Source organism: Acartia tonsa, chromosome 10, assembly GCF_053477335.1.
Source record: "Acartia tonsa isolate MP-2025a chromosome 10, ASM5347733v1, whole genome shotgun sequence".
NCBI lineage: Eukaryota > Metazoa > Arthropoda > Copepoda > Calanoida > Acartiidae > Acartia > Acartia tonsa.
Genome location: NC_137269.1, coordinates 3,611,134 through 3,729,727, shown reverse-complemented (window position 1 = coordinate 3,729,727; position 118,594 = coordinate 3,611,134). Strand labels below are relative to the sequence as shown.

The following is a 118,594-nucleotide window of genomic DNA, read 5'->3' as shown; positions in this document are numbered from 1 at the left end:
AAAGAAAGAATTAAGATGGATGCGCAAGCTTTTGTTTATGTTTGGTTGCGCAAGCATTGTTTGGAATGCCCTGTTCAATTATGAACTTTTTGAATTTAGGCGCTTTCTAAACTGCCAATAATGATAAGCAAAAAAACAGAAAGGATAAAGGTTCGAGTTCACAAACGCAACATACTATTATACTTCCAATACAGAAAGAAAGAGAGACAGAGATAGATAGAAAGAAAATGGGAGACTAAGAAAGAGAGATAGAGGGAGAGAAAGAGAAACAGAGAAAGAGAGATAGAAAAAGAGAAAGAGAGACAGAGAGAGGGAAAGAGGGAAAGAGATATAGAGGGAGAGAAAAAGAGACAGAGAAAGATAGATAGAGGAAGAGAAAGAGAGACAGAGAGAGATAGAAAGAGAAAGAGATACAGAGAAAGAGAGACAGAGAGAGACAGAGAGACAGAGAGAGACAGAGAGACAGAGAGAGACAGAGAGAGAGACAGAGAGAGAGACAGAGAGAGAGACAGAGAGAAAGAGAGATAGAGGGAAAGAAAGAGAGAAAGAGAGAGAGAGAGAGAGAGAGAAAGAGAGAGAAAGAGAGATAGAGAGAAAGAAAGAGAGATAGAGGAAGAGAAAGAGAGACAGAGAGAGAGAAAGAGAGAGAGAAAGAGAGAGAGAAAAAGAGAGAGAAAGAGAGATAGAGGGAGAGAAAGAGAGACAGAGATGGGAGATAGAGAGAGAGAAAGAGAGACAGAGATAGATAAAAAGAGAATGGGAGACTAAGAAAGAGAGACAGAGAGAGGGAAAGAGGGAAAGAGATATAGAGAAAGAGAGACAGAGAGAGACAGAGAGACAGAGAGACAGAGAGAGACAGAGAGAGAGACAGAGAGAAAGAGAGATAGAGGGAAAGAAAGAGAGAAAGAGAGAGAGAGAGAGAGAGAGAAAGAGAGAGAAAGAGAGATAGAGAGAAAGAAAGAGAGATAGAGGAAGAGAAAGAGAGACAGAGAGAGAAAAAGAGAGAGAGAAAGAGAGAGAGAAAAAGAGAGAGAAAGAGAGATAGAGGGAGAGAAAGAGAGACAGAGATGGGAGATAGAGAGAGAGAAAGAGAGACAGAGATAGATAAAAAGAGAATGGGAGACTAAGAAAGAGAGATAGAGGGAGAGAAAGAGAGAAAGAGAGAGAGAGAGAGAGAGAGACAGAGAGAAAGAGAGATAGAGGGAAAGAAAGAGAGAAAGAGAGAGAGAGAGAAAGAGAAATAGAGAGAAAGAAAGAGAGATAGAGGAAGAGAAAGAGAGACAGAGAGAGAGAAAGAGAGAGAGAAAGAGAGAAAGAAAAAGAGAGAGAAAGAGAGATAGAGGGAGAGAAAGAGAGACAGAGATGGGAGATAGAGAGAGAGAAAGAGAGACAGAGATAGATAAAAAGAGAATGGGAGACTAAGAAAGAGAGATAGAGGGAGAGAAAGAGAAACAGAGAAAGAGAGATAGAAAAAGAGACAGAGAAAGAAAGAAAGAGAAAGAGAGCGGAGAAAGAGAGAGAGAAGAAAAAAGAGAGACAGAGAAAGAGAGACAGACAGAGAAAAAGAGAGAGAGAGAGAGACAGACAGAGAGAGACAGAGATAGAGAGACAGAGAAAGAGAGATACAGGTAGAAATAGAGAGACAAAGAGAGATAGAAAGAGAAATTAGGAGAATTTTAAACACCCTTATTTTACTATTCCCCCCTCCCCATAAATAATACAAAAGTGTTTTTTATGTAACTAGCCACTGTGCCCCTAGCATCTAGGGGCTCTATATTCGAAAGAATTTGGCAGGGCAGAAAATAGCCTAAAACCATACCTACCCATACTTTTTAAAAATAAAATAGCCTAAAACCATCCCAATACCTATAGGTAGCTTTACTATAAAGAAAAACCAAATCGGTTCAGTGGTTAGCGAGATTCTTCGCTACAGACAAAAAAAGTGTATTACTTTATATATTAGGATGGTTTTGCCGTCTTTGGGTTGGGTTTTATATTTAGATTTGTGACTTATCGGCTATACTATGATAAGTTCGTGACAATTTTAAATTTTTGGTCAGTATTAAAACCACCCTCACGGGGGAAACAACCCATAAAAACACTGTTTGGTTTTACGTAATTTTTATCAAGAAATAAATTATTAACAGTAATAATGAGATTATAATAGTATTAATTATTTATAATAAATGCGAAAATTTGCAACAAAATCTTTTAATTTCAAAGATGATCCACGGTTTTATATGCAAATATGACTATTATCCCTAATTTTATTTGCATTTAATTTGACATTAATATATTATATGCGTAAAAAATCGCTAAATTCGGCCGCAAGATGACTCTGGTTGTTTTACATTTGGTGGAGATGTCGCTCTCGTAGAGTTTTTGGTCTTGTGCAATCAGCTGATTGATTTTGTGCCATACCAAGTTGCCAAAATAAATTCCAATGCCAGAAATATTGATTTTTGGTAGAATTGTTTGCAACATGCAAGGGGGATACTTTGATAGTTCTTAAACAAGCGGCAGCGGCCATTGCATATAAGAACTTCTTTCTAAAAAGGATAATCAAAAACAGAGAATAATTTTTGAGGAGGGAATAGTGTTAAAGGGCGAATATAGGTTGAATATAATATGGGCTCAAAATAACCGTGCAATTCCATAGTTTATAAGTAACTTTAAGATATTGACATATCCAAATGTATAAGTCTGTTATAGCTTAAAACCTGGACATTCTCAGGGTAAATTTATGTAGTAAGTGTGGTTCCCTAAGAATTCCAAACACCCTAGCATCACACAAGGCTTCGGTTTAAGGTTGAATTAAAAAGCTTTCGTTAAATGATAGTCGTAATAAAAGTGGAAACCAGTTATCAATCTATTTTTTTGTATTGTGGATTGTTTCTTCCTTGACAATATTCCCCAACAAAGTGTAAAGTATACGAATTTTATTATTAAAAAAAAACCTTTACAGGAGAAATTTTATTTCATGTAAGTATGAAAATTATATGGTAATTGTTATAATTAATTTAAAGAGGACAAAAATAATAGGTGAATAGTGTTTTTTTTCTTATATTTTTTTCTGGAGAAAATCTGGCGATCGGTGCGTTTGTGTGTGTGTGTTGAAAAATGCGTACTAGGGTATTATATCATCAAGAATTAATCATTGATCTTTATACAGAAAAAAAAACTTTAAAACGTATTATTTACCCTAGTAATTACTCCGGACGCAAATTGACGCAAATTATTTTATGCTTTTTAAAAAATCAATAAAATAGTATATAATATAAAAAAATAAACACTTTAATTATCAATTAAGATGCATGCCAATGTAATAATCAATTAAACTTAAGAAAACTAGTCAAAAAAAGTCTTGTAAAGGGGTAAAATAAACGATTTTGTTGACTTTCTCATTTATCATATGTTGAAGTAAAAGCAAAAATTGCAAAATCTACTTAAGAATTTTTTTGATTTTTTAAATTTAACATAGATATTTTAAAAGTATGTAATGGCACCTTTCATATAAGCTCATATCATATTGAAACTATATTCGCCCTTTAAGACTTTTACAAAAGAGAAGGGGGGGGGGGGGAGTGTTATTGAGTTGAGTGTATTTCTACATAAAAATTTTATTACATCAAAAGTTGAGTTCCTTGTCAAGGGGTGTTTAGAGGGGTGTACGGGTAGGAACACCTAGGAGGGTGTATACACACCCATCCCCCTACCCTATTTACATGCAGCATGCGTGCTTGATTCCACCTTCATTAGGCATACGTTTCTAAGCTTATGAAAGATTCTGCAGGAAAACCATTCTCCATGAAATTTTCTAAAAGTTAGCTAGGTCTTTTGCAGGGAAGTTCAAGGGGGGAGGGGGTAAAGTGGTGTGTATCCCACCCTCCCCCCTTCCAAGAAATTTGTGGGTGCTGTAGGCCAACAAAAGATATAGAAAATATTTTATTTTACCATCCATATACCCATATAAAATTTACTTCCCTACTATGGAGGGAATATGTAACTTCTTAAAATATGTTATGGGGGGTAAATACCCTTCCAAAATATACCCCTCTCCCCATAAAAAAGTTGGCCTCTTATTACCTAAAACTTTTAAATTGTCTACTACCCCCCACCACCACCAATAAAGCATGGACATCCTTGATCAAAGCTCTTCTCTAGATACAATATAGTTCGATATAGAAGATATAAACAGTTCTGAACCATGTTTAAAAAAGTTTGTTTGATCATACTACAATTTAAAGTAAGCAATGCACTGGGTGTGTCTAAACAATAAATATTCTGCAAATAAGAAGTAAGAGAGAACAGGACATTAGAGAGAACATCCCTTTTCTCATTATATGTATTCTCAAATTTTTTCATTGAACTTTAGAGAATCAATGAGTTTTTCATATTGATATGACAATAATTTAAGGATTATTAAAGTGTTCACGAAGCTGGGAAAAAGTTGATATATGTTACTGATTAATGTTTTTTAAGAGTACTATTTTGAGAATTAAGTCTTAATTACTTCCCATTTAAAAATAAATCAAACTTTAAAAAAACGAATTTATTCCCTTGAAAACATTGATGTATTTTGTGTTTTATTATACATATCTTAAAACCTATCAAAATTGACAAATAACAATCTTTTTGTTAAGGTTTACTTGCAAATTTAGAGTAGAATAAATTCTTTTGTTACATACATATCAAACTAACCAAAAAGGTTTATAATTTCTTTTTACGGGGAGATTAAACGATTTTTACCGATAATCGAAAAGATATTACCAAATATGGATATAAGGTCAGCTGATTTATAGTTGTCGATTGTAACATAGCATCCTCATCCTATCTCAATATTTACTACTTGCTAAAAAAGCTTCAAACTTCCATAAAAAATTTAAATTTTAAAAATTAAAATTTTTAATGTATAATGTATAAATCGTTTTGGAGGGTGGTGGTATTCTCCTCCAAAATAGTTATGAACATTTCAAGAACTTATGACGAGCTACCCTGTAAAGGAGAACCATACTGGTTCAGCTGTTAGCAAGATCCTTTAGAACAGACAAACATACAGACATCCTGTTACATTATTATAACAATTTATATTTAGGATGTGTGTATTACTTAAATATAATTTATTAACTTAAACAGAAAGAGGGCTACTTATAGTAGATATTCAAAATAAGCTTTAAAACACAAAATAATTTATAAGTTTTAGGTCATGGAAAGGAAACAAGTTTGCAGGTTTTGTTGTATTTGTATCCTTTCCATGAACCAAAGTTTTTATTATAAGCGTTTTCTAAGATAGGCATTTGTTGAGTATAACCCCTCTCTCTCTCTCTCTCTCTCTCTCTCTCTCTCTCTCTCTCTCTCTCTCTCTCTCCCTCTCTCTCTGTTTTTCTTTCTCACACATTCAGATTTTTACCTGGGGGGTTAGTTGTTAAATAAATATTATTTAATGTATAAAAAGAAACCAAATCTAAATTTATATTTTTCTAATATTCAAAGGGATATAAAAGGGCAGAAAAACAGCTTAAAACCAACAATCAACTTTTTTAATAAAAATAAAATAGCCTAAAACCTTTCCCAAAAACTATAAGAAGCTTCACTGTAAAAGTGAACCATATCGTTTCAGCGGTCCCTTCTCTACAGATAAAAAATTAGGATATTGTTAAATCTTTTCATTTAAAACTAAACCCTTCTGTACATAATTGTATGCAGGGAGGAAATGGATATTTGGCTTTTTATTACATTAGTTCCCAAAGTTAATGACATTTTGTTAGTTGGCTAATTAACTTTGGGGACTTACATAGAATTTTAATTGGTTGGTTTATTACTTTGAGTGTCCAAATGTTTAAACCACCAAATATTGTTTACAAAATGGGTAATTTTGTGTATATTTTCATTGTGAATATCCATTAATTTATCGGCCATTGTCTTATGCCTTTAGTTCCCTGGTTAAGTAAGGTGTATAGATATGTAGGGGAAGTGGGGGTTTTAGGCAAATGAGTGTGTGTGTGTGTAGATACGGGGGGGGGGAGTGGGCGTTTAAGCAGAATGAGTGTGTGTGGGTGTGTGTGTGTGTCAGGCTACGTAGGGAGAGTGGGCGTTTTAGGCAAAATAAGTGTGTGTGTAGATACGAGGGGGGAGTGTGTGTGTGTGAGTTAGGCAGGTATTTAGACAGATATTTAATTAAATTCGACACTTTACGAGGATTATTTTACATGATAAAATGCTTATTTTTATGTAAATACTATAGAAACGCGCTATATTTTATGCTGAATATGTGCAGCCAATAATATTTGTTTATTCTATTTAAACATTTCAATTCTTAAATATCATTCTTTCTACAGATTTAAACAATTTTTCTTTTGTCCCTATACCTGCATAAACAAAGCGGTATTTGGTTAATGATTTTATAAAATAAACCAAACTTTTTCATTACATTTTAGAGAAAGTTCAAAGATAAATATCAATAGAGATATATTACAAAAATATTTTCTAAGTATCAATTTTTTTGTTTTTATCTGCAAGCGAAGAAATGGTTTATTTTCTCTTAGTTTAATTCTTGCTCAGATTTTAAAATTATTTTCATGTGGAAATACTCTCAGCATTTTAAACTGATTTTTTTCTAACTTAATTGAACTTTTAAGGCATAATTCTTTGAAAATTACTTAAAATATAAAAAAATGTAAACGAAATTGCATTTTGAAAAATTAAATTCGCAATCACTTTAAGACACACATTTAAAAATGTTGTTATTTAGAAGAAAAAAAATTTAAAAATACTTTTATTTGTAATGTTAAACTTAAACACATTATGACAAATTTAATTATCAGGTTTAAATTTATTTTGTTTGACAACAGAAAAAATGAAATATTTTTAAAAAATAATGTGAAATTCTAGCAGCCAATTTATAAACTATATTTCTCACACAATGATTTTGATTATATGTTGGTTGTGTGTCTTTTTGTAAGTGTGTGTTGACAAACATAAAATGCAAGACACATACGATATCTTTGCAAGTCAAGTTAATTCCTAGCAATTTTTTTGGTTTTTTCTATAAAATCTTAAATATGATTTTGGCGATAAAATAGTATATATCAGACGCAAGTTTCCTCACGACCTTTCTAGCTGGGTATATGTACAGTTTTGATATCATACCTTTAGTATCTAGGAGTTCTTAATTCAACAGAGTAGGGAAAGCAGAAAAAAAAACATAAAAACACTTTAATCTAAAAATTATATAGCCCCAAACCATCCCATTGGTCATGATGTCATTGTGAAGATTTCACATAACATATAACTCAATCAAACATTTCAGCAAATAATAAAATCTAAACAAATTGCACATTTTTTACCACCCCCCTCCCTCCCCCCCTTAAAAAAAAGCTTTGACGTCCTTGGTCTTTTTTTAAAAGTTTGTGTCTTTACCTCTTTTATCCATTAGAATTTGTTCCTTTTGGTCTTTTGTCACTTGGTTATGAATATTATACCATTGAAATCAGGAAGGGGGAGCAAATACAAATATTTGGATCAAGTAAAGCAGAGTGTGCCAATGACATGTTTTAGCACACTCTCCTTTATTTGGAGAAATGTTGGATTATTTTGCTTTACTTGGGGAAATATTTGCATACTCTGCTTTACTTGGGGGAATATTGGCACACTCTGTTTTACTTGCCAATTTTAAAATAATTTATGTATATATACTAGCAGCTACACCCCTCGATGCCTCTAGAACATATTTTTATCCTTTTCACAGCTAAAATTATGTGTAGGTCTGTGGTCCTAACTTAGAATGACTCATAAAAGTAAAAGAACTCAAGGGGCACGAGCTATATTTAAATCTACCCATGGAGTAGAGACTTTGAGTCTTTGGGTCTTTGAATATCAGCCAATAGCGTCGCAAACACAGCAAGGTCGCTACAAAAGAGCTGGCAACAATTTGCTAGCAGACTTAAACGGTCCCCACAACTTGGGCTAGATAGATGTCTGAGTTATACATCTATACTTATACATTTATTGATTACTCATAGCACGTCCTTGAAAAATATGAAAATTCTCCCAGAATAATATTTGGTAACTATGTCGCAGCAGGCTTTGGCAACTTTGCTTTAGTAAGCACTTAGCTGCTCAGCTGTTAAAGTATTTCAATATTTTTATGTTAAATTATTCTGCTATTTTAAGTAAATATTATCAAAACTTATAAGATAAAAAGTGATAATAAAAGCATTTTTACATATATAAATGCATTTTAAAGTTATAAAAAGTGAAATACAATATAAAAATGATAAAATTTATTATATATACATAAATAATATATATTTATGTTTTGGTCTCATTACATAAACAAGTTTCTTTCATATAATAAAAAGAATTGTTTCTTATAAATTTTTATAAAATTACAAAACATTTGTTTTTAAATATAAATAACCCTTTTTTTGAGCTAATCTTTCCTATAATAAATTTATTACGTTTTAGATATAGGCTATAGATGAAAGAATTGCCTTATCTTTATGAAATTTTAAGCTTATTTTAATTTTAAATTTTTCTATAAAGTTAAGACTAAAAGTTCTTTAATTTATTTTGATTTCTGTCCTGATTAGGCAATTTTGACTCAAATGGATCCTTGAGAGATTTATATAACCAATGCCGTTTATATATTTTGTATTATAAAACACTGAACCACCGATATGGTTCTCCTTTCCCCAGTGTATATAGCTTCTTAATAGGTATTGAGATGAAGGTTTATAACGATTTTGGTGAAGGGTGCCACAACCCCCGATCCAAAGAAAATTTTTAAAAAAGAAACTAAAATGCAAATTTGGGGGGGGGGGTCAAGTTCTTGTTTATTTATTACCTACCTACCTACCTAATTAATTCATATTTCAGAAATATTACATTTCTCTAATAAAAAACTAAAGTTAAGTGAATCAAAGAATTAAAAAACATTAGTTTAAAATTAAAAGTTATTTATCAACAGTATTAGAAATTATAGTTATTAATGAAGTTATTTTAGCAAAAATACAAAAAGTTCAAAGGCGTAATTTGTTAGATTTTTGTTACTCATTTGCCCTAATTTCGGGGCGCCCCCCTAAACATCACCCCCCTCCCTTCTTCCCAAGGTGGAGGGTGGGGGTGGGGGAGCCGCCCAGCGCCCCCAAAGTTTAGATCTGAAGGGGGCCAGGCCCCCCGGCCGCGAGGCCCCAGGGACGGAGGGGGAGAATATTGATTCTACAGAAAAACATAAATCAGAAAATAGGTGGGTTTTCTTTTAGATATTTTTTAAAGTGATATTTTCCAGGTAGGAATTGGGCAATAGCATGTATATTACTCTAGCCCCCAAAGTTAAAAAATATCTTTTACTTATTCGTTGGCTTAACGTTCATTTTGTTGCAATCTAATCTTAGTGGTAATTTTGTGTATCATCATTGGAGATGTATATCAATTTATCGGCCATTGTATTATCCCTTTAGATCTTTGAATATTTCCATTGAACATAATTCATTCCTTTGGTAATAGGTATAGGTTATATAAAAGGTTGTTTAGAACATGTAAATCAATCTTATATTATGTAAGTAGAAGGATGAGTTATAACCTTAGTAAGGATCTAGGGATCGAAAGGGAAAAGACCAGGGTTCCGGAGCCGGGAGCCGTGAGCAGCAACATTTTTGGTGGAGCCGGAGCCGGATCCGGAGCCGTATTTTTCGTTAAAAATGGCTCCGGATCCGGACTAGCTAAAAATGATTTTTTAAAGTAATATTATAATTTGGCAACGGTCTATTTCCATATAATAAACTGAAAAACTATTGTTACTTAACAAATAGACACACAACCTTCTACTTTTATATAGCTTTAATCAAATAAAAGCAAAATGTTTTATATTATTTATTTTATTTTATCAAATTCAATAATGAAAAAAAATTGATATATTAATTTTAAGGTAGGAGCCGGAGCCGGAGCTGGAGCCGGAGCCGCATCAAAATTATACGGCTCCGACACCCTGGATAAGACAATGGCCAATAAATTGATTTACATGCCCAATGATGATATGTAAATTACCCCCTCTGTAATCTGTATATTACAACTAGTGGTAGAAACTTTTGGACATTCAACTTTATAAACCAACCAATCAAAATTCAATGTAAGTCTTCAAAGTTTTTAAGTAAACGAATAAGAAAGTGTTATATTGGGGACTAGTGTAATAAACAGCCTAATATACCCTTTCTCAATGGTGGGGATCATTTAGTTCTTAACTCATAGGTATTACCTAATAATGGCCTGAGTAAGACTTCTGTCCAACTTTTATCTTTTGTAATAAAACCTAAAAGGGTGTGAATTGTCAGTGAAACTTTCTTCTGATTTTTAAAATTAATGATATTATATAATAATTCTGTAATATAAAGTAGTAAGGTTTTCATGTACTTTAATAAGTGAAACACGCAGTTGGCTAAATTAACGATTTTTACCCTTCAACCCTTCAACCCTTTTACCCCTTCCCTTTTCCTCCTACTGGATTAACGAACTGACAAATAAATGAGTTGCATGTTAGCAGGCTAAATTGACAACAAATTTTCCCCTGTCATAATGTCCACACGTATATTCTACATCAATGGCATTCACTTTAAGTATTATTTGCAGAGCTTTATACTTATGGACAAAAATACTTCAGTAGTTTTTATGCTGGTTGTAATAATGGCAGTGCCCCCTAGTCTAATATCTGTTTAAGTTGTTATTCATGCATTCAAAAAAATTGCAAATTAACATTAACAAATTAACAATTTTTTGCAAATATTTAAAAATGTTAATTTCTTAAAGGAATTATTAATTTTTTTGTGATTCTTTTGTCCTAGGTTAGATGTTTCGCCTTAGACTCAATGTCAATAAATCCACAGATATGATAATAGTTATTTCTCGCATCGTATTATAAACGGCTTTCCGCGGATATAGAATGTACAATTATAAGATTAAAACTATTTTTTTTAGCCCCGAGGTGCCGGAGGCACCGGCTAAAAAAACTGGTTTAAATCTTATGATTGTACATTTTTATATTCGTAGAAAGCTGGATATAATACGGTGCTAGACATAGTTTTTTCGTATGGATGAGAACCGGTTCCTATCCACCGGATTCGAATGAATACGAGAAACAAAATTACCACTTTTGTAGATTAAATTATGGTTGAAAAGGTTGGTCACTAAGTTTGAAACTAACTACCTAATCAAAATTCAATAAAAGAAGCCAAATTTTTAGGACAGCGAATAAGATAACGTTGCTACACATTTAACTTTGATTACCATTGTAATTTACAGCCCAATATCCAGTAGGTACCTATCTATCTATTTATATATATTTCTATCTATCTTTATATTTACTAATATGCACAGTCGTGATTGTTCAACCCTAACCGAGCTAAGCGCTGAAAATATCTATCTTCATATCTATCAATATATCTATTTATTTATCTTTATATTTAGGTACAGCCGCGATTTTTCATTCCTAACAGAGCTAAATGCTGAGAATATCTATCTACGTATCTATTTGTGTATCTATGTATCTGATTCTTTATATTTAGGCACAGCCGTGATTGTTCATCCCTAACAGAGCTAAATGCTGAGAATATCTATCTACATATCTATTTGTCTATCTATGTATCTTTATATTTAGGCACAGCCGTGATTGTTCAACCTTAACCGAGCTCAGCGCTGAAAATATCCCCGAAGTTGAAGTTATTTCCTTAATTGAAGACTCAATACCAAGATATAGGCTAAGGTATGCTATTATGTCAATAACGGATACGCCCCTAGAGGCCATCCTCCACTTTAAAATATAGTTTTAATAATGAGGTACCCTCCCCTAAAATAGTTATAAACCTTTCCTGGACCTATGAGAAGCTTCACTGTAAAGGAAACCCATAACGGTTCAGCAGTTAGCAAGATCTTTCGATAAAGACAAGAAAATTTACTACTTTACATAATAGGACATGGACAAATTTGAGTTCAAATAAGCAGATCTTTTAATATTTAATATTATATAAGTTTGTGTCAAATTATTTTAGATTGTCTAGGTAGGTAATTCGCCTAAAATTGGATAAAAATTCGGCAACAGATGGCGATTTTTGCTGCCAAAAATGTAATATCCCTATATAAAAGCAACTGAATGTCTGACTATGTGTACTGAAGGATCTCCCTAACCGCTGAGCCGATTTGATTCTCCTTTCTCCTTTACAGTGTTCTTAGAAAGGTCCTGGGAAAGTTTATAACTATTTTGAGAAAGAGTACCACCATCCTCTCTAGAGAAAACGTCCATAAAAAAATATAAGCACCCCCCTTCCCTCTAAAGATCTCTATAGTGCAACTTGGTTGGTTATAAATTGTCGTAGATGAACAAAACTTGTTGTTTGTATTGAATTGCATAATCAATTACAAAGTCAATCTCTTTGTTTTTTATACTTTCAAGTTAGTTTTTTTTTTAAGTATCGTAGCTAATATATAACTACTAGAGTTGGCTCGATATAATTATCTCCCTATTGGCTAGTTTTCTATATGCATATCTATTTCTCAATAAATCTATTTTCCTCACCCGGCATTACTATCTAAAAGAAAGTAAATATTTAATAATTTAAATGATTTTAAACAGATTTTTTAAATTATATTTTTTTCTTTACATTACCATCACTAAAGGGTTAATGATGCTGATTACAATTTTAGTTTAATATTTGACCACACAAAATGTCGCCACAATCGAATTCTTTTAAAACAGAGTTTTCTTAAATTTATTATATTATAAATTTAAATTTTCTCTTTTATGATTAGAAATTAAATACATCAATATAAGGTAAATAGCTACATGAAATAAAAAAAAGGAATTTATTTTTAATAAAGTAAAATAATGAGTCTTATCGTTCTGGGCAATGAGAGTTTATTATGGATTATTGGAGCACTATGAGTTTTAGTCATATATTCCTTGGAAAACTTGAGCTCGTTTATAGACATTTATTTCCTATATAGATCTGACATGGATCTTGAAGCAAGTAAGCAGGCCGTTTTGTACATGTTAAAAATTGGAAGATTTCATTAAATAAAAGTTATCGCAAATATACTTAGTAAATGATCTGGTTGAACTTAAATCTATAAATGATGTAGAACAATGTCTGTCTTTCCGTTTGAGGTTTAAGATTTCGGTAACTGTTGCTATTTGGGTAATGGAACTCCCCTCCTCATATTATATCTCCCCCGCGTCTTCTATCTCAAAAAAGAATTATTTATTTATTTTAGAATTGATTTTCAATTTATTTGGGGGAAGCTAAACCCATCGAGGGGGAATTTTGAACATTGATATTTTGTACCTACCCATCAAGATCTGAGAAAAGTAACTTATTCAAACTAATGAGAGAATGTCTGTGTTATAAAACCGAGCACGAGTATTATTTACAGTCCAATGTCCCCTCCATCCCTTGTAAAATGTTTCAAGGCATGTTTGTTTCCAACTACTACTTTTATTAGGTACCTAGGTATGTATTTCAATACTCTGCATTCCATCAGGGAGGGAGAAGACAATGGACTTAACAACTTTGGGGACTTATGGTATTTTGATTGGTTGGTTTATTAAGTTGAGTGTCCAAACGTTTCAACCACTGATTGTAATCTACAAAGGGATAATTTTGTTTAACATGATTGGTGATGTATAACAATTTTTCGGCCATTGTCTTATAACTTTAGATCCCTGGCATTTTATACAAGAAATATTATCTCCAAATTTTCGAAACTGTGTACCTAGTCACTTGATTAAAACTATTTTAGAAGGGTTAGGTACAGTACACCCATCATTTATTATTCTTCTCAGGGCTAATCTTGTTAGTGGGGTGGGGATTTATTCCCATAAAATATATGTACAACTTCAAGTATTACTAAACAAATAAATTTATAGTATAGATGTATAACCAGTAGGGATGGCAATCCGTAAAATTTTTGGACCGGATTCGCATTCTTACAAGAATCCGTCCAAAAAATGGCGGATTCCCGCGGATTCCAGATTCATGAAATATTTTAAGATGCTTTTTTTTAAATTAAAAAATTTAAGTGCTACATATGTCCATAAAATTAATGTTCTTGGTGTTCTCTATAAGTCACTTCCGAGAATCGAACCAGATAATAATCTTTGCCTTCAAAAAGGGGGAGTTGAATAAAAAACTCAAGACGCTAATTTTAGCCTACCAATTCAGATTGGATTCCAAAATTGACCAAAAATTGAGCGGATTCCAGATTCTGGATCAGGGGCGTCCAAGCTTTTTTTTTGGGGGGGGGTAAAAAATTTTGGGGGGGGGGTAATTCGTGTTTGGGGGGGGTAAAATTTTTTTTTACCCCCCCCAAAATTTTTACCCCGGGGGTAAAATTTGATTGGGGGGGGTAATTACCCCCCCTAAAGTCTGTTGGGGGGGGGGTAAATACTCCACCCAAATCTGTTGGGGGGGGGTAATTACCCCCCCCAAACTAATTTACCCCGAGGGTAAAATTTTTGGGGGGGTTAATTTAATTATGTAAAAAAAGCACCTACCTAATCTATTAAGTTAATAAGTACTATCCTATGACATAAAGTAGTAAGTAAGGTTTATTTGACTATAGCTTCAGATTTCATTACTTTTAATACTGAGTTCTCCTTTTTAGGAAAGCTTCACATAGATCCCATGATGGTTCCACACTAATATAGGTCAATCCTTTGAGTGGTTTTAGGCTATTTTTCTCCTCCCTTTTTACCCTTTAGAAAACACGAGTTCTTAGATGCTAAGGGCGCCACTACTATTCAAATATATAGTAGTATCTCATTCTTTAGAACATAAAAATACAATAATTAACTCACTAACCAATGAACCAATATGATTATACTTTAAAGTGAAGCGTCTTATAGGTCCTGGTAAGTTTTATAACTAGTTTTGAGACACCCTGACATCCTCCCAAAAGAAATCGCTTATAGAAATTCTTTTTCATTATTTAATGAAATATTTAATTTAGTTAGGTATCTATTTTATGGAATCTTCAGTGCTTTACAATTACATCATAGATCCCCCCCCCAAAAAAAATTTTCAGTAAAATTTTTTTTTCAGAACATTCAATTTGGGGGGGGTAAATACCCCCCCCCCAAAAAAAAATTTTTTAAAGAACATTTATTTTTTTTGGGGGGGGGGGTAATTACCCTCCCCAAAATCGTTTGGGGGGGGGGGGTAAATACCCCCCCCCAAAATCGTTGGGGGTAATTTTTTTTTGGGGGGGGGTATTGTTCAAAAAATTTTGGGGGTGCCAAATGGCCCATTACCCCCCCCCCTTGGACGCCTATGTTCTGGATCCCGGATTGGGATACGGATTGCCAACCCTAATAACCAGGCAACTACCTGTATCCCCCTGTTAAGGACCTTTTTCGTCTGCTAGCAAATTGCTTTCTTCTCTTTTGTAGCGACTTGGCTGTGTTAATATTCCCGACGCTATTCGTTATTTTCAAAGACCCAATTGAAGGTCGGCACAGTGTCTTTAGGAAAGAGATTTATAGTTATCAAACCCCTTCCCCCTCTAGTGTTTTACACTAATATTAAACGTACTTACTTTAGCTAAACTTATAGAAGCTACGCTGAATGAATATAAGAAAAACAATGTAAACTAAATACCTACTTGAAATATTATCCTTTAAATATCAGTTCTAAAGTTCTTTAAAGCAATTGTAACACAGTCGAATATCTACAAGAATATTAAAGGATAAGACAATGAACGATAAAATGATTTATATTCCCATTGATGATAAACAGCACTACAACCTCAAAAATAACTGTTCAACTTGATCAACCCAATCAAAATTCGATAAAGAAACCTACCCAAGGTTTTTGAGCCAACGAATAAGATCGCGTCGCTATAAAACTTTGGGTTTAATATAACTTAGAGTCCAATCTCCCATCCCTCCCTGAAAAATCTACTAAGACTTGTCTATTAGATTTATTATTCTAGATGGTCAACCAGATATAAATAATAATCCGTTCGATATAAAAAATAATTTCTAGTCAAAGACTTTTACTTACACTTGTACATAATGAACCAACCAATCAAAATTCAATTCACAAGTCCCCAAGGTTAGTAAGCCAACGAATAAGAAAACGTTATTATTTGACTTTGGGGACTAGTGTAATATACAACCCAATGTCCTCTCCCTCCCTGGCTTATTGCTGCCCTACAGCTCTCCTGTTATATTGCCTTCTTTTGCTGAACTCTAGAAACTGCGGTCATAATCTTTATGCAATTCTTTTATAGTTCTGGCGTTTCTATGGATATAAGGATATTTAAAAGGGCTAAATAAAGGGATAAGACAATAGCTAATGTTTTGTTGTACGTACATCCACAATGAAGATACTTAAATTATCCCTTTTGTAGATCACAGTTATTGGTAGAAAGTTGAAACGTTTAGTCGTCTTATGATCTTTATGAACCAACCAATTAAAAATCACTAAAAGTCCCCAAAGGTGTTAAGCCAACGAATAAGAAAGAATTGATTATGCTGTTTTTTTTATCGAAAACTTGGATATTAGGGATAAGGGAAGATTTTTTGATGTACATCCATAATGATAATAACAAAATTGTCTCTTCTTTATGTAGATAAAATCAATGGGTTAAAATGCATTAATACTACCTACCTATTTAGTTTTAACCAAATAATCAAGATTTGATAAATAAACCCATATTTTTTTTAACTTTGTTACCAGTATAATTAACAGTCCAATGTCCTTACCCTTTACCATTAGATATTACGATTCAGACCAAAATGGACAGACGAACAGCCTAATCCTTTTTTATTGAATACTATACCTATCAGCGTTTCGGAGCTGGAGCCGGAGCTGGGAGCAGCAACATTTTTGGTGGAGCCGGAGCCGTATTTTTCGTTAAAAACGGCTCCGGCTCCAGATTAGCTAAAAATGATTTTTTTAAAGTAATATAATTTGGCAACGGTCTAATTTCCATATAATAAACTGAAAAACTATTATTACTTAACAAATAGACACACATCCTTCTACTTTTATATAGCTTTAATCAAATAAAAGCAAAATAGGTATTTTATAGGTATTATTTATTTTATTTTATCAAATTCAATAATGAACAAAAATTGATATATTTATTTTAAGGTAGGATCCGGAGCCGGAGCCCCATCAAAATTAAACGGCTCCGAAACGCTTATACCTATATAAATCCTTAAATCTTGAAATTGTAGGATAGTATCAAATTAAAATGGCATCGTCTTTTGAATTCTAAATATGTTAGGAATTAGCCTGGATAAATAAGATGTGCACTTGCTAGCGGTTGCGCCCCTAGAGGCAACATTGGACTGTAAATTATGATGGTACCTACCTAAAGTTTTACAGACACAATGTCCTATTCGTTGAATTAAAAACTTTATCTTGATTGGTTAGTGCAAACCTTTAGTGTACAAACTTTTGCTCATTTAAATTTTTTTTGGGGGTGCAACAATTTATTGTTCATTGTCTTATCTCTTAATACAAAAACACTAAGGGGGGGGGGGGGGAGTTCTGACACATTTGCGTAAACATGGTATATAGGCTTTATCTTTGGACTGAGAGGATAGGTTATTAAAGATAAAATCATTCTTATATGATGAATTTTCCCAAGTTTTAATATTTATCATATAAGAATGATTTTATCTTTAATAACATATCCTCTCAGTCTAAAGATAAAGCCTATATACCATGTTTACGCAAATGTGTCAGAACTTCCCCCCCTCCTCCTTAGCTCCTTTTAGTTTTACTTATTCTTGAGTTTCACCCGCCCCCCCTTCCCCCCCAAAAAATTATTAAAACTATCAACATATTCGCCACCCCCACCACCCCCTCTCTTGAAGTAAAACCTTATAAAATGAAGTAATAATATATGCGCATTTGATTTTTACATAAATACAGGGATCTAAAGGGATAAGACAATGGCCGATAATTGATGTTCATCCCCAATGATTATACATTAAATTACCCCTTCTGAAGATTACAATTAGTGGTTGAAAACTTTGTACACTTAACTTTATTAAAAGTACCCAAGGTTGTTAAGCCAACGAATAAGTAAACGTTATCATAAAACTTTAGGGACGATTGTAATAAACATCCCAATGTCCCCTCCCTCCCTATATAGATCCTTACTTAACCTTTTTTTTCTAATCAAATGTATAATTTAAGATTTACTGAATATATAAAAAGCCTAGGTAGTAATATTTCATTTATTTATTTTGTTATTACTAAAAAGCCCCTAGTAAAAAAAGTATTTTTCTGTTTTTTAAACAAGGAGGGAGGAGACATTAGACCTCCCACAAAAAGGAATTTAGAAATTTGGGGATTTATTGTTAAATCTTGATTGGTTGGTATAAACTAACATTGTCTAAACTTTTCAACTAATAAATTCAAATAACATGAGGGGTTAATTTTGTTTATTATAATTGGGGATATACACCAATTTATTGCCCATTGTCTTATAACTTTAAGCACCTTCCAACAATATAAAAAACATACCTAGGTATTATTTAAAAACATTTTTTATTGAAAATAATCCTTAGAAAAAGAAATTGATACGTATACCTATCACATGTATATTATTTACTAAGTATATTTGCGATAACTTTTATTTAATGAAATCTTCCAATTTTTAACATGTACAAAACGGCCTGCTTAATTGCTTCAAGATCCAAGTCAGATCTATATAGGAAATAAATGTCTATAAACGAGCTCAAGTTTTCCAAGGAATATATGATTAAAACTCATAGTGCTCCAATAATCCATAATAAACTCTCATTGCCCAGAACGATAAGACCCATTATTTTACTTTATTAAAAATAAATTCATTTTTTTAATTTCATGTTGCTATTTACCTTATATTGATGTACTTAATTTCTAATCATAAAAAAGAAAATTTAAATTTATAATATAATAAATTTAAGAAAACTCTGTTTTAAAAGAAATCGATTGTGGCGACATTTTGTGTGGTCAAATATTAAACTAAAATTGTAATCATCATCATTAACCCTTTGGTGATGGTAATGTAAAGGAAAAAATATAATTTAAAAAATCTTTTTAAAATCATTTAAATTATCAAATATTTACTTTCTTTTAGATAGTAATGCCGGGTGAGGAAAATAGATTTATTGAGAAATAGATATGCATATAGAAAACTAGCCAATAGGGAGATAATTATATCGAGCCAACTCTAGTAATTAATATATGTAATACTTGGATATTATTACATATTCTCGCATACCCCGATAAAATATTTCTCAAAGCTGGCTAATTTTACGATACCCCCACCTGATAAATCTGACTTAACCTAAACCCACGGAGGAACGTATTGACCAATATCAGTGGGAGTGGGGACAAAACCGCGACAAACAAAACCGCGACAGGGACAAAACCGCGACATAACAAAACCGCGACAGTGACAAAACCGCGACAGTGACAAAACCGCGACAATAACAAAATTATAACTATGTAGGATTTTTTTTGTAGAAATACATGGCCGCAGCGCTCGGCCCCCTGGCCTGCCTAGCCGCGGGCGCTCGGCCCCCTTGCCCATAACCTAACCTAACCTAAATATTCTAAAAAAAAATTTAAAAAATTTAAAAAAAAATCTACCCACCACCTTTTGTAAAATCCACGAAATTCTAAACTATAAATAAGTTAATGTACATTAAACATTCAAACATATAGGTTAGGTTAGGTTATAGGCAAGGGGGCCGAGCGCCCGCGGCTAGGCAGGCCAGGGGACCGAGCTCTGCGGCCATGACCTTCTAGCATTAAGATTTTTTTTTATTATAGATTTTTTTGCAATGTCGCGGTTTTGTCACTGTCGCGGTTTTGTCACTGTCGCGGTTTTGTCCCTGTCGCGGTTTTGTTATGTCGCGGTTTTGTCCCTGTCGCGGTTTTGTTTGTCGCGGTTTTGTCCCCACTCCATATCTGAGGACTATATTAACAACCTAAATTGACGACAAAAATTGCCTGTCACTATATCCACGTGTTCTATATCTATTAATATTACAAAAAAAGGTAAAGGGAAATAAAAAGGTGTTTATTTAAATATATTATGTATTCATCAAGGATGACAAAGTCCACGGATAATATAAACATTAAAAGAACATGATAAGTATAGATAATATTTAATCATAAGAACTGCAAATTTAAAAAAAAAATATTAATAAATTAGCATTTTTTAACATGTAGTTTTCAAAATACTATTGATTTTGCCCCTAGTATTTTTACTTTGACTTAAGTAGGGAAGGGTTACCCCAAATCTCTTTATAAAAGTTTTATAAAAATTATCTCATGAAATATAAATCCGTCCGTTTTAGAGATCTTAATTGATAATCATACATTAGGACATTGTTATTTATAAAGTAGCAGTGATTTAGATACATTATTATTATTTGTATGGATTCGTAAAAAAAGTTTAGTTCTACTTATAGATATCAGTTACTTAATACCCTTGTCGGAGAAAGAGTTATATATAAGCTGGGATCAAAAGGGATAAGACAATGGACGATAAAAGGGGAGGTAGGTATATGTAGTGCTAAAATTCCGTAAAGGTGTGAGTTTTAAGGCTTAAAAGCATCAGTAGAACGATATTATTCACTAAATATGTGTAGGTATTCCTTATTGAAAAGAACTATAGACAATTTTTTTTTAAGTTGACATTTTTATTTTTCTACTACTGTTTTTAAGCCTTAAAACTCACACCTTTACGGAATTTTAGCACAACCTACCTCCCCCTTAATGCACACTCCTTGTTAAAGACAAAATTACATCTTCTGTAGATGATGGAAAAGTTTTTTTTATTTCCTGTCACGTGGACATTTAAACCAGAGCTTAATATTTTAATAGTAGCCAATATGACAGGTGTCCCATTAAACTGAAACTTTCATTAACTTAGATTATTTCTATATTATTGTATATCTATTAAGTACATGTATTACTTTACTGTCCTATATTCTCCAATAAAAATTAGTTATCTTGTTATTGCTGCGCTTCTTATGGCCTTAATTGTCCCTGTTTTCCATCTACTATAAGAAATTCATGACTTTTGTCACAATTTTCTCCCAAAATTAAAGCACTTAAACAAATAAACATGTGCTTTCCCACAAAGTGCTTACCGAGCACTGCAACCCCCCGTCCTATTTTATTAAATAAATTGAAAAATAATTATAAATAATTATTCTTCTGTGCCCAACTCCTGCGAGGGCCCCCTATACCAGGGGGGGGGGGGTGGAGGGATTTAATGTTTAACTAGGCACTTTGAGAGAAAAATGGCCAAGAAACAATTTTAACAATTTTTCTCCGCCGGCTTAGGCCTTATTTTACGGGAAAGGGTTATGGTAACTTAGGGTGAGGGGGGGGGGAGGGGAGGGTCAAAGCAGAAGAGTTGTTTACTGAAAAGGGAAAGATTACTGAACACTACACAGCATATAGTTACATGAGCTAGTTGTGGGAATGTTGTAGCAAAATATTTATAACAGTTTATAAGCTAAAAATGCCTCGCTATAGACAAATTAAATTTTTAAAATTAAAATAAGGGGATTTTTTTTCGGGGAAGAAGTGTAGTACCTCCCCTTAAAATAGCCTAAAACTATTCCTGGACCACTGTTAGCCCAGTCGTTACGGAGACTTTAGTGGAGAGTCTAACAGACAGACATGGTGTTGATTTAGCTTATTGATTATTCTGTACTCGTTTGCTAGGCTTGGAAGGGGACGTTGGGCTGTAAATCACACTGGTACCCAAAGTTTTACAAATTGGGGTACTTTACACTTTTAATAAATCTTGAATGGGTTGTGTTACTTATACAAATCTTAAGTGTTCTAACTTTTTTACCAATGATTTAAAATTAAAGAAATTAAGAATAAGATCCAAGCTTTTGCTGTTTTTATTTTTTGCTTGGATGATCCTAATCTAAATTAACTAAAACGCTGTTACCAGGTTCAACTAATTGCCAAAAATAACAATTCAGTATCAATCTAAACTATACTGAAATTATATTGTGACATCAATGTATAAAATAACTTTAGGATTAGCTAAAATGCCTGTTCGAGTAAGAAAAAATCACTGATTCAGTTTCAACTTTAACATTAAAGTGTTACTAATGTATGTGTTGAAAAATTGACATTTTTAGTTATTTTTTTTTTATTAAAAGTGAAGTTAAAAACAAGGACAATTATATTTATAAGAAGCGTAGTCTTTATTAGTATTTTCAGGGAAGGAGAGGGGACATTGGACTGTAAATTAAACTAGTACCTATTACCCAAAGGTTTATGAACAAATTCTCTTAAAAGCTTGATTGGTTTGATAAAACTAGCTGTTTCTGGCTTTTCCATTAATAAATATAATCATTGGGTATGTACATCAATTTTTTTCAGTTTTCTTATCTCTTATTATTTAATTATCCCTCAGCCCACATCTGGTTATAGCTTATGATTTTAATTATAGAGTAGCTAAGTTTCTAAGTGAAAAATGTTCTAGAAATAAATAAAAACAGAAGTTTGTGATTTAATTAAGTGATTTATTTTGGTTATATAAAATGTGTGCTTTTTGGTCATTCTAAGGTAATTTGTTTGATTTTTTTTCATAAATTTTTAATATCAACTTTTTTGACACCAATTTTTGTATGATATACCTAATTATCCTATTCATCTGTTTTTTGGATCAATGATTCCTAGGACAATAAAGTACAATATTTTGGGCAAAGTCTAAAAATGTAGATATGCTCCTTTTTAAATCAATTTTTCACCTATTTCGCTTTTGTGGATGTTGTCATCATTGTTTTCCTATAAATAAAGGCCTCAGAATAGGTATAAGAAGTGATTTTTAGTCGTTTTCAAAACTAAAGCGAAGCTTTCATGAAAATTAGTCCTGTTTAAAGTTTTAAATTATGTTTTACCTACTTTTTATTTCAATGTTATTGACTTTTAAGGCTTAAAGTTATACAATCAAAGATAAGAAATTTGTTATTTTTCTTGACTTTTTATGTTCAGATTGTTATTACATTATATTTTTTTTTCAAACAGGGGCGTAACTCAGCCCCTAACATTAGGGAGGGAGGAAACATTTGGCCTTTTATTATACTAGTCCCCAAAGTTATATAATAACGTTTTTTTGTTCGTTGGCTTGGGGGACTTTAATTGAATTTTGACTAGATGTTTCATTAAATTCGGTGTCCAAACGGGTAATATCTACAGAGACTATACAAAATAAGAGATTGAGCGGATATTGGACTTTAATTTATACTGGTACTCAAAGTTTTATAAATATACTTTCTAATTTGTTGGCTCAAAGTTTTTTATTACATTTTGATAAGTTAGTGGTAAACTTTTCATCCAATAATTTTAATCTTTAGATTGGATAAGATTGTTTATTATAACTGGTGATTTATTTTCCATTGTCTTATCACTTAAGATCCCTGTAATTATTTCTGAGACCCCATCAAATTCTTTTAATATGCAAATTTTGAAAAATAGATTTTCTCCCATAGAAAGTATTTATATTCAGTATTATACTTCTAAAAGTATCGCGGATCTAAAGGGTTAAGACAAAAGCCGATGATAATATTCAAAATTACCCCTTCTGTAGATTACAATTAATGGTTGAAGCATTTGAACTCTCAACTTTATGAGTCAACCAATCAATAAATGTTCCCAATGTTGCTAAGCCAACGAATAAGCAAATATTATTGTAAAAACTTTAGGAATTGTACATTAAACAGCCAATGTGTCCCCTCTTTCCCTAAAAAGTTTACATGTGTAGAATAGCTGCGCTCCTGTGACGTACATCCTCATATCAGCTGTTCTAGGTCATTTGACCAAACGCAAACTTTCATTTGGGTAAAAAATAATATTCGTTAGAAAGCTAGAATATTTTTTTGATGCATATATCTCACAGAAATATAGGGAAAACTAAAGAGTAACTTTGTTTGTTATAATTTTGGGTCATACATCAATTTATCTTCTAGAAAGTATATTTTTTGGTATTTCTTTCTTTAGATCGATTTCTCTTGGGAGAATCCTCCTCTAAAATAGTTATAAACCTTCCTGGTATTATGAGAAGATAAATTGTAAAGGAGAACCACATCGGTTCAGCGGTTATCAAGATCCTCCGATAGTCTGACACACAGACAGACATCCTGTTACTTTTGTATAAAGGATTGACTCATCCTTTAAACCCTGAGAAATGTGTCCATGTGCTTTTACACATATTTTAATGGATATATGATAACTTGGATTTTACACCAGATTTTCATGTTCTCTAACAAAGTGAAACTCGCAGCGGGGTAAAAGAACGATACCCACCTCTCCGCTTTTACTGGATGAACGAACTGCTCAATAAATGAGTTCCATGTTAGCAACCTAAATTAAATAAAAATTTTCCGCAGTCATTATTTTTACTTTTATTCTTTATCCATTTCTATTTTATAAGAATTAAGTGCAAGGATCTTAAGGGATAAGACAACGGGTGAAATACATTCTCATTGATGATAAGCTAAATTATCCCCCTACTAGTTTTGAACCAACCAATCAAAATTTAATATTTGTACTCATAGTTTCTTAGTTTCCCTTTTAAAGCAAATTGAACAGACAGACACCTAGCATAAAGTTGAGAAGTATTTTAAACATTTTAATCTTTTAGCCAAATTGTCTAGTGCTTTAAATCAGGGATCTAAAGGGATAAGACCATGGCTGATCAATAAATATACATCCCCAATAATGATAACAAAGTTATCCCTTGTGTAGTTTACAATTTATGGTTGAGACGATTGGACATCCAACTTAACGAACTAACCAATAATATCATTAAAGTTTCCACAGTTGTCAACCCAACGAATAAGTCATTTTAAACCTTGGGGACTAGTGTAATAAACAACCTATTGTCCCCTCCCTCCCTGGCTTGAAATTCTTTGCTTTAGAAATTTCACGTATTTAGTCCGTGTTTTTTTAAAGTTGAGTAGCAACTTTATAATTTACTTTGTGTCTCTGTCAGTCCGCCCGTAACGCTATGATTTTCTTGGCTTTTTTTTCAGATACCCCTAACCAAAGACCATCCAGTATAGACGTCCAAGAGGGGGGGGGGGTATAGCCTAAAGGGGTGTTTACCCTCCCCAAATGAATTTAGCCGTAGGCACCCCCAAAATTTGGGATTTTCAATTTTACCCCCCCCCCAAATAAAAAAAATGCCTCTATGAAATAAAGATTACCCCCCCCCCAAAAAAAAAAAAGTTACTACTTAAATTATTCGTTCCTGTTTGCCCTGATCGGCAATTGAAACATTTTAAAATTGTTCTATTGATTTAAAACTTAAATTAATTGATTAATTGATTTAAAACTATAACGATGATGTTAAATTTTGATTTGCAGATCTATAATCTTCGATAGAATTAAAGTTTGAACGTCCATTTAAGATGATTTAAGCGAAGAATTTCTATATGCCATGCAAATCATGAAATTTAAGGCTTTAAATCAATTTTATAATAACGGTGTTTTTATGATTAGGTTAAAAGCATTGGGGATTTTTGTTGAATTTTTTTTATTAATTCTTTAAGTTGGGCGTCTGAAATTTTCAACCACTAATTGTAATCTACAAAGGGGTAATTTTGTGTATCATCATTGGGGAAGTACATCAGTCTATCGACCATTGTCTTATCCCTTTAGATGCATGGCTACATTTTTAAAGAATCCAAACTTTCTCCCTATTATTGCATTCGTTAAACCCATCTCTTCCTTTATAAAGATACACTACGAGTTTTTATTATCTAACTTACTCTGTCCGTCCGTCCGTCCGTCCGTCAGTCTGTAACGCTACGTTAGTTTTTGTACTTACTCGGCTGTTTTGTCAGATAGACGTCAGGTTTAATTTTGACAATTCTCTTGCCCAATCAGCATCTATTCTATATAAGTTTATGTACGTACGTCCGTCCGTGTGTCCGTCCGTCCATTTGTAAATATGATATTTTGGTCTACCTATGTAGTAAGGGACAAGACAATGAACGTCAAAAAAAGCAACTAACAATTTTAATCTACAGAATGGGCAATTTTGTTGATTATCAATTGGGATGTGCATCAATTTATTGGTCACTTTCTTATCCCTTCAGATATCTGAGAGGGTATATTTTAAAATCTTCGTAGGGTTCCTTTAATTGTAGAAGCAAGAGAGAATTGTCGTAAGTAATTAACCCCTTTCCAACTTTCTTTAGGGGTCCTACAAAAAAATTTAAGAGAGGAAGACACCATCGATGTTTGATTTGAAACAAGGGAAGGCAGGGACATTGGACTGTAAATCACACTGGTACCCAAAGTTTTATAACCACGTTAGTTTTTTTAGGCCTAATTCTTTCTGGGGGCCCTAACCCTGCGGGGTTAAACAGAACCTAATAAAAAAGCAAAATGAAATACTACACCACCCCCGATATTTTTAATTAAGGAGGTGGAATATGTGTTCGACAAGGAACTTTACGGGAAACCACCAATGGTAATTAACTTTATTTCATTTTATCAGGCAAAATCTTATTTTTTTGTATCACCTTTTCCTATTTCCCATTTTCTTCCTGCTCTCACTTTCAAATGCATCTTTACAGATAGTAACATGATGTGTGTGTGTGTGTGTGTGTGTGCGCGGTTTAAGATTTTCTAAACAGTTAGGCTGTCAGATTTAAGCTTTGCAGGGTTATAACCTATTGGTCCAGTAATGTCAGGGGGGAAGCTTTACGGGGTTATATTCTTTTAGTCCAGTAATGTCAGGAGGAGGGGACATTGAATTGTAAATTGCATTGCTTTTACAACCACGTTAACTTATTTGTTTGCTTAAAACTTTGGGTACTTTAATTTAATCTTTATTTGTTTTTTGTTAAGCTCTTTTCGTTAATTTAAAGAAAGCGAAGCAAATCTATAATCATTACCAGAAAGTCCGAACGTCCATTTCAAACATTTTTTATATTTTTGACATCAAATTGTTGCATGTTAAAATTTTCTGATTCATCTGATTTTTAGAATACTATTTCCTATTACAACAAGATAAAATGTACATACGGACATTCTGGTAACAATTATAGAGTTGCTACAGTTTCAAATCATACCTAACTACTACAGGAATTACCATGCAAAGTTTGGAATCGAGTTGACAATTCTAACCTGTTTAAGTTAACGAAAAGACCTTCACTTTTGAAAATATGGTTATAGATTTTTGACTGCATAATATAGGTACAACCTTTAGTATCGTTCATTTTAAATTAAGAATAAAATACATTGTAGTCTCGTTCGCTAATATTTTTTATGCTTGTTATTAAGTGTAGTTCCTTAAATTTAGGACAATGGGAGGGGGGGGGGGGGGGGGCGGTAAAAGCCAGAGGTTACGGGAAAAAACTGCACGAATGGTGACGGGTTAAATCCCCCCCCCCAGCCCTTTCGTCATTCGGATTGTCAAATCAATGGAATCAGGAATAAGACAACTGAGAATAGTTATGTCTAGCATCGTATTATAAACGGCTTTCCGCGGATATAGAATGTACAATTATAAGATTAAAACTAGTTTTTTTAGCCCCGAGGTGCCGGAGGCACCGGCTAAAAAAACTGGTTTTAATCTTATGATTGCACATTTCTATATTCGTAGAAAACTGGATATAATACGATGCTAGACATAGTTTTTTCGTATTTATGAGAACCGGTTCCTATCCACCGGATTCGAATGAATACGAGAAAAAAAATTATCTATCACTCATAAAATTTCTGTATTTCTGTAAACCGCTCCTACAATCACCATGGATAAGACAATGGACAATAAATTATTGTACGTACCCAATTATTATAAACAGCATTACCCCCTACTGTAGATCAAGATTTAATAAAAATACCCAAAGTTTTTGTGTTATTGTATATATGCAATAACATGGTTATTAAACTTTGGGTACCAGTTAAATTTACTGTCAAATGTCCCCTCCCTCCCTGACAAACCAGGTCGGCAAGGGTTACATTGGAATTTTTAATACACTAGTCCCCAAAGTTTTATAATAAGTTTTCTTTTCTTGAATTTGATTGGTTGGTTCATGAAGCTGAGTGTTCAAAAGTTTCAACCACTATTTGTAATCTACAGAAAGGTTAATTTTGTGTATCATCTTTGGGGATGTAGATTAAAACTTCGGCCCTTGTCTTATCCCTATAGATTCCTGCATATTTTAGGCATTGCGTCGAAACGCTCATTTCTCCTATAACCATCGGATCGTAAACCCACTGTAAATGGGTTATATGTGTGAGTGCGCGAAATGCCCCCCTTGCCCAAACCCGGAGGGTACAATCCCCCCCCCCCCCTACATAATTTGTGTTTATATTTTACTGCAAAAATTGTATAAATTTTAGCAATAATGTTATTTATTACATTAGCAGCTTCTACAAGATTAGCTATCGTCTATGCTCCAAGCATTTAGGATACATTTGAAGGGGAGAAATAGCCTAAAACAATCCCGGGACCTATGTGAAGTTTCTCTAAAAAGAGTAGCTCATATAGTTTAGTAGTTGACTGAAATTATGAGCCTCAGACAAAAACTATTAAAATATTTAAAATATTAATTTTCTTAAAGATATAACTATAAATCTTTGGACACTAGTATACTATTCTTTAGTGACTTGCTGACTTTAGCTGCATTTAATTCACTGTGCTTTTTATATCAATTCTTTTGTTAACAATTTTGTATGAATTCCACCCCCGCCCCTTATTTATCTCAAGCCCTTATATCTTGAAAATATATGCTCATTCTCAAAGCAAACCTTACTCCGCAAACATATTAAAAAAACATACAAAAATGCACTTTTTTAACTCCCATGAATAATGACAAAGTAAAATTAATCCACTGCAAACGAGATTAATGACATTTGCCCTTTTGGTTTAATTCCTTCAGTGAATTTACTTCAAATTGACTAGAGAAAAATGTAAAATAAACGAAATTAAATAGTGTAAGAAAAGTTATAAAAAAAAACTATTTAAGTTTATAGACAGCAAATTAGATATCTTGCTATCCTAAGATTTGTGATATATAGTGAATACCTAAAAAAATAAACATAAAAAAGTGAATAATTAATATCTAATCATCTATCTAGGCGTCTATCTATCCATGATAGATATATAATTATCCATCTAGGTGTCTATCTATCCATGATAGATATATAATTATCCATCTAGGTATCTATCTATCTGTGCATAATGCATTATTGTATGTTCAGACAGGACTACCTAATCCAGCACGGAGGCTACGGGAATGAAGATTTTGTGGTGGAGACTCCCGTCCTTACTGAGAATGTAAGCCTCACCCCGGAACAAACAGAGGTACGTGATCACTGGCTGAAAAGTTGTTAGCAAAATAGTTTTTCCAGCATGGCTTTGAAAACGACAAATATCCGCTGGATTATAATCGGTTCTCTGCCATACTGAAAAATCATGTATAGCATCGTATTCCAGACAGTTTTCCACGAATATCAAAATAAAATTAATACCAGTTCTGTTATTTCGGTACTTCGGCCCCTCAGGACTAACATAACTGGTTTTAATCTTTAAAAAATTCTTCTTAATATCCGCGGAAACCTGTCTATAATACGATGTGATAACTATTCTTCAGTTTAAATATCTTATTCAATGTATCTGTCTGTCTATCAATTTAGATAATAATTTATCTATCTATCTATCTTATTACCTAAAATATATGTAAACAATGTAATTGTTAAAGCCGTTTTCGAGATCTATATATCTGTATGCCTGTTGAGTGTTGATCTATCTATCTATATGAAATAATTTTCCAGGGAGGAAGGGAACATTGGCTTGAAAAAAATACTAGTACCAAAAGTAATATGTACTCATTTTCGTATGCGTTGACCTAAAATTTTTGAATACTTTAGTCGAATTGTAATTGGTTGGTTGCAAACTAATCGTGTCCTAACTTTTCAATCAAAAATTTTAATCTACAGATGGGGTAATTATATGATATATATAGTATTTTAAAAACTTTCCACCCATTAAGATTGATTTACAAAAGGGGAAATCATCATTTGGGATGATTTAAATTTATCATCCATTGTCTTATCCCTCAATAAATATCGCTGTATTTTCCCATGATTCAATTCCAATTTTGTCTGATTAGTAATAACAGTAGATGTTGAATATACGTGGATATTATGACAGGGGAAATATTGTCGTCGATAGAGGTTGCAAATATTAAACTCGTTTATTGGTCAGTTTGTTCATCCAGTAGGAGGGAAGAAGATGGGGTAAAGGGGTTTTATGTAAGGTATCGTCATATTAGACCGCTGCAAGTTTCACTTTATGAGAGACCAAGAAAATCTGGTGTAAGATCCAAGTAATAATATATCCACTGTAATAACAAATGACAAATTAAACTTAGTTTAGCGGAAAATTGGCGTAGTGTCCTAGTTACTTGATTTGGTCTCCTTCTTATTAAAATACCCCACTTCTCCCTTTTTTTTAAAAGCATCTACTCTTCAAGATTGGTTTTCCAAAAATCTTCAGGAAAATTACACGATAAATTCCTATTCATCCCCAATGATGATAATCCAAACTTTTACTTCTGCAGATTAATATTATTAGTTGAAAAGTTTGAACCAACCAATCAATAAGTTCAAGGTCTAAAGCCAACGAGAGAATATGTTTCTTAAAATTTTGGGTATGATTTAAAGTTCAATGTTTCATTATTCCATGTATACTGGTTCCCAAAGTTTTATAAAAAAAAAACATTTTCTAATACGTTCAAACAAACATTGGGGACTTATATTAAATATGATTGAGTCGTACTAGCCAGCAGTGTCCAAACTTTTTTATGCACCAATAATTTTAATCTATAAAATGTGTTTTTAAAAATAAAAATAATAAAAGGGGTCTAAAACGACTTAACGTGATTTGTTAAAGTTTTTAACATTATAATTTACATACAGAGTTTTTAATCAAATCATAATATCTATAATTATTACAATTTGATATTGTTTAATTGTTTGTACTTTTTATAATAATTAACATTGTAGATAACTGCATATATTTTTTTCATTTTTATAGGACTTATTTTAATTTACTTATTTGTCTATTTATCTATTTATTCCTATCTATCTATTTATTATTTCTAATAACCTACCTCCTGAACAAATAACCTATATAATTTCCAATCTATCTATCTAATCCATCTAATTTTTTATCTATCTGTCGGTTTGGCAGGAAGTCGGCAAAAAATAGTCTTTAACCATCTCAGTAGCTTTGTTTATTTCATCTATTTATATTTATTCCATTTCAGGCGACTTTAGACTATTTTGTGACAAGTGGAAGCCGGTTATCCCAGATGACAAAAACCTACCATGATGTTGAAGCAGTCACAGCTCTACTCCAGGTATCTAGATGTCGATATCTTCTTGGTATCTATCAGTTTTACTATCTATCTATTCTATACAAATGTTAAAACAGTCACAGTCATATTATAAAATAAACACAGTTACACTTTTACTCCAGGTATCTAGATGTCTCTATATTCTTGATATCTATCTATTCTATACAAATGTTAAAACAGTCACAGTCATATTATAAAATAAACACAGTTACACTTTTACTCCAGGTATCTAGATGTCTCTATATTCTTGATATCTATCTATCCTATAAAAATGTTAAAACAGTCACAGCTTTGCTCTAGGTATCTAGATGTCTCTAGCTTCTGCTATCTATATTATTTGCTATCTACATATCGTACATTAATGTTAGTATGTTCACAGCTCTACTAAAGGTATCTAGATGTCTTATCGTCTTGCTATCTATAATATATACTAAGTTTTTTATTTGTCTTTATTCTTATTAATTTGAATCAAATTCAAATTTTCTCAGTAGAATTATACCTAGTATGATAGATAATCTTTAAAAATGTATTAGAAATAGTTAAAATATGTCTTATTAAATGTTAATTAAAACACAATTTCTATTTTCGAATGCTAATTTTTTTCTCCCTTTTCAATCTATCTCTTCTTCAATCTTCTCTATCTCATTCTTTTTCTCTATCTCTTTCTCCCTATTTTTCTCTCTCTCCCTATCTCCCTCTCTCTTCCTCCCCCCTTCTCTCTCTCTCTCTCATGCCAGGGAGGTAAGGGGCATTGGGCTGTTCATTATACTAATCTCCCCAAAAATATTAGTAGAGCCTTTTCATGTTTGTTGACTTAAAAACCTTGGGGACTTAAATTTGATTTTAGTTACACTTTTACTCCAGGTATCTAGATGTCTCTATATTCTTGATATCTATCTATTCTATACAAATGTTAAAACAGTCACAGTCATATTATAAAATAAACACAGTTACACTTTTACTCCAGGTATCTAGATGTCTCTATATTCTTGATATCTATCTATCCTATAAAAATGTTAAAACAGTCACAGCTCTGCTCTAGGTATCTAGATGTCTCTAGCTTCTGCTATCTATATTATTTGCTATCTACATATCGTACATTAATGTTAGTATGTTCACAGCTCTACTAAAGGTATCTAGATGTCTTATCGTCTTGCTATCTATAATATATACTAAGTTTTTTATTTGTCTTTATTCTTATTAATTTGAATCAAATTCAAATTTTCTCAGTAGAATTATACCTAGTATGATAGATAATCTTTAAAAATGTATTAGAAATAGTTAAAATATGTCTTATTAAATGTTAATTAAAACACAATTTCTATTTTCGAATGCTAATTTTTTTCTCCCTTTTCAATCTATCTCTTCTTCAATCTTCTCTATCTCATTCTTTTTCTCTATCTCTTTCTCCCTATTTTTCTCTCTCTCCCTATCTCCCTCTCTCTTCCTCCCCCCTTCTCTCTCTCTCTCTCATGCCAGGGAGGTAAGGGGCATTGGGCTGTTCATTATACTAATCTCCCCAAAAATATTAGTAGAGCCTTTTCATGTTTGTTGACTTAAAAACCTTGGGGACTTAAATTTGATTTTGATCGGTTGGTTCGTCTAAACGTTTCAACCACTAATTGTAATTCAGAGAAGGAGTAATTTTGTGTATCATCATTATCAGCAATTGTCTTATCCCTTTAGATCCCTGCTCTCATACCCTACAAAAAAACCTTGTAAAAATTTAATATATTTTAATTAAATCAAACTACTACCTATGTTTTACTAATGTAAATAGGTGTGGGGCATTTTTAAAAGAGGTTCTTCAAAATTACTAAATACTTAGTTATAAGAAGTGTGTGTGTGCTTTTTTTTTATAAGAGAAGCATTCTATTGTTATATGTAGGTTTTAGGCTATTTTACAAGAAGGTTTTTGATAAAAATAGTTGTCCCTTCTCACAAACAAAATGATTTACTTTATTTGCTTTTTTGTAGTACGCTTTTTGTTTATTTTGATATAGATATCAAAAAGACCTCCTATATCGAATAAATATTAATTTATTTAAATAGGTAGATGTTTTTCTTTGTTTTATGTTTGCCCTAGCTTATTGGGATGAAGGCCCTAGAGTTTGGGGGGGAGGGGTTTCCTTTGACATGTATGTACTTTTATTGTTTTAGGGATGGGTAATTTTTTCCTATGACTGTTTTTTATTTAGGGGTAAAGGGGAAATTTTTATAAAAAATAGTTTTGACTGGCAAACATTCAGAAATAAGTAGGTATATTCGACTTTTAAAAATATTAGAATTTGTATATCTTATTCGAACTATCTATATAATAATGGATTTGTGAATTTAGGTTGCTAATATAGTCCTCAGATATTTGTTAATACGTTCTTCTATGGTCAAGTGGGAGAGGATGGGGTAAAGTCATAAGGGGAAACGCTGTGGTCGTTATATTAGCCAGCTGTGAGAAACATTTTATCAGGGTATGAGAGAATACCTTACAATATCCACGTATTCTATATCCATTTATATAATACCTATTATTAACCCTAATTTGTAAAATGTGTGTTTATGGGCGTATCTCAAAAATTGCGAACATACATTTGTCATCAAATTGTGTATTAGGGCTTCGCCCTCTTCTTTTTAATAGCTTCCTTATTCGTTGGATCAAAAACCTTTTGTTACTTGTAATGGTTGTAATCAATTTGACCATTGTCTTTAAAAACCCAGGTTTCTTTTAATGTTTTTTTAAAAATACTTTTGGGTACATGATAGTTAAAAGATTAATTGTGAACAATCAAAACTCATGTTTTCATTACTTACAACTGAACGTGTTTTCACATAGAACTTTCAGGGATTTTATGGGATAAGACAATGGACGATAAATTGATTTACATCCCCAATGGTGACTAACAAAATTACCCTACTTTGTATAGTTGTTTATATTTAAACGCTACAAACAGCAAAAATACATGGTTTTTTAGCAAACAATTAAAATAACCGGTTTATAAAACTTTGGGTACTAGTGCAATTTACAGTCCAATGTCCCCTCCCTCCTTGCACATACATACTTACACATTTGGGTGTCTTATTATTTTCATGAATACGTGGGATAGTCCATTTGATGATAAATTCTCCCATCCTTAATAAAAGTACAAAATTAACACTGCAAATTACTGTCCAAAAGATGAAACTAATGTCAGCTGAATAATTTTCATTTATAGGAAAGGTATCATACAGACGGACATTATACCTTTCCTATAAATGAAAATTATTCAGCTGACATTAGTTTCATCTTTTGGACAGTAATTTGCAGTGTTAATTTTGTACTTTTATTAAGGATGGGAGAATTTATCATCAAATGGACTATCCCACGTATTCATGAAAATAATAAGACACCCAAATGTGTAAGTATGTATGTGCAAGGAGGGAGGGGACATTGGACTGTAAATTGCACTAGTACCCAAAGTTTTATAAACCGGTTATTTTAATTGTTTGCTAAAAAACCATGTATTTTTGCTGTTTGTAGCGTTTAAATATAAACAACTATACAAAGTAGGGTAATTTTGTTAGTCACCATTGGGGATGTAAATCAATTTATCGTCCATTGTCTTATCCCATAAAATCCCTGAAAGTTCTATGTGAAAATTAGGGTTAATAATAGGTATTATATAAATGGATATAGAATACGTGGATATTGTAAGGTATTCTCTCATACCCTGATAAAATGTTTCTCACAGCTGGCTAATATAACGACCACAGCGTTTCCCCTTATGACTTTACCCCATCCTCTCCCACTTGACCATAGAAGAACGTATTAACAAATATCTGAGGACTATATTAGCAACCTAAATTCACAAATCCATTATTATATAGATAGTTCGAATAAGATATACAAATTCTAATATTTTTAAAAGTCGAATATACCTACTTATTTCTGAATGTTTGCCAGTCAAAACTATTTTTTATAAAAATTTCCCCTTTACCCCTAAATAAAAAACAGTCATAGGAAAAAATTACCCATCCCTAAAACAATAAAAGTACATACATGTCAAAGGAAACCCCTCCCCCCCAAACTCTAGGGCCTTCATCCCAATAAGCTAGGGCAAACATAAAACAAAGAAAAACATCTACCTATTTAAATAAATTAATATTTATTCGATATAGGAGGTCTTTTTGATATCTATATCAAAATAAACAAAAAGCGTACTACAAAAAAGCAAATAAAGTAAATCATTTTGTTTGTGAGAAGGGACAACTATTTTTATCAAAAACCTTCTTGTAAAATAGCCTAAAACCTACATATAACAATAGAATGCTTCTCTTATAAAAAAAAAGCACACACACACTTCTTATAACTAAGTATTTAGTAATTTTGAAGAACCTCTTTTAAAAATGCCCCACACCTATTTACATTAGTAAAACATAGGTAGTAGTTTGATTTAATTAAAATATATTAAATTTTTACAAGGTTTTTTTGTAGGGTATGAGAGCAGGGATCTAAAGGGATAAGACAATTGCTGATAATGATGATACACAAAATTACTCCTTCTCTGAATTACAATTAGTGGTTGAAACGTTTAGACGAACCAACCGATCACATAAAACATTGGAGACTTGTGTGATAAACAGCATAAAGTCCCCTCACTCTCTGCTGATGTAATCATCATTGTATTTCCTGGAGAAGGAGAAATACCTGGAGTTGGCGGCCAAGAATGGGCAGGAGCTTCTTTTTATCTCTATTTGTCTATCTATTTATATGTCTATCTGTTTTTCGTGTCTGTCTGTCTGTCTATCTATCTATCTGTCTATATAATAAATATTTATCTATCTATCTATCCAGGAGAAGGAGAAAGACCTGGAGCTGGCGGCCAAGATTGGGCAGGAACTCCTGGAGAGAAACAAACACCTGGATCACAAGGTGACCAGACTGGAGGCGGAGATTGCGGTCAGCCAGGAGCTCATCACTCAGCTGAAACATGAATTGCAGGTAGCTAGACATCTATCTATCTTTCTATTTATCTATCTGTCTATCTAAATATCTGTCTGTCTATCTATCTATGGTTACATGGATTTAGTAGCTTATTGCTTTGATTGTTTTTGCATTAATTATCATATTACCTACTAAGCCTAAAACTTGCTAATAATAATGTTCCTCTCTTAAAGGAAGCAAGGGTTCTAGATTAGTTTAACCGCCATTGTCCCCTCCCTCCGCGACAATATGTCACATCAAGCAACGCATTCCTGTGGGTTATCTCAAGAATTTCGACAATCAACTCGACGACAGGCGGCTTGTCCCATAAACAGCGTAGAAACAACAAGTTGACTAGGGAAGAAGGGATTATTGGACTGTAAATTACACTGGTACCCAAAGTTCTGTAATCATGTCATCTCGTTGGCTTCAAAATTTTAAGTGTATTCTCATTGATAAATATAAAGGGATATCTTGTTTATCTTAATCGGTGGATATATTAGGTATATCATTAATTGTTCCATAAAATATATCAGAAAACAAATAAAAAGGCCAAAGCAAATGATTGCTCTAAATGAAATAAATTATTAGATGTTTTTCCTTATAAAAAAGGAAACATGCCAATTATAGTTCTATTTAAACTTTATAAGTTATTTTTGAGTGAGTCGCATTTTTTAAAGATTGCAGTTTTCGAGACTTGCCTTAGAACATCTGAAAGAGACAATTTGCAATTAAATAACCATATGTCTTAACTGCACTTCAAATTTTGCTATAATTCACAATTTTACTTAATTTTTAAAGAATCTACCTACCAATTTCATAAGAGGGTGGATTTTCTCAAGGATCTAAAGGGATAAGACAATGGCCGAAAAAGGAAAAGGTAGGTTGCGGGTAAAATCCGTAAAGGTTGTGTGTTTCAAGTTAAAAACAGTAGCAGAACGATAAAATTTATGTTAACTTTTAAAAAAAATTTGGGATCTACTGCAGTTCACGGTAAAATATTGCTGGTAACGAATATTGCCAAAAATTTATGAATTTTAAAGGCTGCTAGCTGCCAAAAGGCTAAACGTAGATATCATACCCGGCCACCATTTTAAGCGGTATAAGAAGGCCTACAAATAATCTGGAATAGCCAAGATCCAATGATGCACAGGGAAAGCTTCACTGAAGAAAACACGCGTAAAATAGGCCCTTTTCGCGCATTTCTCTGCATTGCGAGATAAATATGCATTATTGATTTATGGCTATTCCAGATTATTTGTAGGCCTTCTTATGTCGCTTAAAACAGTGGGCGGGCATGATCTGTACGTTCAGCCATTTGGCAGCTAGCAGCCTTTAAAATTCATAGATTTTTGACACTATTCGTCACCAGCAATATTTTACCGTGAACTGCAGTAGATCCAAAATTTGTTTTCTTTTCAATAAGAAATACACATATTTAGTGAATATTATCGTGTTACTACTATTTTTAAGCATTAAAATAACCAATAAGAAATCGTTATTGTAAAAATTTTGGGAAGAGTGAAATAAACAGCCCAATGTCCCTTCCCTCCCTGGAATTTTCTAACCTGTGTTGGGATGGGAGGGATGGACAATGGACTGCAAATTATGTTGATACCTTAAGTTTCATCAAAACGTTCTCTTTGTTTTCTTTAATGATAGTTACTTTACAACATTGTTTAAACTTTTCTAAAAACAACTGTAATTTACAGAAAGGGTAATTTTGTATATTGTAATTGAGTTTTACAACAAGTTAACATCCATTAACGTTCTTGCAAAGGTAGAAAAACACCCCAACATGTTTATTATTAATTTATCCTAAATTGTCCAATCCCTTCTCCCTGGAAACAGTTAGGTACTTTATATCCTGACTAAATCTATTTAAACTCTACTGAATCTTTTTTCGTGATAAAATATTCAGTTTTAGTTTATAGCGGTTATAGGTTAAGGAAAGATATTTTTCTCATTGGTAGATACAAAAAAAATTATGCAGAATTTGGTTTTTCGTCAGGGGAGGGTTTGGGTTCGAATCTCGGCCCAACCCGCGTAATATCTAACTACGTAAAACTTTAGTAGTAAGTAGGGGGGATGCTTTGGCCCAAAACACCCGCAACTCGTTACCATTCTCAATTAGAACTTCCAGATTTAAATTAAAGCAATGAAAGGGTCGCTTGTTTGCCTTGTGACCTTTCTTTAATCGAGCGTCCCTAGATGTAGTGGCAGCGTTTCAATTTGGGCCAACAAAAAGAAGCTGAACTCCCTCTCCCAAAACTCTAAAATCTAAAATTGTCCGGTTATTACTTGTACATTATGACGGACGTACAGACAGACTCAAGTTGTTAAAGTTGCTTCGCTACCCAGAATTATACGCTACCTGGTGTTAAGGAAGTTTACAGTTTAAACAAGCATGACAACATCTATAAGTAGCGAAGCTTAAACATATAAAAAATGCTAAATAACATTTAAGCAATATAATTATATAACAGACCAAATGATAAGTAAATGCGATCTTCGAACAAATATCTTTTACAGCAGTCGAGAAATTGAGAGCCCAAAAAGGATTGGAAACAGTGAATCATCAATGGGAATCTTCACAAAAAAATTCTATCTCACAAAATCCTATGTCTTCAATACGAAAATGGTCGGAGTTATAGTTATCTTAAAAAGCAAGCAGCCTTAAAAGTGTACTTAGGCGATAGACTGACAGACGAATATTTGAAATTATATAGTAGCTTTGCTGTTAAAACGGTAATTGTAGGTTAAATAAACCATAGTTTAAGACTGACAGACTAATATTTGAAATTATATGATAGCTTCGCTACTAAAAAGGTGATTGTAGGTTAAATAAACAATAGTTTACTTATAATTCAACATCCGATTAGCGTTATTTATATATAGATTGATCGGTATTACTTTATAGTATGATATCGGCTACGCCCCTAGAGGCTTGGTTTTGTGGTAAAAGGGGAGTCTACACTTTAAATTTTAGTTTTTAAAGAAAGGGATTATAAATTCTTGGGAGATGATTTATCTTGGAAGGGTAGGAAAATACCCTACTCCAAAATGGTATAAAGAAGCTTCACTGTGAAGGAGAACCATATAGGTCAAGCGGTTAGCGAGATCATTTGCTACACACAGACAGACTTACTTTTATATTGTGTACTTTTTGAGAGAAAAAAAAACATGACCCAAATTCTGATTTTAAATTAATTCGTATTTCCTGAATCCCGCATTTCGCCATATCAAAATAGCTCTTGGATTAGTTTTTTTTCTATATCAAATTCTTTTGATGGTTTAATGCAATTTTTCTGACGAAAGCCCCTCTGCCTTTCTAATATGTTAAATATGAAACCAATTTAAATTGACGTTTTGCCGTTTACGAGATCTTACTAGAAATCATAACTAACCCATGTCTTACTGCTTCAATATGTATTCAGGATTTTCAAAGAAAATCGTGAAATTTCTCAACGGTGCTTTATTGTTAAAGAAATTAAATTTATATGTACTATACATATTTGCAATAAAATATAGCCAAGTGCACTAAAAACAAGGATGATAACGTCCAAAAGGAAATGGATTGACCCCTACCCAGAGGGAGAGGGGACAAGCTGTTGATTACACTAGTCCCAAAAATATTATATTAATGTTTTCTTATTTGTTACTTAACAACTTTGGGGAATTTTAGTCAATTTGATTGGTTTATTAAGTTTAGTGTTAAAACGTTTCAACCACTAATTGTAATCTACAGAAGGGATAATTTTGTGTATAATCCTTAGGGATGTACACCAATTAATTTGCCATTGTCTTACCCCTTTATATCCCTGCCCCAGCCGCACAATAGGGCAATGTCCCCTATAAAAAATTACCCTCCAATTAATTTTTTTTTACGAATTACGATAGTTGTGTAACGAATTGTGGAGAAGTTTTTATCCTAGGTTTAATTTTGCCAGAGAGTAATATGGGGGGGGGGGGGGAGTGGTTAATGCAACCTTCTCGTAATCAATGCGCAAATGATACTTAGAATCCAAATTTCAGGATGAAATTGGGAATGAGTAATTCTTAATAGGTCTATTTTCCCTAAATCGAATAAAAAGTTGGAAAAGAAACGGCTGGCGGCTCAGCCAAAAATTATACTCTTGGCATTTTGTGGCTTCTACCAGCCGTTTTTAGTCAGTTCTAGTTAAGCAGCTGGTAATTTTGCCCAAACCAAAGCCAAAAAAACGGCTAAACGGCTGAGCCGGCAGCCGATAGACTTTACTTTTTCAATTTTTTATTCGATTTAGGGAAAATAGGCCTATCAAGGATTACTCATGCCAAGTTTCATTTGCCATTCGCTCATTGATTACGAGATGGTGGCATTAAAAAAAACTTAAAAATATTTCTATTACTTTATGAACGATTCTATATAGGAGGTGGACTTCCCATTACCCCTTGGGGCGAACTCCTATAGGCTAGGGGCGAATCCGTTAGTAAGATAAGAAGTCTTTAGATTCCCGAAAATTATTTTGGTTTTGAATTTTTTGGGTGTTTTTGTTTTAGTGGTTTGAATTCTAATCTATTTTTTCACACATCCAATGACACATTAGGAAAAATATTTATGAAAGGACACATTTATTATTATATAAAAGTAACAGGATGTCTATGTGTGTGTCTGTTTTAAAGGATCTTGCTAACCGCTGAGCCGATATGATTCTTCACAATGTACTTCTCAGAAAGGGTTATTACTATTTAGGGAGAGGTTACTACCACCCTCTCAAGAGAAATCGACCATTATATTTATTTCTCGCATCGTACTATAAACAGCTTTCCGCGGAAATAGAATGTACAATTATATGATTAAAATGATTATGATTATGTTATGATAGTACATTTTTATATTCGTAGAAAGCTGGATATAATACGATGCTAGACATAGTTTTTTCGTATGGATGAGAACCGGTTCCTATCCACCGGATTCGGATGAATACGAGAAAAACATTTACTTTTTAATCTGATATTATCGTCCTATGATGTCAAGTTGTAAGGTTTTTTTCTGTGAATTAAGATTTTGATAACTACAGATCCTATTAAGTTCTCCCTTTAAGGGAAGCTTCACATTGGTCCTGGGATGGTTTTAGGCGCATTTAAACTTTTTAAACTATAACATGTATAATCACAAAATGTTGATATTACTACAATCCAAAAGTCTTAGCCATTTAAGAGATCTTAATATAACACGTTATTTGTTTTGTTCTAGATAATGGTAGGAAGGGAGGGGACATTGGGCTATTTTTTATCCTAGTCATAAAAGTTTTTAATAACGTTTTCTTATTCGTTGGCGTAACAACTTTGGGGACTTTAGTTAAATTTTGATTGGTTGTTTTATTAAGCTGAATGTCCAAACGTTTCAACAACAAATCTATAGAAGGATTAATTATTTATTATCATTGGGGTTGTACATTAATTTTAGGCCATTGACTTATCCCTTGGATAATACTTTGAAATTCTCCTTTTCTCCCTTGACTTTTCTTTATAAGTCAAAGTCGTGAAAATAGTTCAAATAGGTTTTAGCAATCCATCTCATTTTTAAGCATATAACTATCTATATAAAAATATATCCATCTATCTATCTAGAATTCTGTCTATTGATCTGTCTAGATTTCTGTCTATCTATCTATCTAGAATTCTGTCTATCTATGTATCTAGAATTCTGTCTATCTATCTATCTAGAATTCTGCCTATCTATCTATCTAGAATTCTGTCTATCTATCTATCTAGAATTCTGCCTATCTATCTATCTAGAATTCTGCCTATCTATCTATCTAGAATTCTGTCTATCTATCTATCTAGAATTCTGCCTATCTATCTATCTAGAATTCTGTCTATCTAACAAAATATTTATCCATCTATCTATCTTCCAATATAGTTATCTTTATCTTCCAATCTATTTATCCATCTATCTACTAATTTATTTATCCATTCTATATATCTACCAATGTCTATCTTCAAATCTATTTATCTACCCATTTCTATCTACTAATCTACCTTTTTATCAATTTATTTATCCTTCTATCTATCTACTAATCTTTATCTATCCATCTATCTTTATACCAATCTATTTATCCATCTATCTATCTACAAATCTATTTATCCATTTACATTTATTCATTTATCTATCTACCAATCTATTTATCAATCTACCATCTACCCCATTACAAGATGTAAAGCATATATATCTACCGTGTAAATAGTTACAATAGATTTATGCATATTTTTCGTAGCGCAGCTACTCTGTAGGTAGGATATGGTTATAAGTCCGTCTTTCAAGCTTCCTTAAAACTACTTCATCTTCCTTATTTTCTACGTTAGGCTGCGCCCATAGCATATAATTGCTCTTTTTTCTAACCTATATCAATGAATCTTCCTTGAAATGAAGAATTCATTTGTTACATTATTTATCGAAATCTTAAGCTACATAAAGATTATTGTTTTATATAATAGAATTTTAAATAATTAATTGTTTAAAAATGTATAACATGTAGTTTAATACTAAATATTTATTAGCTTTTTTGGTTCCAAATTTTTCTTCATTTTTTACTGTATAACCCTTTGCTGGCCTTTGTTGTTATCTTGTTATTGCTCTACGCTACTTATTAATCTAATTATCCTTGTATTCTATTTGAATAGGGCTCTGCTATGCTCAAAAGTTTTTAAAATAGAAAAAAATATAAATAGAATGACGATAAAGCAGAGAGAGAGGCAACATTGGGACTTTCATTGAATATAGATTGGTTATTTCATTAAATAAACTGTCCAAAGTTTTAACCACTAATTGAAATCTGCAGAAGGGGTAATTTTGTGGATCATCATTGGAAATGTACATCAATTTATCAGCCATTGTCTTATCTCTTTAGATCCCTACGAACAGTTTCAATAAATTAATGTTCCGCCATTTTATTTATGTAAAATTATGCGTTTAGTAGCTTTCAATTATTCTGTGAAGAATAAATATAGCACCAATATTATATTGAACCCCAAGTAGCACAGTGAATGAACAATCCGATCATATTATTGGATTATTATATAAAAGTAACAAAATGTCTGTATATCTGTTTGTACCGAAGGATCTCGCTAACCCCTAGACTGATATGGTTTTCTTTTACAGCGAAGCTTCTTATAGGTCCTTGGAAGGTTTATTACTATTTAGCGTGAGGGTACGACCAACCGCACAAGAGAAATCGCGCCAAGCAGAATAATAACTTCCACTTAAAAGTTGGAAGGGGTTTGTCTTCTCCCACCCACCCAATTAGGCCTCTAGGGGCGTAACCGCTAGTGTTTAAATAATGAGCTAGGTGGGTATAAGCGTTTAATATAGTCTAGTTAGCTCTGTTGTAAATATACAAAGGGGTACCTATCAGGTAGAAACAGGGATCTTAAAGGATAAGACAATGGACGATAAATTAATGTAACCAAAATGATGATAAACAAATTACCCCATCCTTAGATTTAAAGTATGGACACTACTAGTTTAGAGCGAACTTATTACAATTTATTAAATGATTTTAAGGCAAATAAAACTTTGGGTACCAGTGTAATTTACAGAACAATACACCTACCTCTTGGGAGAGAAAGGTGACATTGGACTGTAAATTACATTGAATCTTGATTGTATATGCAGAATTATAAACCAAATATTAAGGGATTCATTTTTTGTCTTATCCCTTAAGATCTCTGAGTACTCAAAGTATATGAGGCATTCAAACTTTTTTGGTGAACTATCACAACCGCGCTACAGTTTCTTATCTGCAAATATCAAATTATCTCGCTAATTAACTAATGAACCGAGATTATCTCCACCCTCCCAAGTAAAATCACAACTTTAACGATTTTATTTATGCTTTTTCCCCTTAAATATAAACTTTTTAGTGAATTTTTATTGGTTTTATTCCTTAGAAAAATCTACCAAAGACTGAAGTATTTTAAAAATCTATTGATACTTCTAAAATTCAGTGATGCACTAGTCAAAAAAAGTGAGTTTAAAAACATTGTATGAACACACACAAAAACTTTTAGTATGTCAGTGAAGCCGTCATGCACTCATGGTGCATATGTCATGATCTATTTTTGGCATTATATTTTTGTACAGTTTCATCAATGATTTATTCAATTTATGACTATGCACTTATGGGTAGGGTGGGGGTAAGTCGAACTTACACCTTCATTTGAGTTTTTAAAAGAAAAAAAAATTTGGGTGGATATTTTTTAGGGGCAATTTTCCCCAAACGAAGCTTCATTGTAAAGGAGAACCATATCGTTACAGCGGTTAGTGAGTTCTGAAGCTACAGACAGACTAATATCCTGTTAAAAGTGAACAATCAAATGTACAAAATTTTACTAGTAAATCTTGAGCATCGTAAAAAAAAAGATTGAAAAAACTTGTGATGAATTCTCTATGAATTGAATTCTAAGTTCTCTTCTTGTAAATATTATAACACTTTGAATATTAACAAGGATGAAAACATCCATAACTAGCTTAATAATCATGGTTGGACAAACGGCTATTATGAGTTAAATGTTCATTAATCTATCTATTAAAATATCTTTAGTTCAATCTATATCTTAATTATCAAGGGGGGGGGGGGGGGAAGTTTGTACACTTATAGAAAATGAAATTCAGTATCAAATTTTGGGAGGGACGTGTGGGCTTGTGTTTATAGTTATCGACCTAATTCTTTTTGTAAAAGCTCTTATATGACTGGATGTACACGGAAAACTTTTAAAATTGAATTTCAGGACTTTCCTTCTAGGGGATAGTGGAGCAAAAGACCCCCCAAAACACTAAAAATATGAGTTCTGAGCTTATTTTTAGAGATATCAACCTGAATTTTTTTAATGAAAACTTTTTAAAAATAACTGAACTTAGTAACCATTACACATTTCATTTTGGGACTTTCCTTCTAGAGGCTTGTGGAGCAAGAGACCCCCCAAAACTAAGAATAGGAGTTCTGAGCTTATTTTTGAAGATATCAACCTGATTTTTTTTAAAGAAAACTTTATTAAAATAACTGAACTAAGTAACCATTACACATTTCATTTTGGGACTTTCCTTCTACGGTCTTGTGGAGCAAGAGACCCCCCAAAACTAAGAACAGGAATTCTGAGCTTATTTTTGAAGATAACAACCTGATTTTTTTTAAAGAAATCTTTTTTAAAACAACTGAACTAAGTAACCATTACACATTTCATTTTGGGACTTTCCTTCTAGGGGCTTGTGGAGCAAGAGACCCCTCAAAACTAAAAATACGAGTTCTGAGCTTGTTTTTTAAGATATCAACCTGATTTTTTTTAAAGAAAACTTTTTAAAAATAACTGAACTAAGTAATCATTACACATTTAATTTTGGGACTTTCCTTCTAGGGGCTTGTGGAGCAAAAGACCCTCAAAACTAAGAAGCTTATTTTTAAAGATATCAACCTAATTTTTTATAGAAAACTTTATTAAAATAACTGATCTAAGTGACCATAACACATTTCATTTTGGAACTTACCTTTTAGGGGCTTGTGGAGCAAAAGACCCCCCAAAACACTAAAGATATGAGTTCTGAGCTTATTTTTAAAGATATTAACCTGATTTTTTTCAAAGAAAACTTTTTAACATAATTGAACTTAGTAACCATTACACATTTTATTTTTGGGCTTTACTTTTAGGGGCTTGTGGAGCAAAAGACCCCCAAAACTAAAAATATTATTTCTGAGCTTATTTATTAAGATATCAACTAGATTCTTTAAAGAAAACTTTATTAAAATAACTGATATAAGTAACCATTACATATTTAATTTTGGGACTTTCCTTCTAGCGGCTTGTGGAGCAAAAGACCCCCAAAAACTAAAAAAAGAAGTTTTGAGCTTATTTTTAAAATATCAGCCTGATTTTTTTAAGAAAACTTTTTTGACATAACCAAACTAAGTAACCATTACACATTTCATTTTGTAACTTTCCTTCTAGGGGCTTGTAGACAAATAACCCCCAAAACTAAAAATATTATTTCTGAGCTTTTTTTTAAAGATATCAACCTGATTTAAAAAAAAAACTTTTTAAGATAACTGAACTAAGTAACCATTACACATTATTGATATCTTTAAAAATAAGCTCAGAACTCATATTTTCAGCGTTTTGGAGGTCTTTTGCCCAACCAGCCCCCAGAAGGAAAGACCCAAAATGAAACCTGATTTTTTTTAAAGAAAACTTTTTTAACATAACTGTACTAAGTAACCATTACACATTTCATTTTGGGACTTTCCTTCTAGCGGCTTGTGGAGCAAAAGACCTCCCTAAACACTTAAAATATTTTTAAGAGCTTATTTTTAAAGATATAAACCTGATTTTTAAAAAAATCTGTTGTGGCTACGTAGTTTAGTTATGTGAAAAAAGTTTTCCTCATAAAATCAGGTTGATAGATATCTTTTAAAATAAGGTCAGAACTAATATTTTTAGTGTTTAGGGGGTCTTTTGCCCCACTAGCCCCTAGAAAGAAAGTCCCAAAAATAAATCTGTAAAGGTTACTTAGTTCATTTATTTTTAAAAAGTTCTTTGAAAAAATCAGGTTGATATCTTTAAAAATAAGCTCAAAACTCCTTTTTATAGTTTTGTGGGGTCTTTTACTCCACAAGCCCCTAGAAGGAAAGTTACAAAATGAAATGTGTAATGGTTACATAGTTCAGTTATTTTTAAAAAGATTTCTTTACAATTCAGGTTGATGTCTTCAAAAATAAGCTCAGAAATTCTATTTTTAGTTTTGGGGGGTCTTTTGCTCCACAAGCCCCTAGAAGGAAAGTCCCAAAATGAAATGTGTAATGATTACTTAGTTCAGTTATTTTTAAAAAGTTTACATTAAAAAAATCAGGTTGATATCTTAAAAAACAAGCTCAGAACTAGTATTTTTAGTTTTGAGGGGTCTCTTGCTCCACAAGCCCCTAGAAGGAAAGTCCCAAAATGAAATGTGTAATGGTTACTTAGTTCAGTTGTTTTAAAAAAGATTTCTTTAAAAAAAATCAGGTTGATATCTTCAAAAATAAGCTCAGAATTCCTGTTCTTAGTTTTGGGGGGTCTCTTGCTCCACAAGACCCTAGAAGGAAAGTCCCAAAATGAAATGTGTAATGGTTACTTAGTTCAGTTATTTTAATAAAGTTTACTTTTAAAAAATCAGGTTGATATCTTCAAAAATAAGCTCAGAACTCCTATTCTTAGTTTTGGGGGGTCTCTTGCTCCACAAGCCCCTAGAAGGAAAGTCCCAAAATGAAATGTGTAATGGTTACTTAGTTCAGTTATTTTAATAAAGTTTTCTTTTAAAAAAATCAGGTTGATATCTTCAAAAATAAGATCAGAACTCCTATTCTTAGTTTTGGGGGGTCTCTTGCTCCACAAGCCCATAGAAGGAAAGTCCCAAAATGAAATGTGTAATGGTTACTAAGTTCAGTTATTTTTAAAAAGTTTTCATTAAAAAAATCAGGTTGATATCTCTAAAAATAAGCTCAGAACTCATATTTTTAGTGTTTTGGGGGGTCTTTTGCTCCACTAGCCCCTAGAAGGAAAGTCCCGAAATTCACTTTTAAAAGTTTTCCGTGTACATCCAGTCATATAAGAGCTTTTACAAAAAGAATTAGGTCGATAACTATAAACACAAGCCCACACGTCCCTCCCAAAATTTGATACTGAATTTTATTTCCTATAAGTGTACAAACTTCCCCCCCCCCCTTAATTAAATTGTCTTCTTTCCATCTATCTATCCATCTATCTTTCTATGTCTGTCCATCTATCTATCTATGTCTGTCCATCTATCTATATCTATTTATCTATCTATCTGTCAAATCATCTATCTATATCTATCTATCTAACTATCTATGTATCTATATATCTACCTATCTAAGAAAGACCTGTGTACATCTCTGACCTGGAGGAGAGCACCCCCCATGTGTTATAATCTATTTATCTGTCTATCTATCTAGATCAAGACAGACCTGCTGCACGTGTACACCTCTGACCTGGAGGAGAGCACCCCCCATGAGCTGAAGTCCATCAATGTTGAGCTGTTGCAGCGCAAGATCCAGGAGCTGGAGGAAGACAACAGGAGCCTACATGCAGAGGCCAGCAAGGTATTTAATACTTATTTATCGCATCGTATTGTAAACAGATTTCCTCGCATATAAATATTCAAAGATATAAATGTACAAATAAAACTAGTTTTTAAACTGGTTTTAATATTATGATTGTACATTTTTATATTTGTAGAAAACTAGAAATAATACAATACGATACAAGGTTTTTTAGTATGGCTTAGGACCAGTTTAGATATTCAGCGGATATCAATCGGTTTTGAAGCCATACTGGAATTCATTGTTTTTATCTATTAGTGGCTGCGCCACCTAAAATTTCAGGGACCAAGTTATTACATTGCTTAAAACCTTAGTTTTTATGACAAGAATTAAGTGAACATGCATTTTTGGTTACAGTAAGCTTTATAGTCTAATGCCCCCCCCCCTTCCCCAGATTTTAAATGAAATAATTTAAATGTTTTTGTATCAATTGAAATCGATTTACTAATTAAAGCTTGAAATTAAAAGAAAGTTAGTTTGAGTTAGTTGTAGTCGAGATATTTTGGGAACGCAGCCGCTAGGAACTTAGTTTGTCTGTCTAACTTTTAATCTAACTAGCGGCTACTCCCCTAGAGAGGCCTCTAGGAGCACTTTAGGTGTGTGTGTCTAAAAATGAAAAAGTAATAAAGAAAATTTTGGGGAATTTTTTAAGGGGTTATTTCTTAGGAGTTAATTTTCTTAGGAGGGTGGGGGTGACATACTAGCTATAAACCTTCTCTGGACCTATGAGAAGCTTCACTGTATAGGAGAACCATATCGGTCCATTTTTTACAAGATCCTTATGGCCAAACATACAGACAGACATCATGTTACCTTTATATATCACTGGATAAAACTCTGGATCTAAATGTTCTTGTTAGAAAGGCTTGATTAAATTGTTGCTGTACACATCTTCGTTTCAAATTCTGGGTGTTTATCTAATGTAGACAAACGTATTGACCTATAAGAAGCTACACTATAATGGCGAACCTTATCGATTCAGCGGTTAGCGAGACCATTCGGTACAGACAGACAGACAAAGAACCTTTATTGTAAGAATTATAAATTCTTAAATTAAAGTAACAGAATGTCTATATGTTGGTGTGTTTGTAGAGAAGAATCTTGTTAACCACTTAACCGTTATGGTTCTCCTCTCCCACGAGAAATCGTCCTCGGGGTCAGCAAAACTGGTGTTTATCTTATTATTATCTGCGGAAAACTGTCTTTACAATGCGATCAATTTTGCTATGAAAAAAATTTTTTACAAAAGCGTTAGCACTTCTTAATGTAACTTAAATGCTAAGAAACGTCGTGCTTAGTACTGAATTTCTTTTTATACAAAAAAAATTGTCACAATGTTTCTTTTAAAAAATTTCAGTGTTAAGGGTTATTACCTAAAAAAACGCTCCATAAAAGTTGTAGCAATGTTCCATTGGAGTTTGAAAATAAAATGTAATATTTCACCTAAAATTACACTTTTGCCCAATCAAAATAAAGTTATAGTTAAATTAAAAATACCCAACGCCCCCCCACCCCAATAAAAAAAATCTGTTCGCCATAAAAATATCTATTTCTGATATCTTTATTTATTTAAACTAAATGAATTGCAACTAAATTGAAATCAAATCAAAGAATTGTGTCAGGGAGGAAGGGAACATTGGACTGTTAATTATACTAGTCCCCAAAGTTTTATAATGTTTTCTTGTTCTTTGGCGTCACAACTTTGTGGAATTTTATTGAATTTGATATTTTGGTTCTTTATGTTGAATGTCCAATCGTTTCAACTAGTAATTGTAATCTAAAGAAGGGTTAGTTTTGTGGATCATGTTTCGGGATATACATTAATTTATTGGTCATTGTTTGATCCCTATAGATCCCTAAAATTGTCTACATTTTTTCTTTTCTATGTGTCTATATTTTTTTCTTTTTCAGCGGCCTGGCTACTCTATAATTATTAAATGTTCTTCCACCGTTATTTCTCTATCTTAAACCTAATTTTTTGATAATATTATAGTGACTTCGCCTTTAGCCTTTATGGTATCATATTATATATTACATATGTAACCCTAATCTTCTTCAAAATAGTCGAAAACCTTCACTAGGCCAATAAAAAACTATCAGTCAAGTCCTTTGGGTACCACTGTAATTTTCAAACCATGTCCCCCCCCCCCCCCTCCCTGAGAACGACCGCCCTTCTCAAACAATATAATCTGTTTATTATATTGAATTAAACAATAATTAAATCATGATTCAAGTAACTTAATTGTGTTATTAAAATCTTATTTAAGCTAAACAATAAACAAGGATGACAACATCCAAAAGAAAGCTCTGAAACTGTAGGACAAACGAACATTATCACTTAATAAGTGTCATATCTTAATAATTAGAATATAATTGTATGATAGTTGAAACTAAGTAATTTTGTTGAAAAACTGCTTCTTTAATAAGATACTTTGTTGTATGAATCATTATTCAAAAAAACAATTCAATCGCATAATTGTACCACATAAAAATTTGTTGTTAAGGTTATTTAAGGTGGACGTACGGATATTCTGGTAACGATTATAGAGTTGCTACGCACTCTTAATCATACCTAACTTCTACAGATATCTCCATGCAAAGTTTGAAATCGATAGGATAATTCTAACATGCGTAAATTAAAGAAAAATTATTATTCTTAGATTAAAGAGCATAGCTATTCGTTTTGTACATGCGGACGGACGGACAGACCCTAAATATGGAAATGATACGTTTTTAATAACTTTAGATTTAATTTAAGTCATGTAGCACAATTAAAATCACGATCAGTAATATTTCTACAATCAATGTATTATTAATGTATTACAACAGAGTAATAGGCAACCCCAGGTTGTTATCATACAGTTATAGTATTGAAATAACCAATTATGGAAACCGCTAATGCAGTATTGTCATTGAATTAAGAATATAATAAATAGTTTAATTATTAATTGATTACCTAATTTAACTTAACCCTAGGAATCTCTAGGGATAGTAAAATGGACGATAATTTCTCAGACTTCCCCAATGATGATAAACAAAAAAAATCAACTTTTAGAAGGGGTAATTTATCATTATTAGGAATGTTTAATTGTTTATCTTTTATTTTCTTATCCATTAACATTGATTTTAAGGGACAAAGGTACACTAAAATTATATTGGAACCCAAAGTTTTAAAAATCGTTGACTTTAAATTTTGATTGGTTGGCATAAACAAGCATTAAACATTAAGGGGTGTTTTTGTTATCATCATTGGGAATGTACATCAATTTATCATTCATTGTCTTTTACCTTATGATGCTAGATAACAAAGGAAAAACTACGCAACTTATTGACATGGTTATCCTTGTCAGTAGCGAATCTACTCTAATTATTAACTTTGTCTGTCTGTCCGTCGGCGTCAGGTAATCTGTAACGTATTTTGGAAGTACAACTTTTCTTCTTATGTTATCAACTGAACATCTTCTGTGTATCTTAGTTTGTCCCTTTTTAACATCCATGTTTTGTGCATCGCTACTTATGGATGTTGTCATCCTTGTTATCATTGGTTAGCTTTGAATGTAATAATAATGGGTATAAAAATAACTCTGAAAAAATTTTCTACAATTGGTTGCTAATATTGGCCTAATTTATTTGGGAAGTTTTATCACCCAGTATTAGGGGATGGGATAAAGGGGCAAATGGGATATTCCTTTATTTAGCATGCTGCGAGTATCACTTTATTAAAGTACATAAAAATTTGGTGCAACATCCAAGTAATGATATATTATCGATTGTAATATTATATCTATTACATAATAGATATTTATCACATTTAATGTGAGAATGTTGCTATTATCATATTCAAAATAAATGCTGTAATAAGCTTTAAAATATTTAAACACTAGTCTCTCATTGGACACAAAATGACGTCCAATAAGAAAAAGGAATAAAAATATTGGAAAGAAAATTATTTTATTTCAAAATTAATTCTTGGCATTTTGGAATAAAAAATATAGGGGAAAGAAAATTATTTATTTCAAATTTATTTCTGGTCTTGAAATAATATTCATTATTTTATTTTAATTCGAGTGTCAACCAATAAGAAATAGGCATGCTGTTTTAAAAGTTTGGAATAAAAATTATTATTTTTTGTCAATTCCTTTTTTATGAATTGAATGAAATGAGAATAAATTTTCCAACATCATTATTGATTTCTAATTTAACATTTCATACAGTGGGTAATATTTATTTTTGTCATTCAAAATCAAGTGTCACAAAAATAATAATATTTAACATAAAAAAGAAATTTTTAAAATAATTTTGTTTTCTTTATTTGTTGAAGATTTAAGCCCAAGCTTTTTCTGAGGGGGGAGACCCCCCTCAACCCCCCCTCTCCTGAGGGGGGAAACCCCCCTCGACCCCCCCCCCTGACGCTCTCTTCTTTAAATCTTTCATTATTTCTGTAATTTATTCTAACTATCTTATAAATTTCAAAACATCAGATAAAAAGAAAATAATTTGCTGTACATTATTAAAAAATTTAAAAATTGTAAAAAAAATTCCAACATGATTTTTAATTTTAAATACAAGAATATTTTTTCCTATATGATATGTTAAATTAAAATACAGGAATAATTTTGTACTGTGGAATTGAAGAAATAAATGCTGTACATTAGAGTGGCTTGATTTTCAATGATTTTCTAATTTAAATGTGCTACATACACTTTCTGTCTGAACATCATATAAGAGACCAAAAAATGAAAAGAAAATATTTTGAATAATGGGGAGGCTCGCTGATGCATGTAAACTTTTAGAAAGACACTTGTGGGGAGAATTTTTTTTTTTTTTTTTGGGGGGGGGGCAATTATTTTTCTTTCAAAGTATAGCTTTATGCACCTTCCCAATTTTGTCTTGAAGAGTAGAATAAGAATAAAAAATCTGTTTTTAAAACTATTGATCCTAGCAAGAAAAATCCATAAATAAATTTAAAAACCAAGAGATTTTACATTTAATTTAAGATTTTTCATGCTTGGATGAATATTTTTTAAAACCAATTTGATATTCTTATATTAATCAACAAGACAAATTCAAAAAGATGCATAAAGCAATACTTTGAAAGAAAAAAAGTTGCACCTCCAGAATAAACTTCTAAAATTTTTAATGCATGGAAACACCTTCCCCCCATTTCCCCTCAAGGACAAAATCAATTTTTTATATCTAGGTTTCTTATATGACGTTTAAACTGTAGATGTTGATTACAAATTCAATGTCCAAAATTGATCCACTCTACTGTACATTGTTTTAATTTAATATTTGATGTGGGTATAAACATTAGACATAGATGGTCAATCTGACCCCATTTTTTTCTTAAAAAGAAACCTTTGTTCACTTTTTGTTGTATATGAAATACAGCCCTATAGGCAACATTATTTGCAACTAAATTTTGCAATGATATAATTTTTAGAAAGATAACTTTATTATAAGAAATTAAATTATTTATAACTAACTTATTATATGTTGTGTCATACGCTTCACATTATATGATGGAAGAAATATTTTCTTCAAATATTTCACCCAAGGAAAGCTTTAACCTAAGATATTCAACAATTTATAGCTGATACATAATGTAAACAAAATTCCCTTGTGCTGTCTCTAGGTTATCTCTATTGTATAAATGAACGTACAAAAGAGGAGGAGAGAGAGAAGGAAATAGACAGAAAAGTGGGTTGCTAACAAACTAGTGCCAAACTAAACCACGCAGTGGGGGCGTGATTTAAATGTGTAGTATACTCCTTTTGTTAAACTTAATTTAGGGTTTCTTATATAATTGCAACGTAGTTATAAGACTTTGGGTAGCAATAAAATGAGACGTTGGGTACACCTATAACTGAAACGATTTTTGATTAGTCAACGGATCTAAATTTGTCTCGGACAGGATATAATTAAAAGCCTAAATCGGACAAGGAATAGCCGAAAACGATATTTTTATACTTAAAATTTAAAATATAGAGCTAAATGAGTGACTGCGTCTTTCTCTTTTTATCGACAGACGCACTTGGATATATTATTTTCATAATGAATGATATGTATTTCCGATTTTAACGTCAGCTCGTGTTTAAATTTGGTGAGCTATATTATTAAGTAGCGTTGTTAAACTGTTTTTAAACTATTTTTAAAAGGTATATTAAAAATATACTTTGACATCTGTAGAATCATACTGCAAAGCCAAAAATGAGAACAATTGCCCACATCAATTTTTATTAGGATTTTAATGTTTATTTTTTACTATGGATTAAATAATTTTTACTGAATCGTGATGTTTCTTCCCTTTGTAGGTAAAATACTCAGCTTTTAGGGTGTCTTGCTTCGTAAATATTGTATGCTAGTATACAGTAAAGTTAGGTCTTTTAATTTTATCTATCAATACTAATTAAAAACTAATTTTTTACAATATATCAACGAATTAACATAAAAATGTTTCATGTCTATTATACATTAAAACACATAAAAATTGGCTGAAAAGGGTTAAATAAATTAAGATGACAACAAATGTTTATGCAATACAACAAATTTATTTTTGTCCCATATACAAATATGATATAAAATAAGATTATTCAAACATATTTTTAAAAAGTATGTATCTTTTATGAGTAGGGTTTTCATTCTTTTCATTTTTATTAAATAAAATTATTTAACTACGTTTGAAATAAGTCACTTTGTGAAAACACTCTTTCGGAAATTCTAATTTCTAATTGGTTTAAATTCAGCATTATGTTTTTTATTGTATTATGTCAGTTTTTTCAATGAAATTAATTGTTTTAGAAAAAAAATTATCTCCATTGAACAGAGTAATGCTTTTTTATTGTATCAGTATAAAGTGAATTATATAAAATTGTTCACTAAGTTACAATATTACACGAAGTAAAAAAAGACCTTTTGATCTGGTAAAAATGACCAGAGCAACAGTAAAAATTAATTCTTAAATCCCCCAAAAAAAGTTTATTGGGGACTTAATTCAAATTTGGGCTCTGCAGTCTGATTCTATAGGTGTCCTAGTATATTTTTGACCCCCCATTCAAAAATAGTTTAAAAACAGTTTAAGATTAGATGGAAGAATTTTGTAATGAAAGCAAAAGTGGGGAAGGAGGATAAGGGATGGGGTAAACAAGTTATCAAAATACCAAAATTTCTTGCCAGTGGAACAAATTCCACCGAAAAGTGAGGGAGGGGGGGAGGGGGGAGGGGGAAGAAATATAGAGAAAAATAGACAGAGATATTTATTGTTCACCATTAGATGATGTAAATTTTTTGATAGACTTTTTTGAATTTAAGAAAAAGATAGAGAATGAGACAAAACCTAGTATCGTATTTTATTAATATTGCTTATACAAGAAAGGTCATTAAAAATTATTTCACCAATATTAAGGTCAAGTGACAAAAATTTAAATTTCCACCTACTTCGCCCCCAGAGGGGGCAATAGTAGAAGGAAAATTCAAATTTTGATCACATGACCAAAATTGTTGAAATAATTTTAATACCTATCCTTTCTAGCATTCACAATATTACGAAAATATGATAAATAACTATTACGATCACTTAACAACTAGAAAGCTTGCGTCCATAGAAAGTCAAAAAAATCTTATACTAAAGTAGCCTGATGTCTATCTTTAGCTTAAGATCTCACCAAATACTGGACCAATATGATTCTCCTTTTCATAAAGCTTCACATAGTCCCGGGAAGAGGCAAATTAATTTGGGGTAGGGTATCTCCACCTCCCCCTCCCCACAATTAAGTACATTCCCAATAATGATACATAAAATTTCCTCTTCTAAAGATTACAATTAGTAGTTGAAACGTTTGGACACTCAACTTTATGAACAAACCAATCAAAATTCTATGAAATCCTCCTAAGTTGTTAATCCAACGAATAAGAAAACTTAAATATAAAAAACTTTGGGGACTAGTGTAATAAAAAGCCCGATGCCCCCCTCTCTCTGCACTTAATTTATCTTAAGAAAAAAAAGTTCTAGATTGAAAAAAGATATTTGTATAGTAGCTGTGCTTTTAAAATTACGGACAAACAACAACATTGCATTTTTTACCACAAAAATATCAATGATGCTTTTTTTTATTATTATCATTGATTGAGACATTTTATCCTATAAAAAAAAACACTGAGATATAACACATTTTTAGTTTTTAAGTGTAAAAAACAAGGATGACATCATTCATAAAAGCAAAACTTAACGAAACTTTACTTTACTTTTAAGATTCGATCATTTAGATGCTTCGTTAATAATATTGTGTCTAATCATCCTGGGTATCAGTATTCTAATAATTACTAAATCCTTATATAAAAGTAACAGGATGTCTGTGTGTACCAAAAGAACTTAATAACTGCTGTAATGACATAGATTTCCTTAACAGTGAAGCTTCTTATATGTCCTGGAAAGGGTTGTAACTCTTTTGGTGGAGGGTACGACCACCCTCCTGAAAGAAATCGCCAATAGAAAAAATTGACTCCCACTATAGTTTTTATACTTTGTTTTTAACTTTAAATGACTACCCCCTCTCCTTCCTCAAGTGCCTTAAGAGGCTAGTCTAAAATATAATACATATATTTTTTTTACCGCTAGTGAATAATAAAAGCATCACATTTTTCTTTAGATGATTAATTCCTGTTGTTAAGAATTAATATATTTTTCCTTGGAAACTCTAGCTGTGAATTATTTTAATCCAGACAGTTATTTTTAGTAGCGAAGCTACTCAGGTATCTAAAAGGGATAAGGCAATGGCCGATAAATTGATGTACTCACAATGGCAATACACAAAATTACCTTCAGTAGATTACAATTAGTGGTTGAAACCTTTGGACACTCACCTTAATGAAGCAACCAATCAAAATTTAATGAATCTCCCCAAGGTTGTGATTCCAACGAATAAAAAAAACGTTATTATAAAACTTTGGTGCCTAGTGTAATAAACAGCCCTATGTCCCGCCCCTCACTGAAGCTACTATATGAATAAGGTATGTCTGTACGTTATTATAACTTAAACTTGCAATAAGCTTTACATGAAAGGACATTATTTTTTTATTTCAAAAGGAACCAGTTTTTATGAAAACTAATATTTTTTTCTGGAAAAATTAAAATATTTGAAAGAACTTCAGCTTAATTATAAATATTTTAATCTGCGATTGTATGGTATCTTATGCAATAAATTAGAATTAGAATAATGTATTATCTCATTTTATTTATAATCTTATTATTAATCAATTTTCCAAAGCGGTTGCTTAGAATTCGCTAGATTAAAAATCTTTCTCCTATTTGATACTTTCCCTGTTCTAACTATTACTTAACCTAACCCAAAGAAATCATTATTTGTTGGTGATTCATATTGCGGTGGGGGAAACCGCCCAAAGTCACGAATCGCTTCCCATTTCTACTAAATAGACAAAGTTAGTTATAGAGTATTATTTTATTTGACCCAGCAAAACAAAATTTAGATATGTATCTTTATTAGCATCTAAGATAACTTCTGTAGTAACGAACTTAATGGACATACCCTAGCCAGCATAGCCTTTGTACTTAAATTGATATTGAACTAATAATTTTAATCTACTAAAAGGGGTAATTTTATTTAAATCATTGGGGGATGTATAACAATTTATCGCTCATTGCCTTATTCCATGGATTCCATGCATTTACAAATTTTGGGAAAGTATAATTTTGTCATGTCTTTAAACTGTTTTTAACCTATTTTTAAAACGTATATAAAAAATATACTATGACACCAGTAAAATCAGACTGCAGAGCCTAAATTTGAATTAAGTCCCCAATAAACTTTTTTGGGGGGATTTAAATATTAATTTTTACTGTTGCCGTGATCATTTTTATCCGAGCAAAAGGTCTTTTTTTTATTTGGGTAAAATTCGTAGCTTTTAGAGTGTTTTGCTTCATAAATATTGTATTCTGGTATAGAGTAAAATTAGGCCTTATGATTTTACTATAAAAATTCACTAAAAAGTTAATTCTTTATAATATATCAACGAATTAACATTAACATGTTTGTGTTCTCTTACTTATTTTAAAAACATAAAAATTGGCTTTAAAGGGTTAAATGACAACAAATGTTTATGCAATACAACAAATTTATTTTTGTCACATATACAAATGTGTTATAAAATAAGATTATTCAAATTTATCTTTTAAAATAATTTTAAAAAGTATGTATCTTTTATGTGTACGGTTTTCATTCTTTTCATTTTAATTAAATAAAAAATATTTAACTACATTGGAAATAAGTCACTTTGTGAAAACACTCTTTTTTTGAATTTTAAAGAATTATATAAAACACGACTTCTTATTGGTTAGATTTCATAATAATTTGTTTTATTGTAAATGTTAGATTTTTCAATGAAATTAATTGTTTTGGAAAAAAAAATTATTTCCATTGAACAGAGTAATGTTTTTTTATTGTATCAATATATCGTGAATTATATAAAAATGTTCTGTAAGCCACAATATTACCCAAAGTAAAAAAAAGCTTTTGCTTCGGTCAAAATGATTACAGCAACACTAAAAATTAATTTTTAAATCCCCCCAAAAAAGTTTACTGGGGTCTTAATTCAAATTTGGGCTCTGCAGTCTGATTCAATAGGTGTCCTAGTATATTTTTGACCCCCCATTCAAAAATAGGTTAAAAACAGTTTAATAGGTTTATTATTACATGTAGTTTAGTATTTTTAGTAGCGAAGCTACTCTATAATTCACTTTTTAGTAGCGAAGCTACTCTATAATTCACTTTGTCCGTCCGTCAGTCCGTCCGTCAGTCCGTCAGTCCGTCCGTAACGCTATGGGGGAAATGGGATTTACTCAGCTCCTATAAAAGATAGAATGCTGAAATTTTTTGACAACATTCCCATCATTAAGGAGCACAATTAACTATAAAACATCAATGGCTGTCGGACGACTTTTTAGCAGGTTTTAGGCTATTTTTTAATTTTCAACATTTTTCCTCATATCTTTGGTGTTTATGGTCCGATTTTCAAAATTTTTTCAGTTAGAGATATCAAAATTAAATTTTCCGTCGTTTGGAGAACCAACAATGACGGTCAGACTGCCTTTTTGCAGGTTTTTGGCTATTTTTATATTTTTTACATTTTCCTCCATATCTTTGGTGTTTATGGTCCGATTTTCAAAATTTTTTCAGTTAAAGATATCAAAATTAAATTTCCTGTCGTTTGAAGAAAACAACAATGGCGGTCAGACTGCCGTTTTGCAGGTTTTTGGCTATTTTTATTTTTTTTACATTTTCCCCCATATCTTTGGTGTTTATGGACTGATTTTCCAATTTTTTCAGTTATAGTTATCAAAATTAAATTTCCCGTCATTTGAAGAAATCAACAATGACGGTCAGACTGCCTTTTTGCAGGTTTTTGGCTGTTTTTATTTTTTTTTACGTTTTCCCCCATATCTTTGGTGTTTATGTATCGATTTTCAAATTTTTTTCAGTTAAAGATATCAAAATTAAATTTCCCGTCGTTTGAAGAAAACAACAATGACCGTCAGTCCCATCCACGAATTTTTGTGCTTCGCTACTTATGGATGTTGTCATCCTTGTTCCTTTTAAAAAGCGAAGCTTTTCTATATTTATTTTCTGTTTGTCCGTCCGTATATACAATAGAAAATTATCAGGATTTGATACCAGTTTTTCAAGTTTTTTAGCCCCGAGTTGCCGAAGGCACCGGATAAAAAAACTGGTTTTAATCTTATGATTGTACATTTCTATATTCGTAGAAAACTGGATATAATACTGGATATGCTAGACATAGTTTTTTCGTATGGATGAGAACCGGTTCCTATCCACCGGATTCGAATGAATACGAGAAAACTTAATTATCAAATTTTGGGTACCAGTACCAAAAAATTACAGAGAACATACAAGAAATGAGAAAACTGTTTTTGAACATTACATTTATTATACATAACTTAAGTTTATAATAAAACATATAACAGCTCTGCTACGTATGAATAGAGTTGTCTTCGGTTTTATTACACATGAAAGTAAATACGTGATTTTAGTTCGTAAATAGAAATTTCATGTTTGTCCTATATTAAAGTTTATAATTCGTCCCATCAACATTGACTAATGTAATAGCGGTTTTTCTCGTATCGTATATAGACCTCAGAACACCAATTTTTGCGGTCATTTAAGGTTAAGTAAGAGTTACAGAGGACCCCTACAAGGATAATACACCGCAGGGGTTAGGCTCTGCGGTGTTAGGGCCCCTCAACCAATTGGCTAGGAGCATGTTTTTTTTCTTGAACAAGGATGACAACATCCATAAAAGCGAAGCTCTGAAAGGGTAGGACAAACGGACATTAACACGTGTATAATGTTAGAACTGAATAATCAGAATGCGAATGTATAAGAGTCAAAGCAAAATTGTAAGTAAATTTGTTGAAAAACTGCTTGATACAGAATAATGATTATGGACATACTTACATTTTTAGGACTTGATTATAGAGTTGCTTCGCTTATAATGTTGTACTTTGTTGTCCCAGGAATCAGTATACCTAAAATCAGACCAATCGGATAATTAGGTCACATACAAATTTGTTGTTAAAATGTAAAAAAAAATCATGTTTAAAATGGACGTACGGACATTCTGGTAATGATTATAGAGTTGCTACGCTTTCTAACTCGTACCTAACTGTTACAGGAATCACCATACAAAATTTGAAATCGATAGGACAATTCTAACATGTCTAAATTGACGAAAAAAGCTATCCGTTACGGACGGACGGACGTACGGACGGACCGACCCTAATTATAGAAAAGCTTCGCTTTTAAAAATAAGTGTTGGATGATTTTTTAATGTTGTTTAGGTAGTTCAAAAACGAAGCTTTTCTACGATTAGGGTCTTTACGTTCAAACGTAACGATCAGCTCTTTATGCATATTAGAACTGTTCTATAGATTTTTAATTTTTAATGAGAATTCCTGTAAAAGTGAGGTACAACTTTATAATCGTTCACTGAAAGTCCGTACGGCTATTTAAAATATGTTAATTTTTAACTTTTTTGATAAGTTTGCGGCAAGTTTACATGAAATAAAATGTACTTGTTCGTTTGTTCTACTGATTGCTTTCAGAGCTTCACTTATATGGATGTTGCCATCCTTGTTTAAATAAACAATGGCAGGATGTCTTAAAACACTTTTAATAATAAGAACAATGCAACTTACATTCTACATGCTTCCCTCAAGTTTAAGTAAATGTTTTCAAAAATGAATCTTTTCTATAATTAGGGTCGGTCCGTACGTCCGTCTGTCAGTAATAGATAGCTGTTAGTACGTTTATTTTAAACATGTCATGGTGTTTCTTGTAGTAGTTAGGTATGTAATTTTTTCGACATTTTTTCCTCGATATTTATATTTATACCATTCATATTAGGGTTAGGCCGAATACTTTTTTGGCCGGATACCGGATATCTGGATGATTTATAATGCCTTATATCCGGTATTCGGCCGGACATATGGCCAACGCCGGATATCCGGCCCAACTCTAATTCATATGATAATTGGAATACTGATTCTTATGATGACATAGAACAATGAAATAGATTTAAATCAACATGTTATAAATGGAAGTGTATAGAGTCACTACCATTTCTAAATGGTATATACTGAACTATTAAAGGAATCACCATTTCAAGTTTAAAACAGATTGGAAAATACTAACGGATCTACCCTAATTTTAGAAAAGCTTTGCTTTTAGAAATATGAAGAATACTTTTGTTAGTTATTACCTATTGTTTTTTAGCTATAGGAGTTCAATTGATTCCGCAAATAAAACTTTTTACAGAAAATTTTCCACGAATATTTAAATAAAAATCATTAAATTAAATTAATACTAGTTTTTGTTAGTCTGGGTCCCTGTGTAAAACTGGTCAATACGAGTATAAATTCATAAGGGGGGGGGGGGGTTGTTATCGTTAGCCAGCTTGACATTTTATCAGAGTTTGTGAAAATCTCACACAATATCCACGTATTCTACATCTATTATTTCTACTATGACAAAATGAATACGATTTTTCAATAAACTAGAATTTGATTCAAGGAAAAAAAGAAATTGTCTGGCTTTTATTAGGTTTAGAGGCCAAGGCTCTTGGTAATTTCCCTTTAGCTATGAGTGGACCATAAACATAATTTTGGATGAAATACGTACTTTTAATTCAGGTTAGAAAGGGTTAGGAGAGACCTGCATATTGCAGATTTAGGGCCCGTAGGGTTAAGTGTTCCCGCAGGGGTTATAAAAATGTTTTAAAAGTTAAAAGAAAATTCATTTTACAGGATACCTATCCTTTTTTTTGGAGGGGGGGGGGGAGAGTTCCTTAAAATTTTATATCTAAAATAGGAAGTTTATTCCTTTTTCCCAGGCAATCGATTTTTTGATGCATTTGAGGAAAATTTACTTTTTACGTTACACAGCTACAGTTACTTTATGATAAAAAGAATGTGCGTCAGCATTCCCTTCTTACAATTTATATATAAAAAACCGCCTCTAGAAGCCTCTAGGAGCAGTTATAGATGTGGAACAATATTGTTTTGTGAGGTTTGAATTAACTTCCTCCCCTTATATAGTTATAGACCTTCCCATAATCGATAATAAGCTTCACTCTAAAGGAGAATCATATTGGTTTTGCAGTTAGCAAGATCTTATGCTACACACAGACAGAAGATAGCTACTCTAAAGTTCACTATGTCTGCTCGTCAGTCAGTTTGTAACAATATGAGGGAAATGTAATTTTCTCGGCTAAAATTTCAAATAGAAGGCTGAAACTTCTTGTCAACATTCCGATCATTATGGAGTATAATTAAATATAAAACATCCATGGCGGCCGTACTGCTTTTGAGCATATTTTTGGGCTATTTTTATACTTACACATTTTGTATTTTAGTTGGCGGCCGAGGCGTACAAATGCGAGGAAAAGGAGGAAAAGTTGGTGACGGACGCTGTCAAGCATCTCACCGAGGCAAATATTCAGATCAAAGACCTCCACTCACAGTTCACCCATAAGGTAGAGATAGATAGACAGATAGATAGATAGAAATATTTTGGAGAGATTTCTATTGGGAGGTTGGTGGTTCACCACATCAAAATAGTTATAAACCTTCCCAGGACCCATGAGAAGCTACATTGTAAAGGAGAACCATCTCGGTTAAGCGGTATACTCTCAACAGGCACACATACATCCTATTAGTTTTTATAAGGATTATTATGTAAAAATATTCGTTAGCTTAAAAACTTTGAGGACTTTCATTGAATTTTGGTTGATTCATTAAGTGAAGTGTTGAAATGTTTCAACCAATAATTTTATTTTACAAAAGGAGTAAATTTTTGTATTATCATTTGGGATGTACATTATTTTATCGGCCATTGTCTTATCCCTTTAGATCCCTAAATGAAGACATGTCAACATAATATAAGTAACCTTTCTCTTCAATGCAACAATAATGACAAAATAAAAACAAAAAGTTATCTTTTTCTGGTTTTGCAAAGATAAACATCTTCTTTTCTTTCAGAAAAATTAACCTACCATACAATCTTAGACCTAGTTGTTTTTTTTTAAAGCAAAGCTTTTGTATAATTAGGGTCGTTCCGTCCGTATGTCTTTAACATAGCTCTTTTTGTCATTGTCCTATCGAATTGCTATGTATGAGGATTCCTGTAACTGTTAATTTGATTAAGAAAGCCTAGCAATTCTATAATCGTTAACAGAAAGTCCATTGTCAATTTAACACGTATGGATTTTTTAAATGATTTTAGAGTATCGCTTTAATGGATGTTTTAATCCTTTTTTTAATGAAAACATTAAAAGATTTACATGTTTTTTAAACATTGACAAATAGTAGCAAAGCAAATAAAAAACAACAGTAAAACATAATACTTTTTCGGATATAATTGTAATAAGATATTTAATAATGATAGTAATTTTTCTAATTATTAATAGGTCGGACATAATACTCTTGTTATTGAGTAGCTGCTCATAGCATCGACTAACCTTTGCAAAATAGCTTAAAATCTGCTAAAATTACATGTAGCTTTTTGATAGAATAGGCCAGGGGCGCAGCCCCTATGCATAAATATTTCAATAATACAATTTATTCTAAACTTATAAGTTTTCACTTATTGAATTATGTTATGTATGAATAGAGAAAAATTTAAATAGATTCCAATAAAGTTTCATAAATTCTTGAAGAGTTCTATGATAGTGGTTTGGGGTCTAAATTTATTTCCCCAATATATGGTAACAACCTTCTATTAATTATGATAAACAAAATTACCCCCTTTTTATATCATTATTGATGGTGTTGTTACCTTGTACAAATATGTTAGACGAATGACAGAATGTGTTTATAAACACTGGGGACAAAATAATTTCCAGTCCAATTTTCTCTCCCTACCTGCATCATTAAACTAAAGTAATTATGCAGGGGGGGGGGATACATTGGGCTGCTTATTACACTAGTCACCAAAGTTTTATAATGACTTTCTTATTCGTTTCCTTAATAACTTTGGGGACTTGTATTGACTTTTGATTGGTTGGTTTATTAGTGTCCAAACGTTTCAACCACTAATTGTATTCTGTAGAAGGTGTAAATTTTTCGTCCATGGTCTTTTCCCTATAGATGCCTGGTAATTAAGTCTAAGTAGCTGAGACAGAGAAAACAAGAGTTCTTGCATCAAATTCATAGGCCATATAAAAGTATTCAATCAAAGTATCTAAAATTAATTTTTGTGAAAAATAGCAAAAAGTGCTTCTTGAAATTCAAATTAAAGAATGTTTTTTCTTCGTAAAAAAACAGAAATTGTTAATAAATCACTCGATATGCCAATTTTATTAGAAATCTCATTAATGATTACAAATAACTAGTCTTCGCTTATTTATCGCTCCAAAATTTTGCAAAAACGCGCGAAATACTTTTGCAAATATTTCTAATTTCTTAGTATATAATATGTTATTAACCGTTAATTTTTATACGTTGTTATGATTATAAAGAAAGGAAAAGGGATTGTCGATCTTTTAGTAGCGAAGCTACTCTATAAAGCACTGTTGTAAGTCAGTCGGTAACGCTCTCATTCTTATATACGTACATAAAATGGGTTATTATACTTTATATTATACTGCGCTGGATCTTTAACTCATTTCAATGGTGCGCCAAATCGGGGTGAGCCAACTTTCCACCAATGAGAGCACAGCATTTTACGAAATGCCGCGCTGTAATTAGCTTAAATTCGGCGCACCCCGATTTGGCGCTCCATTGAAATGATTTAAAGATCCAGCTCTGGTAACCAAAGTTTTGTATACACGATCTATTATTCGACTTTTTGGTACTTACTTATTCGACAGATTTTGAAATCTTGTTTATTGTAATTGGGGATGTACATCAATTTATCCTCTTCTGTCTTATCCCTTGAGATCCCTGCAAAATTTGTCTATAAAGCTTCGCTTGTTTTGGACATACTAATTCTTGTTTGTTATTTAGAATAAAAAGACGATTCTAAGAAAAAAGGAAGAGGGGTTAAATTATGTCTTCGCGAGCGGCTACGCCCCTACAAGCCTCTCATAATTATAGCTTTGGTAAGGGCGTATTTAGATTTGTAGATAAGTGAAGTGGGGTGGGTAGGGATTTGTCACGCATGTCTGATTTGGGCTTACAAATTATAAAAACTAAGGTTAAGAAATGTTTAAACAATAATAATGAAACTATTTAAATTACCATATATAAAAACTACCTATAAGACAATGGCCGATAAATGCACGTACATCCCCAATGATGATGCACAATATTACCCCTTCTTTAGATTACAATTAGTGGTTGAAACGTATGGACACCAAACTTGATGAACTAACCAAACAAAATTCAATAAAAAGTCCCTAAGGTTGTTAAGTCAAGGAATAAGAAATCGTTATTATAAGACTTAAGGGACTAGTGTAATAAACACTAAACAGCCCAATGTCCCCTCTCTCCCTGTATAAAAATAGCCTTAAACCAGCCCTATTCAAAAAAGCTTCTCTGAAAAATTATTAACAATTGGTCCAGTCGTTTAAGAGATCTTAGTAGACATATATACAGTTCACATATCTTAAAGCACAGGATAATGAAGAATAAATTAATGGTGGAAATGTTTAGACACTGATAGTTTATACTAAACGAATATGTATTAATCAAACTTTGGGTACCAGTTTAATTTACACCCCAATGTGCTCTCCCTACAGTCATTTATGATTGTAATTTGCCTAAATTCAACTAAAAAGACAATTTCTTTCAACTTCCTAGAATCTAAGTTGTTCAGATTAGATTTACCTAGTTATCCGTACAAAACAGCCAATATTTAGTTATAATCAGAAATAAGGTATAACCAAGAAGCGAAATAAATATAAAATAATATTTGGGGAGGGAAGGGGGCCGGGGGTAGATGTAATTGTCGTCAATTCTACTATTTGTTGACAGCTGGTTTTTTTCGAATTAATTTCGTTGTTGGTATAAGCTATAATTCTAGTAAACTATTTAAATGAGGGAGGAGGATGAGACAGTTTCTGAAACCAAACCTAAAACAAATAGAATCTCGACCAATTTAACTTTGAGGCCTCATGAAATAATCTAAACGAAAAGACAGTAATCTTTTTTTTTCTTTGCAAAAAGGCAACTATTTTTATGAAAAATTCTTGTTTTATTTTGTTTTTGTGCCAAATTAGTCATTTATTTCTTTGCAAATATTAATTAAAAATTTAAATTCAAGGAATTTAGATTAAAACATTTTAGATCAGAATTATAAGACAGATTGATATTATATTCTTTTGAATATAATAATACATCCAGGGAAGGAAGGGAAATTGGGGCTTTTTATTTCACTAGTCCCCGAAAAATAACGTCAAGGTCCATTGTCATATCCCTTAAGATACTAAAGGGATAGAAAGAAACGTTTTTCAGTTGTCAGGAGCTGTTCTGCAACTTTAAGCAACTTATGCTAATAAGTTATTTTCTTATTATTATTAAAGTTTCTTAGGAAATTGACATTGAATATTTCTATTAGTGTTGGCAATCCGGATCCGGAATCTGTAATCCACCTAATTTTTGAAATCCGAATCCGGATCCGGAATCCGTTTTTTAATAACGGATCCTGGATTCTTAATTGGTAGGCTAAATTTAGCGTCTTGAGTTTTTTCTTTCAACTCCCTCTTTTTTAAGGCAAAGATCACCCCCGCCCCCCACACACCACCATCCCCCCCCCCCCCCATCTCCTCCCACATAAACCACGAAGTTGAGAGATCAGCTGGTAACTAAGAGCTCTCATTGTCCAGCCAACGATCACATAATGAGCTGTTGAATCACATGACATCAAAATATATTTAATTTCATTTCACAGCTTTCCGTGCTTCATTTTTTTTAAAGCCTTTTAAAATACTGCTAGAATCCGGAATCCGCCAAAAATAAGAATCCGGAATCCGCAAGGAATCCGCCACTTTTTTGATGGATTCTTTTAAGAATCCGGAATCCGAATCAAGCCCAAAAATTCGACGGATTGCCATCACTAATTTCTATAAACTAATGATTTCTCCATTATTTTAGGCCAATAAATAAAAGTGTTTATCAAACTTTGGGCCTTTAAATTAATTTAAAGTACAATGTCCCCTCCATCGCTGCGTTTTCTTGATAAACAAATGCATACATATGATCACATGCATCACTTGACTTGGGTGGTGCTTTCCATTAAAGTGCCCCTTGAGCACTGAAACCTCCTCCTATTTTTTTAAGTGGAAATCAGGAAGGTGGGAGTGGTTTTTCTTATGTCAAACCCATGCGGAGTGCCCTAACCTTTCGGGGCTACCCAGCACCAAATGTAATCTAACCTAACCTGCCCTAAACAAACGAAGACTACCCCCACCCCCTCCCCTTATTTTCAAAAATGATTTGGGGTAGGGTTGAAGCGCCCCTTTCATTGTTTGAAAAAAATCTTTGGGAGGAAATTTTCGGACTTTGATCAAATTCACTTGAAAAACTCGCCATTCAACTTTTATCAGAATTTCACATTATTTGTACAAAACAATTAATAATAGATTATATCTCCTGATTTAAGTAATAGAAAAGATATAATAGAGTAAAGTTTAGAGAATATCATGATAAATAGCATAAAACCAACATAAGGTCCATACAAAGAATAGTCTAGTTTTATTACCAACTAGCGAAATTTTTCTTTTTTTTGGGGGGAAGTACTTTACTGCGAAATAGATAAAACATTTCCAGGACCTATAAGAAGCTTCACTGTAATAAAAAGACAGACAGATAGACATCCTGTTACTTTTATATAAGGACAAAGATCATTTGCATCTAACCGAAACATGTCTATTTTTGTTGTGAAAACACTCGACTATACATGTATTTTAGTTGTACTTTATGAACATCAGCTTTTTTTAAAAATAAAAACTTATTTTGTTTACTCCTTTTGTGTTAAATTCAGGGATCTTAGGGGATGAGACAATGGATGATTATTATCAAAATTACCCATTCTATACTTGAAAGTTATTGTTTTAAAAGTTGGTAGGCAGCGCTCGGTCCCCTTGCCTATAACCTAACCTAAAACAGTTGTTTTCTGTTTCAAAATTGAAAAAAAAATTCTAAGAGGATAACGTCGAAAAGTTTTGACACTGCTAGTTGTAAAATTCTATGGAAGCTTCACATAGGTCCCGGAATGGTTTTAGGCTATTTTCTGCCTTAAATCATTATAAATTTTCATGATATCCTCTAATGAAACTATAGTTAATAAGTATATATATAATTTAGAACTTTTACATCTTTATTACACCTAGACCTAAGCACTGAAAATAAAGAGTTGGGGTAGTTATTAGGTGTTTTTTTTATTTATTTTAGGTTAGGTAATATTGGGTACTAGGAAGCCCCGCTGTGCTAGAGGACTGAAGATATAGGCCCTGCAGGGTTAGACATAGGAAAAAAACTAATTTGGTGGGGTTTCAGTGCTCGATTGGCACTCTGAAGGAAAGCACCATTTTCAGCATGTTATTGTTGCGCTACTTACCTATGGACATAGTTTTATTTATAGATTATTATAACTTTCAATGTCAAAGTTCTTTATTTAGACAAAAATAATGGATTTAGAATATAATGTGGATATTATGACAGGGAAAAATTTGTTAATTGGTTAGTTCGTTCATCCACTAGGAGGGGAGGGGTTGGAAAGGAAAAATAGTTACTGCGTGTTTCACTTTAATTCAATACTTTATAACAGTGTTTCGGAGCCGTTTGATTTTTATGCGGCTCCGGCTCCACGGAGCCGTATCTGGAAATACGGCTCCGGCTCCGGATCCAGCTCCGGTTCTGGCTCCGACCTAAAATGAAGAAAAACTCGACATATTTGTATCCCCTTAAAAAAAATATTTTTTATTTTTGACTTTTGAAGGTTTTAAAAGTTCAATATTTGATAAAAATGGACTTGAAAAACTTAAAAATGGCATTTGCACATGACAAAACAGAGTTACCAAATTATAATTTATAAAAAATCTCTTTATTTATCTAGTCCGGAGCCGTTTTTACGAAAATTACGGCTTCGGCTCCAGCAAAATATGGCGGCTCCACGGCTTCGGCTCCGAAACACTGCTTTATAATCTGGTGTAAGATCCAAGTAATATTATATCCATTACAAAAACTGTTTTATAAAAAAATGAAATAAAGACAAAGAAATAACTACGTTGGCTACATAGTGTACGTTAGATTTAAGTAAAAAAATATTAAATAGGGTAGAGGCTATTGTAATCCAAGGAATTTTCCCCACCTATTCATTTTAATTTCATTATTTTATACTTTAAATAATAAAGAAAAAAATCCAAATTAAGATAAATAAAACTACCACTTTTTAAATTATTGGTATTTGATAAGTTTGAAGTCGACGAATTAAAGAATTAAAGTTAATATTCTATACTTTAACTATAAAAACTCCTTGACGGACGGACAGACATACAAAGAAGCCTCGTTTCTCACATATTTTGTGGTCTAAGTAGTTTAATGTATTTTATTGGCTTTCTTTTTAAGAGTTAAGCTCAGTTTTTAATTATTTTTCGAGAGAAAATTATTTTAGTTTATCACATCATATTATAATTAAAATGTAAAATTATAAGATTAATTCCAGTTTTGTTGGACCCGAGGGGCCGTAAACCCAGGCTACCAAAAATGGTAATAATATTTTTTTTTATATATTTAAAGAAATTGTCAGTACGGCTCATAACCGGTTTTAATCCTGTGGAAACTAATCAGTTTCGAAGCCATACTAGAAACGAAACTAGCGCTGCCTAGTGCCAGGCCTCTAGAGGCGTAGTCGCTAGTTTTTTTAAAAACTGGTGAAATTGGTCTAGTTAATTATTGTTTCTGTGGGTATTTTCTTTTTGTTGTTTAAATATTTTGTCCAAAAGTTTTTTGAACTTTTTTTATGAATATTAATTATAAGATGATCATTTAAAAGGCGAAGCTTTTCTACAATTACAGTATTAGAAAATCAATACCTGATAACGACCGATGATTCCAGTAAGAATTTGGCATACTTTGTAAAGGATAACCATATCGGTTCAGCGGTTAGCGAGATCCTTCAGTACAGATAGACAATCTATTACTTTTATGTAAGGATAAGTTGGGTCCTACCCCAAACGTAGGAGTCCCAAACGTCGGAGTGGACAAACGCAGGAGTACCAAACGTCGGAGTGGACAAATATAGGAGTGGGACAAACGTCGGAGTGGACATTGCTTAAGTAAAACCTAGGAGTGTCCGCTATTTTAATAATATGACAATTTTGAATTTTTTTATACCCCTGTCTACAAAATAATGACTCGGCCCCCTAGCCTGCCTAGTCCCAGCGCTCGGCCCCCTGGACTAAAACCTAACCTAATCTAACTAAGAAAAATAACGGGACCGAAAAAATTGAAGAAAAAACTTTTTGGGGACTCCTGTGTTTGTCCACTCCGACGTTTGTCCCAAAAATCCTGCGTTTGTCCACTCCGACGTTTGGGACTCCTGCGTTTGTCCACTCTGATGTTTTTCCACTCCTACGTTTGGGACTCCTACGTTTGGCGTGGAACCATAAGTTGTCCTTCATGCAATAAAATAAAAAAATATAATGAATTTTAACAAGGATGGGGTTCACACAAAATAGCGAATATAATTCTTTTTCTTTAGTAGCGCAGTAAATTAGGAAGGAGGGGACATTGGGCTGTTTATTACACTAGTCTCCAAAGATTTATGTTAACGTTTTCTTTTTCTTTGGCGTGTCAACTTTGGGGACTTCAATAAATTCTGATAGGTTGGTTATTAAGTCAAGTTTCGAAACGTTTCAACCACATCAATTAGTCCGCCGTTGTCATATCCTTTTAAAACTCCTGACAGGAAATAAACAAAGGGAGGAGTAGGTTGCGCTAAAAATCCGTAAAGGTTGTTAGTTTTAAGTTAAAAACAGTAGTAGAACGATAAAAATTTAAGTTAACTTTTTTTTAAAATTGTTGTCTATAGTTCCAGGGTGGCCACAATGTACGGATGTACGGAAATGTACGGAAATGTACGGATTTTTAAAAAAAGTGCTAAAAAAATGTACGGATTGTACGGATTTTTCATTTTGGTGTACGGAATTTCCGAGCATGGTGTTATAATTAGTGTATTATCTTTAAAAATTAAGTAAAATGTATCATTTTTTGGGATCATGAAAAGAAAACGAAGTTTCCGGTTTCGTCGTTTTTTTCACAGTAGCCTTTCTCCTATTTCTAGTCCCTGTAGGGGGCTCTAGCCCTGCGGGGCATATTTTCTAACCCTGCGGGGCAATCATTGACATTTAATTAACCTAACCTAACCTAAAATAACCCTTCAAAAGCTGCTGTGAAAAAATACGATGAAACCGGCAACTTCGTTTTCTTTCCATGATCCATTTTTTGTTCTGTATCATTATAATATTTGTAAGTTACATTTAGATTTCACGGGAACCAGTTTGGACAAGAATGGTGTACCAGAAGTTGAATTATTCAAACTATTCAAGATTTGTCTTCATTTGCAAAGTTTCTATTCAAGGGGGGGGGGGAAGTTCTGACACTTTTGCGTAAACAGTGATTATAGGCTTTGTCTTTGGAGTGAGAGGATAGGTTATTTGACAAAAAAGTTTCCTTTTGGGATGTAGTTTTCCTATTTTTAAAAAAATTTTGGATTCGGCCTCCAGGTTCCGGTACTCCAGGCCTCCAGGTGGATTCTGGACAAGTAAAAAATAAGTTTCAAGTAAGAACAAAACTTATTTAACAAAAGTAGCTTCTTTATAGATGGTATTAACTAATTTGAAGAAAATTTTGAAATCGGGCTCCAGGTTCAGGTACTGCAGGCCTCCAGGTGGATCCTGGACAGGTAAAAATTGAAAATTTTTACTTTAAAAGTTATAACAAAACTTATTTAACAAAAGTAGCTTCTTTATAGATGGTATTGACTAATTTAAAAAAAAAATTGAAATCGGGCTCCAGGTTCAGGTGCTGCAGGCCTCCAGGTAGATCCTGGACAGGTAAAAATTGTATTTTTTTACTTTAAAAGTTAGAACAAAACTTATTTAACAAAAGTGGCTTCTTTATGGATGGTAGGAACTAATTTGAAGAAAATTTTTAAATCGGGCTCCAGGTCAAGGTACTGCAGGCCTCCAGATGGATCCTGGACAGGTAAAAACTGACATTTTTTTCTATTAAAGTTAGAACAAAACTTATTTAACAAAAGTTGATAATTTATGGATGGTATTAACTAATTTAAAGAAAATTTTGAAATTGGGCTCCAGGTTCAGGTACTGCAGGCATCCAGGTAGATCCTGGACGGGTAAAAATTGAAAATTTTTACTTTAAAAGTTAGAACAAAACTTATTAAACAAAAGTAGCTTCTTTATAGATGGTATTATCTAATTTAAAGAAAATTTTGAAATCGGGCTCCAGGTTCAGGTTCTGCAGGCCTCCAGGTAAATCCAGGACAGGTAAAAATTGAATTTTTTACTTTAAAAGTTAGAACAAAACTTATTTAACAAAAGTGGTTTCTTTATAGATGGTATTAACTAATTTGAAGAAAATTTTAAAATCGGGCCCCAGGTCAAGGTACTGGTAGGATCAAGGTAGGATCAAGGAACAGGTAAAAACGGAAATTATTTACTATTTAAGTTAGGAAAAAAATTTAACAAAAGTTGTTACTTTTTAGCTAGTATTACCTAATTTGAAGAAAAAGACGATATCAAGTTTTGTTCTAACTTTATTAGGAAAAATCAGTTTTTATCTGTCCAGGATCCACCTGGAGGCCTGCAGTACCTGAACCTGAAGCCCAATTTTAAGATTTTCTTCAAATTAGTTCCTACCATCCATAAAGTATCAACTTTTGTTAAATAAGTGTGTTCTAACTTTTATACTAAAAAATTTCAATTTTTACTGTCCAGGATCTACCTGGAGGCCTCTAGTACCTAAACCTGGAGCCCAACTTCAAAATTTGCTTCAAATTAGTTCCTACCATCCATAAAGTATCAACTTTTGTTAAATAAGTGTGTTCTAACTTTTATACTAAAAAATTTCAATTTTTACTGTCCAGGATCCACCTGGAGGCCTGCAGTACCTGAACCTGGAGCCCAATTTCAAAATTTTCTTTAAATTAGTTAATACCATCTATGAAGTATCAACTTTTGGTTAATAAGTTTTGTTCTAACTCTAATAGAAAAATTTTTCAGTTTTTACCTGTCTGGGATCCACCTGGAGACCTGCAGTACCTGGACCTGGAGCCCTATTTCAAAATTTTCTCCAAATTTGTTCCTACCATCCATAAAGAAACAACTTTTGTTAAATAAGTTTTGTTCTGGAGGCCTGCAGTACCTGAACCTGGAGCCCGATTTCAAAATTTTCTTCAAATTAGTTAATACTATCTATAAAGAAGCTACTTTAGTTAAATAAGTTTTGTTCTAACTTTTTAAGTAAAAAATTTCAATTTTTACCTGTCTAGGATCTACCTGGAGGCCTGCAGTACCTGAACCTGGAGTCCAATTTCAAAATTTTCTTTAGATTAGTTAATACCATCCATAAAGTATCAACTTTTGTTAAATAAGTTTTGTTCTAACTTTAATAGAAAAATTGATCTTGATCAGTACCTAGTATGAAACCAATTTTACTAAATAATATATTTACTACATAGTAGAAAAATGTACGGAAATGTACGGAAAAATGTACGGATTTTTTTTTTAGCATGCACGGAAATGTACGGATTTTTTAAAAAAAAACCTTGTGGCCACCCTGTAGTTCTTTTCAATAAGAAATTCACTTATTTAGTGAATATTTCCGTTCTACTACTATTTTTAAGCCTAAAAACTCACACCTTTACGGATTTTTTACGCAACCTACTCCTCCCTTTTAAATTTAGTTTTTCCATTTATATCCCAAAACACTTGTCTATTAATAAGCTTATTCATTTTATCATATTTAGAGTAGAATAAAAATTTACAGTTTTCTACCTCAAATTGAAGCTGAAAAGATCTAGCTTACCCTTTATATACAGACAGACGTTTAGGATTATAAATAAGCTTCGCTAATTAAGAAATTGCTGTTTTGTTGAAACGCCTTATCGTAATTGTAATTTTATTTTGGTAAATCAAAATGTCATTAAGTTATCTTCAAGGAGAAACTTATGTTTTGTTTATACTTAATTTTAAAAAAAAATATTCGGAATGTCCATATGTCTATCTGTAAGAAACGGTTTGAGGGAAACGTGATTTTATCGGCTACAATTCAAGATAGATGGCTCAAACTTTTTGTCAAGATATCCTATACTGATGAGCATCCAGTTTATAACTTACTTGGTCCGTCGGTTTTTCGGTTGTTCTTCAAAAGACTTACGAATAGCTGCTCTATAACTCACTGATGGATATTGTCATTCTTGTTTTTTGTCTAGCGTTGATAATCTAAAACAAAAAGTCATTAAAGCAAGAAGGGTAGGTTAAATTAGACGCTTAGATGAGTACTAAACCCCCCCCCCCCCATCCACCCGTTATGTTTTAAATTAAGTTGAATTCAAAAAGAGGTAAATTTTTTTGCATAACCCTGTGGGGATCCTGAGTACCTAATATAACCTAACCTAACCTAACCTAACCTGAAATAATAAACAAACAAACTAAAACAACCTTCCCTCCCTAGTTTTCAGTTTAATTAATGCTCAAAATGTTACTTTTTGTGAAAGCGCCAGATTTTTTTTTTTATAAAATCTTGCACAAGTTTTTATAGAAGCTAATCTTGTATTATTTAAAGTTAACCCTTTATGGCCGGTAGCTTTATTATTTATATTTTAATAAAACTCAGAAAGGAAGGGATATTGGAATGAAAATTATATTGGTCGCCAAAATTCTATCATTCGTTTTATGAATAGTGATTTTAGTCTGCAATAGGGTAATTATGAATATCAAAATTGAGAAAGTACATCAATTTATCATCCATTGTCTTATCCCTAAAGATCCCTGGATAAACTTGACCATGGAGACAGCAGGATACCTTTATTTAAACTAAATTGCTGATTCCTATAGACTATTAGTCATAATAAATCACAGTTACTTTACAGACGTTTAAAGACTGTATTTTTAATCCTTATATAAAAGTAACAGGATGTCTATCTCTGTAGCTTGGGATATCGAGAACCACTGCACCGGCATGGTTCTTCTTTAAAGTGAATCTTCTGATAGGTCCAGGGAAGGTTTACAACTATTTTGGGGGGAGGTTAACTTCAACCTTCTAATAGAAATCGCCCTGAAAAAAATATCTACCTTTTTTAAAACTAAAAAAAATTGAAAACTTGACTTACACTCCACCCTCCCCACAGCCACCACCCCCCCCCCCCCCCCAAGAGGTTTTTAGTGTAATAATAGGAAAGTAAACATCTTTAGAAACGGTGGTTTTGTCTTGTCTCTTTTCATGAATTACATACCTACATATATATACAGACAAAAGTTTTTAAAGGTTTTTGAAATGGCAATTGTTTTCAACATTACAGTATATCCGTTGGTCTATCACTTTACTCACGTTTATTTGGGATTTAGAAGCTTAAAAACAAAGACAATTTTGGCCATAAGTAGATCAGCAACAAGCTAACACCATTTATTTTTACTAAGAGGGACTAACGGACATACATTTGTATACTCCAAGAAACGAAATTTTCTGTGGACCTATAAGAAGCTTCACTGTGAAGGAGAACTATATAGATTCAGCAGTTAGCGAGATCTTAAGCTTAACACAGACAAACATCTTGTTACTATTATATAAAGATTATAAGCAACGCTTATGTATTTTTTGTCATCCTTGTCTTAAAGCTATTATACTATTTATTTTTAACAACAAATTTCGCAAGATAATAATAACTCCTACAGTTACATAAAGCCATGTTAGGACAGTATGATCTCTGCAAAATTTGTACTGTTACTGTTATGTCTAATCATTATAGGAATCTGCCTAATTCTACTTGATTGCAAAATTTTTGTGAATTTTCTAAATCAGCTCAGGAATGCGAGTTTTTGCAACACTGCAAAATATTCTCTTAAGCAAATAGCATATTTTTTGTGTTTTGAAACTTTATATTTTACCTAGATCTTAAGATTCTATAATTCTATTTAGACCTATAAATATTTTAGGTAGGTAGATTTATGGCTATCCATTTTTATTGTATATATCTGCTGGTCTGATCAATTATCTAGCTTTCTGTTTATCCATCTAAATACTTGTCTGTATATCTTTATATTTAGTAGATATATTTCTAGCTATCCACTATCTATCTAGTATATATCTGTCTGACTATCCATTATCTCTATCTTATCTACCTATTCTATAAATGCTTTAGGCCTATGTCTATACCTTGGGGGGGTTTTCTCTCTTTATTTTATTTTTTCTCTTTTTATCATTTTTATTATAACCTTCTCTTTCTTTGTAATAACAACTTTTTCTCACAGAAATATTTTAATGAACCATTATAACCAGGGCTTGAAGGATGGGACAATTGGAGATTTAAATTCTTTAATTTGAAATTAATAACAATGTAGAGCATTTTAGATTCTAACTTTTGCAGACAACCAACACTTTAACTGTATGACCTTATTTGGATGTCTTAAGTGTAGTGATGGGAATCCGGATCCGGAATCCGAATCCGGAATCCGCCCAATTTTCGGCCAATTTTGGAATCCGAATCCGGATCCGGAATCCGTTTTTTATAGCGGATTCCGGATTCTAAATTGGTAGGCTAAATTTAATTTAAATAGGTTAGAAAATACCAAGCACATTTTTAGGACATACGTAGCACTTAAATTTTTAATTTACTAATGTGATGTAAATGTTTTAGTTATGCTGGAAGTCAACACTTTAAACAAATCAAGGCTTCAACCAAGTAACATAGTGATAAATTAACGAAAAAAGCTATCCCTCTGTGACGGACGGCCTTTTAAAATACTGCTAGAATCCGGAATCCGAATCCGGAATCCGCCAAAAATAAGAATCCGGAATCCGCAAGAATCCGTCACTTTTTTTGACGGATTCCTTCAGAATCCGGAATCCGAATCCGGCCCAAAAATTCGACGGATTCCCATCCCTACCTAAGTGTGTAATCTCTTATGGGCCAAGACATTCCCCTCTTAATCTTGTTTATAATGTCTAGCATCTGACACAGCAGCACTAGGGACAGTTTTTTACTTCTCTAATTATGACATGGTTGTTTAAGGATTCAATTTTAGAGGATGGCGATTTTTAGTAACGAAGGTACTCTATAATTTGAAATGTCCGTCTGTCCGTATGTCCGTCTTAGTTTGGGGGAAACGTTATATAAGTTTATGGTCCATTGTCGTATCCCTTAAGTAACTTAGTGTATATTTTTTCTTGTCATTAAGATAATGACAAAAAATCAGGGATGAGACAATTGATGGTAATTGTATCTTTCCCTATGAATGAAATTATGCCTCTTCTGGCGGATCAAACTATTGGAAGAAAAACGGGTTGTAGATTTATTAGACATTCAAAAAAGTCAATTTTTATTTTGAAAATCTTTTCCCTCTTCCCTAAATTTTATACAAATTCAGCTTATACCAATAACGAAATTAATTTGAAGAAACAAAATCACGAATCCTATTTTTAGCTGTCGTTGGGGGGCAATACATAGTAGAATTGACGTTCTTTACATTTGCCCCCAAAATATTATTTTAGAATTATTTCGCTTGTTGGTTATATCTTATTCCTGGAATAAATTGGAAAATAGGGGGTTGGTTTTTTCCTATGCACAACCCTTGCGAGGTCCCCTAACCCTGCGGAGTTTCCTACTCAGTACCTAATATAACCTATCCTAACCTGACCTTAAGTAATTAACAAACAAACAAAATACTAACGTAACCTCCCTTTAATTTTTTTTTCTTCAAAAAAAAGGGGTAGGGGTTAGAGTGCTAAAAAGATGTTTACTGAAAAAAAGCTAAGTTGTACCTAATTATCAAACCCTATACACATAAAAATTCAAGTTTACATGTTCTATATTTTTAATTTGAAAGTGTAGCTCCTCAAAATTTGCTTTGTCTGTCAGTTAAACTGAACATCTGGTTTATAACAAAGCTTTATTATGTTATAGAAGGGGGGGGGGGGACCACCCTCCCAATTAGGCTATTACCAGCCCGGGGCCAATCCTAAGCTTTCTTGGAAATTGTGCAATAATCGGTTCTGCCGTATATGAGATCTTACAGAACACACAAACATACATTAACTACTTTAGTAACTACTAGTTGCTTTTCCCTTAGCCTTTAGGGGAGAGTGTTGGATTAAGAAAAATAGTTAAAACCACCCAAATACATATTAAGCTTCCTCGAAAAGTACAACTAATTCGGACAACCTATTCTTGAAATCTTTAGCTTCTGATAAAACAACCTTATACTTAATTCGTAAAGATTCGCCATTTATTAATTTACTTGTTATATTTCCAAAATAAGAAGAAAACTAGATTTATTTTTATATCAGTGAGATAGAGATAAGTAAATGTAGTTAAATGAACAAATATTAAAAATATAAATCAAAATTAAAGAATAGTCATTTAATGTTTCGTATTACAGACAGCTTTCAGCGGATATTAAAATGATAAATTATAAGATTAATTCTAGTTTTGTTAGGTCCAGGCTAATAAAACTGACATTAATATTATAATTTTTATTTTATTATTATTCATAGAAAATTGTCTGTAGTACGATATGACACTTAATTTTCAATATGGCTCAGAACTGGTTCTTATCCAGCGGATATTAATCTCTTTCGAAGCCATACTAAAAAGTTATTAAATGGTATACACAAACATAACTTTACTTTGCTCAATAATTTTCGATATAACTAACCTTTCAGGGAAAACTATATTTTCTCGCCTGCTATTAATGACAGGAGTGATACAAATCATTGTCTTCTTTAACTTTTCCTTTTTCATGAATTTATTTGGTTGCAATTCTATTTGTATTTGTATTTGCCCTTTTCAAATAAAATATCATTTTTTTGTGTGCGTTGAATCTAGAATCTGAAGGGATAAGACAATGACCGATAAATTTATGTGTATCCCCAATGATGATACACACAAAAAGTAATTAAAATGTTTGAACACTTAACTTAATGAACCAACCAGTGAAAATTCATTATAGTCCCGAAAGTTATTGATCCAAAGATAAAGAAAATGTTCTTATAAAACTTTTGGGAACAGTGTGATAAACAACCAATGTCCCCTCCCTTCCAGAGTAATCGTTCTCTTTCTCTTAACATCAGGGATCTGAAGGGATAAGACAAAAAGCTGTAAGTTGAAACTTATGATGTAAAAGTTTAGACCTATAGTTGAACAATTCAATCTTTATTTCAAAATGTCCAGTAAGTGTTGATAAAATGAAGATAGAAAATGGGCTTTAAAACAAAATAACTATGTTCGCACTATTTGACGGTCTAGGGTAATATATCTATAGGCGTCTAAAGATGGGGATAAAGGGGTAATTAGCCCCCCCCCCCTCAATCCTTTGAAATCCTTCATTTAATAAAAGCTTGAACGTCATGATTATATCTATTCTTTTCTTTAAGATAAGCATCTTTTTTTTCATAATTTGGCTGTATTTAGGAAAAATCTTGTTTTATTGTTATCGTTTGTTGGGTTATAATTTCCACCATTGCAATTTTTTTAATTATATGAAATATCTTAACTAGATTAAAAGATCAAGATATTTGTCTGTGTGTTTGTATCAAAATATTGCTGTACAGACGTACAGACACACATCCTAGTACTTTTATTTTTTAATTCGGAACTGCTCTCTATAATATGATGAATTATTGTGGAAGTGATTTTTAACCTGGCCTTAGTATTGTTATAATTTTCTTACATTTAACATGAAATAAAAATTCTGTAAATTAGATTACCTACTTAAAAGGATATAATCTACTTTGTGGTTGGCATATAAGCCGCGCGGCTGGCTTGAATTGCGGCTGAGCGTGGCTATGGCTTTATAAGCAGTGGAAATTAAACTTAAAATCTAAGAATTTAACTGTCCTATGTATATCAAAAGTCAACTGACAAGCAGGCCTTAGTATTTTACAAAGCTACGCTTGTTAAAAAAGTTAAGCTTTTCTATAAAAATCTGATCGTTCATTTGAAACATGCTGATTTTTTTACTTTTTATACAAAAATTTGGAATCAATGATTCTTAGGAAAACGAGGTACAACAAGTGTTAAAAATGTAAGTATGTCCTTAACCAGTATCCCGTATTTAAGCAATTTTTCAACAATTTGTATACAATTTTGTCTAGACTTATAGATTAATATTCTGCTTATCAAGTTTTGACAATCCACAAGTTCGTTTGTTCTACTGTCCTGTGTTTCGATTTTATGGATGTTGTCATCCTTGTAATATTATACTTACTGACTTTGCCATAGCAATGGATATGTTATTACTTGAATGTCGCACCAGATTTTCATGTACTCCGATAAAGTAATATTTGCAGCTAGCTAAAATAACGATACCCCCTTAACCTTATACCCTCCCCTCCTACTGAATGGACGTACTGAACAATAAATTAGGTTCATATTAGCAGCCTAAATTGACTACAAATATTCCTCTGTCAATATATCCACGTGTTCTATATCCATTGCCGTAGCATTCTGTGGTTAAATGACTTTAGATATGTTTATTCAAAACTACTATCAATACTTTCTTTAAAACTGATAGGATGATTGTTTTTTTATGTGTCTGTACTAAAATATCTTGCTAGCCACTGGACCATTTAAGTTATTTTTTACTTAAGAGCGTTTTCAAAGTCCTGTTGAGTTTTTTTTTCTTTTTGGGGGAAAGGTTAAGAAATGATATCTGAGAAAAAATACCTCCCCCCCCCCCCCCCCCCCTATACGAACTATTTGAAATTTGAAACAGATGTTGGGTAATTAGACCTCTCCCTTCTCATTGAGGCAATAACACTAGTTTAAAAACCATCGTTTCGGAGCCGCCGGGAGCAGCAACATTTTTGGTGGAGCCGGAGCCGTATTTTTCGTTAAAAACGGCTCCAGCTCCAGCTTAGCTAAAAATGATTTTTTAAAGTAATATTATAATTTGGCAACGGTCTATTTCCATATAATAAACTGAAAAACTATTATTACTCAACAAATAGACACACATCCTTCTACTTTTATACAGCTTTAATCAAATAAAAGCAAAATATTTTATATTATTTATTTTATTTTATCGAATTCAATAATGAACAAAAATTGATATATTAATTTTAAGGTCGGAGCCGCATCAAAATTAAACGGCTCCAAAACGCTGTTTAAAACATAACTAAATCTTACAAATAAAGTAGGAAATATAAATTTGTAATTCATTGTTCTATCCCTGTCTTTATTTTAAATACCAATCATATGTAGGGAGGGAGAGGACATCAGATTTTAAATTGATACTGGTCACCAAACACATTCTCTCATACGTTGGCTTACATACTTGTAATGGACCTTTGTTAAATCCTGATTAGGTTGTACAAACTAGCAGTGTCCAAACATTTCCAGAATTTAGGGGTAATATTTGGGGGATGTACAATGTACATCAATTTATCGTCCTTTGTCTTATCCCTAAAGATCCCTAAATTATTTTTAACATCTTGAAGACACTTTAAATTTTAATACCATTTCTGAATTCAAATATTAACGTTAGTATGACAGTACATTAGCCGGCTAACGCATGCATAAATCTAACTGTTACCATATTGTAACAAAAGACCTCGGAAACCGCTTTAAATGTTCTGGACAATTGATCGTAGGAATTTTGCTTGTGGTCGTTCAACAAGTTCGAATAGGAGCGCAGCTGTTCCAATGCTATATATAAGTTCGTCTAAAAAATGTCATTTTTTTAGTGTTACAGTTAATTCTTATAAGAAAAAGGATGACTGCATCCATAAAGCGAAACTCATAAATCAGAAGCTAGGACAAACGAATATTAACACTTGTAGATTGTCAGAACCTAATAAATAGAATATTAATTCATAAATCTTAACAAAAATAAATTTGCTTATAAACTTCCAATTTTATGCTTTTTAAATTTTAGATTGAATTCTTATGGATGTTGTCATCCTTGTTTAAAATGACATTTACCCGTTGATGATTACATTTCTATCTATATGTGACTAATTCTTTAAGAAATGTTAATTTATATCCAAGGATAGTAGGTAATAAAAATATAAAACAAGGATGACACCATCCATAGAAGCGAAACTTAAAAAATCAGATTGACAAACAATCAATAATAGAATAAATGCCTGTATTAAAGAAATAATTATTAATTCAAAAGGAGAAATGCTTAAAAACAGGATATTTGATGTTTTTATACTTGATTATAGTTAAAATTACCTATTATTTGGAGCCTAATCTTTCTAGCAATCCCCATCTAAAAAAGACAACTAATTCATGTGAAAAGTTTGTGTTAAATATCAATAAAAATCAACATGTTCAAATTATTGACTTTGGACTTGTTAAAAGGATTAAGGAGTTTCTTTGCTAGGCTTTCTTCATTGCACCTAACTTGTTAAAGGAATCAGCATTCCAAGTTAAAAGCGATAGGACAATTCTAATTACCTTAATTTATGATCAATGATATCCGGGACAAACAAACAAACGGACAGACTTCTTTATCTATGACACACACATACACTCATCCTAACATTTATTATGAAATATCCTTTTCAGTACTAATGTCTTTTATCGCGTTTATATCAAATTAGATTTTTTTATTATTACATTATAATGTACATTTAATGATTAAAAGATAGGATTTTAATATACTAAAAGTTAAATCTACTTTATAAGTAGTTCATAATTAGCGCGGCTAATATATTTAATTTTATATCCTTATATAAAAGTAGCATGAATTCTGTTTGTGTGTCTGTACCGAAGGATCTTGCTAACCGCCCAACCGATATGGTTCTATTTACAATATAGCTTCTCATAGGTCCTTGGAAGGTTTTAAACGATTTTAGAGGATGGTACCACCATCCTTCAAAAAGCAATCACCTCTAGAAAAATGCATTCCCCCCCCCCCCAAAAAAAAAAAAAGATTTTACATTTCTTTCCAAATCTAAAATTGAAAATGAAAATGATTTTTTGTTCCTGAAGTTAAAGGAGAAAAAAATCATCAAACTTTTTTTTATAAATATTAATAAATTTTTTTTTTTTAGATTGATGAGTCAAGCCGCCAACGAGAGGAAATTAATATGCTCCTTGCTCAGGTACTAAGACGTTAAATCGGGGGGGGGGGGGTGTTTACCCCCTTCAAACCTTTGAAAACCCTCATTTTAACCCCCTTAAAAGTTTTAAAATATATATTAGATAACCCCCTTCAAACATTTGAAACTCCACATTTACCCCCTCAAAATAAAATAAAAATAAATTGGATTAGCCCAAACAAACTTTGAAAGATCCTTTTTTTACCTACCTCAAAATTCAATAAAATACATTAGATTACCCCCCCCCCCCCCGTCCCCCCAAACATTTGAAACTTTAAATTTTACCTCCTCAAATTTTTTTTAAAAAACACAAGATTACCAATCTATAACATTTGAAAACACTTTGTTTCCCCCCACCAACCCCCTCAAGATCTTAAAAAATACTTTATATTATCCTTCTCAAAACTTTGAAATCCGATCGTTTTTCCGTGAAGGTTAGGAGTAAAGTTCAACCTTACATAAAGAATTGCTATGCTGATCTTATAACGTCATGTGTGTTGTCTTATTAATGTTGCAAATCAGTCACGATATTTAATTATATTATCTAAGATCAGCTTTATTTACCCTAAATGTAGCCAATATTCTGTCTGTCTGTCTGTCCATGAAGGATAGAACTGAGCTGGATCTTTAAATCATTTTAGTGGTGAGCCAGATCGGGGTGAGTCGAATTTCAGCCAATCACAGCGCGGCTCTCATTGGTGGAAAGTTGGCTCACCCCGATCTGGCTCACCACTAAAATGATTTAAAGATCCAGCTCTGATAATTATAAACAAACCAGGGAGGGAGAAGACATTGGGCTGTTTATTATACTAGTCCCCAAATATTTATTTTTCTTATTCGTTGGCTTAACAAGTTTACCTTTTATTGTATTTTGATTGGTTAGTTAATAAGTGTCTAAAGGTTTCAACCAATAATTGTAATCCACAGAAGGGGTAATTTTGTGCATCAGCATTGGGTATGTAAATTAATCAATCTTTCAGTGTCTTATCCCTTTAGATACGGGACTAAAATGATGACAACCTAACTGTTAAGGAAACCTAAGCCTTATTTAACATGATTTGCGTGATATGATATATACTTATCACATCGTACTATAGACAGCTTTCCGCGGATAATGAAATAAAAATAATATGATTTTAAAAAGTTTAGTTGGCCTTTAGAATCCGAAGGCCCGAGCTAACACAACTAATAATCTTATGATTTTTCTTTTAATTTTTGTTGAAAATTACAATACGATGCTATACATGATTTTTCAGTATATCTGATAACCGGTTCTTGTCCTGTGGATATTAATCCGTTTCGAAGCCATACCGGAAAAAATGCATTACGGAAATGAAAACTAAATCTCACAGACTTTAGGGAGAAAGAGATATTAATTCTGACATTTAAATATGAAGGGAGGGGACACTGTACTGAAAATTACGCTGGTACCCAAAGTTTTATAATCACGTTATCTTATTCGTTTGCTTTTAAACTTAAGGTACCTCAATTGAATTTTGTTTGGTTGGTTCCCAACTTTTCAACCATTGATTTTATTAAACAAGGGGGTAATTTTGTTTGTCATCATTAGGGATGTATATGAATTTATCATTCACTGTCTTATCCCTTAAGATCCCTCTGCATACAAACTATTTTATTGATAACATGTCCCTTTTCCAAATAATACTTAATTCGTGATTTTAGCATAAGGTTTTATTGAATTAAGGTGCTCAATCAAAACAACGGAAAAATATAAAGAGATTACTTGCAGCCAGCGAGGGGACATTGGTCTGTTTATTACACTAGTTCCCAAAGTTTATAATAATGTTTTCTTATTCGTTGGCTTAACAACTTTGGGACATTTATCGAATTTTAATTGGGTTATTCGTTTAGTTGAGTGTCAAATGTTTCAACTCTTAATTGTAATCTAATTTATGTAGGTACAACAATTTATCGGCCATTGTTCTTTTGACCCCTGGATTACTTGGCTTTGAATTAAATTAAAACTAATATAAAGCTTCCTAAAAAGGCACAAATTAATATGTTATTATATTGCTTCATACAATAAACCCAAATACCTACTTAATTTTTTTATAATATAGAAATGTTTTTTTTGTCTGTAATTAAATATCTTGAAAATGAGAGGTCCGGTTAGTTTATGCTTTATAGGGAAGCTTTATGGACGCCATGGGGGTTCTTTTATGCTCGGATTTTCTCCTTTAGCACTAGCAGCTAGGGGCGCAGCTGCTATCATTGGTTCATTAGTACCTAAAGGTTTATAATGACGACATCTTATTCGTTGGCTCACAATCTTAATACTTTTATTTAATTTTGATTGGTTGGTGCTAAAGTACTAGTTATTGGCTGAATTGTGGGTAAATAAAGTTGATCTTATTATAATGTAATTAAATATCGTGACTGATTTGCAACATTAATATTACAACAACACCAGGGAGGGGGGGATAATGGACCGTAAATTACGCTGGTACCCAAAGTTTTATAATCACACTATCTTATTCGTTGGATATAATCATTTTTGGTACTTTTATTCAATTGTGATTGGTTGGTTTTAAGGAAAATTTAGTTTATTCTCCTTGGGGTGAACATTAAGAGAGGGGTAGGTTTCTGGTAGAATCCGTAAAGGTGTGTGTTTTAAGGCTTAAAAATAGTAGTATAACGATAATATTCACTAAATATGTGTATTTCTTATTGAAAAGAACTATAGACAAATTTTTTTTTAAAGTTAACATAAATTTTTATCGTTTTACTACTGTTTTTACTTATAGCACATAACCTTTACGGATTTTACCAGAAACCTACCCCTCTCTTCATTTGTCCATTGTCTTATCTCTTAATATCCCTGGAATAACACTTCTTGAATCAGAATAGCTCATATATAACTAGGGATCTAAAGAGATAAGAAAAAGAAAGATAAATTTATATACATCCCCAATGATGAGAAACAAAATCATTTTTCATTCATATATATTAAAATTATTGGTTAAAATGTATGGATAGTGGTAGGCTGGAATCAACTAATCAAAATTCATTAAAAGTGCCCAAAGCATAAGATTACGTTGGTACACTGGTAACTTCTGGTACCAGTATAATTTACAGTCTAATGTCAACTCCTTCCCTGTTTTATCTATTTAATAATCACATGGGATTATAAATTGAAAGGATGGGGTTGTTTTTATTGTGTGTTATTGTTTTAATTCAGGTTAGGTTAGGTTACATTGGGTACAGATGATTAATATTTATTCTTTAAGGTTTGTGAACTACAGGGAAGGGTACAGAGATACTCCCATGAGAATGATGACCTTACGGCCAACCTACGCGTGTACCAGGTAAATTATTTAGATGCTTTTCATGGGGGCTCTGCAGCCGCGCAGCAGCAGTGACGAAACCTCAAATCTAAACCTTTGAAAATTTTGGTGAAAAGAGGAGCGATTGCCATATTTGGGTCAGGTTTAGACTTGCAGCCGTTTACAAAATTTTACAGGGTAGATTTACCTTCAGATCACAGGCTGCTGATGCGCGGCTGCCTAGGCCTGCTGTTCATAGATGGTCTGCTGGAAGTGGGTATAGTAAGGAAATAAGGGTGCTCCTTTTCTACCTTCCCTCTGCAAAAACCTGTGCACGGCTTTATTTGTTTTTAACTTTGGGACGAATCTACTATTTTTGTCTGTAATATTTAATTGTATTAACTCTATCCAATAAGGAAAGACTTACAGACTAACATACACTAAAAGTAGAAGAAGCTTCGCTTTTAAAAAGCACATTATAAATAGATTTTGTATTATTTTTCTTTTTAATGTTAATGACACATTTTCTGAACTTAATTATCATTAACTAAAGGTTAATTTAATTCCTCTATCTATCTGTCTATCTTGATCGGTTAATAAATATTAATTGAGTACTACAAACAAATAGTTTAAATTTCCTAAAGAAGTAATTTGATAAGCATTTTGTAAAATTAAAGAATTTTGTACAATAATAGAGTATTAGGACAGTATTATGCACAGATTAAATAAGATTTTAGATAATTCAAATTTTTCACCTACTCGGCTTCTTCTAATGAAAGTCGGGGAGAAAATGATAAGTAATTGCTGTACTGCGGGGAGGGAAATCAGGGATCGGCAGCACCGCGTCAGCAGCCTGTAAGCCTCAGAGAAATGAACCTCTTACAATTTTAAAAATCAGCTGAAAGTCTAAATTTATACAAATATCTTTATGCAAAAAAATTAAAAGCATCCAAACCGGTTTAGATTTGAGGTTTAGTGACTTGCGGCTGCCGAGCCTTGGAGGAAATCATGTAGTGAACTCGTACTATTAGAAAATTCACATCTACAAGGGGGGGGGGGGGGGTAGCTATAGGAAGAATTTTTATTCCGTTAGGATCCTTAAAAAATGGTCTTTCGTCTATGGACATCTAAATGTGGTGGTAAAGGGCTGGTCACTTCTTCAAAACTCTGAAACCCTTAATTTAACCTTCTCAAAATTAAAAGCTTGGATGTCCCTGCTTATATCTTCGTATCCGTCATACTTTTTTTTTCAATTGGCATTTCTTTATTGGTTTTCATTCTTTTTAAGCTTTAAGCAGAAATAATTTTCAATCTTTCTATTATCCAATAGTTATTTTATTTTGGCAGCATTTTTAAAGTATGGCGTGGTGCAAGTAGAAATTCCTTACAGCCATGAAAAGATTGTTCTCTCTCACGTTGGCCCGCATGCATTAAAGACAGACAGGGAAACAAATGTAAAAAAAATATTTAGTCTAGGTATCCTAAAAGATAAATTTACTATTTTATCTGTAGCAAAAGATCTCGTGAACCACTAAAAAATAAATATATATGAGAAGGTCGACCTTTACCCCCACCCATCTAAAGTGCCCCTAGAGTCTGGGCGTAGCAGCTAGTCATTAATACAGCAACATTAAGCTTTCAATTCAAAAGTATGATAAACAAAATTACCCCTTCTGTATCGTATAATTGTTGGATAAAACGTTTGAATACTGCTTTTGCAAAAAAAATCAAAGCTATCCTTTAAAGACTTTAAAGTGTTTTACAGGTTTTTTGTTACTGTCCAATTTGCAGACATCTTCTTTTTAATACTTTTACGATATTGCAAATTTTAAAAGTAGCTACTTTTCAGTAGTTCAGCTACACTTTTCAACAAAAAAGATTGCATAGTTCTAAGATTTTAAGGATTTTAAAATTTTGAGAAAAAGTTGTTGGGCTTTTGAGGAATTTGCGCGCTGTCATAATTTTTAGGTCGCCTCAGCTACCAATTGGAAAGAATTTTAATGTTAGAGGTAGATTTAAAATCTGCATAAAATTTTAAGGATTTTTTTTTAAATTCGTTTTTTGTATAATTCTTTATCTAAAAGCGGAAATACAATTTAAGTTAATTAATTTTGACATCTGTGATTGGTGGATTGAAAACTATCTGCGCTCTGATTGGAGAAGCTTAAGTGTCGTACATCATTTAACCAATTAGAGCGCAGGTAGTTTTTAATCCACCTATCACAGATGTCAAAATTAATTAACTTAAATTGTATTTGCGCTTTTAAATTAGGGGTGTGTTTTAGGTACCCTCCCCAAAAATGTATTATGAACCTACCATGGACCTATAAAAAGTTTCACTGTACAGACACATATTAAGACAGACATAATGCTACTATTATGTATGGATATTTTTGCAACATTGCAAATATACTAGTTTGCAAAAAATTGCCACGTTACTAACCGTGTGCTTTGATTCTAAATTCAATGCCATGTGCAAATTTTATTAAATTTTTATAGTAATCTTGTTTTTTTATTATTAAACTTAACTAAACGTAGCTGCGCCTCTAGAATCTAGGGATTTTACATGGAGGTAGTGCCAACTAAATTTTAGGTTGAAAAAATCAGAAAAATATTTTTTTGGAGGGTTGCAAAATAGCTTAAAACCTAACAAATCCAAATTAAACCCCACATAAAATTTTCTACGCTAAAACATTTTTGTAAAATTGTTAGTTAGTTAACTTGTTTATTAAAATAAAGACTGTCATACTTACTGATTGACGAATATACAGTAGCTGCTCTACTTAAAGGCTCAGAATTTGACGGCATCATAATGGGCTTAGAGCTCAAAAGGCGAAGTTGACTACCTACTATTTTTGTTTAAAAACATGATTTATTATTTTAAACATCTTCAAAGAAATATCTTTATATTTTAAAAAGTTTTTTTTACATGCTTATAATATTTATTTTAAAATTTAAGACAGAATTTCCCCCTCGAAGTCATAGCCCATAGATCCTAGGGGCGCAATCGCCAGTGTTCTATTAACTAGAAAATTGACTGTATATGAAAGTTTTGTGGGCCCACAAAGATCTCGATAACGGCTGAAGCTACAGGTCAAAATATATTGCAGGGCAGCTTATTAATAGTCATAGTATGGCATTGGGCTGGGGTGGAAGGGTAGGAGCAAAATGAACAAATGCAAGTAAAACAATTTTTAAAAACTTACTTTTCAATATGTAGGTATACCTATTCATTTTATTTTAACTTATTTTAAATATCTGTTTTAATTAAAAGTGAAGCTTACAATTTTGTTTCCTAGTTAAATTCTAAATATTTATGTCAAGAATGCAGTAAAGATATAGATGGGATATATTTATATGTATATGCAAGAATGAATAACAAAAGGTTACAAGCAGGGAAAAGGGAATGTGATTCTGACAAACAATTCTATGTGAAAATTTTCCAACAACCCTCTTCCCTTATTTCTCCCCTTCTTTACCACTTCCCTTCAGTTTTATAAAAAAAAACAAGTTTTACGGCAACTAGATATTTAATTTTCAGCAATTTCAAATGGAATTAATCATCTCAATGGCAGCCCCTTGTTATTCCAAATCCGCTATTAAAAAACGGATTCCGGATTCAGATTCGTATTCCAAAATTTACCAAAAATTGGGCGAATTCCGGATCCCGGATTGCCAACTCTATAAGTTACCTTAACATTTTGATACTGACATGAAATTAAAAGTTTTTACTTTACTTGCGGTTTTTTTTATATTATATACCTATATAGATTGATACAGTAATAGTGAGACAGGCTAACAGTAAATTTTAGAGAGGTATCATAAAAAAACCAACGGTTTGAGGATACCCTCCCCCCCCCCTTGTTTCTGTTTGATACTAATCATTTAATTTTATTTTAGGAGACTCAAGATGAACTAACAACTGAGCTGAGTGATTTAAAAGAAAAATACAGGTGAATTTTATGCAAAACTATTAACTAGTAGGCTGTGCCCCTAGCATCTAGGTGTCCCTAGCGGTCACTTCACAGAGGCCTCTAGGGGTATCTTAAAGAGGTGAATGTGGACAAACTTCCACCTTAAATCCTTATATAGGAAGTCTATCTGTCTGTTCCGAACTGCTAAACCGAAATGGTTCTCCTTTAAAATGTAGCTTCTCATAGGTCCTTTAAGGTAAATAACTATTTGTAGGGAAACTCCCTTTTTACCTCTCCTCCCCTCCTTGGATGTGTTTATTTTAACACACTGTGAATTTTTTCAGGGAGGTTGTCGAGCTGTTAAGAGACGCTCAAGACCAGTTGAGAAATAACAGGAAGAGAACCTATCCTGGGATGGGGAAACATAATGTTTCTGGAATGTTTTCTTTCCATAGCTCAGGTAGTATATCTATCTATCCATCTGTGTGTCCATCTATCTATATATCCATCCAAAAGTGCTTTATCTTTCTATTAATTCATCTTTTGTTTAGCTATTTATCTATCAGTTTATCTATCTATATTATCTCCTGAGATCTAATTATCTTTTATTTATCTGTTTATTTAGGTGGGCAGGATGACTCCCTGCAGGCGGAGCTGAACTCCTCCCTCCTCTCTAAGAAGTCCTCCCGCACCCACACCCACTCCTTCAGCGAATCAAGGAACAGATACTTGCAAATAAGTTATATTTATATTTTTTTCCCCCAATTTTTCCTTCCTTCCCTAATTTCCCGCGTTTTTTACATGAACTTCTTTTCCGCCATTTTTTAGTAGTTCTTGGCTTTTCCCGCCAAAATCCTTTGCATTAAGTATTTTATTAACTCACAGGCGGCATGAGGCCGAGATTTCTGACAGTAGCGACGCCGAGATCCCGATGAGTGGTTCCTCAAGCTACCGCAAGGCGGCGCGAACCTACAAGGCGATTGCGCGCAGCTCTTCCAAGTACTCAGCGCTGGCTGCTTCGGGGAGCGCGGCAAAGTCGTCGTCCGGAGGTGCGTCCGGGAGCAGCGGCAATGTGATAACGCCGGGAAAGTCTAGTGTCGCCTCTGCATTCGAGTCGTACACAATTTCCAGGTAAGTTTCTCGCTTCCTCCATCATTTAAAAAATAAGATAAAAATACAAATGCAATTAAAATTACTATAACAATATGGATCTGTCTACTTTGCCCAAAACAGATTAAACAAAGGTATCCTGGATCCCTTCAAACTTTTAAGTATTAAGTTCATGCATCCTTGGGATTTGTAAAACCCTTAGGACCTCATAAACAATAATCTCCAGTTAGTTTGTCCGTGTCACAATTTTCTTGATATACCCTTTTTCTTTATTAAATTCTTACCTATTTTATTACATGGGATTTACAATTTTTATTCGGCTAAAAGTATTAGATCAAATTTCTTGTCGTTCTATGCAGTAATTTGCAGTATATTCGTCCATGAATAGTAGGTTGTATGCATGTCTGTGTTAATAAAGTTTTGCTTAACATCGCCTTTTTTCTTCGGATTTTCAATCAAAAGTCTGTAAATGAAAAGACAGTCTTTTTTTCATTATAAGAAAGGCATACGTTCAACTTAATCTTGTTAAATTAGTTTTCTAAGAAATATATAATATTAATTTTATTAATATCTAGGGAAAACAGCTTTTCGCCGGATTTTGAAGATTTCGAGTTTGCCGGCGGACGGTCAGCGGCCAGACGGAAATTTGACGACGAATTTGGAGCCAGCGATGATTCTGGACATGGCAGGAGCACAGAGATGTCAGGTAGGATCAGAGATAGATAGAACTTCTGTACTAAACACTAATTAGAATTAATATTCCAGCATAGCTTCAAAACTTATTAATATCCGCTGAATTAAACTGGTTTTTAGTCATACTGACAAATCATGTATAGCATCGTATTACTGACAATTTCCCACGAATATTATAAAATTTTATGATTTTTTAAATATTGTTCAGATTCGTTATCAAGCAGCGCCCCCCGTGACGAATATCGTGCACGTGAGTTGCTACGCCAGGCCACGTCAAGAAACCGCCAACTCTCGGCGGCTAGCAGCAACAGGCAGCTGGCGGCTGTGGCAGATGCTAGGAGTGTGGCTAGCCTTAGCAGCAAAGCGGCTTCACTAAGGTATGTTGTTGCATAGAGCTAATCAAGGATTTTAAGGCATAAGACAAGTAAGGCAATAAAGTCCCCAATATGGTGTCAAAATGACATCTTCTGTAGATTAGAATTGAGTGAGAAGTTCATACACTACTTCTTGGGAACCCATCAAATTCCAGAAAAGAAGTTTTTGGGCCAACAAATAACCTACATAACACGTTAATAAAACTTTGGGTACCAGTGTAATTTACAGTTCAATCCCTATCTCCCTCCCTAACTAAAACTTAATCTAATTCTAGCTAAAATACAACCATTAATCCCCAAATCTCCTAGTCTTTAGAATTATTTAAGAGGGACGTTGAAAAAATCTCCCCCCCCCCTTACTCTCATAATCTACATGTTGTATTCTGGCTTTTAGAGATAAGGGATGGACTTTTAAAAATGGCATTGTCCCCTCCCTTCCTTGTGATTACCAATTTTAACAAAAAAAAATTTATTTTTAGTGGTAAAGACGAGCATATCCACCAAGGAGAAGGAAGTGTATATGAGGATGGTAGTATGTCAGATAGACACAGTGTCAGGGCCTCCAGTCCTGGCCCTATATCTGCTCTGGCAGAGTTCTTTACTCCAGGTATAGAAAGATAGACAGGTATACAGGGATAGTATCAGGGAGGAGAGAGTGTATGTGAGGATGGTAGTATGTCAGATAGGCACAGTGTATGTCAGATAGTCTAAACATAAAGATAGATAGATAGATTGAATAGACCTTAAGGTATAAGGCAATTGATCATACATTGTATACATCCTAAATGATGACAACCTAATTACAACCTGTAGATTAAAATTATTGGTTGAAAATTGTGAACACTTCTAGTTTGGAACCAACCAATCAAAATTCATTAAAAAAAACTTTGTATACCAGTGTAATTAACATTCCAATCATACCCTTTTACCTAAAATAAGTATATTTTTTGTATTTTAGAATACATGGTGAGTGCCATATCCCGTACAACCAAGAGTGCGAGCACGACAGCCCTATACCCTGGCATCAGTACATCAATGTATCCCGGAGGGGTACAAGGTTCAGGCCCTGCAATGTTCCCTGGTGGTCTCACTAGAGCAGCATTACAACAGCATACAGCAGGAAATAAGTTCATTCTATAAAAAAAAATTTAATTTTTTATATTTATTACGGTTTTATGTCACGGCTGCCGGATATTTATTAAGTATAGGTATTATTTGCATCAAAGCTGTGTTTTTCTATGATTTTGAGAAAATACCTATCTGTATCTTTAGAATCAAAATTTACTTTTATATTTTTTAAATAGGTCAAACGGGATAGTTATTGTTTCAATAAAAAAAACAAAGCTTTAAATCAGAAGACAAACAAACTTCATTTTAAACTTGATAATCAGAATATGAATCTAGAATTGTATGTAAATTTGTTGTAGATTGAATCTGCAAATTTTGAAATTGATAGGACGATTTCAACATACCCCTCTATTATATGAATTTTCCATTATAACCTTAATGTAGAAAAGCTTTCCTTTTGAAAATAAGAATCCACACTTAAATATCTAAGAATGTAACTAACAATTTTGTCAATAGATGTCGGCCGTGATGATATAGAGGTTGTTGAGGTGCCGACGGTCGGACAGCTACGCAGGCCCTCTTTCCAACTATCCACAACTCTTCTACAGGCATGCACAATTAACTTAGTATATAATGTGCTTTCACTAAAATTGCTTATCGAGCATCGAACCACCTTTTCTTCTATTATTGTTTTAATAAATTGATAATTTAAAGGGGGGTTGCCATACCTAACCCCTGCGGGGGCCTTTACCCTGGGGGGATTCTTCCCTTAATATTATTTTTATCTGCAACCCTTTTCCTCTAATATGACCATGAACAAATAATAGTTAAAAGTTCGGATAAATATTATTTTAAGTTAGAGGTTAGCGAGATCTTAATTGACAACACATGAAACCTTTCTATAAACAAATTATTATTTGTTGTTTTTTTCCCGATAGTTTTAAATGGTGCTCAGTTAGATATTTTATAGTTTTTTTTATTATAAGGAATTACCTAAAACACTAAAGTTAATTTGTTATATACCAGGCTACCCCATTGGGCGTTGTGCCGGGACGTAACGGTGCCTCCGTTCTGCCCCAACCCGAGCCCCATGGGCTGGGCACTGTTCCCACGCGCCGGTTCATCGATACCAGCCGTGCAAGTGGCGGTATGGGTAGTGGCAGTGAACGGTTGGGATCTACCGATTTTGACGAGACAGAGCCGTTGGGTGTCTTAACAGTGCCGTCACTGTCGCGCGGCGGTAGCAGGGAGAATATGAGCGGTTCTGTTGAAAGCCTTACGACAAGCCCACTTCCTATACCCCTTCTTGAAGGCGGGAACGTGTACAGCCCCCAGCTGGGCAATACCCCACAACACAGGGCGGCAGGTGGCGGTCACCCGGGATTGGGTCAGATGCCTGGCGGTCATCCAGGCTTTGGCCAGATACCAGGTGGACATCCGGGCTTTGGCCAGCTTCCTGGCGGACATCCGGGCTTTGGACAGCTTCCTGGCGGACATCCTGGCTTTGGACAGCTTCCTGGAGGACATCCAGGGTTTGGCCAGCTACCTGGTGGACATACAGGCATCCAGCCATTGCTTTCTAGTCAAGCATCAACTACAACATCCATAACTACATCATCCAGTCTGGCCATGGCTGTAGCCTCCGAGGTCAGCCAGGGAGGACAGACCGATGATTTCATCGGCGGGGATGACGAGCTGATGCAAGAGTTTGGCGGAGGGGCGTGCGCAGGATTAGAGGCAGAGGAATTGGAGCCCACCCAGTCCATGTCCATTACTTCTTCATCTTTCTCAAGGTGCTTGATTGATTGATTGATAAATTAAGAGATAAATAGAATTGATTCAAACTGAATTATTATTTTATCTTCCATTAACCTATCATTGTATCCATATTATTGTACATTCATTCTAAGTTGGAGAAATAAATTACAAAGGGGGTTAGGGGGCAATTGAACAAGTATAAGCTACCAATGCAATGGCAGTATTGCACACAAAAGAATCATTTCCATGGCTTAAAATGCATGGATATTAAGGGATAAGACTACGGACAATTTATTGATGTTCCTACCAAGAATGATAAAACAAATTACCCCCATCTGTAGATTAAAACTATTGATTAGAAAGTTTGGACACTTAGTGTTTGGAACCAACCAATCATATACAGTGTGTTTTTTTTTATGAGCACTTTTTTGAAAGCAATTTTACCCCACTTATAGTTATCAGAATTTAATGATTAATGGCTTATTTTCTTCGTTTTTTAAGGGAAATTATGAAAAAACCAAAAAAATTACAGTTTTTGTTGAAAAAGTACAGTAAAGTTGAAAATTAAAAACTTAGGTGTCAACATCTAAAAATGGTTTTAGCGCATTTTTTTTATGTTCAAATATTCTACCTTTTGCAAGAATGGCTGCAAAACGCTTCAAAGATGAGATATAGAGCTATAAATTTATACAGATACTATTGGGGACATGTACTAGAATAGGTCAAAGTTTGAAGGCCATATCTCAATCAGGGAGAAAGTACTGGCCCCCCAAAGTCGACTACTGAAAATCCAATTTTGAGCATAAGAAAAATGCGCTAAAACCATTTTTAGATGTTGTCACCTAAGTTTTTAATTTTCAACTTTACTGTACTTTTTCAACAAAAACTGTAATTTTTTTTGGTTGTTTCATAATTTCCCTTAAAAAACGAAGAAAATAAGCCATTAATCATTAAATTCTGATAACTATAAGTGGGGTAAAATTGCTTTCAAAAAAGTGCTCATAAAAAAACACACTGTATAATCAAAGTCCCCAAAGTTTTTTTTTGACACCAAATAAGTAACATGGTTATACTGTAAAACTTTTGGCATAATTGTACAAGGCCCCCCCCCCCCCTCCCCCTTGAAATAAGTGTTCTTAACAATGCACCTTTGTCTTATCTAGGTATGTTATGCAATACTTTTATTTTACCAGGGCTCGACAGCGGCACGTCAGCCGCTCTTCAGCCTTAATTTAAACCCTTATAGATGCTTTACAAAATGTTCGAAGATAGGGATTGCCATATTTGGGAAAGGTTTAGACTTCCCGCTGTTTATTAAAATTGTAAAGATTGATTTGTCCTTAGGCTTACAGTCGGCTGACGCGCGACTGCCGAGCCCTGAATTTTACTTACATGTCATCATTTCTGGAAATAAAACAAGGATGACAACATCCATAAAAGTGCAGCTCTAAATTCCAAGGGAAGGACAGACGAACAATAACTCTTGTATTGTGTCAGAACTTGATAAGCAGAACATTAATTTGTAACTTGTAGAAAAAACTTGCACAATTGTACAAGAGCTAATCGTTACGGACGGACGGATGGATGGGCCGACCCTAATTATAAAAAAAAACTACGCCCATAACATGTATGACACGCGGACAACAATATAAAAACAAAACTTGATAAATTATTAAATTTAAGTTATGAGTAAATGTCGTCTGAGGAATAAATATGTAGAAAATTAGAAATCGCATAGACAGACAGCATATGGACTGTTTAACAATGAATTTTATATGCTTACTTAAAGTAAGGTTGTGTTAAGTAAGGTCATAAGACCGAGACCTCCTATATGGACAAGATTTTATAACTTACTCCTATTAACAGCTTTCTACGGATGTTAAAAAGTAAAAATTTTAAAATTGAAACCTGTTTTGTTATCCCCAAGGGGCCGAATACTTGGGTTAACAAAACTGGTTTTAATCTTATGATTTTTATTTTAGTATTCGTGGAAAATGTCTGTAATACGATGCTATACCTGAACCGGTTCTAATCTAGCGGATTTTAATCGGTTTCGAAGCCATACTTGAAAAGAAAATTTACATTTTCCCTTATTCCCTGTTAAGGTTAGGTTAGGGAAAAATTTAGGCTTCAATCTGACCTTTTCCAATGGGCTAGTTCTAAATACTTGTAGTAGCTGTTGTGTAACAATACAGTTTGAAGAAAGGATAGGTTGAAATTCTACTGTAAAATATCTTATGATAAAGTTTGTGGAACCGGTTTTGTCAGGAAACAACTTTCTTTCACTTTCCTTTTTGCAATTTGGTTTTTGCAAACATTCTAATGAGACTGAAAATGGATAGATAGATAGACAGATAGATGGATAGACAGACAGACACATACATACATACATAGATGACTGGACGGATAGATAGATAAATAGGTTGAAGTTTATAGGTATTTAGAGAATTGGTAATTAGGAACCTATATTTAGATAGACAGAATAATCGAAAGATAGATAGATAGTGAAAGTTTAAACAAAATAGATTAATAGGTGAGATAATGAAAGGTTTTAAAAAAAAAGATAGAAAGATAATTATAGATTTAAGAATTAGGTAGAAAGATAGCGATAGATTTAAAGAAATAGGTAGATTAAATTAAAAGGTAGATAGATAGTGATAGTTTAAAAGATAGACAGATAAAGTTTAAAGAAATAGATAGATATATAATGGATTAAATAAATAGATCCTAGATAGACAATAGACATAGATAGTAATACATTTAAATTTCATTTATTTTAGGCGGATTGATTGTCAGATTCTGGGCGTTGACCCGTACAGCGAGGCACTGACAGGTAGCAGCCAAGTGCCAACAGAGCTACAGTCACTACATGGTCTTGAGGACTGGTCCTACAGCGAGCTTAGAGAGGCTGGAGATATCCAGGTATAGATAGATAGATAGATAGACAGACAGACAAATACCAACAGAGCTACAGTCACTACACGGGCTAGAGGACTGGTCATACAGCGAGCTTAGAGAGGCGGGAGATATTCAGGTATAGATGGATAGTTAGATAGATAGATAGACAGACAGGTAATTACAGAGCTAGTCTCTCCATGGCCTAAAGAACTTAGATAGGCGGAAGATAGCTAGGTATAGATATATAGACAGAAAGACAAGTGCCAACAGAGCTACAGTCACTACATGGTCTAGAGGACTGGTCCTAGAGCGAGCTTAGAGAGGCGGGAGATATCCAGGTATAGATAGATAGATAGTTAGTGAGACAGACAGACTAGTGCCAACAGAGCTACAGTCTCTACATAGCCTAGAGGACTGGTCATACAGCGAGCTTAGAGAGGTGGGAGATATCCAGGTATAGATAGGTTGTGAGATAGACAGACAGACAAAAAAATATTTTGTCAACTTATTCTTTCATTTGAATGATAAACATTACTTTTATTTTTAAAGTCACCTAGGTTTTTTGGCAACTTGGATTTAACATGGAGTTACGGACGGACTTACGTACGAAAATTGCCTTAATTATAGATTAGATACGCTATTCTATAATAAAAATTATCTTATTTCAGTTTGAAGAACTTGGGGAGGAATTTATCGTGGCGCCTACAGCCGCTTCCGCCAGCAGTGGCGGTGCTCGGGCGCGGGATGGCGGTTTGGCTGTTCTGCGGCGGACTAGTGCCGGAGCATCGTGTGGCGGCGGCGAAGGCGGGTCAGGTTTTGGCGACAGCGGTGTTATTAGCGGTGATTATAGCGAGCTGTCTAATATCAATAGACAAGGTAAAATCATAGTTTTAGGTTTTTTTGTCTATAGTTTAAGATTTTGATAACTATTAAACCGATTCAGTTCTCAAATTTAGAGAATCTTCAAATAGGTTATGGGATGGTTTAAGGTTAATTTTTCTTTCAATTTTAATTTACAGAAGGGGTAATTAATTTTTTGTATCATCATTTGGGATGAACATCAATTTATCTGCCATTGTCTCATCCCTTTATATCCCTGATCCAATACTTACCAAGATTTTTCTCGTATTCATTCGAATCCGGTGGATAAGAACCGGTTCTCATCCATACGAAAAAACTATGTCTAGCATCGTATTATATCCAGATTTCTACGAATATAAAAATGTACAATCATAATATTATAACCAGTTTTTTTAGCCCGTGCCTTCGGCATCTCGGGGCTAAAAAAACTGGTTTTAATCTTATAATCGTACATTCTATATCCGCGGAAAGCCGTTTATAATACGATGCGAGAAATAACTATTATTTACTTTTAGGCCGACTTGCTGCAATGTCAGGCGCGCGAGGCGTGGATGTGGATGCTTTGTCGGACGGCGGTTTCTGTGAGATGGGCACCTATCCAGGTATGTTTTTCAGATCTTTAAAAACAAATACTTGATTTTAAAAGGATAGTTGCATGAAGTGCATTTAACTAGTTTGATTGCTAGCATAAGTTACAAGAATACGATTCAACAGATATAATTTTGTATTACAATAAATAGCAATCATTAGGCAAAGGCATCACCAAAATAGTCATCCTGCCGCGTTTGTAAAACAGGACAGCCATTTATGTTAAATATATCAAAAACAAGGATGACAACATCCATAAGCAGCAAAGCACAAAAATCGTGGATGGAAATTTGTACAAGTAGATTTAAAGTGTATTTTTTAAAATCAATAATATATATATCGGAGAAAACCTTTTTTTATTTTGTATGATGACGGCATAAAAGATGCTCATAACAATGGGAAAAATTATTTGATATTTAAAATTGGACCATAAACAACAAAGATATGGAGAAATGTGTAAAACATATAAAAATAGCCCAAAACCTGCTAAAAGACAGTCTGACTGCCTTGTTTGTTTTCTTAAAACGACAGGAAATTTAATTTTGATATCTATAACTGAAAAAATTTTGAAATTGGACCATAAACACCAAAGATATGGAGAAAAATGTGAAAAATATAAAGATAACCTAAAACCAACAAAAAGGCAGTCGGACCGTCATGGTTGTTTTCTTTAGTCGACGGGAAATTTAATTTTGATATCTATAACTGAAAAAAGTTTGAAAATCGGACCATAAACACCAAAGATATGGAGAAAAATATGAAAAATAGCATAAAACTTGCTAAAAAGGGGTCCGACTGGCATCCATGTTTTATACTTAATTATGCTCCAAATTAATGGGAATGTTGACAAGAAATTTCAGCCTTCTATCTTAAACAGGAGCCGAGAAAATCACCTTTCCCCTATTCTGTCTCAGACGGATGGACATTTCTAAGGGGGGGGGGGGGGTTAATGCAACCATCTCGTAATCAGTGATTAAATGGTACTTAGAATTCGAATTTCGATCTGAAATTTTGCATGAGTAATCCTTGGTAGGTCTATTTTCCCTAAATCGAACAAAAAGTTGGAAAAGTAGCGGCTGGCGGCTGGCAGCTCAGCCGTTTAGCCGTTTAGCCGTTTTTTGACTATTTTCAGGGCAAATTCATCATTAATTACGTAGGAATCAACTTTTAAAAACTTATTTTTGGTTTTATTCATGGTAAATGATAGCAATAACCATTTTTTAAATTTCTAGTACCAGCGGCTAAACGGCTAGAACCGGCTGAAAACGGCTGGGAGCTGCAAAGAGTATGAATGGTAGATATGGCTTGTGACGTGTCTAGGGGTAGGTTTTTATGGCTGCTGAGCTCAAAAATACTTCCAAAAATAGTGGCCGCCCATCCATATGGCAGCTGGGTAACAGCTGCAGCTCAGCTGGGAGCGGCCAAGAGTAGAATGAGTAGATAGGGCTTGTGACGTGTCTAGGGGTAGGTTTTTATGGGTGCTGAGCTAAAAAATACTACCAAAAATAATGGCAGCCCATCCATATGGCAGCTGGGTAACAGCTGCAGCTCAGCTGGGAGCGGACAAGAGTAGAATGAGTACATAGGGCTTGTGACGTGTCTAGGGGTAGGTTTTTATGGGTGCTGAGCTCAAAAATACTTCCAAAAATAGTGGCGGCTCATCCATATGGCAGCTGGGTAACAGCTGCAGCTCAGCTGGGAGTGGCCAAGAGTAGAATGAGTACATAGGGCTTGTGACATGTCTAGGGTTAGGTTATTATGGGTGCTGAGCTCAAAAATGCTACCTAAAAAAGTGGCAGCCCATCAATATGGCAGCTGGGTAACAGCTGTAGCTCAGCTGGGAGTGGCGAAGAGTAGAATGAGAAGATAGGGCTTGTGATGTGTCTAGGGGTAGGTTTTTATGAATGCTGAGCTCAAAATTACTACCAAAAATAGTGGTGGTCCATCCATATGGTTGCTGGGTAACAGGGGTAGGTCTGAGCTCAAAAATACTACCAAAAATAGTGGCGGCCCATCCATATTGCAGCTTGGTAACAGCTGCAGCTCAGCTGGGAGCAGCCAAGAGTAAAATGAGTACATAGGGCTTGTGACGTGTGAAGAATATCACAAAATTTATTATTTCAGTAGAATTACACTTCTCCCAATTAACATTATAACTTCATTTCATGGACATATTACTAGTAACAGTTTTTTAATTTCTAGATTTCACTAAAAAAACTACCAATAACGTCTGAAAACAGTTATCAACAGCCAAAAGTATATGTTGTAGATATAGCATGTAACATTTCTAGGGGTAGGGGTTTTTAACTTTTTATGGGGGTGTTGAGCTCAAAAACACTACCAATAATAGTTGGGGCCCATCCATATGGCCGCTGGGTAACAGCTACAGCTGAGCAGCAGCCGTTACCTTGATGCCATATGGATGGGCCTTTCTATTTTTGGGGAGTATTAATAAGCTTGGCACCTATAAAAATTTACCCCACACATCACAAGCTTTGTCTTAAACTTTTACCTTTATCTGTTGGTAAATGTTCTCAGCCAATTTCAGCTGTTTAACAACTAAATCAATACTGAAATATTCAATATTTGGTTATCCTTCTATAGTCCTAAAAGTGCCTATAGCTTAAACAACAGCTTACTGCACAGCTGCAGCTGTTACCCAGCAACCATATGGATGGGCATCCACTATTTTTGGTGGTTTTTTTGAGCTTAGCACCTATTCAAACCTACCCCTTGACACGTCACAAGCCCTATGTACCCATTTTACCCTTGGCTGCTTCCAGAAGAGCTGCAGCTGTTACAAAGCTGCAATATGGATGGGCCGCCACTATTTTTGTTAGTATTTTTGAGCTCAGACCTACCCCTGTTACCCAGCAACCATATGGATGGACCACCACTATTTTTGGTAGTAAATTTGAGCTCAGGATTCATAAAAACCTACCCCTAGACTCATCACAAGCCCTATCTTCTCATTCTATCCTTGGCCACTCCCAGCTAAGCTGCAGCTGTTACCCGGCTGCCTTATAGATGGGCCGCCTCTATTTTTGGTGGTTTTTTTGAGCTTAGCACCCATAAAAACCTACCCCTAGACACATCACAATCCCTATCTACTCATTCTACTCTTGGCCGCTCCCAGCTGAGCTGCAGCTGTTACCCAGCTGCCTTATGAAAGGCCATTACTAATTTTGGTAGCATTTTTGAGCTCAGCACCCATAAAAACCTACCCCTAGACACGTCACAAGCCCTATGTACTCATTCTATTCTTGGCCGCTTTCAGCTGAGCTGCAGCTGTTACCCAGCCGCCAAATGGATGGGCCGCCACTATTTTTGGTAGTATTTCTAAGCTTAGAACCCATAAAAACCTACCCCTAGACACGTCACAAGCCCTATGTACTCATTCTATTCTTGGCCGCTTTCAGCTGAGCTGCAGCTGTTACCCAGCCGCCAAATGGATGGGCCGCCACTATTTTTGGTAGTATTTTTAAGCTTAGAACCCATAAAAACCTACCCCTAGACACGTCACAAGCCCAATCTACTCATTCTACTCTTGGCCGCTCCCAGCTGAGCTGCAGCTGTTACCCAGCTGCCATATGGATGGGCCGCCACTATTTTTGGTAGTATTTTTGAGCTCAGCACCCATAAAAACCTAACCCTAGACACGTCACAAGCCCTATCTACTCATTCTATTCTTGGCCGCTCCCAGCTGAGCTGCAGCTGTTACCCAGCTGCCATATGGATGGGTGGCCACTATTTTTGGTAGTATTTTTGAGCTCAGCAGCCATAAAAACCTACCCCTAGATACGTCACAAGCCATATCTACCCTTCATACTCTTGGCAGCTCCCAGCCGTTTTCAGCCGATTCTAGCCGTTTAGCAGCTGGTACTAGAAATTTAAAAAATGGTTATAGCTATCATTTACCATGAATTAAACCCAAAATATGTTTTTAAAAGTTGATTCCTACGTAATTAATGATAAATTTGCCCTGAAAATAGGCAAAAAACGGCTAAACGGCTGAGCTGCCAGCCGCCAGCCGTTACTTTTCCAACTTTTTGTTCGATTTAGGGAAAATAGACCTACCAAGGATTACTCATGAAAAATTTCAGATCGAAATTCGAATTCTAAGTGCCATTTAATCACTGATTACGAGATGGTTGCATTAAACCGGGCCCCCCCCCCCCCCCCCTTATAGAGTAGCTTCGCTACAAAAAAAATATGATTCTCAATTCTTGATAGGTATTTTTAAAACTACCTGGCAGAAAATTGAAATTTTATTTTTTTTCAAATATATGTCCGAGGATAGGTGTAGTTTAAAAAATTTAACTGAAAAAAATATGCAGTTCACTAAATTAAAGTTTAAATGCACTTCATGCAACTACCCTTTTGGAAACAATATTTTATTTTTGTTCTTGGGTAATTTTTTTGGTCGTTTAAGATCTCTTAAGCATTATGTATTATCTATCTATCTATCTAGGTATCATGGTTACAGAGGATAGTGGCCTCCCTCCAGAGCTTGCTAGCACTCTATATTATCTATCTATCTATCTATCTAGGTATCATGGTTACAGAGGATAGTGGCCTCCCTCCAGAGCTTGCTAGCACTCTATATTATATATTATCTATCTATCTATCTAGGTATCATGGTTACAGAGGATAGTGGCCTCCCTCCAGAGCTTGCTAGCACTCTATATTATATATTATCTATCTATCTATCTAGGTATCATGGTTACAGAGGATAGTGGCCTCCCTCCAGAGCTTGCTAACACTCTATATTATATATTATCTATCTAGGTATCATGGTTACAGAGGATAGTGGCCTCCCTCCAGAGCTTGCTAGCACTCTACGTTACTTAAATCCTGCAGATGTGGAACGGCGACGTAAAGCGTTACGAGCTGATAGGTAAAGTTTTTTTAATTGTAGCGCAGCAATTACATAATCAGGTAACGCCTGTACGTCCGCCTGTTCGTCAAAAATACATTATCTAAGCCTTTAAGCAGCGAAGCCTTTTTTTTGGCATGTTAGAACCTTTCCGTCATTTTTAATATTTTTTATGGTGATTCATGTAACAATGGGGTATGATGATTAAATGGATATAGGATATACGTGGGTATATTGACAGGGGAAAGTTGTCGTCAATTTAGCCTGCTAACATGGAATTCATTTATTGTTTAGTTTGTTCATCAAGTAGGAGGGGGGGGGGTATCATTATTTTAGCCAGCTGCAAGTTTCACTTTACTACAGAACATAAAAATCTGGTGTAACATCCAAGTAATAATATATTCATTGTTTTAGTATATCCGAGTTTGGTGACTCCGAGGTTGTCGGGTTCGACTCTGACTTGTTGCCCTATGGGGTCAACATGGACACCACGGGATTTAGTGACAATACCTTCAATGGAGACAATATCATTTCAAGGTAACTTTATTATTCTCAAATAAGAGTAACAGGATGTGTGTGTTTTTGTACAGAAGGATCTCATTATCACCGGGCCGATTTGGTTTTTCTATACAGGGCGTTTAAAAAAAACTGCGTTTTCCAAATTTGGGAAACAACCATTAGGAGTACAAAAAAATAATTATATGTCAATATTCTCTATAAAAATATGCAGGTGTTTTTTAATATCTCTGAAAATAACGGCGCATTTAAAGCATAAATATTTTAAAAGATGCGTATGATGCTTTTTTCTGGGAGAATTTTGTGCCTTAAGGTTGGTTTTCAAAAATTTATTCACTTGAAAACAACATCTTAATACGGCCAATACAATTTTCTACCAATTACACTAAAAATTTCATTTAAAATTCCCTCACTGAAAACAAATATTCAGTTTTTCTTTTTGTATACTTAAGAAACATGACCCTAAAAATTGCTCATGTTCGTAAATCCCCACCCCTCATTTATTCCTATAATCCTTTAATTTGATTGACAGGTTAAGATATAAACTCATAATTTATCCATAATTTGTAATTAAATGCTTTAATAAAAAAAAATTCAAACTTCAATACCTAACTTTTTTGTCTTTAGAGATTTTTTTATTAAATAAAAAGGAGTTTTTTTCTTTTTACTATAACCTACGTTGTTAAAGAAGATTCTTTTACTGCAAATGTATCACAATCAAGAAATGTGAAAAAATGACAAATTGCAGTTTCTTAAAAATGCTTTTGTGAGGAGCTAAAAAGCATTTCACCTTTAAAACTCATTAAGGTACTTTTCTTATACCTTTTCTAAATTAATATTAAAATTCTACAATTTTTTTATACATAATAAAAGAGTTATTTTAATTTTTCTTGCACAACATTTTTCACATAAAGCATTTTTGGAAACTATGTACCTATCATAGAGGCCGTATTTTTAGAGATTATGAAAAACACCTGTTATAAATTTGATGTACTTTTTTACAGAGAATAAGGACATATAATCATTTTTTCTGTATTCCTTCTGGTTGTGTCAGAAAAACGAAAAACGCAGTTTTTTCTGAAACATCGTGTATAGTGAAGCTTTTTTTATGGTCTAAGGTAGGTTTTATATCGATTATAGGGGAGGGTATATTAACCCTCCAAAGAGAAATTTACCCTAGAAATCATACCCCAATAATTCAGCTGTAAATTTCTTAGGTAAAAGCTAGCTTTCGGGAAATTATATCGTTCAAAAAAAATTTTCGCTTGTATTTTTGGATTGATCATATGTAAATAAATATAAAGAAAAATCTTCCCCTTTTTCTTTTAAGATTAAGTTGGACTTATTATAATGACTGACAGCCTGACAGGCCATCTAGGGTATAAAATCCTTCCAGTATGGCTTCTAAACCGTTTGATATCTGGGGGATTAGAACCGGTTCATCCATACTAAAATACATTTATAGTATCGAATAATAGACAATGTTCCACGAATATTAAAATAAAAATCATAATTTTAAATATCCATGAAAAGCTGTCTATAATACTAGTTGATAAATAACTACTCTATCTATATTATCAAATGCTATATCAATCTATCTCTTTTAGAACAACCAGTTTTATGGGAAGCAGCCACAGCCGTAACAGCGGGTTGATCAACCGGCTGCCCGACAAGCTGCGGATTGTGAAGCCGCTGGAGGGCTCGCTCACGCTGCACAACTGGAGCAAGCTGGCCACACCCCATCTGGGTGGAGTCCTGGAGGAACGGGTGGGCGTGGCCATCAAGGGGAATGAGAAGGCGGGTCTAGACACACTCTTTGATATCTACAGTCTAGAGGTAAACTTTATATAAATTTGAGGGGCGATTTTTATTTAATGATATAGTCGGATTTGTTTTACACTTTGTACCTATACTTTTTAAAAGTGAAGCTTTTTAACAATTATTTCTGTCCGTCCGTCCTTAAGGGAAAGCTCTTTAATGTTAGAATTATCGTATCAATTTCAAACGAAGCATGATGATTCCTTTAAGAGTTAGGTATGATTTAGTATGATGTAATTATCCTATTCATCTGTTTTTTAGAATAATGAGTCCTAGTACAACAATGTACAATACTATAAGCGAAGCATCTCTATAAGCCAATCCTAAAACTAACGTATGTTCTTTTACAGAATTCTGTATATTAAGTTCTGACACTCTACAAGAGTAAATGTTCAGTTGTCCTACCGTTTCAGAGCTTCATTTTTTTACTTCCTTGTTATTTTAGGAGGAAGATTACGAGAATACTTTGGATGGAGAGAAAGATGTTCCTAACACTGTGAAAGAGCCAACTTTGTAAGTACATATCTAGATATTTTCTATCTTTATATGTCTTGCTTTCTATATAGCTTTTATCTATATCTATATAGAACTACCTAGCTATCTATCCGTCTGATATTGTGAGAGAGCCAACTGCCCCTAGTTTATGTTTATAGTTTATGTTAGATAAAGAATAGGTCAAACAAATTTTGGGAGGTCATTTCTTTCTAGGGTTGGTACTCTCTCTCAAAATATTTATAAACATCTAATACATTGTAAAGAAGAACCATATTTATTAGGGAGATCCTTTTTACAGATAGACACTCACTAAGAGTTTGGACATAATTTTACTTTTATACAAGGTTACCTTACTATCTTTCTATCTATTTAGAACTTTCAACACCCTAACGAACAGTACAGTGCTCCATCCAGAGATCACACTGTTATCATCCTCCTATGGTTCTGTCCAGATGTCCACTGGTAAAGAGGATCCAAGGAAATATTCCAGGTATAGTTTTACACAGGGATAGGGCTATGGATACAGCTGTTATAATCCTCCTATGGATCTGTCCAGATGTCCACTGGCAGAGAGGATCCAAGAAAATACTCCAGGTATAGTTTTTCACATGGATAGGACAATGGATACAGCTGTTATAATCCTCCTATAGATCTGTACAGATGTCCACTGACAGAGAGGATCCAAGGAAATATTCCAGGTATAGTTTTACACAGGGATAGGGCATTGGATCAGGAATCTGAAGTTGGGAACAGTTAAATAGATTAGGTATTTTTTTCTATCTCACTATCTATGGAGATTCAATTTCTTGCTATCTTAAAGAAGGAACTCAGTTTCTGAAATTTTGATCCTATGGTTCTGTCCAGATGTCCACTGGCAGAGGGGATCCAAGGAAATACTCCAGGTATAGTTTTACACATGGATAGGACAATGGATACAGCTGTTATAATCCTCTTATAGTTCTGTCCAGATGTCCACTGGCAGAGAGGATCCAAGGAAATACTCCAGGTATAGTTTTACACATAGATAGGACAAAGGATACAGCTTTTATAATCCTCCTATGGATCTGTCCAGATGTCCACTGGCGGAGAGGATCCAAGGAAATATTCCAGGTATAGTGTCATACATTATTAGATAGGACAATGGGTGCAACTGTTATCATCCTCCTATGGATCTGTCCAGACGTCCACTGGCAGAGAGGATCCAAGGAAATATTCCAGGTATAATTTTACATAGGGATAGGACAATGGAAACAAACTCTTTTAAAGGGTGTATCAGGATTTTCTAAATTTGGGATAAGATGAATAATAACTAGATATCTTTTTTTCCATCTGACTATCTATATAGGTCCATTTCCTTGCTATCTTCCAGAAGGAACTCGGTATCTACCCTGGAATCAGTTTGAAAGCTTACTGGATATCTATTTTCTATCTGATATCTATCTAGGTCCACCTCTATGCTATCCTCCAGAAGGAACTCAGTATCTGAACCTGGTAGCAGGGAAGGTGTGTACTGTGTATCCACAAACCTTGGCCTGGCCAAGATTCTAGAACAAAAGAAAATTTCAGGTAATAAAACTATTTTTCATTGCAGCTGTAAAACCACCTGCTGAATACCTAAATAACTTTTTAAAATTTAATAGTTTAAAACCTTACCTAATAAGTTGTTTTATTAGTAATAATATTTTATCTGTCAAACTATTTAATCTCATACGACGTAGTTACTCATATAAAAATTACTTGTTTTTCAATTACTTTTCAATTTTGCAAAAACCACTTTGTTTTTTGTTTAGACATTTACTTTGTTATTTCAAAACTATCTTTCTATCTGTTTGTTGATCTGTCTATCTATATTATCCATCTATCTATTTATCTGTGCATTTGAAAACAAATATATAGTATAGATGTATCATACAGACTGCTACTTGGCTGTGTTAATATAAGCGACACCATTGGTTGATTTTCAGTGACCCAATAGAAAGGTTGCTGAAGGTTGATGCAATGGGGAGATATAGTTATTTAACCCTTTCCATCTCTAGTGTTTTACTCTAAGCATTTGAACAAACATCTATCTACAATAAATAATTCTAACTAATTATCCCAGGTGTGCGAAGATCCCAGCTAGACCTGCGTCACTCCTTCACTGGTAGCAGTCTGACCCCGTCAGTGCTCAGCTACCCTGGGTCACGCAACCTCTCCCCCACGGGCACTCCGCCCCACACCCCGGAGGAGAGCCTGCCCGGATCCCCGGAGGAAAGCTCCGGCCTGGTATACTCATTCTTTGCCTCGCTCAAGTCTGCCATCTATGGAGAACAAAGAAAACAAAATAAACAGTCAAAGTAAGTACCTTACCAGTATGGCTTTGAAACCACAGGATTAGAACCAGTTCTCAGCCATACTAAAAAATTATGTACAGAACATTTTTCCACGGATATTAAAATGAAATTCATAAAATTAATACCAGTTTTGTTAGCTTACGCCTTCGGCCCCTTGGGTCTATCCAACTGGTTTTAATCTTAATTTTTCTCATTTTAAGATCCGCGGAAACCTGTCTATAATACGATGCGATAAATAACTATTATAAAAAGATGCATTCCATGAAAGTGCCTAAAGAGCACAAAAACAAAAAAAGGGAGCTATTTTTTTATTTACAGTGTGTGCGTTCTTATTGAATAAAAGTATTTTAACCCACTTACCCCTGTCAGAAATTAATATTTTTTATATTTTTGCTTCATACTTAAAAATGTATTAAGGAGACACAGAAGAGGGGGTAGTGCGAAGCTGGGCATAATGGAGGCCGTTACCGAGGTCGGGGTGGAGAATATCCTCCTGTCAGACAGAGAATCAACGCCAGGATCGTTGCCAGGTCTTGAGCTGGAAGGATATAATACAGGTAAACAATTTACATATTTTACAAAATAGTACTGATTGAATACCATCTGGTAGTAAAGGGTTCTTGAAACTACAAATTTAAATAGGTGCTTTTCCTCCAAAAGCCAATCGAGCACTGAATTTAAAGTAACAAACCAAAAACTATCAATCCTTAGTCCTTACATCCATTTTATCATTATTATTATCAAATCTTTTCAATTATCCATACCTATATGTTTAGTTATACCTATCTTTTTCTAGAATCCCTTTATTTATCTATATTTATAAGATACATCTACCTAATACAATGTCCAAGTCTATACACCGGACTCCCCATCAATGCAATGTATCAACCATTATATCCCTCAATTCATTTATTCATCTATCTTTCTATTCAGGTTATTACAGTAGCAAGACCAAGAAGCCTACCCTGACCAAGTCTCAGAGCTGCCTGTCCGACTTTGATGCCAGATATCTGGGGGCTCTGGACGATTTTGACGAACTGGAGGAGATAGAACCCGGCAGTCTCACTATCAATGGAACAGGTAATTTTTAATTCTATGATATAAAGTAGTAAGCTTTTTTTTGTCTGTAGTGAATAATCTCGCTAACCGCTGAACCGATATGGTTCTCTTTTGCAGTGAGGCTTATTATTTAGGCTCAGGGAATGTTTTTAACTTCTTTTTTTTTTTTTGGGGGGGGGGGTATGAGCTATTATCCATCCTCCCAAAAAATTAAATATGACACTCCCCACCCAAAAAAAAAATAAACATTTTTTACTTTTTCTTTTTAAAACTCAAAATGAAAATGGGCAGTTTGGGTTGACTTTTTTTCGTCCCACTATAGGGGCTTCCTAGGGGCGTAGTTAATAGTTTCAAATATAATAAACATGCACTTGGTTTACGGGATCTTCGTAAATTTTGTTTCCCCCTTTTTTCAGAGCTATTTAAGATAGTTTAGAAAAACTTTAGACAAAATCCAAAATTAATAAAAATCTGAACACAAATAAGTGGATGAATAGACAGAAAGGCACACTAATTAATTGAGGATTGACTGATCAAAAATGAGGGATGTAACAATTGTTTTTAAATTTTACTGGTCCCTGAAAGGGTTAATCATATTTTATGTAATTGGGAAAGCATTTCATCTTATCGTCCATTGTTTTTTCTCTTATAAGTGTATCGCTGAACAATAGCATACAGTATATTATATAATTAGTTCGTCGGTCTGTCAGTTATGCTTCAACAACAGACATATCTGTTATACAACATCGCTACTGATATCACCGTTGCTATTTTAATACTCAACTAGAAATTTTAATTTAGGTTCCTGGAATGAAAATGAGGACTACACGGCTGCCTGGATCGGTCAGCTGACCCTGCCCAGCTACACAGTGGCGGGCAGACCTGCCATGGACACCACACAGCTGGGCAAGGTGCCTGATACCCAGGTATACACAGATAGATAGATAGACAGATAGATGGACAGAAAGATGGATAGACAGATTGTTTATATACTACTTGATGGATAGGTAGAAGGATATATAGACATACTGATAAATGGATATACAGACGGATGACTTTAAATTAATGACAGATGAATGTACAATCAAATGGACAGACAGGCAAAAGAATTGACAGAAGGACATGTAAATTAACCATGAAATATTTAAAAGCCGCCCTTCATTGATTCAGGACGAAATGAGGATTCCTGTGCACGAAATGGGTGGCCGCGGTCCCGGGCGCATTATGGCACCCGGCGAAATTAAGCCGCACCACCTGTCTGGCCTCGGTGTGCCGGCGCATCCCGGTTCGGGTGCTGTGCGACACCGCGCGGCCGCCAACCGCCGGTCAACCCGCCGAAAAGATCTCGGCACAATACCCGGTTTCCGCCATAGGACAACAGTTGAAACAACGCCACAACAGTCGCAGTTTAATAACCCGCCGTTTTCGACGGCGGCGTATTATTCTACAACGGTTAACTATAATTATAATAGCGGCGGCGGTCGGAATGAGCCATCTCCACCGCCGGCAAATGAAGGCTTTATTGGGTCAGTGGCGAGCATGTTTTTTGGTCGGAAAGGCGGATACTTATAGTTTTGTGATCATATTTAGAAATAAACAACAAAAAACTTTTTTTAGTTTGTTTAGTAAGAAATAATATTATGTATTATTATTGGTTATAAAAAACAGTTTTGTAAATTTGTAAAAAAAAAGTGTAGGTATTTACTTCTCTATAAAGGCCATAAAATGAAGTTTAAAAATGATTGATTTTGCCATAAATTGATAAAAGAACTTTTCTCGCTCTGTTCCTAAAAAAAAATACCACTTTTTAGTGATAAACCTACAATAAAATAAGCTCAATTTTATTCAATATGAGCAAAATTTTATAATTAAGATCGCAATAAAAATATCAGTTATGTTGCATGATAAAAATCTTAATTTAAATGCGCTTTTTTTGGAGTGCGCGAAATTTGAGATTTTCCATCGCAGTACTTGGAGTAACTCACAATTGCGATCTTTTTTTGTGAACGTAGTAAACCTTTAGAATATCATGATTATACAGTAAACTATAAATAATATTGTCATAACTAAGAATATTGTACTTACTTACCAAAAACATATTTATATAATGCATATTTAGTTAGGGTTTAGAGAGCTTATTTTTTAGTTTAGTCTAATTTTTATAATTTAGTATAGTTGAGCTAATAAAAGTTATATTTTTCATGTTTAAATAAATTTTTGAAGATTTTTTCTTTAAAAGTTCATATTAAACATACACAATTAATTATGGCGCTTAATTTGCCAGTTTTCCCGCGTGAAAACCGGTTTTATTGCGCATTATTTTTATTTCTTTACAATTTCAATTTTATTTCCAAAATCTAAGGTTTAACATTTTTATATTATAGAACGCATTTATTAAGTTAATCCCTTAAAAAATATTTAAAGAAATAAAATTGAAATTATGAGAACTGCTAATATTTTTCACCAGCTGTTTTGCTATGCAATTGATATATTATTATTGTTGGCGGATTTCAAAGAAAAAAATGTTTATTCTTACAACTTATTGTACGTAAAAAAGATACAACCAAGATTTTTATGTTGTAAAAATAAGCAATAGCTTTTTTTGAGATCCCCCTATCATCGACTAACTTCATAACAATTTAAAAATTCTTATAAATTATCAAATTTTATTATAAATTCTTGTCTTTTATGCCATATTTTTAAAAATCTATTTTTCAATGCAAATTAAAAGAGATTTTTTTCTTAGTTTTTATTATTTTTTGTCTATTGTGATATTTTTTAGGGTGCCCATTTATTTATTTATTACTTTTGATATTTTGTACATTTGTACGACAATTTAGTGTTAAGGTGACTTTTCACAAGCGAGTAGTTTTAAATTGCGATTGGTTGGTTTATTAAGTTGAGTTTCCACACGTTTCAACCAATAAATGTAATCTACAGACGGGGTAATTTTGTGTAACATCATTGAAGATGTACTTAACACTTTACAGCTCAATTTTGGATGTCCCCTATTATTGCCATTAATTCTTGGGGGTCATTTATATGTATATATGTAATATAAGTATATGATGTAAATATCGTATTAAAACAAATTTCGCCAAAATCAATTTCCAATAGAGTTTTGCCAGTTAAAAATTTAAACATTATTTTTATAATAATCAGAAAAAAACATCGAAGTTTTGTTTCATTAGCATGATTTAATATTTTTTGAATATATACTTGTGATTTAGTTGTGATATTTTATTGAAATTATTTTATTATGTTAATAGGAGGCTAAAGTCAAATATTTGAAATAGGATAGTTCTACTAAAAAGTATTTTTAACAATTTCAGTGACTTTTAAATTCTTCCTGTGTTTAATAGTTATTTAATCCATTGTATTACAGACAGCTTTCCGCAGATATAAGAATAAAATTATGAGATTAAAACCAGAAACACGGCCCCTCCGGGCTAACAAAACTAATTTTTATCTCATAATTTTTCATTACATCCGCGAAAAGCTTTTTAAATTACGTTGCGATAAATATATATTGTTTTTAAGTTCCTGAATTTGTTAAATGCTTTTTATAGAGGTAACCCTTTAAATTTAGCCATTTATAAAAAAAAAATTAAAGCAAAAAAAGGTTTCCTTATTTTTTGTTACTAAAAACTTTTGGAAATGTATACCAAACTTGTTATGAAGTTATCCGGTTATGATAAAATCGCTCCTTCCCGTGAACCGCATTTGAAAACTTTGATTTGACCTCAAACATTTTATTTTCACTTACAAAAATAATAGTTTTAACTTTAATTTTACAGGGAGGGAGAGAATTTTGGACTGAAAATAACACTATAACCCAAAATTTGATAACCCCTTCTTTAATTTTGGCTTTAAAAACTTGGATATATTGATTTGTTGGTTCTACACTATGCAACCAATAATTAGCAGATTTTTATAGCATTATATTTTCCTACAAAGGTTCTTTCAAAGTTTTCAAAACCGGTTTATGGAAGGTGTAAAGTGAAGAAAAAAATTGTTGATATTTATATAAAATTATTATTATTATTAAGGGGGGGGGAAGTTTGTACAGTTATAGGAAATGAAAATTCAGTATCAAATTTTGGCCTGGCCGTTTGGGCTTGTTTTTATAGTTATCAACCTAATTCTTTTTGTAAACTCTCTTATATGATTGGATCTACCTGTAAAACTTTGAAAATTGAATTTTGGGACTTTCCTTCTAGGGGCTAGTGGTGCAAAAGACCCCCCAAACACTAAAATTTTAAGTTTTGAGCTTATTTTTAAAGATATCGAGCTGATTTTTTAAATGGAAGCTTTTATTGCATAAATGAGTTGATTAGCCATCCCATATTTCATTTTTGCACCTTACCTCTAGGGGCATGTAAGCTCAAAACTTAAAAAATTTTTATTTGGGGGGGTTTTTTTACTCCAAAAGCCCCTAGAAGTAAAGTGCAAAAATGAAATATGGGGTGGCTAATCAACTCATCTATGTAATAAAAGGTTCCATTAAAAAAATCAGCTCGATATCTTTAAAAATAAGCTCAAAACTTAAAATTTTAGTGCTTGGGGGGGTCTTTTGCCCGACTAGCCCCTAGAGGGAAAGTCCCAAAATTCAATTTTCAAAATTTTACAGGTAGATCCAATCATATAAGAGAGCTTACAAAAAGAATTAGGTTGATAACTATAAAAACAAGCCCAAACGGCCAGGCCAAAATTTGGGACCGAATTTTCATTTCCTATAACTGTACAAACTTCCCCCCCCCCCTTAGTCACATGCAGATATTGTTGAAATAAACAATAAAAAAAAATAAGTTTTAGTTGATGTTTTTGCGTCTTTATAAACCATTAGTAGGGTAAGGCGGGGAAAGTTTCGGTAAGGGGCTATTTTCGGTAATTTCGACCTACCTTCATAAAATGACCTTTATCTCCATGTTCCTTTCAAATGACAAAAAAACATAAAAGCAAATTTGTTCCTTATTAAATTACCTACAAGAAAGTATAAAATGAAAATTTTGTGAGATAAATATTAAGGGTACTTATTGGGTCTCAAAGTCGGACGAAAAAAAAAATTTCAAAAATTATTTTAGTAGGCATGTAAAGATTGACCTGCACAAAAATTGGTAAGACCTAGAACTGATCCGTAAAAACCTTTTTCTCGTATTCATTTGAATCCGGTGGATAGGAACCGGTTCTCATGAATACGAAAAAACTATGTCTAGCATCGTATTATATCCAGTTTTCTACGAATATAGAAATTAGGGTTGGGCCGGATATCCGGCCATTTTCAATATCTGGCCGGATACCGGATATTGAAACTATCCGGCCGGATATCCGACTGTAACTTTTTTTATATTTTACACCAAAAATCTCTGCCTTTTAAAATTTTAAATGGCTATAATTTTCTTATTATTGAAGATAGAAGAACATTTTTTGAATATGCAAATTTTATTATTTTTTAAGTTTATTAATAAATATTTTTTGCTACTTTAATATCTTGTAATTTAGCCGGATATCCGGTAATTTGGCCGGATAACCGGATATTTGCCGGATATCCGGCGTTGGCCGGATATCCGGCCGGATACCGGATATCCGGCCGGATACCGGATATCCGGCATTTGAAATCAGCCGGATATCCGGTATCCGGCCAAAAAAGTATCCGGCCCAACCCTAATAGAAATGTACAATCATAAGATTAAAACCAGTTTTTTTAGCCGGTGGTGCCTTCGGCACCACGGGGCTAAAATAACTAGTTTAAATCTTATAATTGTACATTCTATATCCGCGGAAAGCCGTTTATAATACGATACGAGAAATAACTATTCTCGTATTCATTCGAATCCGGTGGATAGGAACCGGTTCTCATCCATACAAAAAACTATGTCTAACATCGTATTATATCCAGTTTTCTACGAATATAGAAATGTACAATCATAAGATTAAAACCAGTTTTTTTAGCCGGTGCCTCTAACTATTATTGAAGCAAATTTTTGCGAGAAAAAATTAAAAATTCTGGTCCTTTGAAGAAAAAATACTTTTGACATAGGAGGAATAGTCCGATCTTTATGATTTTTTTTGTGGATAATCCCAATAACCTATACTAATTATGAATTGTAACGCTTGTTTGGCCTTTTTTCATCGATTTTTTTAAAGTTAAAATGTAGTCAAGATTTTTTGCAAAGATGTCACTTTTGCTTCAAATTCGATTATTGAGGTCTATTTTTAATCAATTTTCATGTTTTTTGTCTAATACCCGAAATTCCCCCCCCCCCCTTAAAAAAACCTTGTGCTTAAAAACATGTTATTTTATTATTTAATTTTGAGAGTAGATTTCCTTTTTGTTTGGCAGAAGGGCCTAGTTACTAAAAAAGCTTCATACGTTATAATTTGTATTAAAGAAAGTCTGCTCAATAGGTTCAGTTTTTATGCTAGTTTGTACTCTGATTTTTGAACATCGATTTTACGAATAGATAATTTTTGTTTAATGCTCGATTACTCTGAAAAAAGGCTAGGTGTGAATTAATGGATATTATCGTCAATTTACTTTATTACATTTTGTATTAGGGTTATGCCGGATATCTGGCCGATTGTTAATGCCGAATATCCGGTAATTTTCCGGATATCGAACGTTGGCCGAAACC

General features: G+C 33.2%; 1 protein-coding gene across 1 annotated transcript; it reads left to right on the top strand.

Annotated features, from left to right (window-relative positions):
- Positions 1-9,083: 9,083 nt before the first annotated feature.
- milt (trafficking kinesin-binding protein milt) lies at positions 9,084-113,990 on the top strand. The gene is made up of 33 exons (XM_080173244.1): positions 9,084-9,247; positions 11,651-11,755; positions 29,250-29,352; positions 31,319-31,411; positions 36,237-36,383; positions 48,350-48,496; positions 63,440-63,559; positions 84,267-84,317; positions 87,563-87,640; positions 91,499-91,551; positions 91,857-91,972; positions 92,138-92,232; positions 92,399-92,643; positions 93,198-93,328; positions 93,524-93,692; positions 94,169-94,296; positions 94,648-94,809; positions 95,274-95,365; positions 95,784-96,550; positions 99,296-99,437; positions 100,082-100,289; positions 100,790-100,876; positions 105,651-105,759; positions 106,153-106,275; positions 107,862-108,090; positions 108,518-108,585; positions 108,941-109,057; positions 110,012-110,133; positions 110,669-110,903; positions 111,318-111,457; positions 111,834-111,980; positions 112,761-112,885; positions 113,130-113,990. The coding sequence occupies exons 4-33, from the start codon at positions 31,364-31,366 to the stop codon at positions 113,529-113,531; spliced, it is 4,803 nt and encodes a 1,600-aa protein (XP_080029370.1). The 5' UTR covers positions 9,084-9,247; positions 11,651-11,755; positions 29,250-29,352; positions 31,319-31,363; the 3' UTR covers positions 113,532-113,990.
- The last annotated feature ends 4,604 nt before the right edge of the window (positions 113,991-118,594 follow it).

What these genes read in the sequence shown, in the direction of transcription:
- milt (XM_080173244.1), top strand. Translation starts at nt 31,364, where the DNA reads ATGACAAAAACCTACCATGATGTTGAAGCAGTCACAGCTCTACTCCAG. An exon ending in ACTTCTTCATCTTTCTCAAG is followed by an intron (nt 96,551 to 99,295) that starts GTGCTTGATTGA and finishes CATTTATTTTAG; the next exon opens with GCGGATTGATTGTCAGATTC. An exon ending in TGAGATGGGCACCTATCCAG is followed by an intron (nt 100,877 to 105,650) that starts GTATGTTTTTCA and finishes TTATCTATCTAG; the next exon opens with GTATCATGGTTACAGAGGAT.